The 144,179-nt window shown below is 44.2% G+C and overlaps 2 protein-coding genes across 4 annotated transcripts; one reads left to right on the forward strand and one right to left on the reverse strand.

Annotated features, from left to right (window-relative positions):
• The first annotated feature begins 9,156 nt into the window (after positions 1-9,156).
• CLGN (calmegin) lies at positions 9,157-72,750 on the forward strand. Its single transcript, XM_083173361.1, has 15 exons — positions 9,157-9,422; positions 14,160-14,330; positions 19,268-19,341; positions 33,832-33,890; positions 37,426-37,567; positions 41,081-41,162; positions 50,477-50,669; positions 51,788-51,977; positions 52,103-52,216; positions 54,322-54,478; positions 54,630-54,845; positions 60,814-60,933; positions 62,409-62,550; positions 64,991-65,091; positions 71,210-72,750. Exons 2-15 carry the CDS (start codon positions 14,169-14,171, stop codon positions 71,288-71,290), a joined length of 1,833 nt encoding a protein of 610 aa, XP_083029487.1. The 5' UTR covers positions 9,157-9,422; positions 14,160-14,168; the 3' UTR covers positions 71,291-72,750.
• Positions 72,751-77,035: 4,285 nt separating this feature from the next.
• On the reverse strand, positions 77,036-88,405 carry SCOC (short coiled-coil protein). 3 transcript variants are annotated; one of them, XM_083173374.1, is made up of 4 exons: positions 88,253-88,405; positions 84,274-84,345; positions 80,614-80,697; positions 77,036-78,986 (listed from the first exon to the last, which is right to left on the reverse strand). In XM_083173374.1, exons 2-4 carry the CDS (start codon positions 84,293-84,295, stop codon positions 78,844-78,846), a joined length of 249 nt encoding a protein of 82 aa, XP_083029500.1. In that variant the 5' UTR covers positions 84,296-84,345; positions 88,253-88,405; the 3' UTR covers positions 77,036-78,843. The 3 variants fall into 3 exon arrangements, with proteins under 3 accessions (XP_083029500.1, XP_083029509.1, XP_083029519.1); XM_083173383.1 differs by having other exon boundaries at positions 88,243-88,386; XM_083173393.1 differs by lacking the exon at positions 88,253-88,405 and adding an exon at positions 88,170-88,239.
• Positions 88,406-144,179: the final 55,774 nt, after the last annotated feature.

Genomic DNA, 144,179 nt, shown 5'->3' on the forward strand with positions numbered 1-144,179 from the left:
GAGGATCAATCACTTTGAAAACAGCAGACTGTAGAAGATACATTGCCAGGGACCTTCCACATTCCTTCAGCATGGAAAGAGTCAAATCCCAAGGGTGGGAGGGATGAGGGAGTTTGTAAGGTATAACTAAGCTACTTCTCTCTATGGTCAGTGTCACTACCTGGGGGTGTACGCGACCAGAGATTTCTTGTGGAGAACCCCCCCCACGTAAGGATTGGTACTTAAGTGTAAGATACGGTTCTGTCATTTTTCCCTTTTATTTTATTTCTGAAATTGCATTTAATCTTGTGTGTACTTTTAAAATCATTGTAATATCTTGTAAACATTTTTTAAAGCTCTGTAGTATTTCTAGGAATAAATGATACATATTCTCAGTCAGGGTTCTGTGTTCTTAAGACTCATTAGCCTCAGAAGAGAACGCTCCAGCGTGTTACCATTTGTATATTGTATTGTGCGGTCAGGTGCGAGCCAAGCCGCCCCTTGCACAGTTTCAAGCGCTAACATCAGGTTTTGGCTGGTGGCAGTGTACCTCAAGTAAAGGACCCAAGAGTCCAAAGTGAACCCCAGACACGGCCGGAGCTGCTCAGATTGACGCATTGGAGCAGGCGACCGGTGGGTCTGTGACAATAACCAAAAGGGTTATGATTTTATTATACCTGTTTATTTAAACCTTTATTTTGGATTATATATTCTTTAACATTGTTTTTATGGCATGCACATTTTTTATCTCATTCACTTCACTGAAAACCTTATTTATTGATATATACAGTCTAAAAGCACTTGAGCCATATATATTTAAATTGCATCAAGTACATCAAGCTGCTCTTAAAGTGCAAAAGATGCTCTCTTTTTATCCCATTATTGGTCTACTACCTAAAGATACCTTTATGAGCTTGAGACACCTCCTTTCCGATGTGAGTATGCAATAAAGATTTTGTAAACCCTCTACAATATATATATATTTCTTAACTATTTCATATATATATATAACTATTTCATATATATATATAAATATATATATATATATATATATATATATATATATATATACGCGACAAAATACTTGAACTATTAGAAGATCAAATATTTCATTTGGACACATAAAGGATCAGCTCCATATAGATTTTGTGGGCACTTTTTTACTCTGTAAATCCATCTGTTTTCTAGAGTGTTAGGTGACACGCATTACTCAGTGAGAATTGCAGTTCCTGTTGTATGCAGGGCATCTATCTTATTCCTTTTTTTGTTTAGAATTGATACGACCGGCATCGGCTGTATTTCGGGAAACGAGAATAGGCAAATTTACTAATCTGCCGTATTTCCTGGATTGGTATTTTCTGGTGATGTAGCAGGTCATATCCATTCATATTCGTATTTGAAAAAAAATACATGTGGGGGACCCCCCTATGGCTATAACCAGCCCCAGGCTCAATGAACCGGTCCTGGATTTAGAAATTCACGGGCCAAATCGTTGAGGTCCCCAGGATTTCTAAAACCAGCACCAGTCTTAAATGCCAGTTCTGGTTCTCAAACCCAGGGGACAAAATTTTTACAACCAGCACTGCAGTTCCCCTGGTCCAATGCATTATCCCCCTGACTTGTCAGTCAGTGTTGGGACCCTGGGGGAGTGGAGACCCCCCAGTAAAGGGGTCCCCCCCTTTAGGATACTCCCTGCCTGGGCTGAAGCCAGTGCCCAAGGGCGGTGGGCACCAGGCTGATGTTTTGTGTAAAACAGTAGATGAGAAACTATTGTGTTTTTGTGTAGTTTGTTGTGGAATTACAAGCCCCAGCAAGCCTGCCTCGCATGCATGAACTTGGAGAACCAAAAATCCCAGCATGCAAGGCATTAAGGGGCCCTCTGGTACTTGTAGTTGTAGTTCTACAGCCGTACAAATAGTGAAATAAAACACACACACACATTAGAGAAATAAAACTTAATACATACTACAATCATTCATACAATACAGTACTTACCTATGGATTCCAGCAATGGCCCGTTCTCTTCTCCAGTAGAAAGTGGGAACCTATGGAAGGAATTTATAATTAACGAGGCCTTCAAGGCAGATTGTGTCCTCTTCGATCCGTAATAGGCATCCCATGGGTTAAAAAAAGAAAGCACATATCATGGACCATCGAGAGGGAGAAGCTGTAATTGTTTGTTTACATTTGTGGCTCCTCCCCTAAACTGGGCGATTGGCCATCCCCCACCTAATTAGCAGCGTAACTCCCCCAAAGTGAACAGGTAATGAAAGCCTGAGTGTTGACAGGTACAGAAAGGGTTTCCTATGGATCTTACATGTATTACCCTGTATACAGAGGAATACTTTGCATGGATCTGGCAATAAATATTATAATCATCACTAAGACTAATACTCACGTATGACACCATTTTTTATTTATTATTTATTAACAGTTTCTTATATAGCGCATACATATTACGCAGCGCTTTACAGAGAATATTTGAACATTCACATCAGTCCCTGCCCCAGTGGAGCTTACAATCTATATTCCCTACCACATGTACATGCACACACAGACATTCTAGGGTTAATTTTGTTGGAAGCCAATTAACCTATCTGTATATTTTTGGATTGTGGGAGGAAACCGGAGTACCCGGAGTAAACCCACGCAAGCACGGGGAGAATATACAAACTCCGCACAGTTAGAGCCATGGTGGGGATCGAACCCATGACCTCAGCGCTGTGAGGCAGTAATGCTAACCATTACACCATCCGTGCTGCCCATGTGGGGACTCACTGCAACACCAAGTGTTTTACTTACTGTACATTACTACATTTGTGTATATAAACTGGACATGTTGTAGTACGTCGATATGTGCCGGCTTCCCCCCTCCGCTCATCTCTATATGCCACCCCGTGCTCTCTGGCCTTTGTTCTCTTGCTCCCAGCCTCCTTATAATTACAGGAAGAAGCATATAGGAGAGCGGCTGCACTCAGCTCCTCTGTGGCAGTGCTGCGTTTGTCATGGGCCCTTGACAGCTCATGCTACGAGCGAGTTTGTGTCCCCCCTGTCAAGGCCGCTGACAGGGGGGTGCCAGGGGTACAGCTGTCCTGGGCCCCGGCCTCTGGAGGGGTCCGGGCAGCTGCCCAAAGTGGCACGGCACCCCCCTCACACAATGCCACCTGGCACCGGCGGCAGGCATGCACAATACACAGTGCAGCCTGCAGAGTGCCAAGCCTAGGATACAGAGGGGCTTGGCAGCACTGTTCAGTGAGTGCTCCGTCCGAGACCCGACGCCTAGATGGAGAAGATGCTGCGATGCTGCGTTGCCGCCGCCACCGCAGGTAAGTAATAGTAATTGGCTGGGTGCCAGCACGCGAGGGGGGGGGGGTGTAAAATACACTGTACTGTATGATTTATGTGATGCCATCCTCAAATTTCTCAGTGTGGTTGCAGGCTACCCAGAGAACTGCCATGATGCCTATATTCTGAGTCACTCAGCCCTCTGGGACCGCTTCCAGGAGCACAACATGCCGGGGGGGTTGGCAACTTGGTAAGTACCTTTTTTGTTGTTGCCTCTATGTATAGTGTATTTATTAAATATTTACAATGGAAATAAATTGTTTAACTCCTGGGTAGTGGTGTGCAACTGTATTGAATACTGCTAGGAATCAACCTGAGGTAACTTATATTACAAATCTGATGTTACTACTGGCAACCAATGTGAATGGATGATTTAGCAACCTGTAATTTGCACCTGCTTCGGCTCGTCTATATTTCCAAATTAAAGTATTTTGCAATTAGCCAGTTACTGAGTGTTACCATTTTGTTGTTGGTGATATGTAAAATCTTAAACGTACTTTAAAACCATCAATGTTTTTTACCTTGCACATTTTTACAAATGAACACTGTGTTGTGTTGCCTGTAAGCAAATTTTATTACACATGTTACCTTACATTAAAAACTCCTTAATTTTTTTTTATTTTAAGGTGAATCTGGATATGGGTGTCTACCTTGGCTCATGAAACCTCTGCGTAACCCACAAGGCACAGCATGCACAACTATGCACACATTGCCAACCGCAATGTAGTGAAACGCACCTTTGGGGTGCTGAAAAGTCGGTTCAGGTGTTTGGACCGATCATCAGGTACACTGCTTTATCACCCAGCAAAAGTAGTGATGATCGTCCAGGCTTGCTGCATGTTACATAACATTGCCCTGGCCCAACCAAATTATATTGAGGATGGCATTGCAGCAGTCATGCAGGAAGCTGAAACTACACAACCTAGGGTAGTTAGGAGTAAGCGAAGGGGTGTGTGTTATGGCAGAATTTCTCAGGTAATTGGATGTAGTAATTGTAATAACAACAATGATATTTTTAAATGTAAGTTCACTACGTTTACACACAAATTACTTTTATTCTTTAATTTATCCAAATGTTTAGGGGAGTAATGCCCCCCCCCCCCCCAAAGAATAAAGAATTTCTGCCATAGCTGCTGTGTCTTTTTAATATTTTATTGAAGAACTGCAAAATACATACAGTGAAAGGAAAAAACTATGTGAAATGATCATCATGAATAAAGTTTCTGTAGATATAAGAACATGGAATTTTTGGTTTCTTTTAGCATTATTCAGTAATCCAATTGTTTAGAATTCATCCAATACAAATCACACAAGACATAACATTGGTTTTGTCAGAAGAAGATAAAGAACATGGGGCGACTGATCAAAAAGGGGGTACAAATTGGAGAAACATAAGATTATACCAGGATGTAAATTGAACAGCTTTTCTAAGTTGGTTTTTGGTGGGAGAGGGCAGCGACCGAACATGGGGTAACCATACTGCAAAGAATTTCTTTGCTTTTGTCTCTTTATTGAGGGACATCTCCAGCCAGTCCATTTGGAAGAGGTACGAGACTAAGAATGGTGCAATTGTCAGAGTATTCGTTGAAATCCATTGTGATAGGATAGTTTTACGGGCTGCGGACGCTAATTTAGCTAGACATATTCTCTGGCCCGCAGACTGCCTGATGGTGCTGGCAGTGGGGTATATATCCCCTGCTGTGACTTTTGATGCATACATGCTGGTAAGTAAGTTCATGTAATGGTACATCTAAAATGCAAGAATGGCTTCAGGTCCAAAAATATCCCCATAATGGCAAGTTCCATTGAAAAGCAATCCAGTTTTGGCCCAACCACCCACAATTACACAAAATTGAACTGTAAAAAAAAGACAGACACGTGTTAAGGTAAACAAACGTGGTTTGCTGTTTGAAAGTTGCAAGAAGTATGTTTGTATAGTCAAAGAATATTTCAATTTGAAATAGTACACTCAAAAAACACAAACAAAATGCACCTGCGAATGTGTTACAAAAAACATTATGGTTTCTTGCCCTGGGTCCGAGAACATCCCCCCTTTGCACAAGACCCAGGGGCTGGCTGGCTACTTTTAGTCTGGGGGGCAAACACTAGCAAGTGGCCCTGGATTTTCTTCTAGCGCACATATCCTTCTGTTCAGGGCCAGTGTTAGGGTGTTTGGTGCAACCCTGCAAACTATAAATTTGTGGCCACCCATACTTTACAAAGAGAGAGTGCTTGCCAACGTGTTCACTGAAAAAAAGGGTGTATAATGCCCGTAGTCGTAGTGCCTTTTATACACATAATGAGCCCAGTAGCAACAGTTCTATAACTAGATGCCATACACCGTAATGCCCCTAACACTATACGCCACACACTGTAATGTAATGCCCATTACGCCAAACACTGTAATGCCCATTACACTATACACCACACACCATAATATCCATTACACATTAAGCCACACATCGTACTGCACATTCCATATTATGCCACACACCATAATGCCCATTACACATAGTTATGCTGCTGACACCAACAATCTTTTTTAAGTTACAAATGATGCCCATCAGTAAGGCTAATTACTCTTTGAAAGGGGTTTCATGGCAAAAGATGACTGGTGCCACTTACACATAATGGCCCCTGTAGCACCGCTTACACACATAATGCCCTCTGAAGTGCCGCTTACACACATAATGCCCTCACTAGTGCTGCTTATATTCAAAATTCCCCTCTGAAGTGCCACTTACCAGGGGTTACAAGCTCATTGCCAGGGGTTTCTTGCTTGTTGTCAGGGGTTTCTTGCTCGTTGCTAGGGTAAATTACATGCTTACTGCCAGGGGGGATTTCATGTCTGTTGCCATGGTGGTTTATATGCTCACTTCCATGGAGGGGGTGGGGTGTTAATGCTCATTGCAATGGGGGGGGGGGGGATTACACCACTAAAGCACCTCCCTCCTTACAGAAGACCCCCCACAGCAAATGGACACAGCTTTTATATTATTGAACATGGACGTCTGCTGCCCGTAGAGAGGAGGGTGACAGGGTGGCCACTGAGGAGAGAGAGGGAGGACTAAATGAGAAGGGAGGACCGGGCTGCCAGGTCTCTCCAGTGGGGGACCAGACAGTGCACAGTGTGACCTGTGTCTGCCCTATTAAAGTACAACCCACACGCGCGTGAGAGCCAGTAGCTACCCCCTTACCTCTAAAGAACTGTGTGCAGAGCTGGGTCATGCAGCTGCCACAGGCAGGAGGGCACCACGCCGGGAAGCCGCTGAAACAAACAGCGCCGCTGGTATTTCAGATGCGCCGCTGCGCTGCCTGCTGTAAGGCAATCGGCGCATGCAGTCTGTGTCTGTGAGTCAATCAGGAGCCGCAGCTGCCTGGTTGGCTGCGGCACTGAAAATTCCAATTAGCTTGTAGTAGGCGGCACATTTGAAATAACAGCGGCACTGTTTGTAATATATCAGCAGCTTCCCAGCGTGGTGCCCTCCTCTCTGTGGCAGCATTATAGTCGGGCCGGCCCTACGCATACCGACAGCTGAAAGCCAAGGACAGATCCTTCCCGGCTGTCAGTTGATCGGTCCTTCTCGGCCACACACGGGCGGCCCTAAAGCTGCATAAATCTACTGACCTGGGGGGGCACATAGCACCCTGCCCCCCGGCCCAGCCCACCACTGACCAGACCCAAGGCCACCCCTGGTTCTCACACTCATACGTACGGGAGTAATTGTGGAGCTACTCATTGGTGTGCTTGACACACTGCTAATTGTGGAAGTTGGTGCGCCTAATAAATTGGGGTTTGGGTTGCTTATTTGGGTCTGCAGAGAGGCCAAAGCAGTAGTTTGTGCCGTTCTTGCTTGTGTCTGGGCATTAACACTTTCTGGGCATTAACACTTTCTGCCCTGGCTGATCTCCCCAAGGCGCATGTCCAGAGTGGCAGCCATTCTGATTTGTGTGCCTACACTTGCACACACACTGTTGCCCACTTTTCTAATTTGATGGGAGATATTTCTAAGGTATCCTTGCATGTTGCCCATTTGATGGCTTTGTGTCTACATAAAGTGGATTTGCTTCTGCTTGAAGCTATGTAAAGAGCTTGGGTGAGTGGGGTTTTTTGTAAACCCAGACGGCTGCCTGTGTAATTTCCTCCCCAGCTGGAAATGGATCTATTGATTCAAGAATAATCTCTGTATCTTCATCCAGCATTTGGACCGGCTCGGATGGTTGCAGCACCTGTCGCTGTGAATATTTTGCCATTGGTAAATATGGCAAAATAACTGTGGACTATGGCCCTTATTCAGATCTGATCACAGTACAAATTTGTTTGGAAAATGGGCAAAACCTTGTGCACTGCAGGTGGGGCAGATGTAACGTGCAGAGAGAGTTAGATTTGGGTGGGGTGTGTGGAAACTGAAATCTAAATTGCAGTGTAAAAATAATGCAGCTTCGGGAGACGGACCCACTTCGATCGCACGGCCCCCTTTGCACGTGTTTAGGCACAGCACTGGTGGTAGGGAGCACATCTCGGGCTCCTGAGTTTTTTAGAAAAAGGAAAAAAAAAAATAAGGGGGTTACTATTGTGTTGCATGATTTGTATAAGGAGTATATGGTGTGGTAAACTTAGGTTACCACATAAAAGGTGCTGACATATTGTCTACCAAGTTTCGGCTTTCAGTATTTTTTTATGACTGGAGTGCCGTCTCACCCCGCAAGTATCTTAGGACATCTGCGTCCTGCGGGTGCACCTTTGGAGTGCACCCGCCAATATATCTCCCTGCATTTTTCTTATGCCAGCCCCCTGCCTTTTCCAGGCATATATAATTAGTTTAAAGTATTTACACAAATAGAGACACACCCATGAGCAGATCACCCAAACAGAACACTGGTCACGCCACCCACATTATTAGGTGCTGGTCACAACCCCTATTATTGCACATAATAGGCCCTTGATCATTTTCAGCTCCAGGCCCATTTAGACCTTAATCTGGCTCTGAGCGTGGCGAGCGGACGCAGAATACCTGTAAAGTTATCCACATCCCCTCGCCACGCTTCGGGCACGGTGGCTCACTGCGCTCGCCACACTATTTAAAATCAACTCCACACGTAGTTGGATAGTGGGGGTATGAAATCACCCAAGGTTAACTATACAATTAAAAATCAGGTCTTTACAATGAAAAATCGCATTGCATTGCATTGCATGCCTTAAGTAGTGGCATGCAATGAAAAAATCGGGAGCCCAGATAATACATAAGTACCGATAATCCCCTTGGTGTTACTGACTCCATAGTTAAAATTTAAGACAAGTGATCTAGGGGGTATTTTAGTTCACTCCCCTGAAGCAATGTTTGGCGTCTGCGTATTTATGCACATGTGCAGATGCTTGGTGCGAGTGGGCACGGTGAACTGCTAGTTCGCTGTCCTGTTCGAACCTAGCATTGTGGGCAGGGGGGCATGGGCTGGTGGCAATGGGCTTTGCCCATGGGAACGCCCAGCATTCCCATGCTAATGCAACCGTGACGCAGATGCGGAGGGCAGCCAGCAGACATCAGCCTGTCTGCTTGATGTACAGGATGCAGGCAGATCTACTGTATGACACCACAGAGGTGTCATAGATCTGCGAGCGCTTGCAAAATCATTCGATGATTTTGTCCCTGCACCGAAGGCTGCAAATGGATGTTTTTGTGAAACATCCATTCGTATGCCTGCGGGTGATCGCTGCATGCTAGGGTCGGGCGGTGTTGGGTGGACTCGCAAAGCTGCGAAATATGCAGCTTTGAGAGTCAACCAGAATATGGTCCCTAGTTGAACAATGCACCTCCACTCTGCTGATCTGCATAATGCTGGACATGAAAGTCCCAGACACCCAACGCAGCCAGGGATCACTGTAACCCCCAGCAGCAGTGGTAGCAGCAGCGAGTGTGCAGCATCCCCTCCTCCTGCACATGCCCCATCCCCCGCCCTGGCACACACACTGAGGAGGAGGATTAGATGATGAGGAGATCTCCCGGCAGCACCGGATTGTTCGTCACAGGTTACAGTCCCTCATAATTATCATCATCCCAATACCTGCTACCCAGGGTCGGCACTCCATCCCCCCCGCAGTGAGTATACGCTATAGGGCAGCTCCTGGTGCTATGCCCGGTCCCCGGCAGCAGTGACCGTCTCCCCGGCAGTAGCAGCAGGACCACCCCCTCCTACTCCCTGACTGTCCTCTCTCTCTGGCCGGTGCTCCCTATTGTACTAGCCGGCACATGGTGTGGTATTGCCAGGCACTACCGAGGCCAGATGCGTTACATGCCCCCTCTGTGCTGGCCGGGCACACGGGCTACTGCCTCCCTGCTGGGCATGTTACGCCGCGGCAGCACCGTGCATCGGCCTCCTACATATTCTCCATACAGTCATTGCCAATGATTTACTAGTCTATGCATATTTTCCATTTGATAACTAGTTTGCACCGTATTATCAATTAATCTCCATAAGATGAAATATGCATACTTTTGTATCATTGTATATTGTATACATTGTGTATTGTATTAACACAATAATGTGATTTGCCTAATGTTCCTGTGCTGTTTATGGCTTCCATATATATATAATTTCTCCAGTTTCTGGCACTCAGTCTGAACTCTTGGGGGTAACCTGCTTCGGTGACCTCAAGAAGTTCAATCCTGTAGGAAAGTGGTATAGCAATACACAATATGATGAATACCATTGGCACTCGGAGTCTTGAAGAGTGGTGGAAACACTAGCTGGGGGTATTTACTAAGATGGGAATTAAGCTGTGTACACACGCACGGAGCAATATGATTACTGGTAATATATTGCTCAGCAATCATATTGCTCAGTGTTCCGTTTTCATCAGGGACAAGAGAGGGTCCCTGATGAAAATGACACACTGCCGGGAGAAGAGGCAGGGGAAGTCACTGGTTTGAGGAGCTTGTGACCAGCGACTAGCAACCATTAAGGGGCTGAAAACGGGAGCGTGCACACGGCGATTTTTCGCCGGTGCACACTCCAATCACTGCCAATATGGTCGCTCATTAATTCACCCGTGATTCTGTGTGGAGACCTGGAAAACGTGCACTGTTGGGGGTTCTAGAAGATAGTAGACAGGTTCTGATTGGTTGCCCATAGTCTAAGTCTAATTACCATCTTAGTAAATTTCCCGCCAGGTGTTTTTGAGATCTATTTCTCGGGGATAAAATCTTGACAAAGGGTGTTTTCAACACTAATGGGTTCCATTCCAACAATGGCATTTACTGTGTGGAGTTTGTACATTTTCCCCGTATTTGCATGGGTTTCCTCCGGGTACTCCGTTTTCCTCTCACAGTCCAAATAATATACTGGTAGGTTAATTGCACCCAACAAAATGAACCCTACAATGAATGTGTGTTTGTGTACATGTGGTAGGGAATTTAGATTGTAAGCTCCACTATGTTCAACTATTCTCTGTAAAGCGCTGCGGAATATGTGTGCCCTTATTTTGATTCATTCGGTTCTCTGTGCGTTCGCACGGAGGACCGATGTTTAGTGTCTGCGCAGGCGCGTTTCTGTGCATGTGCAGACACAGGGTGCGTGCACCCACAGTGAACTTTTGGTTCACCGGGTGCACGCACCCCACAGCCCGAGGGGGGGCCGCCGGGCCGCCCCATTAGCATATGGGAACACCCAGCATTCCATGGGCGTTTCCATGAGAACGCTGGGCGTTCCCAGGCTAATGAGGCGGTGACGCAGGGGGGGGGCGGACAGGGTGCACGCAGTTTAGAGTGACTATATAGGTCACTCTGAACTGCGTGCACGGGAGATATCATTTGATGGTCGTCGACCATCGAATGTGTTCTCCCTGTCTGCGAATGGATTATTATGTAAATCATCCATTCCCAGCCGTGCAGGGGGGTGGGGGTGGGGGGGGGGGGGCAGCACGGCAGCTCTGATGGATTTGCAAGGCTGCGAATTTTGCAGCCTTGCCAGTCAATCAAAAAAAAGGCCCAATGTGTGCGCTATATGAATAACTGGTAATGATAAATGTATGGTTGCTAGTTATACAGTATGTGTGATTCTTTCATGTTGCTGTTTCAACAGTACAGCTAAATCAATAGTGTTTTTTTAAAAACATATTACCATTGTACCTTTGTAAAAGTCTTGGTACTGTATTACAGGTTGCCATGGGTGTTTTCACCTCTTTTTTTTTAGCCGACATGTGTCGTTAGGCGGTATTCCATGCCCTACTATCCACTAAGGTAGGGTTCCTCAAACTATTTTGCTCTGAGACCCCATCAAACAATAAAAACAATGACAGGACCCCAGGCAAGTGACTGCAGAAGGTCATCACATCACAAGTGTAGTCAGCACATACATGGCAGCATTGTGAGGGCACACAATGATGGGAGGAGTCTAACATAACAGACAACTCAACAGATTTTTCAGTATCCTTGAATCACTGACTGAGCTTAGAAAAGACATCAGCCTGTTGGTCAGCAACATGGAGTCGCGACCCCATGCTGAGAAGGTCGGGACCCACAGCACTAGGGCATTGAGGGAGAATAAAATAGTACCAAGGCTGAAGCATGGCGAGCGCATCGGTGCACTGATACAGTGTCCATGTTGACATTTTTGGGGAAAAACCACGGAAAACCCCATGTTGACCTTTTGACTGTTGACCTTGCGCATGTCGATCTAATGCTTGTGTCGACCAAATGACCCTGTCGACCATATCCATGTCAACCTTCTGAGGTGTCGACCTTGATGCATGTCAAGGTCTGTCGACCCAATGTATGTCGAGCATCCTCTTGTTGACCGTATGACCCATACCCACAGTAGCCATAGACCTAAATCACCCAGCAGCTGCGGCTCATGTTCTAGCTTTCGCGTCTTTAATTGTAAGTTGTGGCTAATGTTGCACAAAAGAAGCTTGGTTGGGAAATACAGAATGTCCTTAACCTATAGCCTAAACCTAATCCTAATGTCATTTTGTAAAATGTCAGCATTTCCCTTTTCACACTGAGATTTCATTGACACAATGCAGGTGACAACATGTTAGCTGTAGCGCAGACAAAACAGAACACCTGAAGTTGCCTAAATATAGGGAGTTTTTTCATGTATTTTTGTGAGTGATTTAGTGGTTCTTTCTACATGGTACTACTTGTGTTTTTATGTAGTTTATGGTTCTGTGAACGATGTATGAATGTGCAAAGTGCGCACCTGTATTATCCCAACCTCTCTTGAAACCCTGCTGGTGTTCCTGATTGCACAAACCCCCTAGGTGAGTAACTGCTGCCGGGCAACGTTCAATAAATACCCAGATGGAAACTCGCCAGGTTATGCATCATTTCTGGAGTTCACATTAGCCTTCTATGATATGGAGAATGGAGTTGATTCTATTGTATTTATCTGTCCATTCATAGAAATACACAGACAGACTTATTTCTATGTGGTAAAAGTATTTGCTTCATACAATTTTCCATTTAACCATTCTTATTTTTTGTGCATGTTATAAAGCTTTATTTTTATTTTGTTGTTCTCCAGTATTTAGTAGAACACTTGCTACTGTGGATGCAGCTGATATGAGCTATGCATAGTACTATGCATAGGTACAGAATGTACAGAGAATAATATTTAGGCAGCACGGATGGTGTAATGGTTAGCATTACTGCCTCACAGCGCTGAGGTCATGGGTTCCATTCCCCCCATGGCCCTAACTGTGCATAGTTTGTATATTCTCCCCATGCTTGAGTGGGTTTCCTCTGGGTACTCTGATTTCCTCCCACAATCCAAAAATATACTGGTAGGTTGATTGCCTCCCAACAAAATTAACCCTAGAACGACTGTGTGTGTATGTGTGTGTACATGTGGGAGGGAATATAGATTGTAAACTCCACTGGGGCAGGGACTGGTGTGAATGTTCAAATATTCTCTGTAAAGTGCTGTGGAATATGTGTGCTCTGTATAAAGGGTATGGGTCATTAGGTCGACCGCTAAAGGTCGACAGGGTTAGAAGTTTGACACAAGCATTAGGTTAACTGTGAGAAGGTTGACATGAGGTTTTCACAGGTTTTAGACCTGGATGTCGACATAGTCGACATGGACAACATCAAAGTATATTGGCTCTGCAGACTGTTCTATTCTCCCTCCACGCCCTAGTGAATGGTAGGGCATGAAATACCGCCCGTCAGTTCAAGTTGGCTCAAACGTGAAAAACATGTTGACCTTGCTGTTGTCGCCCTAATATCCTCAATAGTAGCGGTGTGGAAGAGGGGTGTAATTCACTGATGTGAATGCAGGTGTGGAAAAGTCCCAAAAGATGGGCGACTGGTCCGGACCCAATAGCCGTAGAAGCGATAAGCGTGCTGAGGTGGTGCAGTATTCGGGGGCTCCCAGGACTGTTTTTACGCATTTTACTGTAACAAGGTACAGCTTTATATAGTTATGCTTTTGGCAACTTCTCCACTGGTCCAGTTCTCCGTTATTTTCACTGCTTGATACATCAACCCCTGTGTTTCTCTTCATCAAACAGAACATTCACACACCAACCATCTACTCTCAGGAGCCCTTTGCCACCTAGGGAGAAAAGTCATTTGTGTTCAACATCAATTAGCCATGTATAAACTGTGACTGCTGAAGTCGTTAATACTGTGCCACTAATTATAGCAACAATAATAAGTAGAAGTCCTGTGAGCTGTTCCTGAAATATACAATAGCAGTAACCCATTGATACTGTATACTATACTTGTTTTTGGGAATACTTTGTGTTATAAAATTTTCTGGATAACACAGTTACAGATAATATGCTGAATGTCAGAATTGCTATTTAATTTAGATTGTGTGTTTTGTGCTTGCAGTGCACCGCAATGCCGCCTCATTGGAGATGGTTCTATCTGGCTACATTGCTCTTTGCTTTGGCAGCTGCAGATGTCACTGTCAAGGTAGACAATGAAGAGGAGGATGACGATGATGATAATTTGGAAAACACAGAAGAAGCCCAAAGTGAAGACCAAAAAGATTATTTAGGGGTAAGTTTGTTTTTTATGTGTTTTTTATATATATATATAGCTGTAGTCACTACTGTCATATTTTCAAACATGCTGCATCATTTCTACTATAGATCCACAGGTTGCCTGACAAACATGAACTGTTGGTAGATCTTGAGGACAGGTTTGGCCACCGCTGCACTAATGGTAAAGGCAGTGTCACAAAATGAGTACTGTGCATTTACAAAGTCTATGGAGCAGGTTAGTGGTTGAGGTGGTGACATTCTTAGGGTTGACTGTAAAGAATGGTTAAAATGTTGACGACATAAATATCAACATGGACAGAATGTTAAGTATGAAGTATGAAATGTTGAAATTTCCAAAAGGCTTAGGGTTACTGTTAGGGTTAGCACTAGGCGTAGATTGACATTAAAATCATTGCTAATGCTGCTTTCCCACTGCAGACCCGTTTAAGTACTGGTATTTCTAAACGGTATTTAAAACGGTATTAGCATTCCCACTGCAGCAGATTACCGTTTTAAATACAGTTTAAGTGCTATTCCCATCGCAGTGAACCGTTTAAAAAAGAGTGCCTGTCTTTCATAACCCCCCCCCCCCCCCCCTGGCACCTCTACTGGACCCACCCTCCCTCCCCTGGTACTTGCCCTGCACCCCCCCTCCCTCCCCTGGTACCTGCCCTGCACCCCCCTCCCTCCCCTGGTATCTACCCTGCACCCACCCCCTCCCCTGGCACTTACCTGCGTGGGGAATCCGGGCAGCGGGGTCCGGCATCATGGCATGGGCACAGCACTTCAGGTCCCTCCCTGTGGCTGGTGATGGATGCAGGGCAGCGGGGTGGGGTCCATTTGGGATCCGGGCAGTACCTGGGGCTGATGGTAACTAGTAGTTCCCACTATGCGCATGTGTATTGAGCGGCTCATTTATATGCACGGCGCTCAATACACATGCGCATAGTGGGAACTACTAGTTACCATCAGCCCCAGGGACTGCCCGGATCCCAAATGGACCCCACCCCGCTGCCCTGCATCCATCACCAGCCACAGGGAGGGACCTGAAGTGCTGTGCCCATGCCATGATGCCGGACCCCGCTGCCCGGATTCCCCACGCAGGTAAGTGCCAGGGGAGGGGGTGGGTGCGGTGCAGGTACCCTTCCAGGAAAGGTACCAGGGGAGGGGGAATTAGTATGGGATTTTTAAATACCGTTTAAGAGGCATTCCCACTGCCTTAAAAACGGTATTTAAACTTTAAGCTTTTAAAACGGGTTGAAATACCGGTTAACTTTAACCGGTATTTTAACTCTGGTGCTTTCCCACTGCAGCCTTTAACGGTAAATTGTGGGGGGGAAAACGGCAATATACCGTTTAAGAGCTGCAGTGGGAAAGGGGCATAAATGTCAACATGGTTAATGTCAACATTATGAACCAATCACTGTTATCAAACCTAGTGATTGGATCACATCTTCTCCCCAGCTCCAGTATTTAGCCATCTGTTAACCTGTTTCTTTTCCTTACACGTAATGCCAGTATTCATAATAATGAATTGAATACAAACCTGGGGAATCGTAATGGGAACTTTTTGATATTTCCCCAAAAAGATACTTTGTGTAATATTTTTGAAAAAATTCAAAGGCCTTGATAAATGCAAAATCCTCTATTATCCTAGATATTATCATAGGTGTGCGCAGCCCATTATATTAGGTGGTGCATAATTGGAGGCACGTGTCTCTACGACCACCTACTGGGCATGTCTATAACGCCTACTGGGTGTGTCTGTTGCCGCCTTCTGGGCATCAGTGCAAACTATCCAGCAGCAGCGTGAGGAGAGCTGGGCCACCTGGCAGGGATGCGGTGGTGAGAGTAGGGGGGGGGAGCCGGGACACCCGGCACAGATCCAACAGCAATGAGAGGAGACACGTGACCAGCGGCCCCAATGAGGGGTAAGGAGGGGATCAGCAGCACACACTGTCCACAGTGCTGCCTCTTGTAAGTCCAGTAGGCTGGCCACTTTCCCCTACTTCCTACTGCACAGGGCTGCAACTGAATAGTGAAAAAGCACTCTTGGATCAATGGTGAAGAAGTGCCGTATGCCATACCACCATATACCAGCCCATTCCAACCACTGCATATATCCACAAATATATATATATATCTCTATCCCTCTGCCACCAATATAGTATAACAGAGACAGTCTGTACTTGGAGGAGCCTTGAGCTTTATGTACTTTAGAACAGTCATAAACATGTTTTGTTCATTCCTGCCCTGAGTCTACACATCCTGCAACTGATCATGCTTTAAATCCAGTATAACTGGCTGCAGAACTAATAAACGTACTCATTTTACTTGAACTTGGGGACCGCAGCCGCCCCGACATGCTGGTGGATTGTTGACCTACCATGCAAATCGATTAATGAGCCAGAGAGTCTAGGATGAGGATATTCCCAATGTATTATTGTCCTACACACATCTCCAGTCGTAGTTGCGCCCTACTTTAAGCAGGTTTGGTAGGGCTCGGGAAACATATGGGGCATACACACGTGGTGATTTCAGCCCCATTTCTAAGCCATCTGACTAGATGGCTTAGAAATGGAGCACTGATTGCTCCGTGTGTATGCCCTGCAGTTCTGGCGATCCCCAATCCTGCGCATCACTATGGCCTGCAGGGAGAAACAGTGCTGGCACTGGCTTACCTGCGAGCTCACGGGGCTTTCTACACACTGCATCGTGAGGTGCTGTGTGATGAGCAATTGTGTTTGTGAACTTGTCATGATAAAACAATGTTATATTTACTATAACTGTATTCTATAGCACCAGGAATAGATGCTACTAGTGAGGGATAACTGTTTGTTCTTGATTTTTGCATTGTGCCCCCCCCCCACCCCCCAAATCCACTACTATGTTGTCCCCCCTACATCTCTATTTTAATGCCCCCTATATCCAAATATTGTGCAGTCCTCCCTTCTTCCATTACTATGGCACCTGTGTGCATTATTATGTTGTTTCCCCTCTGTGTCCATTATTATGCCCCCATGTCTTTTATTATGTTGCACCCCGAGTCCATTATTATGTTGTCTCTAAATACGCCCCCCCCCCCCTGTTCATTATAATGTTGTCTCCCTTCTGTGTCTATTATTATTATTATTATGATGTCCCTCCTTTTTGTCTATTATTATGTTGCCCTCCTGGTTTCCAATATTATGCCCATTTGTCCCCTTTCTGTGTACATTAAAATATGTCCTTTTTTTGTGTCCATTAATATAAGTCCACCCCCACTGTATCCATTTTTACTCTTGCACATTCGTATGTCCCCACTGTATCCATTACTAAGTACCCACCCTGAAAATAACTCATCTTCTGGCTCCTCCAGGCATACACCATCCACAATAGTCAGGAATGTCAGGTGCTGCCAGCAAAAGGCAGCACTCCAGGAGAATCCGCAAAGATCTGCTGGCACCTCCCATCTTCAATCCACCCCATGCCCCTGGTTATCGGCAGCAGTCACAACTGGCACCCATGCAGAGCCCTGTGCAATAGTGCCTATGTGTTGTCACTCGTCGCAACGTCACATGGCAAAAGGGAGGCTCACTATGCAAATTGGCAGCACATGGAGGGCAGCCTTCCACTACGCTGCCCTTTTTTTACATGAAAACTGGCCACATGTGCGTAGGTTGTTTGTTGGAGGTGCGGCTGGAGGACGGCCACTGGTGGTGACAGGAAAATATTGTTTCCTGTCTCCAGTGGATTTTCCTTGGTGATGATGGGCCTATTTTCATGGGAGGGCCTGGAGCTGCAGCTCCACCCGGCCCATTGTTACTCTGGCCCTGTGTTTGTGTGAAATGGCAAACTAGGGTTAAGTATCCCAGGTCTATGACCCTGGTCAAGACCAGGGTTATTCCGAGGTCTAAGATGGACACAATACCTGTGTAAAAAGGTGCTCATTATTCATAAATGATTATGAGCTTGTAACATCCACTTCTAATGACTCGCACAGCTTTGCAGGGCAGTCACGGGTGACAACCCTGGAGTTACCCTGGTACAATTTGTGGGGTGACGGGTTGAGCAGCTGTAAAATGAGTTGAAACTGTGTTTATTAACCTAGTTGGGACTTGAGAATTAGGACTTATGCTGTGTACACACGGTCCGATTTCCTTTCCGATGTTGACGATATAGTCAACATCGGATCGGCATCGGATCAACATCGGATGCAGATCGCAAGGGTTTTAACCCTTGCGATCCCGATCCGATCCCGATGCGCGTTCACGTATCGGAAGCCAGAAAGTCTTGGCTGCCTTGTCTATATAGTGCAGATCTGCACTATATAGTCAAGATAGGATGCAAATCGGATGTGCCTTAAGATCCTATCCACGATCCTATCTGATCAGATCGTGGATAGGATCTTAAGGCACATCTAACGTGTGTACACACCATTAAAGGGGTGTAACATGTTATGTTTATAGCTGAACAACTGCAACAACTGCTACACCTAAAGTGATTTAAAAACATCCCTTCCTATAAACCTTAAATACTTTATGTGAATCAGGCTACAAAGGACTGCTGATCAATCGAAATCAAATCAAAATCGAATAGAAATTGAACAGTGTTAACTGCCTTCAATCTAGATTCGATCCGGATCCACGGCACCGGGACTGAAAGCAGAAATAGTATCGCCTGGCAAGTCTATTCTGCTTCAATCTGGAAGAGCGAAGGCAGTTACATGCTGCTCGATGCAGCATCCCCCCCTCTCGCCTGCCGCCTTCCCACCCTCCTGTTCAATTCCAGCAAGCCGCCAAGACTCAGCGGCCATCAATATCGATCCCGCTGGGATCGAACCGTGTGTACTGCCCTAAAGGGGTGTGAATAGTAAACAAGCAACATTTTCCTGACAGATAAAATATAATACTAATTGAATCTCCCTCCAAAACATTCATATGAACTTGACAAAAAATGTTTTATTCAAATTAGGTTGTATACAAGACGCCCGTCCCGAGCGGTGATGTGTTTTTTGCGGAGTCATTTGATGATGGAACATTGGATGGGTAAGTAAATTGCTATTAGTTTTTTTTTTTTCTTGTTTACTCTGGTATAAGACTAATACTTCCTAACTATGGAGATCACTTATGAATTGCAAACAATACGTACCATAAAACGCCTCATTAATACCCCTATCAGACAGAAAACAAAACCCAGTGTTAATGGCGATTAAATATGACCAGAGAGACAATAAGTGAAAAGCGCTGGTTACGTAATAAGTCCGCAACCAACATACCCTTTATACCTAACTACGTGCGAACAAAGCGTAGCGCAGCGTAGCGTACCTTTTATTGTATTATGTATACCAAGAACCAATACCTTAATCAGAGATTCCTTCGCAGTACTTTGTCTCTAATCTGCGAATATACCTTAAAGGACAGTGTCCGTAATATACCTTATCGCGATTATGCGAATAAACAGACACGACCACTGTATAGAAATAAGGAGATAAGAACTCCGTAAAAAGGTTGTATTTAAGTCCCTAATGGACAAAAGGGGGTTACAGAAATAAGAATAAACAGGTATAACAAGTGATACAATATACTAACAATGAATACTAAACAGACTCTGCTAGGGGGAAAGAAAACAGATACAAGACACAATCAGCCAATCAATACAATAAGAATAAATACCGTTAATGCAACCGTTACCGTTCTCATCAAATATGCGAAGCGCAGTCCGGTCAGAGCTCACTATCGTTCAGGGATGAACTATAGTCCGGTGGTAAGTCAGGGAAAGGTAGATGTGCCGAAGAGACTTTGGCTGCTCTGGGTCGCTTATCTTATAGGGTCAGAAAGGGGAGGTCAAAGGCCGTTCTCATTGGTCAGAGGTCGTATGTCAGGTCAGCTGTGATTGGGGGGTAAGATGATACACCTGGTTTGGCTAGGTCCAGGGGAGTGAACTTTAAGAGTCCTTTGTCTGATGGTTTCGGCGTCAGCAGTGATAAGAACCGGTTTCATCTAGATTCCTTTGTTACATACTTTCAACAGAAACTGTCCCTGGAATATGGATTATGTCCATAACTATCGAGCCGTGTATATTGCGAAATATTCGCAATGACCGGAATACTACGCATAAGAAACGGAACGGAACGGTACTAAACATGATACAGACAGATGTATGCAGGGCTAACTAAGCTATGTGTGGCGTTCTAAACCTTTAACTACATTTTACTTAGTGTCAGTATGTATTTATGAATTTATGTGTGATAGTATGGCTACTCTTCTGGTCCACTTTGTCACACATACTCGGGTATGGAAACTTTATTTGCGCAACTCTGCGAACCAAAATGGCGGCCATACTATCCTAAAATGGCGTGTGTGTAACTCGACTTCCATAGTCCACCCTTTAACAGTAAATATAAAACTGTTACAATACAAAACATTTCACACGATAATACAGAAATTCATAATCCTAACAAAGAAATTGGGATCCATGAATTAAACATATAAGGGGAGTAAACCATCTGCTCTTGGCCGATCCGGGATCACGGATAAACGATGGGCCGCATTTATCGAACAATCTACTCAGGGTCACGAAGGATAATGTACAATTTTGGGATAAAAATAAAAACAAGGGTGGTTACAACATACACACGTTCACAAATATGGTTTCTTTAAAGGGAGGTGGTTTCGATTCTAGGGTCATATACCAAACCCTGGTCTTCCTCTGTATCTCTCGTTCTTACACTCATGATTTCGGTACGTTTTGTCTTTCCCCGGGTCACCACCTTTAAACATTTGAACAATAGCACAAAGACTATGATGGCACCACCGATACAGAGAAGAAGTTTTCCTATGCTAGCTATGATCCCTTGCGCCCATTCTCCTAAACCAGAGAACCAGTGCATTGGATTCAACCAGGAGGTCCATTCACTAACTTTGTTACCTATTTCTGCCAGGCTGATATTATGTTCCCTTCTAAATTCCCATTTAAGCTGAAGAATCTCATCCATCCGATGATCGATGATTTCTTCTGGGTCTTCAGTATTGTTGGTGATATATGTACAACATTTCACCCCAAACTGTGTAGAGAGGGTGACACAATATCCTCCTGTCATAGCTGTCAGATAGTTCAGCACCATCCGATGTTGGACTAGCTCTCTTTTATATGCTTGCAACTCCTTCCCAGTGTATCTAAAGGTGTCATCATAAATCTCAGTGATGTTATCTACCAAGCTGGCTAATGCTTGTATATATTTAAAATTTATGACTCCTCTGGCGGTATGGGTGATATCTAATGCAATGAGAAGTTGGATACCGAATGACTCGTGTATCATTTCAGAAGCTAGGGGTTCTTTCCTGATTGTTAAATCCCTTTTATGGATTTGATCATAATGGGTATGAGTGTAAGGAGGAGGTATGCCTCTGTGTATGCTCACCATCTCATCATGGGTGAGGGTCATCACTTCAGGTAACACTCTACCTAGGTAACAAATTCCAACGTAGTTCATGGAGAGCCATTTGTACGCCCTTCTACCACAAATATAATAAACATCGTGAGGGAGAAAATAAGGGACAGAGTATTTCATGATCTTGTCACACATTATCCATAAGAACATTCCCGTCCCCTGCTCCCTGACTTGTTCCTCACAAGTTTCTGGCTGTAGGGTCATATTACAGTAGCCGGCTGATACTCTGCCGGCCATCATTTTACTTTTCTTCACCGTGTAGACATATTTATAGTGTCTCCCACTGGTTCGGATTTTTAACAACAATTCTTTATCAATAGGCTCTCCATCTGGACGCTGGGAGTAAGTTATTGTCTGGTTATGCCATGTCACTTCCCAAGTACCAATCGCTCTGGAACTCGAGAAGTTCATACATACCAGGGATTTATCCACTTGGTATGGGTGTAATCTAAGACTAGGGGACCTGGTATACAGGTATCTCTTATCCAATGGCCTCCCCTTATTTAATACGCTTATCTCTGAAATATTAAGCGGGTATGGGACTAGGCCTACACTACTCCTTTTATGTAACACTTGTGAACACACCCAGCATTCTGTTTGGTTTAAGACCTTACCCACTAGTGAGTGGTAATCACTCAAAGGATGTCGGCCTGTAGTTGCCTTACTTGTCGACTGACATCGCTGGATGCATTCTTCTTCCATTTTAGGTTGACAATATCTATAGACACAGTACTCACCAGACAATAACTCATCACATAGCCCTTGAACTACGTTTCCCTCATACCTTTTACCTTCTCCTGTCATGGGCAAAGTGTCAAGCTGGTTTAGGGATTCTACCTCACCCATATCTGGGTCCATTATTACACTGTCAGAACTCCGCTCCGATCGCTCTAGAATGTGGCAGCCACCGAGTATCTTTGGATGAAGAAATGAACACAGAAAGAAAACAAAGACATATATGCATAACTGTGAACCTGTTGCTTGGAGTCCTTCCATCATCTCTACCAGGGGACTTTTATTTTGCTCTGCTCTTAGACCTTTGTTCGCTCAGGTTGCTCGACCTTGGCTGCTTCTCAGTGTTCCCGAAACAATGCTTCTAGCGACGTTTCTTCTCTTTCGCTCTCTGCACACTGGGACTCTGGGTTACTGGCTTTCTTGCAGTGGGACGAATGTATCCAAGTCTCTCTCTCTGCGACTTTAATTGATGTAGTGCTGGTCAACAAAACTTGGTACGGTCCTTCCCAACGGTCTATCAAACAACCTGAGCGTAAAAAAATTCGGATCATAAAAAAGTCTCCTGGTTTAAGATTATGACAATTCTCGGTAGGCATATCAGGGTTCAGTAAATTCAGCTGCTTTTGTTGCTCCCGTAGCTGTTTGTTTAGCTTTAGGATATACTGTACAGTTAGCTCATTGTTACATTTGAGATCATCCTGTGGGTCTATCATGATGTGTGGCTGCCGACCAAACAATATCTCGAAGGGGGACAAGTTGAGCGGAGTCCTGGGAGTGGTCCTAATGCTATACAGCACAATAGGCAATGCCTCTGGCCATAACAACCCTGTTTCAGCCATAACTTTACCCAATTTGTTCTTAATAGTACCATTCATTCTCTCAACTTTGGCGCTCGCCTGGGGACGATATGGAGTATGAAGTTTACTATTAATCCCCAGGAGTTTACACATGATTTGGAAGACCTCTCCTGTGAAATGAGTGCCTCTGTCACTCTCAATGACCTTTGGGATACCATATCTACAGACAAACTCCTGACATATTTTCTTTGCTGTAAAGGTAGCAGTGTTGGATGCAGCGGGGAAAGCCTCCACCCAGCTGGAAAACATGTCAACACAAACTAACACATATTTCAAATTTCTACAGGGTGGTAACTGTATGAAGTCGATTTGTATTACCTGGAAAGGGCCTTCTGTAGGAGGGATGTGGGATGGCTCTGTTGGGATGGCTTTTCCAACGTTCTTCCTCAAACAGGTGAGGCATGACATTGCCACTCTACCTGCTTGAGAAGCGAACCCTGGTGCACACCAGTAGGCCTTTACCAGCTTGCACATACCTTCCTTCCCAAGATGTGTCAGCCCATGGGCCGCCTCGGCTAGACTAGGAAGGTATGCCCTGGGGGCCACTGGTTTCCCGTGTCCATCTCTCCAAAGTCCGGTAGACTCTTGGCCACATCCCTTCGACTTCCATACTGCTCTTTCCTGTGGGGAACACAAATTCTGCATGTCTATCAGTTTGGATGTGGATACCATGTTCAGTGTACAAAGGTTGGTAGGATGGGTGAAAATATTTACAGGGCATGCGGCCCTTTTCGCTGCCTCATCAGCGCGGCTGTTACCAAGTGACACCGGGTCCTTCTCTGATGTGTGAGCTTTGCACTTGATAACAGCCACTCTGTCTGGAAGCTGAATAGCTCCCAGAAGTCTCCTAATGTATGTCGCATGCGCCACTGGTGTGCCAGCCGCCGTCATGAAATTTCGGAGGCGCCATAGGGCTCCAAAATCATGCACTACTCCGAAAGCATATCTGGAGTCGGTATATATGTTAACTGCTTTTCCCTGGGCCAGTTCACATGCTCTGGTCAGTGCCACCAGTTCCGCTACTTGTGCTGAGTGAGGTGGTCCCAAGGGTTCAGCTTCCACAATACCTTCTCCATCTACTACCGCGTAGCCTGTGCACAGCTCTCCCGTGTCCGTCTGTCTATGACAGCTACCATCTGTGAATAAGGTTATGTCTACCTCACTTAATGGGCTGTCGCTTATGTCAGGACGTGCTGTGAAGGTCTGATTCAGATAGGTCATGCAATCATGTTTGTCCTCACTCTCACTAAACTCTGCTTTACCATATTCAGCAACATTCCCATCACCCTCCACCCTTTGTGCCTTGGAGGGCACATGAGGAAGGAATGTGGCTGGGTTTAGTGTGTTGCATCTTTTGATGGTAATATTTACTGGGGCCATCAGCGCCAGTTCCCACTTAGTGAACCGTGCTGAGGACACATGACGTGTTTGGGCAGAATTTAGGAGGGCAGAGACAGCATGGGGAGCATGAACAGTTAAATCGTGTCCCAACACTACGTCCTCACTCTTACTTACTAGTTGTGCTATTGCAGCCACACTTCGTAAGCAAGTTGGGAGTGAGCGTGCTACTGTGTCCAGCTGGCCACTGTAGTACGCTATTGGTCGGTTGGCATCACCATGTTTTTGTACAAGTACTCCTGCCCGCACACCCACCTGATTCAGTTCCGTACAGTTCAAAGGGTTTCCCATAATCTGGCATTCCCAGTGCTGGGGCCTTTGTTAGGCTCACCTTTAGTTCCTCGAAAGCCAGCTCAGATTCCTCAGTATGAGAGACCCGATCTGGCTTAGTTGAGGAAACCATCTCTTGTAGTGGTAATGCCAGAATAGAGAATCCTGGGATCCAATTGCGACAGTATCCACACATGCCTAGGAACGTACGGATCTGATGCTGGGTCTGTGGCAGTACCATGTTCTGAATCGCTTGGATTCTGTCGTCGGTGAGGTGTCTCAGCCCTTGGGTAAGGCAGTGGCCCAGATACTTAACCCTGGTCTGGCATAATTGCAGCTTATCCTTTGATACTTTATGTCCTGTCTCTGAGAGATGCATCAGCAGCTGTCTAGTGTCATCCACTGATGACTCCAGTGACTCAGAACACAGCAACAAGTCATCGACATATTGTATCAGTATCGAACCACTCATGGGTTGAAAGGATTGTAAACAATCATGCAAGGCCTGGGAGAAGATGCTGGGGCTGTCTATGAATCCTTGGGGGAGTCGAGTCCAGGTATACTGTACTCCTCTGTAAGTAAAGGCGAACAGATACTGGCTGTCAGGGTGCAAAGGGACGGAGAAGAACGCTGAACACAAATCAATGACTGTGAAATGAGTACAGTGAGGTGGGATTTGCATTAGGATGACAGCTGGGTTTGGCACTACGGGGAATTGGCTCTCAACTACTTTGTTTACCCCTCTTAAATCCTGCACTAGTCTGTAGCCCCTCCCCCCGCTCTTTTTCACAGGAAAGATGGGACTATTGGCCGTGCTGGAAGTTCTAACTAGGATTTCCTGTTGGAGCAATCGTTGGATCACTGGGAATACTCCTAGCTCAACTTCAGGTTTTAAAGGGTACTGTGGTATTTTTGGGGCTATCCTGCCTTCTTTTAAGCGGATTTCTACTGGAGCTACATTTGCCATTAGCCCAGCGTCCTGTCCATCTTTAGTCCAAAGGGAACTCGGTATTTGTGCTGTAATTTCAGCTACCATAGATGGATTTGATTCTACAACAGTGGAATACAACATTAGCCTCTGAGGACTGTCCAGCATATCTTGCACTTCTTGTGTAAGATTTCTAGGAGTGTCCAGAAATACCCCACCGGGGGTGCAATAGATGACACATCCCATTTTGCATAGTAAATCTCTACCCAGGAGGTTAGTCGGGGCCGCTGCAGCCAACAGGAAAGAATGTTTGGTATGCAAAGGCCCGATTGTAACCTCCGCTGGTTTCGTCAGTGGGTAATGTTGTATTTTTCCTGTTACCCCAATTGCTGCTACTGATTTGTCAGTGAAACCCAAGTGAAGAGGAGTGTTGAGAACAGATCTGGCCGCCCCTGTATCAACCAAAAAGGTTTGCCTTACTCCAGCTATATCAACCTTCACCTGAGGTTCCTCTCTAAGGTGTTGAGTTAATCTAACTGGCTGTAGGATACAGGTATGACCTGTTTCCTATTGTCTGACCTGGGTTGCCCTTAGCACAGTGTCAGCCATCAGATGGGGAGGAGGCATGTTGCGTGACCTGTCTGTCTCCTCCCATTGTCTAGGGGCTGGGTATCTCCGTGTCTCACCTTTGTGAGATTCCCATTCTCGCTTATGTGTCTGATAATTCCTGGGGTTTCCTAACCTACAATGAGCTGAGTAGTGACCTTCCCCATTGCAGTTGTAACAGATAATTGGTTTTCTACCTGTGTCCCTGGTGTTTCGTTGGTTTGCAGTTTTGTTTGGGGCATTAGTAAGGGCTTGGATGCTAACCATCATCAGTTTGTCCGTTTGCAGTTCCCTGTGCTTCTTAATGTTGCGGTCGTGGTCCACAGCAGATTCCCGTAGGGCATCCACTGTCATTCCACGCCAATTTGGGAAAGAAGTTTGGACTCTGGCTCTCAGGTTTTCCCTAAGCCCTTCCACCAGCACAGAGACAATCATCTCCATCAGGTGGGGATCGTCCTTAGGCTCGGAGACACCAGTGTACTTTGATACCTCCAGTAAGGCCTTTGTAAAATAATCCGCAGCAGTTTCGCCATCTTTCTGTTTGATGGTGAAAATCTTGCTATATTCCACTGCCGCAGGAAAATATACTCCCAATTGTAAGTTGATTAGGCGTATATTTTCCTGGTTGATCTCATCATTTATCTCCTTGTCCACTTTCAGTCCACTATCCTGAATGAATTTTGGGATGTCTATGTGAGTGGGGAGACAGGCCCTCAACATGATTCTCCAATCCTTGTTGGTGGGCTCATCAGAGTTTCCCAGATCCCTTACAAATTTCCGGCACAATGCTAGATCTTTCCTAGGATCAGGGAAATCTGAAATGATGGACCGCAGCTCTAACCGTGTCCATGGGTTTAGCATGGTCATCTTTCTGGTAGGTATCACACCCTCTCTGTCTGCCTTACCATAGGGAACCTCCAGTGTGCGCATAGGATATGTTTGTACCACATTCGCATTACTGGGACCTGCTTGGGAGTCGTCCGTGTCTGTGCTGTGTGGTGCATCATTACCTGAGTCCAATACTATGCTGTTGGCATCAGCCGTCTCCTCCTCCTGTGCTGGGGCCTCAACAGCGGGTTGAGCTTTTCCCTCAATCATATTAATTGCATGAGAGACGGCCAGTGCCAACAGCTGCTCGTTTTCCTCTCGGGTTTCCTTGTAAGGGGATAAGACAGGGTACAGGTTAGCAACGGATACATTATTACTTATGCCTTTCTTATGAGTCATTAACCCCTTTGGCACATATGGGGGTGGGGGAGCTGATTCTATTGTGGCAGCGGTTGCATTTATATTGTGGCTGATTGCGTCTGGTATTGCCAGACCTCTGATTCCCCATTGTTCCTGTCCTTCCTTCTGCCACAATTTAAGAATATCTATATGCTTCACTCTCTCCTTACGACTGGAGAGTAGGCATATTTCATCTTTTACTGCCGATAAGATTTCCGGATCGAAGCTACCAACACTGGGAAATTCTAACTTGCTGCCTTGTGTCATTTTTCTCCATTTATTTTGGTAAACAACTGCGCGTTCACCGTGCTTCCTGCACATAATAAAAGCAGCCGATCCTTTTGGCCGGCTTGCTTCCTCCCTAACATGCACGTTATCACAGCGTGACCCGTTATTACCCATAATTACAGGAATAAACGTTCACAGCTTAATAGATATCGGTGGGTTATTAATTGTCTGAGAGCTCCCCAAACACTCACTTCTACAGCTTCCTAGAACATCCCACAGTCAAGCAGGTGCGAAGGATACGAGGTACGATACTCAATCACCAAGTCTTTCAACTAGCAGCGAACTTCTAGCCAACTTGCTTGGTGCGGCACAATTTTTCCAGGGTATAACAAACTTGTTTTCCTATACCCCCAAAAATTGGATTTCTAAAGTAGCTAATCGGAAACAAGTGCGTTCCGATGTATCTTCTTGTACCCTCCTAGCGGAATCAATTCCACTGAAGGGGCAGTTCCTATGGGCACGTCGTCACGTACACCCTGTCCTAACTGGACTGTCCTACACTGGACTACACTGCGCTTGAGTCGTGCCGTCACACACCCGTTCGCCTCAGTTATTTTTCACACTGGGCGCTGGTTACACCTTGGTCTTATGCATATATTTGAAATATTTCTGTTCAGAAAATCTTCCCAGGCTGGTAGCTTTTCACTAGATACTTATGCAGGTATAAATCCCTTATAATACGCTATAGGAATCTATTAAAATAATGCTTGAGTTGCTTGCTTATGAGAAAATGAACAAAAGAAAAAAAAACTTATTTTCTCTTCATTAAATCACCGCCCCATCCACAGTATATTACTATACTGTTTTAAATAAGGCTAGTGGTTTAATACTGTTCACCTTTGAGTTCCTATGTGTGCTGCATGTGCAGTACCAATGAACAGCCACGTGTGTACGTGCGTTGCTCACAGGCCGCCGATGAATCGGCCACCCACGTGTTCTATAGTGTATTTGCAAGGTTGCGCTCGGGTTTCGCTATACGCAGTAATTGCGCCTAAATGTGGAATAAATCCCTTAACTCCGTCCGAAAGTTACGTATCAAGATGCGAAATAAATCCCGCACTTAATCCGTAAATCACGTACAAAGACGCGAAACTTTCCCGATATGGGCACGTGCGCGCGCACCTTGCGTAATATACAATAGACGCTTTACGTTACTGCAAAAGGCCCAGGGCTTGTCGCCACGTGGCGGAGTCTCTGGTTTTGCAGTAACTAACAATAAAAGTTATAGTTTTGCACAGAGGGGATCCTCTATGTACTATAATAAACACAGACTCCACGTGTGCGAACCTTATCGCACGTGGTACATATACTATAATGAACAAGCAACTCAAAACACTATACCCCGTTAAACTACTTGTGGCAGGCAGAAGTACAGTTTACTAAACACTTAGGTATGATATGCTTTAAAACACGTGGCTTTCACTTATTGTACTCCGGGTTCAGCGCTAGCACTTCCCGAACCCCGCACCGCCGCGGACTCGGCCTATCCAGCAATGGAAACAAATAAATACTTCCACCCTTTTGCTGGTATAGGTCGGGTCGCACGCCTGGTACTGAGTTCTGGAATGTGGAGCGGACGGACGAGCCCTCAATTGTTAATGGCGATTAAATATGACCAGAGAGACAATAAGTGAAAAGCGCTGGTTACGTAATAAGTCCGCAACCAACGTACCCTTTATACCTAACTACGTGCGAACAAAGCGTAGCGCAGCGTAGCGTACCTTTTATTGTATTATGTATACCAAGAACCAATACCTTAATCAGAGATTCCTTCGCAGTACTTTGTCTCTAATCTGCGAATATACCTTAAAGGACAGTGTCCGTAATATACCTTATCGCTATTATGCGAATAAACAGACACGACCACTGTATAGAAATAAGGAGATAAGAACTCCGTAAAAAGGTTGTATTTAAGTCCCTAATGGACAAAAGGGGGTTACAGAAATAAGAATAAACAGGTATAACAAGTGATACAATATACTAACAATGAATACTAAACAGACTCTGCTAGGGGGAAAGAAAACAGATACAAGACACAATCAGCCAATCAATACAATAAGAATAAATACCGTTAATGCAACCGTTACCGTTCTCATCAAATATGCGAAGCGCAGTCCGGTCAGAGCTCACTATCGTTCAGGGATGAACTATAGTCCGGTGGTAAGTCAGGGAAAGGTAGATGTGCCGAAGAGACTTTGGCTGCTCTGGGTCGCTTATCTTATAGGGTCAGAAAGGGGAGGTCAAAGGCCGTTCTCATTGGTCAGAGGTCGTATGTCAGGTCAGCTGTGATTGGGGGGTAAGATGATACACCTGGTTTGGCTAGGTCCAGGGGAGTGAACTTTAAGAGTCCTTTGTCTGATGGTTTCGGCGTCAGCAGTGATAAGAACCGGTTTCATCTAGATTCCTTTGTTACATACTTTCAACAGAAACTGTCCCTGGAATATGGATTATGTCCATAACTATCGAGCCGTGTATATTGCGAAATATTCGCAATGACCGGAATACTACGCATAAGAAACGGAACGGAACGGTACTAAACATGATACAGACAGATGTATGCAGGGCTAACTAAGCTATGTGTGTCTTTCTAAACCTTTAACTATATTTTATTTAGTGTCAGTATGTTATTATGAATTTATGTGTGATAGTATGGCTACTCTTCTGGTCCACTTTGTCACACATACTCGGGTATGGAAACTTTATTTGCGCAACTCTGCGAACCAAAATGGCGGCCATACTATCCTAAAATGGCGTGTGTGTAACTCGACTTCCATACCAGCAATTACCCTGTTCCAGGAGGGTAGTCTGAAAGGGTCAACCTGGGTCTAAAATGCTGGGGCTTCGACCCTGGAATTTACCAGGGTTTTCCCCGGGTCTTAATTCCAAAAACCCAGGTTGCTGGCTGACTGAAAGGGTGCGACCCGAGTTTTTGGGATTAATACACAGAAAGGCACTGTGTAGATGCGGATGAGAGCAGAAGATGGGGAGGGGAGGGGAGGGGGGGTGGCGGCGGCAGCGACCGGGAGCAGGTGATGGATAGAAAGGTAGCCTGGCACTGGTGAACAGAAGGCTGGACAAGACTAGTTAAGAATGAGACTAGCCTCCTACCTCACTTGCTCTTGCCACCCCATTCCCGACTGCCCCTGTCACCCCCTCAGCCACCATCACCTGGCTCCATCATGCTATCTTGCCCCCCATCACCTCATTCCCTCTCACGCCCCCTTTCACCTCACCAATCCATTAATCAGGTTTTTGTGTGAAAGGGGTCAGCATAAGAAATTCCTGAGTTTTTTTGTGCTGTGTGAAAGGGGGTCATAGCTTTTAGCTGAGCCTTACCTGGGGTTTTGTATCCGGGAAATACCTGTGTTTTGGGGTTTCTGTCTGAAAGGGGTACAATACTAGTGTGTGCCTACTGTCCGCTCTTGGGAGACACCTCTGCAAGCTAGAAGTGCAAGTACACTGTACAAAAGTATAAACAAAGCACACTATCCTACCACTATACTCCAGTGGCATTCAACAACACTTATTTTTATTCTAAAATATTACTTATTTATTTATTATTTGTTTATGATGCATGTTTGGCAAAATTGCTAGCTCTCGGTCCCCATACACAGTACATTAATTGTATGCAATTTGGACTAGATCGCATCACATTGCCTCCCATATGTTTTTCAATTCAATGAGATGCAATCTAGTACAAAAAGTATGTGCAGCACATACTGTTTGAGCTGTGCTATGGGATGTGTGCTGGAGCGCATCTCATCACACCTGGCAATTTCACCGTGTATGGGCACGTTAAGTTGGTGCAAATCTCAGGCCATTGTGGGTTTTAATTGGCCATTCACATTCACGCCCCAAAATCGACAATCTGCATTTTTAAAGGAATTTAACTTGCCTACTTTTCTACTTTGTTTCGACCAACCAAACGACTCAATTTTTGCTCTGCAAACCTGTGCTCTTCTGCCACAACAAATCTAGCAAATGCTTATGTGTAGGAAGCTCATGTGTAGCATGCACAAGCTCATACTGTATGTAGGAACCCCATGGCCCTTATTCATTATTGGTTGACTAGCTCGGGCGCGAATTCTCACCCTTGCGAGTCAATCCAAACCCGCCCTGCGAATGGTGGTATGCCCCCCCCCCCCTTCGCCCAGCATGCAAATGGATTTTTTACATAGATATCCATTCACACCACATTCACACGCCAGTGGGAACCTCCCCCGTCTTTCGATGGTCGCCGGCTATTGAATGATGCTGAAAGCGCACGCATATGTAAGGGTGGTCCAGACCACTCGTATATGTGCGTGTAGAATTCAAGGGAATTGGGCGGGCAGCTGACATCCGGTTATGTCAGCTGTCCACCCCCCACACGTGCGTCACGAACGCATTACCATGTGTACACCCAGCATTTTCATGGGAACGCCCATGAAATGCTGGGAATTCACATATGCTAATGGCCCTGCCCGGCATCCCACGCCCCCCTCCCAAAAGGCACCCAGCGAAGCATATTTTCGCAGAGTTCACAAGCACCAAGCGTATACACATCCGCAGAAATGCTGCTGCGCATACTCAAAACATTGGTCCCCCATGCGAATTCGTGCCTGAGCGAATCAGCCAGAATAAGGGCCTATGTGTAGAATGCTTATATGTAGCATGCACAAGCTGATAGTTGGAAAGCCTGATAACAATTTCTCTGAGATGTCAATATTGACTCGTACCACATATGACTTGGCATAATGACATACTTAGGTTGTGCGTTCCTATTGCTGATGTTTTTATATCAGGGGTCAAGGAATTTTTTTACCTTTTACCCCAAAATATATTTAGATACGCCAACGTTACCCCCATGATTTGAAAGGAAGGAAATCATATATTATTAATTATTTGAATTCAAAATATTATTGGGGAATGTGAGAACATACAAACTCCTCATTTATATATAATATTATGAATATGCAGATGCTTATATATTTTTGCTACTAGTCAGATAATTAAATATAAAAAAAACTAGCTCAGTTTATCAGTTATATAGTTATATTGCACACCTCCCTCTCCCCCCAGCATTGCACATTAATGCAGCTTGAGTGGAGAGTAATATTATATGCCAGGCTCTGCTGTTAGTACCGGACCAAGTAGAAGCCACATACCTCTTTACCTTCTCCGTAGCCATATTGTGTATTCCCAGTGTGTCTCTCCCACCTGGTCAAATGTGTCGGCCCATCACCCAGGAAGTGGCCGAGCGGCCCTGCAGCGCATACTACTCACCATGAGGCTGGTCAGGCAGTGTCCACTGTCCGCGTCCTCTGACCGCCTTTGTGTGTATCAGTCCTCCCCAGCGCCCGGAAAGACATGTGACCTGGCGCCGTTGTTCCACTCCACAGCTGCATAACTACAGAGGTGGCCTCACAGATCCTTCTGGAACATAAGTAAAGGGTGCACACGTCACTCTGGGCAGAGCATGTCCCAGGCACCCATACAATAAAAAGGAGTCCCTGGGTTTTAAAAACGGGTAAAATACTCACTATTTGAACTGATGTAGACACCCGGTGGCTCCAGGTCTGTGTGACACCCTCCTAGTTATGGCCCTGTGCATGCACGGCAGTGTCTCTGCTGCGCGACCGTCCATTACCCCCAGGAATTTAATTGTTACCCCATTTGGGGTAATTTACCCCTGTTCCCTGACCACTGTTTTATATATCACTGTTCACTGTGCAAAATATAACTAATGATCTAGTATTATGGGCTCATTTATGTCTGTTTCAATCTTTAATTTCAGTTGGGTTCTTTCCAAAACAATGAAGGAAGATACTGATGAAGACATTGCTAAATATGATGGTAAGGAATGCATGCGGTCAGGCTGCTTTTAGAAACAGTTACGCAGCCTGTGTATATGGCATCAGAATAGAAGGTGATTGGTCTCCACATATTTGCTGAAGCCTAGTTATAGTTGAACAGTACATATATTGCTTTTAACCCTGAATAACAATGTTAAAGAACATGTAAAACCCTACATCCCAGCAGGCTTATACAAAAGAGTTACCATTCTAAGAAGGAAATCATTTCCCCATCGGACATCTGATTTAAGGACACAGCCAGGCTCTTTTAGTAAACATGTCTGCAGCCGCTGGGTCGAATATGGGGTGGGCGGCTGACGGCCTGTGATACCAGCCCCCGACAGGCATCGGCCCGCCTGCGTACCCATAGGAACGCCCAGTGTTTTCATGGGGACGCCCATAAAGCACATAGCATTCCCATGGGCGACCCCAGTCCCCCGCCACCACCCCTGAGCTGCCCTGATCCTTGTGAATGACTCGACGACTATGTAAATCGCCAAAGCAAAGGGACCTGCACATGTGCATAATGTACCATGCGCATGCACAGAGACCCAAACATCAGAACGGGGCCGAATTCGGCAACATTATATTAAACCAGAATAAGGGCCTTAGTGTAGTTGTCTACTAGTAAGGGATGAGACAATCTTGCTGCTATATTTAAATTCTTATACAGTTTTCATTGCTATAACCCGATCTGGCGGCTGATGTAGCGTGCGTCAATATTGGAAGGACGGTGTGTGCGCATGGAGGGGGGGGATGCACTATGACACTGCTTTCGATTTAGCGGACTGAAGCAGAAATAGACCTGCACAGTCTATTTCTGCTTTTAATCGCGAAGCTGCAGGACCGCGCATTGGGATCGAAACTGCATCGAATGCTGCTAACACTATGCGATTCAGGGTCACTTTCGATCGCACCGTGTGTTCTGGGTATTGCATAGTGTACAATGTATACATCAAGGCTGGATAAATCCTGACGAGGTCCCACAAACTGTCATTTACACCTCCTGCATTGCTATTGTGGAAGCACACTATTATTATTATTATTATTATTAGTTTTTTTGTGTGTGTGTTTTGTCTCTTATATAACCCCCCTTCTCTCTTTAATGCATTTAAAAAAACTGATTTTCACAAAAACAAATATAAAAAACCCACAGTAAACTGAGTTCTACATATTTATTTCTATGTATTATGCACAAATCTTGTACGTGCATACAGTTCTTGGTCAGTTTGTAAACTATAACAATGTTAAAAAAAAAAAAGAAGTTAATTAGTGATTTACTGTTATTGTTCCTGAAGAAATTAAAGTTTGCAGTCTAGACAAGGGAGGCCAGAGGGGTAACTCTTTATTTTAAACATAACATACATACATAATTACACGCATGCATACATATATTTATATAAGGTGCTGTGTGTGTGTGTGGGGGGGGGGGGGGGTGCACCAATATTTATCTTGCCTCCAGGAAACTGGGGCGAACTTACGCCACTGATGGAGGCATTTATCAATCAGCTATTTTGTGACATGACAAACCGGAGAAGTTCAGGTAGTGTGAGCTGTCTTGTCTGTCATTATGGGCCTGACTGAGTTGCATGCACTACCCATGTTTGATGCAGTGGAGCGATTTCTTTTTACTGTGCATAAGTCTAAATTTCACTGTCAGTTCCACACACAGGGGTTTATTCAATTGGTATCCACATAGCCGAAAATCTGCACTTTTTTCCTGCACTTTTTTTAGGCAGAATTTTGATTCGGTCTATTCAGTTAAGTCGCGATATTTTACCTAAGCAAAATATTTGTCACAGTTGAAAAACATGGATCGGCTAATTACTAATTATCGCCCGGTTTTTGGTCATATTTCACCAATGCCTTTTATTTTCTACCCAAAAAAAAGTGAAAAGACATTGCAAAAAATGTTTAAAACATTGTGAACAATGCCCACAATTGAATAGTCACGTCTTGAATTAGTCCCGTTTTTTTTGGCTTATGGTTATGGTTATGGATCATTATTTCGACAGGCAAGAGGTCAACATAAAAATGGATGACACAGGAAGAGGTCGAGTTTTTCATATTTTTTTGGATGTCAATGTCAAAATCAGCCGACACATACACCATATAAGTATACCGCATCTGCTCGCCATGCTTCTAGCATGGTGCCTCGCTGCATTCGGGACACTATTATAATCTAAAGGTGCCCATAGACTACTGCAACGTCTCGCAGCAGTGTTCGGAGACCCGATACCCTGCAAGGGACGCATGCGATCCGTTGTGATGAATCGCATGCGTCCCTGCTTCCCGCCCGCCTCGCCGCCTGGAGGAAGGTCCCAGAATGGGTGGTTGGACGGCCAGCCGATCCGACCTCCTGGTCAGATCTTATGCGCACGGGACCGCGCATCGGACCTGACTGCATGTTAGGAAGAGGCGATTTGGTGCGATTTAATGGGCCAATTGGTTGCAAACAGCCGAAATCGGACCAAATCACCTCAGTGTAGGGGCACCTTAACTCTGTGCCCACTTGGATCATGAAGTAAAAACTTTTCTCGTGTCGACCATTGTCACGTTGACCTAAAGCCTGTCAACTGTTTTCATGTATTGACCTTTTGCCTGTCGACCAATTGACCGGATCCCACACAACAGCATATTAATCGTGCCGCAGCTATGGACAGACTGTGAGTGATTACGGGTCCTACGCATACGCAGACACCAAATCATTGGATTTGTACATAAACTATCAGGTTTGTGTATAAATGCAAATCAGGCACTTTATCCAAAATGATAGAGAGACATTGGACTGATAATGGAGGGGGGGATTGTGGTTAACAAACCGCCGGTCAGGGTGCTGGCAGTTGAAATACCATTGCTGGAATCCTGGCTCGCAGGCAGCAGACCAGCAATGAAATACTGACAAAGCTCATCTGCTCAGATACTGGAATCCCCACTACTGGCATCCCAATTGTAAGTATGCCCGGCATAGGGGGAATTAGGTTTCGGCACTATGGTGTGGGTTAGGATTAAGTTGTGGGAGGAGGGTTAGACTGTTTAAAAAATGATGAGACAGCTAAGGGCCACAAAAAAAAATTGTTATACACAAACTAAAGCCCTGTACACAGGCTTAGATTTGCTTTAGATTTGATGTTAGATTCGATTTTCTATTAGATCTGGCATTAGATCATCACATTCGATTTGGCATTAGATCTGTACTTTTGCATTCGATTCGATTTCACAATGTAGGTACAATGTACTTATTCGATTTACTGGATGGAATTCTAGATTTCCTTGGCTGCACAGTAGATTTTTCTATTCGATTTTGAGAAAACGGGAGCGCGCATCAAATCGAATGCAGATCGAAAGTGTCCTAAAAACCATTCGATGTGGATTCGATTTTGTTTCTATAAGCAAAATCGAATCGAAAACAGGGAAAAATCTAAGAGTGTGTACACAGCTAATTACATATCACATTACCTTTATTTATTAACACAGTTTCTTTTATGATTGTTATATGACTAGGAAACTCTTTATACACATTATTCTTCTTTAAGGCCAGTGGAAGTTAGAAGAACTGAAAGAAAACCAGTTATCAGGAGACTTGGGGCTTGTCCTGAAGTCCGCGGCGAGGCACCACGCCATATCAGCAAAGCTTAAGCAGCCTTTCAGCTTTGAAAATAATCCTCTAATTGTCCAGTAAGTGTTCCAGCTCTGTATTGTGAGACTTTATTAGCTGTTACCTTCTCATAGTTGTAGTAGTTTAGTATTGATAGCAGCAGCAATCCCTATCACCAATAGACTGTGCCTCAAACATCAAAGCGGCTGACAATCGCTGCCAGTAATTACAGTGGTGTAACCAATGCAGCCAGCTCATGGCAGGGTTCTATCATACTGTGTACTCCAGTCTCCCTCTCTCCTGGTGATTATACAGTATGCTTAGAACCGCTACCCTCGGCTGCACTCGCTGCGTCTTCCAGTTCACTGCTACTTACGCCTGTCATTTACAGCGATCTGGGAAACAGACAATCTGTGTTCATCGCAAATATAACAATTTCCTTACTCCAATATTAATAAGGAATAAAATGAAGGAGGCTATACTTTGCATTCTCCAAATGAATGAGTAAAGAATTACTGGGACATTGCATGAATTTTATTGACACTCACAAAATTGTGATATGTTACTGTTTTGTATAACCCTGTACACATTTAATTTTGTACTTTTTACATTTAAGCCTTTTGTGTTGTTGCTTTAATTGTTCCTCTTTGTGGTGTTACAGACAGGTTGGGTACAGAACCCAGACAGTCAGGATGTGACAAGATAAAATACCAACAGTGGCATCCCGACTGTCAGATTCCTGACACAAATACTATCATCTTTACCCACACCCTAATACTAACCCACCCACAGCAGCCTTACCTTAACCCTCTACCTCCTGTAGCTTACCCCTAAACCTCCTTCCCATAGCCAAACCCTAACACCCACTTCTGTAGCCTAAACCTCCTCTCCCACAGCCTAACCCTAACCTCCCCCTCCCACAGCCTAACCCTAACCTCTCCTCTCACAGCCTAACCTCTAATGCCCCCCATCCCTCCTGTAGCCTAACCCTAACCTTCCCCTCTAGTAACCTAACCCTAACCTCCCCCTCCTGCAGTCGAACTCTGACCTCCCCCTCCTGTAGCCTAACCCTAAACTCCCCCTCCTGTAGCCTAACCCTAAACTCCCCCTCCCGTAGCCTAACCCTAACCTCCCTGATCCCTCCTGCAGCCTAATACTAACCTCGCCCTCCTGTAGCCTATCCCTAAACTCCCCCTCCTGCAGCCTAACCCTAACCTCCCCATGATGTAGCCTAACCCTAAACTCCCCCTCCCATACCCTAACCTCCCCTCTTCCCTCCAGTAGCCTAACCTTAACCTCTACCTCCCATAGCCTAACCCTAACCTCCCCATACCTCTGGTAGCCTAACCCTAACCTTCCCCATACCTCTGGTAGCCTAACCCTAACCTTCCCCTCCCACAGCCTAACCCTAGCCTCCCCCTCCTGTAGCTTAACCCTAATCTTCCCCTCCTGTAGCCTAACCCTAACCTTCCCCTCCTGTAGCCTAACCCTAACCTCCCCCTCCTGTAGCCTAACCCTAACCTCCCCCTCCTGTAGCCTAAAGGGGCATACACACGTAGAGATCTGTTCTAAGCAATTTTGCTAAGCAATTTTGCTGGTGTCAAGATTTCCCATGGAGAGCACATACACACGCAGAGATTTGTGCTAAGCAATTTTGCTTAAGCAAAAAAAGGCCGGGTAGTTTTTCAGAATGAGAGATTGCGATCAGGATCTCTCATTCTGTACACACAGAGAGATTTGCAGTCACTTGCTAAGCAATCTGACTAGATTGTGACTGCATGCACTGATTTAGTTAGCAAGAGATATTTAATCTCTCGGAGCATACACACGGAGAGATCTGTGCTTAATTTCTTAGCAATCTAGTCAGATTGCTTAGAAAATAGCACAAATTTGCTCAGTGTGTACACCCCTTAACTCTAATGCCCCCCATCCCTCCTTTAGCCTAATCCTAACCTTCCCCTCTAGTAGCCTAACCCTAACCTCCCCCTCCTGCAGCCTAAAGGGGCATACACACGTAGAGATCTGTGCTAAGCAATTTTGCTAAGCAATTTTGCTAAGCAATTTTTCTGGTGTCAAGATCTCCCATGGAGAGCACATACACACACAGAGATTTGTGCTAAGCAATTTTGCTAAGCAATTTTTTAAAGCAATTTTGCTTAAGCAAAAAAAGGCCGGGTAGTGGTTCAGAATGAGAGATTGCGATCAGTATCTCTCATTTTGTACACACAGACAGATTTGCAGTCATTTGCTAAGCAATTTGACTAGATTGGGACTGCATGCACTGACTTAGTTAGCAAGAGATATTTAATCTCTCGGAGCATACACACAGAGAGATCTGTGCTTACTTTATAAGCAATCTAGTCAGATTGCTTAGAAAATAGCACAAATTTGCTCCGTGTGTACACCCCTTAACCCTAACCTCCCTGATCCCTCCTGCAGCCTAACCCTAACCTCCCCTTCCTGTAGCCTAACCCTAAACTCCCCCTCCTGTAGCCTAACTCTAAACCCCCTTCCCATACCCTAACCCTAACCTCCCCTCTTCCCTCCAGTAGCTTAACCCTAACCTCTACCTCCCATAGCCTAACTGTAACCTCCGCATACCTCTGGTAGCCTAACTCTAACCTCCCCCTTTTGCAGCCTAACCCTAACCCCCTCCCTCCTGTAGCCTAACCTTACTGGCAGAATTTGTCGGGATTCTGCTGCCAGTATTGTGATCATCAGTATCCTGGCTATCAGGATTCCGACTACATCCCCTGACACTAGGTTGTACCATATAAATAAAGGATAATAATAATAGTAAAATTACTATTGGCCATGAGGGACATGCTCTGTCACACATTGGCCACTTTTCCCCCTAATTAGTTGGAGTGGTGTTGTTCCCTCAAGACTCCTTTTCACTGGTATGATCAGTTATGGAGATATTAACCTATCTATTATTGGAATGGATGTCACTCATCTAGGAATTTTCTGTGATAGCTGTCCCATGCTATCATCTAGACTGGCGTTACACTATTGCAGTATGATCTGGTGTACTTTGGTTTTAATGAAATCAACTTTCTCATGAAGGATGTGACGCTTACTTCAGCTGAAAACACGAGGAAGGGTGGGTTTCCATGGCTAGACATTAATGTCACATTTTTGCATTGCCAACTGACTTTTGCCATTTGAGTGCCAAGTGAATTTGTCAAAACTGGTGTGAAAATTGCAAGCAAACATATTTGTTCATCATAATGACCTGTAATGTTACCTTATATAGGAAATATAATTTTTTTCTACACAACATTTTTTTATTTAAATTTACATAACAAACGTAAGCGACACATTTTTAGCGGATATTTTGCACATCTCTCACAGAGCCAGATGCACTATGCTTCCAGAGTGATAAACCACCAACCAATCAGCTGACATGTTTCAAACAGTCTGTGACATGGCAGGTAGGAGCTGATTGGCTGGCTGTTTATCATTCTCCATTGTATCTCTTTTTGAAGCTTAAGGCAAGAGAGGTTGGCACTCAAAAGGGTTAAGATGCATCATAAGTGCTATTTCCCTAGTTTCTCATGTGTAAGTGATTTTCTTCTTATTGTTTTATCCAGGTATGAGGTAAATTTTCAGGATGGCATTGATTGTGGTGGCGCGTATATCAAACTTCTGTCTCATTCAAGCAGTTTAAATCTGGTGTGTGAGTTTATCAGTCTTCTTAAATTATTCTTCTATCATATATTGCAAATACAGACTAATATTTTCTAGGTCTTATCAATTATTTTTGCTTAAGGGTAGGTGTATATAAGCACTCCAAAATGGCTAACTCTGCAGATGTACCCTCTGCTTATTGTGTGGGTCACGAATTTGGTTATACTGTCATTTTTACTATTGCTAATTACTATTGCTAATTACTATCCTTTTTTTTTTTTTAATTATATTTTTATTGTTACAATAAAGACATGAAGGTTCACATACGGTACAATAGTTTTGGCAGTAGAACATATAACAAAGAGAGCAGAGAGTGGAGTGTAACGATACATTGTGAAGAGGGCACATCTTGGTCACAGCTAAATAACACATCTACTGAGCATATCTTTTGGCATTAAGTATCGAACAAAAAAAAAATGAGTTGGCGCGGGCCGTTGGGCTTGTGTCATATATACATAAGGCTTGGTTGTGTAAAAGATTAGGCATGGAGTATGGCAAAGTTCGGGCGGTGAGTACATCCACCATATGCAGTAACCTAAAACACATAACCATCAAGTATAGTGGGTCGGTCACTAATCAGTATGCTAAAAGGGGGGGAATCCCCTCTCTAGAGTGGTCAGGTTGTACCAGGTGGTGAGCCGAACTGCCTGCCTAACACGATCTTTTTCGTGAATAGGAAGGGAGTGTACATATGGGAGCCAGGTACCAAAGAATTTTGATGCCCTAGATTCTGTGTCAAGTAAACATTCGGTCCAGTCCATTTGGAACAGGTGTTTTAGTCTCGAGAGCATGAGTTGCAAGGGGATGGTGTTAGGGTGGATCCATTGGGAGAGGATAGTCTTTTTGGAGGCAGCTGCAATTTTGGCTAGAAGACATTTATTGCCCCGGGTCAGGGGAGTATGTGTGTCTTGTGGGTGCATGTTCCAGAATGCCCAGGAGGGTGTCATGGTGAAGGGTAGCTTTAGAACATTATTGATGTATCCCTGAACCTCTGACCAATGGGATTGTATTATATCACATGACCATAAACAGTGGTAGAGGTCCGCCTCTGGGGATCGGCATTTAAAGCAATTGGAGTTGTCCGCTAGGCCCATCAAAAATCTATGTTTGGGCGTGTAGTAGGCCCTGTGTAAGATTTTAAAATGCATTTCAGCATAGGATGACGACACAAGCAGTTTATTTAAAGACAGTGTAGCTTTGATGATGGAGAGGATTGGAATCTCTGGGAAGACTAAATTCCAGTGTGTCAACCCTTTTTTAACTTTAGTTAGGTCTAAGGTGGTTCGTATGTGGCTGTAGAGGGTAGAAGAAGGTATCTGTTCTCCCTTACGATAAACGATCATAAGATCAAAAGCCCGGTTTGAACCTTCCTTGTACAATTTCGGGACATTCTTAGAGACATAGCTCCTGGCCTGGAAGTACGCAAATAGGGGGATCTGCAACTGAGGATAGCGGTCTTTCAGCTGGGAGAAGGTGAGGGGCGTGGTATAATCTGTATCCAGAAATTGGAATAAAGCACGTAACCCCTGGAGATGCCAAGTAAAGAAGATAGGGTCAGGATTCCCCCCTTGGAAATCACTGTTATGGATCAGTGGCGTGTGTAAAGATATATTAGTTGGTAGGTGCATTCGTCGGCGTGTAGTGCGCCAGGCCAGATAAGGAGTATAAATCAACGGATTCTCTTTAATATGGGCTGGAACCAGTAAGGGCGGGAGGTAGAGGAGTGCGTCTAATGTACAGTCTTGAAGAAAGGACTGATCTAAAGATCTGTATGTGTAATTATTTGTACCACTCACCCAGTCCAGGGCATAGCGCAGGTTAGCTGCCAGGGCATAGTCTGGGATGCAGGGCAAATTGATACCCCCATTAGATGGAGTTTGTTGGAGTTTCAATTGGGAAACGCGGGGTCGTTTACCTGCCCAAATAAATTTGGTGAGGGCTCTGTTGATGTTTGAGACATCTTGTTTCTTTAGCAGAAAGGGGAGCATCTGAATCACATACAAAAGTCTAGGAAATGAGACCATCTTAAATAGGCTGCAGCGTCCCAGATACGATAGCGGGAGATGTTTCCATCTGTGGAAGTCCTCAAATGGAGTATGTGTAGTTTAGTTTGTATGTATCTGATATGTTGTTTGAAAAACGCAGGCCAAGATAAGTTAAGTGTTCAGTGTTCCAACGAAAGGGGAAGGCATCTCCCCAACCCAGGCGGGCCTCAGGGTAAATGGCCATCGCCTCAGTCTTCTGGCAATTTACCAAAAAGCCAGAAATCTCGCGAAAGGTGTCTAGTGTTAGTTGCAGTTTAGGGAGAGCCTCCCTGGGATTGCTGATGTACAGCAGGAGATCATCAGCGAAGGCGGTTACCTTCACCTCTGACCCACCCAGATCTAAGCCACGCCAAGAGGTCTCTCTGCAAAAAGTGCGTATCAAGGGATCAAGCGCTATGTTAAATAACAGAGGAGATAATGGGCAGCCTTGACGTGTTCCCCTGGCCAACCTGAATGAGGGTGAGTTCAAGCCATTAATTGTTATACATGCTGCGGGAGAGGCGTATAGCATTTTGAAAATGTTTATAAAATTCTCCCCAAAACATTGTAGCTCAAATATTCTTAGGAGGTGACACCAGGAGACGCGATCGAACGCCTTGTCAGCATCACAGCTGACTATAATCGCCTCTTTATTTTTCAGACGTCTATATTGTATTATTGCCGCTGCCAAGGTACGAATGTTGTGCACTGAGGTGCGACCTTTCACAAAGCCATTTTGGGCCGGGTGTAGGGTCCTGTGTAAGATCGGTTGAAGCCTGCTGGCCAATAGCGCTGTAAAGATTTTTAAATCCTGGTTTAGGAGTGATATAGGGCGATATGATTGTACAAGGTTGGGGTCTTTTCCTTGTTTCGGGAACACGACTATACGCGCAGCTGTAAAGTCAGTGGGTGGTGGGCGTCCCTGCAATATAGAGTTGTACAAGAGAAGGAGGTGGGGGACAAGGCTATCTCTCATTATCTGATAGTATTCCGCGCTGAAGCCGTCGGGCCCAGGGGACTTACCTTTTTTTAGGGATTTAATGATAGCTACCAGCTCGGGTTCTGATACAGGGGCACCAAGGGATTCACTCTCTTCTGTCGTCAGAGTGGGCAATTGGGCCTGTTGCAAAAAGTTCAGGCCCTCAAAGGGTTTGTCAGTGGGGGCTTCATATAGACTTTTATAGTAATCTTGAAATGCTACCGAAATTTCCCTAGAGTCAGTGGCCAAGGAGCCACTAGGGGTGGTTATCTGAAGTATATGTAGGGGGGTGGATTGTGAGCGAACCAAATTGGCCAGCAGTCTCCCCGTCTTGTTGGAGCTGCGGAAAAGTTTGTTACGTGAAATGTCATAAGAGAATTGAGCTCTCTCCGTGCACAAGGAGTCGTACGCCCTCTTGGTTTCCATATACGCCGTTCTAGTTGCGTCTGATTTTTTGAGGAGTAAGTCATTGTAAGCTTTAGATAAGCGATTACTATGGTCAGCGATGGCAACAGTTAGTTTTTTTCGTCTCCTGGCTACATACTCCATCACCTGGCCCCTAACAACCGGCTTGGATGCCGCCCAGAAGAGGTGAATATCGTCTAAATGCTGGACATTATCTGAGGCGTAAGTGGAGAAGGCTTGCTTTAGGTGTAATTTAAAGTCAGAGGAGTTAGCCAAATAGGAGGGAAATCTCCAATTATATGAGGTGGTAAGAGGATGTTTTAGGGTTAGTGTAAACCAGATCCATGCATGATCTGACAGGTCTATCGGACCTATACCTGTCTCCAGCACACATTGGTATAGGGAGTTGGCAATCAGCCAAAAATCAATACGTGACGATGTGTCGTGGGGATGGGAATAAAAGGTATATTCTCGGGAGGTAGGGTGTTGGCATCTCCAGGGATCGCATGTGCCCAATGAGTCGAGTAGCAAGGAGAGAGGGGAGGAGGCAGCGCTCGTATTGACCCTAACTTGTCGTCCAGATCTGTCCAGCCCTTCCGATAGGACATTATTAAAATCACCACCTATTATTAATTCTCCTTCCCCCCAAGATAGTAATTTGGTGTATAAAGAGGTGAAAAAGGGGGCGTTAGGGCTTGGGGGGGCATAAATTGCCGCTAATGTATAGGGGGAGCCACATAGTTCTAACTTAATGAATAGGAAGTGACCCTCTGGATCCGACCATGTATCCCTAATAGTATAGGGTAGATGTTTTCTGAATAGGATTAAGACACCCCTGCGTTTGGCACAGAATGAAGCGGCCCGGAACTCACCAATCCAAGAGTCTCTGAGCACATTGGGGTCTTTAGCGTCCCAGTGCGTCTCTTGCAAAAAGGCCACATCTGGACGTATGCGTTTCAGATGTTTAACGACCTTACGTCTTTTAACCGGTGAGTTCAGCCCCTCCACATTCCACGATACAAACTTCAAGGTGGTCTGTGTTCTAGCTAGACAATGAGATGCAGTGTGTGCCATTAACCTATACCTGCCCTAGGCTTGCAGAATTTGATTAAAAGGACAAGATAGAGTCCCCAGCCCGTCCCAGCGAGCAGGCTATGGGGGAGTAGGGGTGACTCACTGCACCAATCCGCATCATATAGCACACAACTTGTACCGTAGAACCTAAACAATGTGATCATGAAAACTACTAACGTTTTAACTTTTTTAAAGACCCAAATGAGTAATTGTGATGAACAACACAAAATATAGTTGGCAAATGAATACCTGAGGGGGGAAAAGGGAAGTATGGCTTGTGCAACAGAGATGAGAGTGATTTGTAACGTGGAGATCCCATTCAAGTAAAATCTCCAAGCCACATCCATCGGGGTCCGAGTATGGCACATAGCCCTTCCAGTTTGATAGTTGGTGTATTGGTCTAGGACACAAACAAGTCCGGGCCAAACACCAAGATTAATAGAAACAAGCATGAAACATATCAAACAGTTATTAAAGAAATAATACCAGGAGCAAAACTTCGATCTGATAGGTGTGAACTTATCATCAGTGATCGATGAAATAGTTACCGGTGTGTATTAATTCAGTCCGCATCGTCCATATTTGAAGAAGCCTGCGAAGCCAGGGAGTCGACGAAGTTTCTTGCGGACTGTGGAGTATCTAAGAAATAAGGCTTGCCATCATGGATAACCCGGAGCCTGGCCGGATATAACAAGGCAAACCGGTAGTTCATCTCAAACAGCTGCTTACAAATTGGGGAGAATTCTCTCCGCTTCATTGCGACTAGGTAGGAGAAGTCCTGAAAAAGTAGAAGTTTAGCTCCTTCGTAGTGCAGGCTTGAGCATTTCCTATAGGCGTCCATTAGGGCAACTTTGTCTGCATAGTTCAGGATGCGAAGGATGACCGGCCTAGGCCTATCCCTGGATTGTTGTCGGTCTGGGCCAATCCGGTGTACCCTCTCCACCCTGATCTCACCAGTCGGCGGGACACAGCCCAGAGTACGTGGCAACCACTCGGAGACAAGAGGCATGAGGGCCACGTTCTTGACACTCTCTGGGATGCCTATGATCCTAATGTTATTCCTCCTGTTCCGATTTTCCAAATCTTCCAGCTTATCGTGAATGGAAGACAGTAGTTTTTCCTGCGAAGAGACAGTGGCTTTGGTGGCGGTCAGTTCGTCCTCCAAATCAGATATTCTCTGTTCTGCCTCTGTTAAACGTTGATCATGTTGTACAATTTGTGCAAGGGCGGAATCTATTGACTCTTTAAGCGGTGTCAATTTTTTGTCTAGGAGGGAGGCCAATATGGATGTGATTTCGTTGGTTGAGACCAGGTCCCTAGGGGGTGAGGGAGGAGGAGCAGAGCCATCGGCCGCTTTGGACGGTCCCTCACCAGGGGGGCTGGACCCGGGGGAGGACCCAGGAGTGGCATCCCTCCCCCGGCCCTTCCCCTGCTGCAGGTTTCTTGAGCCCCTCTGGGGTTTAGCGACGTATTTATCCATGCCGGGCATGGGTTGACCCAACGGTCTAGGAGGGCAACAGTCAAGTAGTCCAATTCACGCAGGAAGTGGGTAGGAGGGTGAATATTAATCCACAGCCCAAAGCTGGCGAGTCCGTGTCCAGCAGCGGGCCCCAGCGTCCGGGGTAGAACAGCAGAGCAGTTTCAGGTGAGCGGGACCAATGGTTGACAAAGATGTGGGAGGTAGAGGTCGAGGCGATCGTGCAGTCCCCTCCTCAGTAGTGTGGCAGATTTTTTAGGTGGTGGCGTTGCTCGCAACCCGTGTTGCGGCTCCGTCCAGCTATAGCCCGCTCTATAATCTCTCCAGCACAGTACAAGGAGCAGGGGGTGGAGGGAGTCGAGAGGCCCGCACAGGAAGAGTTGGGTTGTCAGATGCAGGGCTACTGGGGATGGTGACGATCAGCCAGGCAAGACCAGCAGCTGAAGTGCTTTTCTGAGGGCAGGGTAATCAGGTGAATGGGCAATTGCCAAAAGACAGGAGGGGGTGTCACAGGTTAAAGGGTGGTGTATAGGGATATTCTGGGGAAATCGGTGTATAAGCACAGGGGCCCCAAAGGGCGCTTACCCTCCAGGCACCAGCCCTGCACTATAGCTCCACGCTGCACACAACAGGGGGGGTCCCTGTCTTGTAGGCTCACCCCACAGTGATACAGATGATATGTTGGCGTCTGGGTGTTCAGAGGGGGTCCAATCCAGAGGGGGGGCTAGTTGGGAGGTGCCCCAATATGCCCTCAGTTCCAGGTATGAGGCAGGTGAGGTGTGGTGGAGGGATCTCCCCCAGGACCCGCCGCCCGCCCAGGCCCCCGGCTCTGTGCTGATTCGCCGGCAGGTACAGGGTGTCCGGCCGTCGGCGTGAAGAGAGGGAGCCGGGGGAGGCTGTGTGGTGGGCAGTCCGCACTCACCCCGGTCTCCGTGCTGGTGCCCGCGGCTCCCGGAGCGTCGACGCACGGCCGCGGGATCCGGAAATCCAGGCCGCGGCTTCTGCACACGGAGTAGGCCGCGGTCTGCAAACGTCCCCGTCGGCGGCTCTCCCCCTCCGCCGCCGGGAGTCCTCGGCTAGGATGTGTGTCGGGACGATTGGGGATGGCAGGGTGCTGGAACAGTCTCCCAGGTCTGGCCCAAGGATGACTTTAAGGTGCCAGGACCGGGAGCTCAGCAAAAACCGTCTTCCCTGCTCGGAGTCTAGGCCACGCCCCCCAATTACTATCCTTTTAACAAATATTCAGGCCTTCATTTTCAAAGAAGCGGATTTTTAATCCACCACTTTCCAGCAGGTTGGAGGTGAACATTAATTCGGCACTCAGTCATTGTAAGGTCCGGAATGTCTCACGCTGACTGTGAGTGCCTTTTTAACTGTTCACCTCCAACCTGCGAAGTGGAAGATTGTAAGTAAAGTCCTAAGTGAGGAAGCCCAGATTTAAGAAGAAAAACTGAGACATGGTACTGTATACATGTTACTAACAAAATATAATTTCCAGGGAGAAACACTCTCATTAGTATTATGCATAGCGTATGCATGTTACACCACTCTCTCCAATTCTTGGCATTTACCCGGTTTACTGGTTGTTGGGAAACTGCAGCTCACCCATGAATATCGTACTGTGAATTTCCCTACTCACTGATCTTGTAGACATGAGGTGTGGAACATGGGAATTCAGTCAGTTTTACAGTGGTTGTCGTCTTATTCTTGGCCACATTCCTCTTCAATGCCCTTCTGTCTCTGGCACTCAGTTTACACTTTGATCCACGCTGGTGTTTCGCTGATGATCTTTTTCGAGAAACGGCATATGATATCATTGATTTTGATAGAGTTCCTTGCCATATCCCAAACAAATTGATTACATCAGTCACATAGGTAACCAACAATTTTCCCTCTCTGAAAATATGTGAGCTCAGACATAATTCACTGATGCGTTCACAGAACAATATTGACAGAGAAACTGAGATCTCCATCTGCCTCCACAGGATTCCCCTCATCTTGGAAACGCAAACTACTGTGGCGCCACGTCTAGTTCATGCATGCCATCAGTGTGCTGTTTCCATTTTTTTTAACACCTTTAATTTAAATGCAGTTATAATGACAAAATTGATGAATTGCATAACTCTAATCTGGCTGTATTTTAATATGCTTAAAGTGTTACTAAATGTTCAAGTGAAATATAAATTCTAAGTTATGCAGCCATAACACATGTAAAGGGAAATTTACTAGATGGGAGTCCTGTTTTACATGGGATGTTGCTTTGGGCAACCAATCAAATTATATTATCTTTTAGAAGGTACTACATAAATAAGTTCATTCTGATTGGTTGCCCATAACAAAATCCCATGTGAAATAGAACTCCCATCTTAGTAAATTACCCCGTAGTGGAAACCTTTGTCTTTAATTGTGAAATTCTAAAATTCAAATATATTTCAAATATATTTGTTTGAAGTGGAAGTAGCTAAATGTAAAGGCCCGGCTTCAGAAACAGGGGGTCCCACCTGTAGTCTTCAATGGCTAATTTACAGATAAGCAAATGTTTGCTAATCAGACAAGACTTAAGGTGCAGCGGTCTATTTTGGGTTTCAGAGACATTAAACATGGGTATAAAGGATTGCAAAATCAGGAAGGTTTAACGTGCTTAATATCCCCGTTCCCAATCAAACGCGATCATCGTTTCCCGCTGATCCAGTTGGTGGATCGGCAGTGTAGTGGAATCAGGGCATAGGTTTATGGGCCCCTTAACCTTTTGCAGTCCAATTTTTTTTTTTTGCAATTCAGACAGTCTGGTTTAAATGTTTAAATTAATTGTAATTTTTTCATTTTTTTTATTCAAAAATGGTCTGCAGTGAATGTTGAATGATGCAAATGTTCTTATTTTAAAGTGGCTCGCCATTGGATCTGCTACTAGCGCTAGGACTGTTGAGCCTGACTAGACCCTGGATCTGAAAGGTTTAAGGCACATTGATTTATCTGCTGAAGGTGCCAAAAGTCCATCACTGTGGTTTTGTGTCATTTTAGGATGACCGTTTTTGGAACTAACAACTATTTTAAGGGGAAGCTTAACTATTAAGTTATCCATGAATGGGAAAGTTAAAGAGTAGGGGTATCAGCACTACCATTGGATTCCTGTTTGTGCAAGCAGTAGTAGGACAGAGGGGTACAGTGTTGGGCAGTTGATGAATTTGGGGGCTCCCACATATTTGAGATATTTTATCTAATTGTTAGAGATCCCAAACTAAATATTTAGTCTTTCTTCAATAAAACAGTTTGCATTGTTCAGAACTAATATTACAATAGCGTTTCTTTTATAGAATGAATTCTTATTTGCATTACACAGGAGGAATTCCATGACAGAACCCCATACACAATCATGTTTGGTCCTGACAAGTGTGGAGAAGATTATAAACTGCATTTCATCTTCAGGCATAAAAACCCAATAATAGGAGATTATGATGAGAAACATGCGAAACGGCCCGAAGTTGACTTGAAAAAATACTTCACTGACAAGAAGACCCATTTGTATACATTGAGTATGTCTAATGCGGAATGGTAAACCGGCATATAACATAACATAAATGAATCACAGAAGTTTACTCACCGGTACATATGTATTAGTCAGAGAAGTTTACATATTTAAAGTTAAATAGCAGAAAAGTTCTGCCTATATGATCGGACAAGAAACTGGCTGCAGTCAGTTCATGGGAGTGTGTAGGCGACCTGATTTACAGTCACATGCTTCTGTGACTGCTTTAGCTATAGTATTACCCCTTTCCCTATTATATGACCTTGCATGTGTGGGTACTGGGGTCACCCACTCAGTGTCTTTAGAAGGTGAAATCCAGTTTGGTAATTTGGTTGCACCATGTAAACTTGCACCAGCCCCCTGCTAGGTGCAGAATGTCTGTCAGATGTCAGCAATTAAGAGCTTATATTCAGCTTATAACACCCCTTTCAGCACTATGCATATCTGTGTGTCTCACTTGCTGCTGTGACTCTGGTGCTGGTTCAGAGGTAGACGCACATAGCTTGGTTCTGTGCTTTTAGTTGGAGCGGATCTGTTATGCTAATGTAGCAGAAGTTGCCTTTTGTAAAGAGACTCCCAGCACCAGCTTCTCAGATGCGCTGCTTGCTTCCAAAGATGCAGAATTGGTCAAATATCGGGAATATCGGTCACACCACTGTTTTTAATCAGAATAACCATCACAAGGGAGATGCTTGAGTCAGAAACACTGATGCCATCGCTGGCTGCGACATGCCGATCCATTTGCAAATCTTAGAACATCGAATAGTACTTTCCATCTGAGTAATCTGAGGCTTCCACTAATCTGCGACAGAGACAGGCTGGAAGTGGTTAGCACTGACATCAGGGACCCACCCTTAAATACCTGGGCACACCTGCGTTTTTTTAAACACACCGAGAAAACGCCATGTTTCCACCCAGAAATGCTGACCTGTGTTTGCTATGCGATCACATATTCCGTCACAATTTATGTTGGCGCATGCACAGTCATTTGATGTTTTTTTTATCCCAAAATTTGTATTGAATAGAAAATCATTTGATAAGAAATTGTCTTAAATGTCTATTACTAGTATGTTGGTTTAAGTAAATACCAGTATAATAGCCAATATTCCATTTTCTTATTACCAGTTCTGAAGCCAGATAACACATTTGAAGTGCTAATCGATCAAAACATTGTTAGCCAGGGAAGCCTTCTGGAAGATGTCATTCCACCGTTAAATCCACCAAAAGAAATAAATGATCCAAAAGACAAAAAACCTGTGGAATGGGATGAACGGGCCAAAATTCCTGATCCTAATGCTATCATGCCAGAAGACTGGTAAGATTGGGCACAACTTACATGAACATTTTATACCAAAATTGAGCCTCTTTTCTGAACAATTGTGAAATTTTATGTGTATGTTTTTTTGTGGTTTATTAAATATAAAAAAAATGTATCTATAGGGATGAAGGTGGACCAGTTCAAATAGAGGATCCAAATGCAATGAAACCCGAGGGTTGGCTGGATGAAGAACCACTTTTAGTACCTGATTCAGATGCACAGAAACCAAGTGACTGGTGAGAAATGAAGCAATGGTTTACATATTTGGTTGTGTTTTTCTATTGCATATCTCTGTAATATGAACAGTTTGGTCTATTGATCCACAAGGCTTTAAAAAAACATAAACCATTCTTTTGTCATCATACTGAAACATGATTTACCCTAAAGGATATTTTCACTTTATAAAAGTTTATTATATTTCCATCCTTTGTAATAATAGCACTGTCGATGGTCTCTACCCTGGGACTTACAGTACATCTTTACTATATAAAGCAGTGATGTGGAACTTACATTTATTCATTACTGTGATGATAACATCCAGTACCGACTGTCTACCTCTGCAGCAGCCAGACAGAGCAGCAGTGAATGAAGCCCTAGTGCTTATCGGAATGTTTCAGGATGAGTTGCAATTTCACAGCAAAGGGCAATGGCCTGCAATATTTTGCAGGCACATTGCTATGGTGCGAGTGCTTTGCCATACAGCCGAGTGCTTGCACATTACCGGCTCCGCCCCTGGCTGCGAATAAAGAGGCAGGCCTGCCATTTTTTTATGTCATGCCACCAATCCCCCCCCCCCCCCCCCCCCCGCCCAACAGTCCAGACACGTCTGCATTGTCCGAATCGTGCCCTGGAAACAGTCAGTTGCCAATCCTGCAACAGTCTGTCGCTGGCCCATGGCTGGCCTAGCTGATCCATAGACTACTGCCTCAATTGTTTTGCAATGTGACCGCAGTTATTGGCCTTGCACATGCCTACCTGTGGGGGAGGGGGCTCACAAAGTAATATAATATTATTGTACAACTAATTATATATGAACTGAATTGGGGATGGAAGCTACTGTTTCTTTTCTTGCGCCTGTTGGGGAAGGAGCTGGTATAATAATATGTAAATGCTAGTTTGTGCGCAGTACAAGCCATGAGACGCCCATTGTCTGCATCCCTGTACACACAAATGGATCTAGACAGGACATCATCAGCACACCATTGCCACCACCATTGGCTCTTGCACCAGCCAATGACAGCTGCAGTATCTGTCTGCACATGGCCTCTGTGCAAGTGGCTATAGGTCTGAGAATGCAGTCAGTTTGCATTGACACACCCATGACACTCCCACAAAATGCCCACATGGTGGATGTTTTTTGATTCTCTTCGCGCCACCTCCCAGTCAGCACTCAGGAATGCCCATTGGTTGACTACTCACTGCCCTCAGTTGATGTATAGAAACAGTGTGCAGTGAGGCACATGAGGTTCATTACTTTGCGCATGTCCCATACTGCGCATGTGTAGTATAGGTCCTGCATCATTGGATGCACTACGGCTCCAGGTGTCAGTAGATATACAGCTATGACAGCTGTTTCCACAACTGGAGGCGTCTTGTGTCCATTTTGGGGAGGTAACAAAGCCAGGCTCTCCATCAGAAGATGGTCATTTCCTAGACTCTTCCTTGGAAAATGGTGCACGGAATGCTTTACCTCATGAGACACATAGACAGACGATTTGTTTCTCAGGTGACCTGGTCCTGCTCTCTTCTGCTGTGTCATTAAACTTTAAAATGTAATGTGCTATGCATTCTGGGCTACTCTTCTGTATGACATTATTGTAATATATATTTTTTTGTGTTAGACTAATCTGTTTGTCATCTTGAACCTGTCTGCCTAGTTTCCTCTCTCACTAGCGTGCATTTCTGCCCATAGAACTACAGCTCCGTGGATAGTTTTTGTTTTGTGCAAAGTTCTCTGGAAACTTTAGTGTGCAGTAAAATCCCATGAGATCAGCACTTTTTGAGATACTCAAACCACAGTCTGTACAAACACTCATTCCTTGGTCAATGTTACAGACCACATTTTTTTTTATCAACTCTGTTGTTTGGTCTGAGCAACATCTGAACATCTTGGCCATATCTCCATGCTTTTATGCCTAGAGTATCTGCATGTGATTGGCTGATATTAGCAGGTGTTTTGGTGTAACTAATAAAATGGTCACTGAGCACACATATGTACAGTACAGTATACTGTATGTGCATGATCTATGCATGGTGGAACATACTCAGTATAATTACATGTGTAGCTGTGCTGGACTCAGAAGAAATATAATATATTGAGTGGAAACCTTGGTTTTGGCAGGAATGATGACATGGACGGCGATTGGGAGGCTCCTCTGGTTTCCAACCCGAAGTGTAAGACTGCTCCTGGATGTGGAGACTGGACACCGCCTCTTATTGACAATCCAAATTACAAAGGACAGTGGAAACCTCCTATGATTGAGAATCCCAGCTATCAGGTAGTGACTAACTCCATTCACCCATACAGTGTTCCTACGTGCTTCCTGTTCTCTTCTGTGTATTGTGTTTTCTTAATGTTTTTGAGTTTTGATAACATTAGTTGTATATAATTTAGAAATTGCTTTTGACTGTGATCTTGTTTTTTTGCAGGGAATTTGGAAACCACGTAAAATCCCAAATCCACATTATTTTGAGGACCTTAATCCATTCAGAATGACGCCTTTCAGTGCTATTGGCTTGGAGCTGTGGTCAATGACTTCTGATATTTATTTTGACAACTTCATTGTCTGTTCGGTGAAGGAGGTGGCTGACCGCTGGGCCTCTGACAGCTGGGGGCTGAAGAAGCTGCTAGCTAGTGCTAATGAGGTAGGTTACAGTGTAAATAAGCGTTTAACATCAGGATCAAACTTGTGTGGTGGTGACCTTATCCTCTTGCTCTCTTTGGGGGTTATTCAGGTTGATTCGCAAGGCTGCGAATTCGCAGCCTTGCGAGTCCACCAAACCCCGCCCGCTCCCCCGCCGCCCCAGCAAAGTGCGGCTTCGCCCGCACAGCAGCGAATGGATGTTTTGCATAAACATCCATTCGCTTTGCTGGGGTGTCCTCCCACATCATTCGATGGTCGGTGACCATCGAATGTTGTTTAGCGTGCACGCTTATATGAGTGACTTTTGAGTTACTTAGTTTAGCGTGCACGCTGGCGTGATATGGGCGGGCAGCTGATATCCGGTGATGTCAGCTACCCGGCTCACACACCCGCGTCACTGCCTCATTACCATGAGAACGCCCAGCGTTCTCATGGAAACGCCCATGGAATGCTGGGCGTTCCCATATGGTAATGGGGCAGCCCGGCGCTCCCCGCCCATCTCCGCCCCCCCCCCCTCGCTGCCATGAGTGGGTGCACGCACCATGCACCTGCACATGCGCAGAAACACGCCTGCGCATGCGCACAGTACCGATGAAATCTGAATAAGGCCCTTTGACTCTTGCAAAGTACACAATGGGGTAAATTTACTAAGATGGGAGATCCTAATTGTAGTAACATGAATTGGGGGGGGGGGGGGGTGGTAATCAAGACTCTGCTATGGAGCCAAAAGAGTTCTAGTTTCGCCTCTGATGGGGTAGTAGTGTCTGTACTGGGCTGCGTGTGTGTGTGTGTGTGTGTGTGTATGTATGTATGTATGTGTGTATATATATATATATATATATATATATATATATATATATATAGTTCTGTGTAGAACCGGCACTCCCAGTATACAGTTACAACTGCCCCAGGTGCCCTCGGTGGAATCAGGATAAGCTTTGGTAATAATCCGCGTCACTCAGGGGGTCTTTGATAATGAAAAGTATTTATATCAACGTCATACAATACATGTGCAAAAGGGAAGTCGACGTTTCAGTGCCCGCAAGCACTTTTATCAAGACTGCACATATTAACAATGACTCGCACGGCGGCGAGAATACTAACTCGCTCGGCGGCGAGGCAACAGGAATATATATACACGTACCTGTCCTTGATCCTTCCAGCAGCCGGGTGCGAGTCGCATCCCCTCACAGAGGAGAGGCGCAGCTCCATGACGTCAGTCCCGACTAGGTTGCTAGGCAACAGTGCAGGACGCCGTCCCCGGCCACCAGTCGGATCTGTGCGGACCAGATTACATACAGAAACACAAATTTAGCGGCATGTATATAGTGTCCAATAATGTAAAAGCTGAAAGCTTATATTAGAGAAAAGCATGCCAGCTAAAGCGTTCATTCAGACCTCCGGGTCTGATAGTTTGCAGGCGGAATATCCACTTTGATTCCAATTTGAGGAGATTACCGTCTCTGTCCCCTCCACGAATTGGAGCTGGTATGTGATCGATCAAAATGAATTTCAATTCTTCAATCGAATGGCCAGCTTCTAGCCAATGCCTAGCTACTGGTTGATCAGATTTTTTTGTCAGAATGGCCTGATTTATCGCTGATCTATGTAGGGCCATTCGTATCCTCGCTGTGCGAATGGTCTTACCTACATAATGTAGATTGCATGGGCAGTGTAATAAATATATAACATGTGTTGTTTGGCATGACAACACATGTTTAATCTTAAATATCTGGTTACCATGGGGATGTTTGAAGGTTTTGCTGACTGTCATATTTTTGCAAGTGGTGCATTTAACACATCGATAGCATCCAGGCTGCCTTGTCATAAAATTGGACATAGCTGCGGTGCTTTTAAAACCTGTGACGTCTGTATGCATAACCATGTCTTTTATATTACGTCCCCTGGTGTAGCAGGAAAGTGGTTGTAATGACTGGAGACCACCGAGAGCACCGCAGCTATGTCCAATTTTATGACAAGGCAGCCTGGATGCTATCGATGTGTTAAATGCACCACTTGCAAAAATATGACAGTCAGCAAAACCTTCAAACATCCCCATGGTAACCAGATATTTAAGATTAAACATGTGTTGTCATGTGTTGTTGGTATTCCGTGTCCCCTCGCGGGGCTCGCTACGCTCGCCATGCTTCGGGCTCGGTGGCTCGCTACGCTCGCCACAGGTTTATATCCAACTCCATGCCCACTTGGATAGTAGGGGTATGAAAAGGACCCCTTTTTCCCATTGAATTCCATGTTAAAATGGACTCAGTCCATTTTAACATTGATTCCTATGGAAAAATCGGGTCATCGCATCGCATCGCATCCGATGGTCGCATGCGATGCGATGCGATGTCCCGATCCGACCCGATTTAAAAATCGGACGCCCGGATAACTCACAAGTACCGCCAAAGCTTATATATATATATATATATATATATATATATATATATATATATATATATATATATATATATGGGGGAGTGTTGGTGGCACTCACGGGACTTAAGAATGAAGAACAACAGGACACAAAGTGTCAAGCAATGTTTCGGTCCGTTTAATCGACCTTTGTCAAGCTCGACAAAGGTCTATTAAACGGACCGAGACATTGCTTGACACTTTGGGGGAAATTTACTAAAGGAAATTTGTCAAAATTAGGTGTATTTGTATCCAGAAATACACTTATTTTTGACATTTACTATCCCGAAGATACGGCAATTCGTATCCGTATGAATGTGCTATCAATACGAATACGAATTGCTGTATTTTGGGGATAGTAAATGTCAAAAATAAGTGTATTTCTGGATACAAATACACCTAATTTTGACAAATTTCCTTTAGTAAATTTCCCCCTTTGTGTCCTGTTGTTCTTCATTCTAAAGTCCCGTGAGTGCTACCAACACTGTAGTATCTGTACTGGGCTGTGTGTTTATATATAATTAATTTTGATTTCAGATCTTTTTAGTTGCCTCTGCCATGTTTTAATACGCCCGTATGTAAAATGTCACGATCCTGGCTTATAAACTGTGGATTTGTATAGAAAGACAGACAGAAGGGACAAATCTTTGCTTTTATATAGTAGATTTATTTACCGTTTCTTATATAGCACAGCAAATTCCATTGCGCTTTATAATAGGAAACAGTGATAAAACAAGTGCGGCCATCAAAAGGGCGAGGGTCGCCGGTATATGTAACAGGCTTGCTTCCTTAGCGGTGAACCTTGTCATTCTGGGCAATCGGCGAGGATTTCCCCGGAACATAGAATAGGGTGAGCGGCCGCAGAAATCCCCTCACCAGTGGCATTGAATACCACCCTTAGTGTGCATGGAAGAGCATTCCATAAGGTGGGTGCTGCCCAAAGAAAGTCCTGCAATTGTGAATGGGATCTAGTAATGAGTGTGGATGAGAGACGCAGATCTTGTGCAGAGCGGAGAGTGATTGGGGGAGCGGTGAGCTGGTGCATAATGATATAGAGATCCTGAACCTACAGCAGCAGGGGAACTACAAGTACCAGCAGGCTGCAGCAGGGAATGAGCTGCATGCTTGGTCTTGTAGTACCCCAACAACTGTTGGATGCTAATTAATACCAGGGTGGGCTATGGAGGCACCCTGCTGCCCTTGGCATGCCTGCCAGGCATGAGCTGCCTCTTTGATATGGTAAGTGCCCCCCCTGCCCTGATCTCACCAATGCAGAACTGCCTGCTGCTGTTGCCGGGGAACCTGTCCTCCATCCTGCCTGCTCTCCAGCACCCTCACACAGCCGCCCTGAAACCAGCTTCTGTGGCCGGGCCACTGTCCTCCTACTGTCCAGGGCTGGTGTGCTGCTGCCTCCGGTCTCTTCCTGCTGACCGTGGTTACCATGACAACTGGCAGTCGGGGAGGGGGTCTCCGGTTCCTGCGCTGACACCGGCATAGAGGTGGTGGACTGCAGGCATGGAGTTGCTGGGAGAATAAGATGGCGGCGGCGTCTCCGTGATATTGTGGAGAAGGAGTTTGTACTTCCTCTGTCCACGCACCCACTTGCATGCATATAAGGCATGGGGCGTCAGATTAGTGAGTATTAACCCCTCCGGCAGCTGTGTTATGTGTCCGGGTCCCTTGGCTAAGTCCCTGCTGTGAGTAGGGGGAGATGCAGGCAGCAGGGGACTCGGGCCCTCCCCTCTCTTCTGAGTGGCAAGGCAGGGCCAAGTGTCCACATAGCAACCCTCTTATGGCGACCCTAGATAGGCTATTAGCCTGATCTGTCACTCTGTGACTCCGCCCAGCGTTATACACACACTCACAGAGTGACAGATCTGGGCTATTATATTATATGAGATGTTTATTGTCCGTAATGAAAATTCTATGGGTCGTATTCAATGCGGACGATGAAGGGGTTAAATGGCGGGGATCGCAGAAAACAAGCGATCCTCACTGTTTAACCCCTGCGCGGGCCGCTCACCATATTCACCGTTCCGGGGGAATCCTCACTATCACAAGACAGTGGGGATTCCCGCAAACAGCGAGGCTTGCAGCTAATGCAGGGGGCTCACTTATGTGTAGGTAATAATTACAAAGTTGTGTGATCCAAGAGCATGGAGATAGAGCTAAAATTGCTTTTTTTATTATTAATTTGCCAAGAAAGTAATAGCAAGAGGGGGATACTGTAGGAATGCACAACTTACATGTTCCTGGTGCCCATAAGTAATCAACAAAACGAAGAGCCTTCAGATGCTACAGGAATGACCATGGAGGTAACGTGAGGACAACAAATAAGGAAGTGGTGCTTAGATCCTAGGAGAGGAGATTAAGGCTTCAGACAACTCTGAGATAATAAATAAAATATGTTACTTTTAAGTGTGTCAGCCACATTGTGTAATATAACTTGATTTCCCAGTTGAGAAGGAGAAATTAAAGAATAACACTGGAGAAACAGAAGCAATAGGGATATGAGTAGATGGGGTATGATGGTTGGGAAGATGAAAGGAAAGAAAAAATACATTATGGGGGTGGGGGGATTCTGGTTGAACAGCAAAGCTGTGAAATTCACAGCTTTGCTGGTCATTTAAACGCCGCCTGCATGAAAGCCCACCCCCTTCAAATGTGGATTTTCCTGCACGCATGCAAATAGCATAAACATCCATTCACAGCCTTGACGACTATTGATTGATTTCTACAGTGCTCGCAGATCTAAGACTGCTGGGTGCGGCTGCTGACATTGGATGATGTCAGCTGGCCGCCCCCCCCCCCCCCACCTGCGCCATCGGGGCATTTGCATGAGAACGCCCAGTGTTCTCATGGGAACGCCCATAAAACGCTGGGCGTTTCCATATGCAAATGGCCTGGGCCACTGCCCCACGCCCATCCACCCCCCCCACCGGCACACTTGGGTGCGTGCTCCCAGTGAACACCCTGCTCCCCTTGCTGCACGCACCTAGGGTATGCACATGAGAAGAAATTACCCTGTGCATGTGCATACGCCCACCATCAGGACCCCTTGCGGACAAAGGGGTCCAAATGAACGGACCCGAATAAGGCCCTGTAAGTGTTGCAGGCTATTATTTTAGGTCAAATCACATATATCTCCTACAAAAAGATGGGTATGTCTTGGCTTCCATGATACTGGGAGCCTTCATGTCTGTTCAGCGAGGAGCTTAATATTCTAAACTGAACAATAATGAAATGCGTGTTGTAAGGTGAGATTGTTTGGCATAGATGTGACAGCAGAAATAGTATCTAGTGAGAGCAAAGCAAGACGGGGATGGCCTGATTTATTGGGTAGCTTTTTATATAATATTGGCTTCCTAAATATTAATATATGGTGACAGATCAGTGATACCAACATGAAGCAATGATATAAAGCCCTAGGATGAAACCAGCTTCATATTTTAGTCTGGTGTAATAGGGTCAAGTCAGTTCAGCTGTTTTCATCTAATGCAATTGCTTGAAGATGCTTGTGTGAGTTCTAGTTCATGGTTTCTGGTTTCTCTCAGCCAGGCATGATTAATCAACTCCTGAGTGCTGCTGACGAGAGACCGTGGCTCTGGGGCTTGTACCTGCTGACAGCAGCCCTGCCTATGGGTTTACTGGTCCTGTTCTGCTGGCCCAGAAAGGTAAGGCAAAGCCACACTCTTTTATAAAATATAGTTTATAAAATATGTTTACCGATATTAGAAGAAATATATGGCCTAATATACACTTAAAAATTGAAGTAGAAATTACAGAAAATTCCAGAGGCCCTAATTACACAACTCTATAGCCAGGTACACACTGTAGCGATGTCAGGCCGATATGCCATTTCATATCACCTACATCGCAGTGTGTATGCTCAATGTTTGCGCTCCAGCAGTTGCATTAAACATCGTAAGCTTTGATATGCTGCACATCAAACCTTACGATATTGGTAGAAACCTGTAGTATGCTAATGAAGTACAGAACATGATCGCTCCATCCTTCATTAACATTGCTCCAGTATGTATGCGCAATCCAATATAAGCGAATGCTTGTCGCTCAAGTGTGTACCCAGCTTAAGTCACCAATCACTTAGGCCCTTATTCTGGTTGGTGCGGATATTCCCGCATTCTTACGGAGCGGTCCGCACGCCACGGTGTTTTGCCGCATGCGGCCATCGTCCGTAGAAACGCCCACGGGTCCTCCGCATTCGGACGGACTCACTCTTTAAGAACAGGGCGTGTTTACGGACGACATACAAACCATGCGTGTGCGGGAGAAACACTCCGATTCTGCACGGTATTACAGAGTATTACAGAGTATGCTCGGAAATACCGCATCCGAACGGGAGCCAAGCGGTGCTACCGCCCGTAAGCGGAGTATTTACGCCAAACAACCCACTATGAAGTATCTTCTGCAATACATCACATGACCCACTTATTATACATGTCTAATACACATGTGTATTGATAGTATTAATATTCAGTCATGTCCATTGTTAGCAGTTTTTAAGTGTGGGACAAGTACAGCATATGTGGGGGATTACTAAGGTTTCCTTGAAGCAGCAATGGTTTCAATTAAAGCACTGACAAGCGGCCTATTAGTGAGTAATGAGTAAAGGAGTAGATTCTATTGGGTTCAGGTGTTAATGGTTGTAGTCATTAGGCGTACGTTCGCCTACCGCATGAACGAGTGGTGTCCGCAAAGCAATAGTACACTTGTGGACACCGCACATTTCTGCCCTTTTTGATCGCGTGCATTCGGAGTGGTTTCCGAATGTACGCCCCCCAACATAAGTGTACTCCCCCGTGTCCGCCCATGTTTCCGCCCCGTTTTGCCCACTTTGAAACTACGCCCATGTGTCATTCCGCATGACGCCCATAATACGCCCCTATTTCCCGACTGATAGCGGTGAACAGTTTTGGACGGGATTTGCCCGAACTGGTACCGAGTAAAGGCGTGGCACATGCGCGTAGCGTTCTCCACGCATGCGCAGACGCCGTAAAGACGCGATCCGTAAGTACGCGGTAAAGTCCGCGTCAATCAGAATAAGGGCCTTAATCAGGACATCGATACTAAATGTAGCAAAAGAAAAATTGTAATCATTCAAAAATTATCCATTTCCTGTTATATTTAGAAAATTGAAGAAGAAGAAGATGCAGATTTTACTATGAATGATTTTCTAGAGTCGGATGAAGCCGATTTTGAACGGAACAATTTAAAGAAGGAGAACTTGGATGGTCCTGAAGATCACCGGGGACAAGCAGTATCTGGTAAAGGTGAGCTGACGTTGGGATCACTTACTTGGAAAGAGTAAAGGCCCCCATATAGTTCGATTTGGTACAATTTTACCAAATCTTGACAGGACATCGGCCCAAATCGAATTTGTTTGACATTTGATTGGAGACCGATATCTTATGTGCCGCACATAAGATAAATCCCACACATCGTGGGAGCTTTTTAGCACCCACAATGTATCATATCCGATGCGGGTCAACTCCGAGAGCCGGGGGGTGAGCACTGCCACTATGAAGCAGTGGTGCTCTGCACAGGTGCTGTGATAGTCTTCCATATTCTAAGGCAAGTGCTCAATAATACAGTAACAAATCTTAACATCTCATTGGAATTGGTTTATTGGCGAGCAGTATTGTGTTTGTGAAATTAGTAATGCATGTCACTCTTAGGGTTGCTGCTACATTCTAGTGGAACAGGAGATGGTAGTCATTCAGAAATAGGGGATGCAAGAAAGGAGTCATTATGGAAGCAGAGAAATATCATTTGAATGTCGTCATAGTTTACACTAATTGTGATTGGAATTGAATATATTGTAATTATAAGGTTACTTAAGACTTATACACACACCCGTCAAATTTTTAAAAGACACCGCTCAGAAGGGCCCACGCATCGCTTCCGGGATACGGTCACTAGGTCGACAGAATTAGGTTGACATGAACTAAAACCCCATGATTTATTTAAATGTTTATGTATTAAGGTGAGTGAGTTTACTATGGAGAGTGCTCAGTTTTTTTTAACCCTTTGAGTGCCAACTGTTGCTGTGAGAAGTGTGCAAAATATCTGCTAAAAATAATAGCCTCGCTCACAGGGACTGTTCTTGTTTTGGGCGCAATGTTTAACAATACTTCAATTAAGCGACATCAGGTCATTTGCCGGCAATGACTAAAGTGATTCATATTCCTTGGCTTCGACCCTGGCATTTTTAATGGATATTTTGCACATCTCTCACAGCAACAATGGCACTCAAAGGCTTAATTATTTAAGCAATGTGGTTACAAGTATTGCACCCCAACCTGGGAATGGCAAGTGTATGGGTGTTTATTTATATAAACGATGTAGGACGTATTTCCTCAAGCAAGCCAGCACACTATATTTGTAAAATATTGATATAACATCACATGGTGTACCATTAGACGCAATAGCAAACAATTCTGTATACTCATCATAAGACACAGTCACATCTAGGGCCAAATGTAATAGGGTGAGAGTTTCAGAGAGTGAGAGATTTTGGGAGAGTTTTATTGTTTTTTTTAAAAAGCAACATCAATTACATGGCAAAATCAACCTGGTTTTCAGTGTAAATGATTGCCGCATTTGAAAAACAAATCTAACTCGCTCTGTACAAGTTACATTTGTGCAGCCTTGATGGCAGCCTGGTATATGATGCGCAGGTAGGTGGCCGTAGACACACAGATAGGGCCAGCACAGTTTCAAATGCAGTGCAGGCCGTTAGGTTGCGGGGCCACCAGATTTGATGCCTATCAGGGAAGCACCTGCAGCAGCGGCTCCTGATTCGGTGCTGATCTGCCAGCTCCAATATGCTGGTGGTCTGTGCTACATTTGAAATGCTGCTGGCACTGTCTGTGTCTCTATGGCTGCCCACCTAGTAAGTACACTCTCCCTACCTCCATCCTGTCTGTTTTTCCCCACACACCCACCCTCACTGCTCTCTACTTCCTTCTCTTCCTGTTTACTGCACTCTTATTCACTGCGACCTACTCCCACCCCCCTTCACTGCTCCTTACTCCCATCCTTCCTCACTGCTCTCTACACAGACCTCCCTTGGTGCTTTCTACACCATTTCTCACTGCTCTCCACGCCCACTCTCCCTGCGCCAACAATCCATACTCCAATCCCTGGAGTGGCCTTCCTATGGTGGATGCCAATATCTTTTGCCAGGGAAAGGGGATTTGGAGAGATATATCACACAGGCGCTTATGATTTAGATGCTTTGGAAAAAACAATGAACCAATCCAGTGTTTTAAATATTTCTATAACAGATTTATTATTTATTGTATTGATCACTTGTATTTTAAAAGTCTTTTAATGAAAAAAAAGGGGGGGGGGGGGATTGGTGTAAAAAATATATTAAAAAAGTTAAAGTCACTCACAAGAGGTCCGGTGTAAATTGGTTGTTAGTTCAGTTCCGTTAATTGTAATCCAGGGTGGGAAGCGTTAATCCACACTCCTTCCTCACTTTATTTTGCGGTGCGGTGAGATCTGCACTGAAGTCCCGGCCAGCTACTGCAGCCGTGGTCCCGGCTTCCAGGCTGGAGACGAGATCGTGTAGATCTCACACGGTGAGGGAAAGGCAGTCGGTCCTGCAGCTCCTTTGCGGCTTTAGTAAAATAGGTTTAAAAGGGGACCACGACCATGTCTTGTCAAATTTTCCAAAACCAGTACTCATATGTTTGTCCTTTTCAGAGAGTGGGGATGATGAAGAGGCTGAAGATGAAGTGGAAGATGAGGAATTCAGTCAAGAAGATGACGAGGCTAGTGCTATGATGCCATCTTCAGATGATGAGGTAACTGCTCATATTATTTTAATACATTATGCCTCCTTTCTAAAATAATAACATAATAATAATGCCTGTTAGAAAATAATTAAATTAGATTTACGCATAATAATATACTTACCTATTGTACTAGTACATTTATGTTGGCTTGTATAACATTAATATTACATTTGGTTGCCCCATATTTGTAAGTGATAAATATGTATGCATAATAAATATTTAGCTTTTTTTTATGTTTTGTTCTGACAAGTCAAACAGTTCAGTGTGTACTGTCTTTCCATTCAGAACTAAATAAATACTACTTTTTTGGTGGATATTTAATAGGATGAGAGATTCAGAAAGTGAGAGATTTGGTAAGAAATCTCCAGGTTTTTGAAATCGGCAATCTTTTACACTGAGAGACAGGGGTATTTTTCACGCGCCTGCTGAAAGATAGCAACCTCAGCAGTGCAATATTAGTCACTATAGCAGTCTGGCACAGACATTGTTACAATATAAGATGTCTGTCCAGGAAACATTCTAGCACTATTATTGAGACTCAATCCATACAGCCACAGTGCTGATACCATTAAAATTAAGTATACCCGCTGAGTCACAATAATTTTAGTGCTTGCTCAAGGCAGTGTTTCTAAGTGTGTACTAGAGCTCATGAAACTTTAACATACAGTCACGGTGCTGAAATTATTAGGAGAAATCTTATATTCATTCTGAGCCGTACCACGCTTCCCTGCTGAGCAACACATCCTTATAGACATATGGCCTTGACCTAAATCGCTCTCAATACCCATTATACTCCAAGTGTGGAATTTGTACCACTAAAAACACAACCACTCCGCATACATTTCCGAATACATGAAATTGGGAGTTGGTTGGTGTGTAACCGGGTCCCTGATGAGTAGGTGATTTCAGGACATTAAGTGACTATATTCCCTGCAGTCCTGAGGCTGCTATAATTGTTACTGTCTCTCAGATACTTTATTGATACAAGAATTGTAATTACCTACCAAACATTGTATCTGTTTCCACTTTTGTGGACACGAAAATGGCAGTTAAACCACTTGATAGAAATTTATGCACAGGAAAATTCCTTTCCCAGTGCCAAAAATATCAGAACCTGTGGCATTATACAATATAACACAATACTTTGAATCTGAACAATTACCAGTGCGTTGCCAAGAAGCCACCGTCTTTTTAACATACTTATTCTACCTTTTGTCCGTCACCTCCACTGTGTTATATGTGTGTTTTTATATTTCACTAGTTCCTAAATAATGAATGAAAGGTTACATTTTATTGTTTGATTTTTTTTTGATAAGGTGCACCACACCAGTGACAATTCTTTTTTCTTCATTTCTTCTTGAAATAAATTGCTCAATCCTTTACACTGCAAACCCAGTTTGATTTTGAAGTGTAAATAATTGCCGCTTTAAAAAACCTGGATATTTCTTACCAAATCTCTCACTTTCGGAATCTCATCCTATAAAATTTCACCCATTATTTAATTTACGGTAAGTTATCAGCTTTCCAAATGCATGATAATAAATCCATCAGTTTGTCTTTATAAACAGAATGTAATGTAAAACTGGTCATTTGTCATTCTTATCTAATCTGGTTCTGTAACATCAGCAAGATAAACCCTTAAGGCCCCCATACACTAGGGCGACTTGTCCTTAGGACAAGTCGCCCCTGACTTCCCCCTGAGCTTCCCCGGCTGCTCCCCGGGGGGAGCTTGATTAGATTGGCACTTGATGTGCCATTTTTTACATGTGATAAATTGTCTCGATTTATCACATGTAAAAAACCCGGGGAGCAGGGGGGGGGGGGCTACAGAGGTGGGAGCTGGTGGGAGCAGGGGATGCTGCGGGGGACACGTCTGTGTTCCCCGCTGCTGGGGACACTGCGGGGGACAGCGTCTGTGCGGCGAGGCGGTAGAGGGAGCAGGGGGGGGTGGGGACGCTGCGGGGGACACGTCTGTGCGGCGAGGCGGTAGAGGGAGCAGGGGGGGGCTGGGGACGCTGCTGGGGACAGCGTCTGTGCGGCGAGGCGGTAGAGGGAGCAGGGGGGGCTGGGGACGCTGCGGGGGACACAGGCGGCATAGAGCCGGGCAGGGGGAGCCGGCGGGAGCTGTCAGTGCTAGAAAAAAAAAGCCTATACAATGAATGGGCAGCCTGTGATTGGCTGAGCGCTCTCTCAGCCAATTGCTGACTGGCTGAGAGAGCGCTCAGCCAATCACAGGCCGCCCATGCATTGTATGGGCTTTTTTTTTTTTATTCAATACTAACAGCTCCCGCCGGCTCCCCCTGCCCGGCTCTATGCCGCCTGTGTCCCCCGCAGCGTCCCCAGCCCCCCCTGCTCCCTCTACCGCCTCGCCGCCCCACTAGGTCCCAAGTCGGGTGGTCGGACGTGCAGCAGGTCCGACCACCTGACGCAGATCCGATGCGCATGGGACCGCGCATCGGATCTGAGGGGACATCAAAACTAGCCGATTTTGGTCCGATTTCGGCCAGATCCGACTGATCTGGCTGAAATCTGACCAAAATCGGCTAGTGTATGGGGGCCTTTAAAGTGCCCACATACTAGAAAGATCTGTGCATAAATTAGCCTTCAAATCTTTTGTCTGTTCTGCATAAAAGATTTCAGGCAAGCGCACATCTTTACCAAAGGTTTTTCTTAAGATCCTATGTGCATTCCTATGAATCTTTTGTTAAATCTTCTGATCTTACATGCTGCATGAAAGATAAGAAGATTTAGCAAAAGATCCACGGGAGCGTGCATCGGACCAATATCACCCGATTTATCGAAAATCGGCAAAAAAATCCTTCTAGTGTATGGGCACCTTTTAAAGGACAATTTATTAGGTTCACTTTCTTGTTATGGTGTAGATCTAATCAGCTAATCATGTGGCAATAACTGAAATCATACAGACAGGGTTCAGTTGTTGCTCATGATAACCACTAAAATGACTAGGAAAGGATGTCCACTGGGATGTCCACTGTCCACCCTTATTTGTGTACTGTATTGTAGCAGTAGCTAGATAAGAGCTAATCCTAATATTTCTGGGCTTACTATCAGCAGTGTTGACCATAAACGGGAATTATTCGCTGATGACCTGTTCGCAATCATCTCCCAAACCAACATCATTGCCTCATTACAGACCAAAGGCATCAAGTTTCAAAATGTGATAAAATGGAGAGTGATAAACAGCCAGCCAATCAGATAACTGCCAGCGTACAGGCTGTTTGAAAAATGACAGGTAAGAGCTGATTGGCTTATTGTTGATCACTCTCCACTTTATCACTTTTGAGGCTTGACACATCTGGCCCTCAATATTAGAATTTAGAGAGAAACTATCTAAATTTTAAGAATACTTATTTTCAACATCTTTAAGTTTGGATATTTCTGCCCCTAATTTTACAATATCAGGACTTCAAATGGTTTCCCCTGGTACTCTTCCCATATTACCTATCTCGGTTAAGCTTACCGGAAATCTGTCTCATCTATTTAAACCAACTTTTGTCCCCTTCTACTATCAAATTAGACTACAACTGATGGACATTAAAGCAGCTATCCTGGCTAGGGAAAAAAAAGATAAAGATGAATACACACATATTAATATGTGAAAACTGATTTTGCACTATTACCTCTTTTGGGCGGGATAAAGACCTAGGATTAGACGTGCCTTCCTCTCAAGCCCCAAACATATGTGAGGTCTACAACTTCCTGACTTTAAAAATGATTACCATGCTATCCATTATAATTGAGTTAATGAGTGGACCAGGAATAAGGAACCTAATGGTGTTTACACATGGTGCAATATGGTAGCTGAGCGATTTTGTCTTCTTATTGCTCAGCGATATATCGCAGTGTACCATTTTTTAAAAGACTTTTCAGTTTTGACTTAAGGGCCCGGCTGTGGGAGCGCGCTCCTAGCAATTTATCGCCATGTACACAACAAAAACCGACGTGTACAGGGCTCAAACTATGGATTGTCCTTAAAGGCTGCTTTATGACCATCACATTTCCCTTCTCAGACTTTTGAAGGATTCTTCATAATAGGCAAACTGGTGTTGATCTTTGACTTAAAACTTGGTGTTGATTTTCAGAAATACACAAGAAATGGGCCGTTCCACTATACAATTTATGGAAATTTTTACAACTATGCCACTTTCTCCCTACAGACAATGGGATGGTTTCAGCCAAGAGAGACCTTACCCTAATTGAGAAACTTTGTGTCTGTCCCACCCCCTGTTCTCACCATATCTCACCTATACTATACCAACTATTATTGACTAATCTGGATTCCCCTATACCACCCTGGGCTAAAACCTGAGAAAGAGACTTGGGTATTACTCTCTCAGACTCTGATTGGCAACATAATTTTCTGAAAGCGCCCTCGAGCTCTATCTGTACTACAATAAAAGAAACACAGTATAAGATCCTGGCACTCTGGTATAGACATCCTTCTCTAGTCCACTTGATGTTCCCAACAATCTCTTATTCCTGTTGGATATGGCTATCCGCTCTAAGGACACTGAGTCCTGTTTGGTAGGATTGTCAGAATTTTGGTCTTAAATGATTGGGACATCACAACACATTCTGGGTATTCCTATAAGCATAAACTCAGTGTCCTGGCTACTCAATCATTCCCACACCCCATTATGAGAATATAAACAATCTCTACTTAGTCACCTTTGTTTTGCAGCTCACTCGGTCATCCCAGTCCATTGGAAATTCACTAATCCTCCCTTGCATAAAGGTTGGTTTACCAAGATTGAGTACTTTATGTTACACACCTCTCTAAATAGGCCTTCCAACTACTCCAATAGGTAGCTACCTTGGATAGAATACAAGTCCTCAGATGATTATAAAACCTAGATGTTTTCTTGAGTGGCCATAAGGAAAGTACTGGAGGATTCTATAAAGATGATATTTGCACTTGCTATTATATAATCCACCTTTAATAAAAAGCGTTTCCAACATTTTAGGTACATAAAAATATTAAACACATTTGTAAATAGTTGGGATAAACACTTTTTACCTCTTATTGGTAGGTTGAAAACTACCTCTCACATCAATACAACACCTCCACCAACCGGTCCCATCTCAATAATGAGCTTTTCAGAGAAATTCACCTGTAAACCGACTTTAGTGGCCAAATTAGGCTTTATAAACATGATTGTGCACAGTAGTTTTTAGGATGGGTGCACCAGATGTTCTCCACTGTGTAACAAAATTTTTACATGGTAAATACCTCTTTACCTGCTCAGAAAGAGTCACTGAGTTTGTAATAGGATTACACATGTAAATCGCAGACCCAGTTTGCTGTGAGAAAGGATTGAAGGGCCCAATTGGAAAATACATGGATACTCCATAGATTCCAGCTAGCTATCTGCTTGGGATAAATTTGCATGAACATAACCGTATATTTACAGGCTATGAACAGACAGGGATGTGATTAGCACATTAACTGCTTTTGTGCAGATAGAGTTTGGTCACAATGTGGGCAGAAATGAACGTTTGAACCAATACTGTAGAGATTTCAATACCGTATGCTCAGCAACAGTAGCATAGGCATCAGAATGTTAGCAAACAGCCAGTCGCAAGCAGTAGTGAGAGCAATGTTCACCATCAGTTATTTACACCTGCCATGACAACCAGCAAACAACATGGCATTCCCATGCTTATATGCATCTTTTCTACAGTCTGTATGGTGTGCAATTGTGCAAACAACCCCTCAGTATAGTGCAGGGCTGGGCAACACCGGCCCTCCAGATGTTGATGAACTACACATCCCAGGATGCTTTGCATTCGTTTTGCTATGTGGCCATGCTGAAACTGATGCAAGGCATGCTGGGATGTGTAGTTCATCAACATCTGGAGGGCCGGTGTTGCCCAGCCCTGGTATAGTGGGTTTACGTTAAACAGTCTCCATCTTGCAACTTCTGCACATACGGGCAGAGACAGGCAGAAGTGGCAGAATAACAGAAATATGCATGGGCGTCTTGGAAATGTATATTACTAATTCACACAAGATACAAATTATCTCGTACTATACTGTATAGGCAAATTCACGAGATACATGACTTGATACATGTATGCTATAACAGAGATTCTCTTTCTCCGACAGATGAAAGAGGCAGATGAAGGTGCAGACAATGGAAATATTCTGAAGAAATCACTCCGCAAAAGACGAGTTCGGAAAGATTAGCGCCCCCACCATGCCTAGGACTGTTACAGGAGACCACATTGCCAGCTGGCCTGCCTCAGCTTGCTGACACTTGATAAACTGACACAAAACCACTTTTTACCTCTTTGTCCAATTTTTTGTCTTGCCGGAAAAGTTTTCCTCTGTCATGATTTTTTTGTCAGTGTTTGTTCATTTAATCCAATGCCGTTCTTTTGGCAACCTTAGATCCATCCCGAAGATAAGTAAAATGTTTTGTTTGTATTGTATATTTAGCCCATATTGATGGAATTGGTTTGTAATCTTGCTATCTATAATATGCCTTAATATTTAATTCCCAGAGCAATTTTAATATACATGAGACATATGTTCGGTAGCACAGTGGTAACAGCCACTATTGGGCACAAGGACAACTTCCTGTGCCCTTACCACTCTAGTCTGTGCCACGCCTCCACTCCTTCTCAACTCTACTGTAACTTCCTTACTTACAGCCCTGACAGCTGGGCAACACTCAGCATTGGTATGAAAGTACCTTTATGCCCTACTCATTGCACTCTGAACCTTCCTTTTAAGTGTGAAATGCAGGAGCATCCTTATGGTTAATAAAATGTATTTAGTTTTTATTTATTTATTTATTAACAACTATTTATATAGTGCACATATATTCCAAAGGGTTTAATAGAGATTATTAGGTTATTTATATCAGTCCTTGCCCCACGGGAGCTTACAGTCTGTATTCTTCCATAACACTATGGTCAACATGTGGCAGAATGTTGATGGTGGAACTGGAGTAAACCCATGCATGCACGGGAAGAACTCCACGCCATTAAGGATTCAAAACCAAGACCTCAGTGCTGTGAGGCAGTAATGTTACCATTCCAACAAACCTATATGTACCAATGAAACAGCGCATTGGAGAAGGTAATTAAAACGCAGCTTGTTTACCAACTTTTAACGCTCAAACGAGGGGGGTTATAAAGCACAGTGGTTTCTTATATTAACTGAATGCACATATATGGAGTTTTTTTTTTTTTTAATCAACAGGTATTTTTGGGACAGACGTTCAAATTGTTTTTATATTTTCATAGGAATATATGTGGAAATTCAAATGATCATACCTGCCAGAAACCTGACCTGCTATAGTTGTATTTGTGATTTGAGCGGTGTCATTTGACAAAGTAGTTTTATTTGTGTACGCTAAGATACATTACTGTTTGTGAGATGTATCAAGCCTTGGAGAGAGTGAAAACAAAGCAATCAATTAGTTTCTGTCATATAAAAGACTGTGCTAGATCTATGACAGTTGCTGTGGGCAACCCCTCCACTTTATATCTTTCCAGGAATTGATACAACTCCCCCTGTATAGCAAAATGTAATATTTTTTTCCCAAATTACTTTTATAGTTTGTTGAATAAAACGTCATCAATGATTAATATTATAAGGAGAAAATGTACATTGATATTTAAAATAAATATTTAATACAATCATTTGTATTCAATGTTTGAAGAGTGAGGTAATTATTCAACTGGTTAACTTATTTAATAACTTCTCTCTAAGTACAATTCATGAACCTTTTCTTTTTCATAAATCTGTATTCTATTTATCCAGAAGAAGACCAAACAAAGGTAATAGGGCTAGATTTTCTAAGCAGCCATTTTGACCCTGAAAACGGCAATAATATTAGATGAAAAACCAGAAGTGTTTTCCAAATAATGAATATTACCAATTTGGTTATAAAACAAAACATTTTCCTACTAAAGCAATCACTACTTGAACAGGTTTCCTCCTAACTTCAAAATGTCAATTTGATAAAAATCCTGTACTAATCGCCACCATAATATCCTCTACTAGATCTATCTGCAGATTTATTGGTATATTAATAGATCTGTATAGAGCACACACATATTACATACCGTAGTACATTACACAGAATAGTAGTCATTCACATCTGTTTCTAAAGCTTACCAAGTTATATCCCACATTTACACAACAGAATAATGTTTTCTGTGACACGTCAATAAAACTATTAGGGTTACATTTTCTAAGCGCCGTGTTTGGTCGATAGTGAATTCTCGGGTGTTTTGACCAGATTTTACCAGCATGGAGAATAACTAATGGCAAACCTGAGTGTAAAATCATGATTACTAATGAAAGTCACAGTGAGAATTCACTGTTGACCAACTGTACCAGAGGTTCCCAAACGTTTTTTTTTTTTTAAATTGCGGTACCCTATAGTTGCAGAGTTTTCTTCATGGCACCCCTAGGTCAAAAAATTCTTATTCAGTAATTTAGAAAAAATATATTAAATAAAGTAAAGTAAATTGTGTTTATATGCCATCCTTTGCGGTTGGGGACAAGAATAGCTTAATTTTATCCAAATGTGTCATGATTGGCGGCCATTAGTGCTGTTTTTTGCCTATTTAAATTTAGCATATATTTAAATTACTCATGGACCACCAATTCAGGGCACCCGGGGTGCCACGGCACACAGTTTGGGAACCACTGAACTATACCATCAACCAAACTGGCAAGCACAGTACTTCTCATTAAAAACATACAACACATTTAACAAGAATCGTTATTTTAATTGTGAGTGTAAAATACCTTCCACCAGAGAAAGTCTGTGCAACTATGTAGCGTGATGTGGTCAGAGGTCAAACTGTGCCGCTTGGCTCTCGGCTGTTTGACCTTGTGTGTAGGGCAGTCGGTTTGGAGGGGTGGGAGAGTTTTGTTTTTTTAATTAGGGAAGCAATTCCCAGGATCAAGCATGGTTCAATCCCGATTCCCAGGATTGATATAATGCCCCAGGATTGGTATCCCTACTGTGGAGAGTGGATGTTTCCTCTCTCCCACTGCACAGCTCTCTGCAAGAGGTGAGGTGGTGGCAGGCCCGGGTAAAAAGTACATGCTCCCTCCTCAGATCAACGTAACTGGGCATAGAACCGGGATTCAGTCCTGACAATTGGATGATCTAGAGGGGGACCCCTTTATTGCAGGATCCCCACTTCCCCAGGGAATCCCTACCAGCGCTGACTAGTTGGGGAGGGGGTAATGCTACAGCCGCAGAGACCTGTATAAGTGTCCCCAATCTGTTTGTTTTTATTTAACATTTCCTATACCTTTACACACAGAATCTCACTAATCTATTTCGTGCTTTATGTAGGAGATATTTTTCGCATAGGCAAACAGAGAACACAGATGAAAAATCTTGATTTTTTTCACCATTGAAAAGCACAATTTTAGAAATCTCAATTCTTAGTAAATTTGTAAGATTTGTTCAACAAATCTCTGACAAGCTCCTGCGTTATCCATCACAATTCTTTTAAATTGCGGGGGCATTTTTTAATGGTTTTGGCTCCATTTTCGCCCAGGCCAATTCACCACAAAAAAAATAAAATAAGAAAAACACACACAAAATGTAATACTAAGTGGCTGAATTTGTAGCATTTTTTTAGCTAACTAAAATAACACATGAATATCCCTCCCCTGCTCCCATAGTATGGTTTTTGGAGTGTACATGCAAACACATTGGGAGAACATACAAATACGATTAATAGCAAAAAAAGCATTCAATTGATATTTCAATTGTGTTGTAGAAATTGCCATGAGTACTACATATGGAGATCATGATTACATATGCTAAAGGTGAAGCTCGTTCCTCCACTTATACCCTTTTTACACCAGCCTAAATGCATATAAGGTGCAAACACTCTGGTTTGCAGGAGGTGTAAACGGACCCATTTTAAGTGTCCCGGGTTATGAGACCCAGCATTTCTACCTGGGTAGCGAGCCGGGTCGAACATGACCAATCTGGCTCACTGTGCAGTGCAAACGGTAACCTGGGTCAATGTGCCCCTGTCCCGTTCACTGCAATGGAAAATACCTGATAACTCTGTATATGCAGTGCTTCCCTGACAGACGCTAGATGGGGACCTCTAGCATCTGTCTCCTAAGCGGTACCCATTTTCAGAGGAACATTTCCATACGGACAGCCAGATCATCAATTGGTCTGTGGGGAGTATTTCTAGGGCGCTGACTAAATATATACTGCATTGATAAACATAAGTGTGCAAAAGATTCAAAATGTGGTATTTAACTACTTACCTGGCATTTTCCCTATGGATGTGACTGTAGCAAGGTGGCACACTTCCTCTTTCTGCACTAAGGGATGGGAGGTACAATTGCAATTGCTGTCTATGATGATATGGGGTGTGATACACAAATCGCAAATACAATCGTTAAAAACACATTCTAAATAAAAAAAAACCTGGATTTCCGGACTGCTTTTGGGATGAAAATGAGCCAGAAAAGTGGCTAATAATGTTTCTGTGATATAGCTGGAACTTGTTGAACTCAAGTACATTGCTATTGCATATGAAAGCAATGGTTATCTGGATCTCAATCAGCTTACAATGCATTATAAATTTGTGTTTTCAACTGCAATGATGCACTGAAATGGAACAATAACATGCCCTGTTGGAGGCTTTGAGGAAATCTGGTAGATACAAATGACTGTTTATAAAGTATTTTAATCACACTAATCTAATCCAGTGATGCCAGGTGGTGAAATTAATAACATCCAACTCATTCACCTCACAGTGTACTCTGCTCCCAGAACATTGCAAGTTTAAGGGCAAAGGAAATCACACTACAACACAAACAAGAAAAACCTCGAACAGCTGTTTAATAAGTAGCATTTTCTGTGGCAAACACGTTTCAAGGACAAATGTTTTTATAATTCTGTATATTTTTAGACCACAGTGTCACAACCCTAGACAGCAATTGTAGTCATATACAGTGGAAGATGCTTAATGAGTTTAGTTCAGTTTTTAAAGTGCCTGGTCATTTTGCCGGGTGAAGCCTGACTCCAATTCACACCAGAAGCAAATTCCCAGGTTAAAGATTTTAAACCTGGGAATTTGCTTAAATACCCATGTTTTTCTGTGGTGTGAAAGGGTCTTAAATCCCGGCACTCCGACCCTGTTCAAGAGCAGGGTCGGAGTGCTGTGTTTTAAGACCAATGTTGACCCTTTCACACCACAGAAAAACACAGGTTATAAGCAAATTCCTGGGTTGGAAATCTTTAACCGGGAATTTGCTTCTGGTGTGAAAGAGGTATAAGAGAAAAATACATTGTTTCCCAAAGCACATTGAAGGACATCAGTAACCATATTTAAATACTACATGATCATAGAATTTAGAGTTCTTGGTTTCATAACCAGTTAACTTCAACCCTCCAGTGCGTAAATGGTTGATGTTTTTTTTTTGTATGCTTAAATCAGATCTATGCTGAAAGAGTTCATGCAGCAGCTTCCAGCATCATATTCATCTAGGATGTACAGATGGAGCGCCTCTGAGCCAGTGCTGGCAGGAACGCCCCTACTGGTGAGCCGGCGCTCCATCTGACTGGGACGTGCGGCAGTAGGGGACACGAACCTTGCTCGTCTCCGCTTCAGGGAGACGGGCAGGGTTAGGGTGGGGAGCGGGGAGGTGGGTGACGGTGTTGGGAACCAGTGTGAGCACCGGTTGAAGGGGATGTGCGTGTGTCTCGTGTGAGCGCATCCCCTTCCAGTGGCTGACGAATCTCCCGCCAGCCCCTGCAAGAATGACAGGCGCTACAACTGTATAACAAATAAAATGTAAAAATAAAATACTTTATTATTTTTTATTTTGTTTTTATTGGTCAAACTACGAGAGATTTTTTAAATGCAGTAAGATATTTGGTCATACACTCAAAGAAATAAATACAAAATCTTACTGAGACGAGGAACAACTTAACAAATAAACCTTTATTTCAGAAACAGACTTTTCTGCTAAAATAAATTAGAATAACTAAAGTGTAAACTTGTCACTGTATACCTAATCATTACTGTGTCAGATCTCACGGAAAAACACTTTATACTTCAGTACACAGGTCACGGTAAGGCGTATAGACCCGATGACTTAGGTTTAGTCATGATTGGCACCACAGAGACCCTGGCTCCAGTTTAGAAAGTAGACATTCAATTATGTTGGCAATTTCCTGTCAGATATAAAAATGTAACATGCTGGGGATCACCTCCAAGAGATGCAAGGAAATGAGAAGGATAAACAGCCATGGACAGCACTGCCAGTCCCCAGGTTCTGGCATTTCATATAATGAAGTGACACTTCCAAGGATGGATATGGCGAACAGACAATTACCTGCTCACTTCCTGGCACGCACGGTTTTGCTATGCACATGACTCGAACACCATCTTTGTTGCTTAGTAAACACTCAGGCCAACACATTTTTTGACACAAAAACAAAACCTATTTTGTAAAATAAATAAGTAGGTGCATAAATCTTAGGGTGAATACTGTTCAGAAGGCTTCAGAAGTCACAATAATAAAAAAATGTTGTATAGCCAAACACTATGCCGACATGGTCTGATATGAATAAAGGAAAAGGGTTCCTTCAACACCATGGAAAGACATACGAGACACAACACCTACACCCTGCAGATAACACAACGAGGACACTACAGCAGAAGTCAAGACAAATCTTTTGAGTGGTACATACAATAAAAGCCTGTATTATTAATAAATTACTGCTTTTCCATTTGTATGTTACGTATCTGTTGTGGTCAATTAGGGCAGGCACACGTTCCAAACCAAGCCCAGGTCTACACCACACAGTAAACACTCAGTGAGTAACATCTATGAGTAGTATAGTGTCACACTCCACGTACCACGCAGACAAATTCTCCAATCCCTACCACATAATTACCAATGGGCCCAGAGGAGAAAGCAGCTAGTTAAGAGCGTGAAACACATAAAGCAAGCACTGTAATAAGTCTGATTTTTAGTTCTAACAACTGTGCGGGCAACATTATGTAAATAGGCATTTAATCACTAAAATAATTACCGGGGATTATCTGTGAGCGACTAAGAATCCAATTAGCATTGTTTCCATAACTTGCGACATGTTCATGTTTAGCAACATTTCATGAAAGACCAATTAATGATGAGGATAATTAACAGAAATGACCTGTCAGAGTAAGTATTCATTAGGTACATGTATATTGTTCTTAGATTTTACAACAATTTAATTAGAAGATCTGATAAATGTGTGTTGCCTTTCCCATTACATTTTTAATACAGAGCTTCCACAGCAATCACCCTGGGGAATGTAGTTCTGCCCTACTCCACTGTAGGCAATGCTCCTCACTGGCACTACATTAAGCATGCAAGCTGGACAGGAACACAAAGCTCAGATTCAATCACCTAATCATACACCGTTTATATAGTTGTATTGGTGAGACCTTGGACACTGCTTATTTATATATATGCAAGTTAGTGTAATCAATGACACTGGTTCTGTAATGGAAATACAATTAGCTCTCCTGACTTGTCATCCTGTGTTTACATTTAGTTCTCTGATGCAATCAGTTAGATTCATGGCACTGATCTATTCTGAACCTCTGGTGCCACTTTAATAAAGTAGTGTAGTACGCGCAGTCACTATATGTACAAGTTTACTACTAGCAACACAGTCTATGCTAACTGGACGTAGACATAAAATCAGCGGAAACAAGAAAAATACAGAGACGGATCCGCTACTTCCGCTTGCTCTTAGTGTCCGTCGTCTGGAAAACACTGGAAGCTGACATGAGATTCTCAATGTACTGTCCAAGAACTTGATTTTCCGACTTGAGCTTCAGATTTTCCTCTTTAACAGCGTCAACTCGAGCAGAGAGATCTGAACGGGGGGGAATGACATTATCAAATATAAATTTCCTGATTCCACATCATACACAAGCTCTTAGCCACCGACATATAGAGGTGGCTACATCAAAAGGTTTCCAGTCACACTGTAGTTCTGTAAGAGCCATGAATGCACACTGGTTTTCAGCTATCAATTAGATTCAACGACTCAGCATAAATCAAACAGAACAAAAACACATAGGACGAGAAACTTTAATAAGTGTAAAATATGCACAGGCTGCCAGCATCATCAGCCCCTATAACTGGGCATACGGATTAGTGCAATTGTCTCTGGCATCTGCCTCATTTTTGCACACCATGTGCAGTAATACCATACCAACTGCCTGGTGTTGCACCAGTCTCAGAGAGTATTGAAATTCTTATGTGAACAATGATTAGCATTACAATGATGCTGCCAATATTGTAAAGTGGAGAGATGTGGTCCCTGTATCCACCAAAAGAGACAACACTACTGTAGCTGACCAACAGTCTTACTGATCGATTGTTATAAACAGACTGCAAATGAATGCCCTAACTGATGCATTGCTAACCGTGACCAATAACCTCCGACACACCACTCTAAAGGGGCATACACATGTAAGAGATGTGTGCTAAGCCATTTAGGGTAGGCAATTTCCCTGTGTCCAGATCACCCATGGAGAGCACATACATATGCAGTGATGTATGCTAAGCAACTTTGCTTAAGCAAAAGAAAAGGCCGGGTAGTGGATCAGCATGAGAGATTGCCATCAGTATATCTCATTCTGTACACACAGATTTGCAGTCACTTGCTACGCAATTTGACTAGGTTTTGACTTCATGCACTGACTTCGTTAGCAGGCGATAGCGATGTGCGGGACTGCGCATCAGAATCGCTCAGGGTATACACACGGAGAGATCTGTGCTTAATTTCTAAGCAATCTAGTCAGATTGCTTAGATTAGAGCACAAAATCGCTCCATGTGTATACCCCTTAAGATTATTGGGCAGAGGGCACATGCTGATCCTGGTCATCAATTTATCACTGTACAAACAACCTGTAACTACTGTAACAGCCAATCATGTGGCCAGAACACAGTCTACAACTACGTAATATGGTCTATGGACAGATCCCTAGAAGGGGACTGTGTAATTAGTGTGTGCTAAGAAATACTACATTACCAGTAAGTATCTGACAGGCTTTTACCGCACTTTGTTGTACTGTATGTAGTGGGAACCTGATCGGGCACACTTGAATTGTTAACTACAAAAAAATATTAGGTCATGTATTGATTATGGAAACCTAAGAATATTTGTGTGAACAGTCATAGGGCAGCCTGCATCCTTAGTATATAACTAAGGATGCAGGCTGCCCTATGACTGTTCACACAAATATTCTTAGGTTTCCATAATCAATACATGACCTAATATTTTTTTGTAGTTAACAATTCAAGTGTGCCCGATCAGGTTCCCACTACATACAGTACAACAAAGTGCGGTGAAAGCCTGTCAGATACTTACTACAGAGGCAACAGACATGCAGGAGCTTTGATCAGCACAGTAGGGATGAACACACACAAGCAGACCACATGCAAAAGTAAGCAGAGCTTGAATAAGGGACGGAAGAAAGACACAATTTTATACCTTCTAATGTATGTTGAAGTTCCAAAACCTGGTTAATGAGTCGCGTCTTTTCCTCTAGTTCTACTTGATTTTCTAATTCAAGTGCTAAGAAGAGAATCACTTGTTACTATTACACCAGACAGAATTTCAGCAAACATTATAATAGTCACACAGTGTACACTGCATTTATAAAACCTAGCCAAAAAAAGAGCGGCAAACATGTAATAGACTAAAAACGTATAAATACTGGATCTAGATTGCAATTCAACTGGCACTCACCATTTTGTGAGAGTTGAGCCCGAATTTCTGCAGGGAGAGGAAATTTACTGCACTCTGCGTTTCACGAATGTGAAGCTACGTATTGTGCATGCATAATATATATATATATATATATATATTACAGGACAATTCTTCCATATCTGCTTAAATCACCAACTAAAACTGGTTGTAATTGTGTAGGAATATAGATTAGAAAGTCTAATGTCAACTTTTAAATTAAAAACACTGAACATGTGTTACATGCACTTTTGGTATACTGCACCTAAATAATATACCTTTACAGGAGTTGCCTAATCAAGGTGTGGTGCCCATGTGTTGGCAACATTCAACATAATATCAAGTGCTGTAAAACAGGGCCCCAGAAATCAGAGTGTATGTGAAATGCATTTATCAGGTAGTAGTACAACTTTTAGACTTACTTCCCGCACTAAATAAGACCACAACTGTCCAAGGGGTTCTGCAGCTAGTCCGGACAATCTAATCTCACAATAAAGACTTTCGTTACCTCAGGAAAATGTGCACATAAAACCACTGAACATCCTCCAAAATAGCAATGCAAGTTTGGAATTGGATAGCAAATGCAATTTCTGTGGTTATTTTACAATGGAAACTTACAACTAATAGGAATGACCCCTAAGAATGGACCGATATTTGTAATGACTAATTTTGTGCTTAATTTTTATTTTTTTCAAATGTGAGGGAGTGTATTGTAAAAATATATTGTATTGGACAAAAAATGGTTAGGCAACCCCATTCAGGTAACTAGACAACTTAGCACATCCAATCAGGCATCAGCTAGTACCTTTTAAAACTGGCTGATGGCAAAATATTTTCCAACAAGAGGACCTTTTTGTTTACTAATAAAAAATAGATGTAGTTATTACCCAATGTGATCATTCCCCTCAGCTGCTTAGATGCACTCTGAAAATGTATTTAAGTATACCAGCACAAATATCGGGGTTTTTTGTATTATTTTTTTTTAAACCAGGTATTTTTCTTTATCGCTTTTCAAAATACAAAGACTACAATACAAAAAAAAACAGTAAATGCATTTCCCAAGGCAGACCGACAGAAAACGTATTGGCTTCAGTTATACATAAGCTAATACAAATAATATATGTGAAATAAAATACAGATCTGTTTGCATGGATTATGTTCATATGAAGGATGCAATAAAAGAGTTCTTAATTGGGAAAACTTTATTTTATTAAATAAAATCCTCTCGTGTTGGTTTTCCTCTTTTGTCCTAAGACAACATGGGTGTCAGAACTACAAACTCAATTCTTTTATTTTATTCATATACTAAAAAAAGGGTTATGAGTCCGTCTTTTGCCCCTTCCCAAGCTCTGTCCAGCCCCACCCCCCTATGCACTGCTCTGTCCTTTGCTCAGTAAAGCCCCACCTTCTGCTGTCCAACTCCATCCCAGCCCCTATCAATCAGCTGCTTTGTCCCACCCTGCCCCAACCCTCGCAATGCTGCACACGTTCTCGGTAGGTCCTCCTCCTCTCTGGCTAGGTTCTGTCCTATCGCTCACTGTAGTGGGAGCTAGAGGAGGGATGGCATGTGCCCAGACTCCCACTGTGCATGTATGGAGACAGGACAGACTCTAGGAGAATATTAAAGTTTCCTTTTCTGCGCATGAGTGCACCCTGCTGATTACATGTATTTATATGTGATCAGCAGGGTGCTCTCATGTGCAAAAAAGCAAAACTTTAATTGTAGAAATTGATGTAAATTGATACCCCTTTTCACACTAGCAAGCGCTTGCAAGTCGGGTACAAAATCCCGGGTGCGGCCTGGCTTGCAAGCACTTTTACACTTGCCGCCCGACCTGGCATAAAGCCTGGCGGGTGACTTAATTGGGAGGCGGGGCCTGGGTGGTGCTGGGAGATGTCAGCATCTCCCAGCAGTGCCTTACAGTGCAGAGAACAGGACCCGGGTCGCGTTGACCCGGGCTACCTGTTCACACTGCCACTGGACCCATGACTGTCCTGGATCCAACCCTGTTGAAGACAGGGGTTGAAATCCTGGAACTTTGGACCCGGGCCGATCTTTCAGGAACCTTTCACACAATTTCCAGGGTTGTGGGTTCATGTGCAATAACCTGGGAAATATCTGTCAGTGTAAAAGTGGTATTAGTTACCTTCTCCTACAGCGAGTGATATCACCAGTCCACTAGCATGGCCAATAACTAAATAAATCATACTGAACATTCTCATTTAGATCCTTCTTTGAGAGAATAGGCTTTTGGCATCTGTTTCTATATAAAGGAGTTCTGCTCTGTGACAGCTGCAGTATCAGTTTGCCTTTATTATTATTCCAAAGCAGAAGGCTGATTTACCCACATGAATATGTGTTACATGAGGAATTACCTGTGATAAGCCTGTGCTAAGTAAAACCATGACTAAGTACATTAGAATACATTTTCTTTAAATAGTACATTTTATTCTTAGCCCTTTGAGTGCCAAGAGAATATAAACATTTTTATTCATCATAATGACCTGTAATGCTTACCATTTTCTATTTGAATTTATATAACAAATGTGAGCGACGCTGGCATTTTTAGCAGATATTTTGAACCTCTCTCTCAGAGATGTTGGCACTCAAAGGGTTAAGCATCTGCCATAACACTTATTGGCATAAATAATTAATGATGTGCAGGATTTCTTTTTCTCTCTACAAGGACAAGGCATAATTTAAATGTAGAAAAATCCAGAAGTGCTAGAGCTAACAGAGTGACCACTTAATGGATGAAACAAGCTGCAATGCAGCAATACACTGAGCTGACATGCAGGGTGCCGGACGGCTCCCTGACAGTCGGGATTCCGACAGTCATTCCTCCGACGTCGGAATCCCGACTGCTCCCTCGTGGGGGTCCACGACCCCCATAGAGGGAGAATAAAATAGGTGGCGAGCGCAGCTTGCCACCGTGCTTGCAGCATGGCGAGCCCGCAAGGGGCTTCGCTGTGCAGTCGGGATTCCGACGTCTGACTAATGACTGTCGGAATCCCGACTGTCGGCCTAATATACCACACCCGACATGTATACCTGTAATGCTGGAGACACAGGATGTATATGAGCACAGTGCAGGGCACATTAACATTGCTGGTTTCCCAGTCTGAAGAGCCTAGGCAGCAACTAAACCAGGGGACACCACACCTGCACCCTAAGAAGGTCATTGTACCGGGTTCCCAGTCTGAAGAGCCTAGGCAGCAACTAAACCAGGGGACACCACACCTGCACCCTAAGAAGGTCATTGTACCCAATATACCCAGAGTCCTATGTATAACTTACAAAACAGATCTTTGCGCATTATTACATATTACATTGCGGGAAGAGAGCAACACTAAAGATGCTACAAATTTTACACAATATAAATAAAAATATACAGCAATGCCTACCGTCCATGTCAGAATTCATCATTGTAGAGGGCGCTTCTTGCGTAGTGAAACACAACTGTAGTGCACTAAAATCTGTGGAACAATTTAAAGAAAAGAAGTCAATGTACAAAATAATACAATGTTCACACTTGCTAGTATCATACTGCCAATGCAGCAAATCTACAGTACATCAATATCAGGAAAGCAGACATATACAAGGCCCTTTAGTGCCGATGAGGCCTACACAAATGTCTACAGGTTAGTCCTCTGTTATCGCTACCTTATATTAATGGAGAGTAAAGAGTAAAGCTTGGCTGAAGAGTCATCATCTAATCAACACAAAAGCCTCACAAAACGCATAAATGCAATTCATTTCCAACTGGTATAATCAGCAGGAACATAGGCGAAGCCTACGGTTACATAAAAAAGGGGAAATGGGCACAGATGGCTAGTCAATTTAATGCCACTCTGATTGCCCACAAATTCAAGACCATTTTTCCATCTATACCATGTATACCATGTATCCCCGTGACTGTCCTCATTTATAGACCAATTTATCATTGCTTCAAGAAAGATCTTTCTGCTCAGACTAAGTAGTGTAATCATTGCTTTTAGAAAGCAAGTCTTCCAGGAAACTATTCAGCAGCTCTTCCAGCAGATACATTAACCATTACAGAAAGGCACTAATGTACATGCATCTAACAATGCACAGCACAGTAGTATTGACTTTGTAATATCGCTTGTGCAACAAAGTTGGATGAGGACTGTAATTTAATGCTCGTTCTACAGAATACTGATAGGACTGAAACATGGAATCTTACTGATCATGAGGCATTGCTGTGAGATTTACATATGAATTACATGTGGTCTGCTGACTCTTAAATAGACTGAAGCTGTAGGTGTGAGCAGATCTGTGATGTAAACAGTATATTATATTATCTCATGGACAGTTTTACTCATCTCTGCCATAGAGCTTTCAAAGCTTCTGAAGGGGCATACATATGGTAGTGTTCATTCTAGCACCCGCCATATTTGAAAACCCATGCAGTTCCTCTTCCCTGCCTGGGGTGTCACTGTCTGCTGTAATGCTTCCAGCAGAGTGTGGTCTGTATATCAGCACTGATATGCAAACCAGACATGTGCTAGAAACACCACAGCAGACAGCGACACCCCAGGCAGGGAAGAGGAACTGCATGGGTTTTCAAAGATAGCGGGTGCTAGAATGAACACTACATATGGGGTGATTTTAAACCCATTTGTAAGCGATCGGACTAGATCGCTTAGAAATAAAGCACGGATCACTCCGTGTGTATGGCCCCAGTGGACAGCAATGCGCTGTCCTGCGAGCCACTATTGCCTGCAAGATCATGGGATTTGCCTATAAACAATAGGAAAAATCCCGCCCCGCACAGATTGCATGTGCATTGCTATGTGTGCTGAGCAATCTGTGCTCGCTCAGCACAGCTCCCTGTCTCCCCGTATACCAGGGCATTAGCATCCTCTATTTACACTGGATGGTATGTGCTGTGTCATATTATAGGATAGGAGTTTCTTTATCATGGGCCTGACAATGCATTGGAGAATATCACTGCTCTAGAAAACCAGGACTTTAAATAAAAGAAAATTTAAAAAATTCTGATGCGTTTTGTGTTTTTTTGTCTGTTATTTGAGCTAAAAGTCTCCCAAAGGCAAGTTATTTTTTGCCTTTATTAACAATAAATAATATGCCCCTAAGAATAAAAGATTGTAAAACCGTCAGCGGAGGACTCATAAAATGATCCCAAAACGTAAGCTCTGTACACACACTGAGCAACCACCATATCGCCCGTGTTTTTTGTGTGTTGTGGGCAATAAATCGTAAAAATTGCTGGTGCAAAATGCACTGTGCACCAGCGAATTCTAAAATAGAATAGAGGTTAAAAAAAAAAAAAAAAACACTTTAAAGACAGAATTGCTGGTAATTTTCTGTCAAAATCACTGGGTTGCTGATTAAAACGGTACACTGAGCAATATGGTCGCTGAGCAATATATTGCTGAGAGATGTAAAGCCAAAATTGCTGAGCAACCAACTTGCACCATGTGTACACACCTTTAGGAATTGAAAAATTCTGCCTGTGATACAATTCTGTGCGTTTACCAGTTCAGATGTTAAGCTGGGTACACACTAATACAGGTCGGGCAGCGTGTTCTGCACCAGTCGATCCGTTAGGACTGACATCACAAATGGGCGGGCACATTTGCATGCACCCACCCATTGAGCTGTCAATCACCGGTAGTCGGTGGATCACCCATACACACAGCACGATGTCCTGATATATCTTTAGCTATATTGGTCATCGGTTAGTTGCACAGAAATATTGATGGTACACACTGGCAGATGGTACATCAATATATCAGTCAGTGTGTACATAACTTTACACATAGATGAACTCTACCATAAAGTAACAACAACAGATGAACTACTGAGGCATTTCTTTACTTATGCCTGTAATATGCAAGTCTATCCTTCTACAGTATGTTCAAAACTAGACTACAACACAATGCCAGAACTGTGGAACATGCTATAAGTATGCCTCAGTGGAGGGAGTAGTGCTTTCTTTTCCATAGTATGTGCTTGCAATTCAAACAGTCTGGTTTAAAATTAATTGTGTTTTTATAAAAAAATGGTCTACATTGAATGTTGAACGATGTTAATGTTCTTACTTTAAACAGCCCCAGTGTTGCTAGCACTAGGGCTATTGAGCCTGACTAGACACTGGACCGAAAAGGGCCAAAAATCTGTTTTGGATCTCCTAAATTTATTAAAAATGCTATGTAAAGGAGCACTTGATTTGAGATCTGTGAATTTTAGTTCAATTACAACTTGGTGGCAGTTTGTCTACGTCCAAGATTTTACCACATAAATATGCTAAAAGATAAGCTGGGCTGGTCATTTTCAGGGGGCAGACACGGCAGGGATCGCCCATGGGGACGCATATCATTTTATGTGCATCCCCATGAAAATGCTGGACATTCCCATTGGTAGATGGGCGGGATGATGTCTGCCTGGGGGCAGACAGCTGGTGTCACAGCTTCATCTCGGCGCTCACAAATAAAAGTCAGGTCCCCCTGACTTATCGGCAACCTTCAAATGATTTCTCCTGCAACGGAGGCATGTAAGGGCAGGTCTTCCTTACACATTCCCTCGCATGAGGGAACTTGGCCGCAGTTGTTGGGACGGCGTCTCAGTAAGCCAACCTGAATCAGCCCTTTAGTCCGAAATTCAATTACCAGTGAGAAATCATTGAGGCTATTTTCCTGATGTTTTGACTTTTTTGTGCATCAAATTTGGATCGCCAGAAAAAAGAAATGTCTTTAATCGAAACACACAGTTTCACTTGAAAAAGCCCTGAAAAAGCAGCTGAAACAAAATGCCTGATTAGCTGGAATAGCCCTGTGGCATAGCACTTACTCATGACCCCAGATTTCAGGAAAGTACATACTCGAGATCTTATGGAACCCCCTGCCACTTACACATGGATCTTTAAAAAAAACACACCACACACAGTTGCAATACAAAGGCGCTGGCTTACTTTATAAGCATGTTTTCTTAGACTTATTTATATACTGTATATATATATATACACACACACACACACACACACACACAATACAATGCCACATACCGATATTTTGGCGATTGTCTGTCACCTAGCAAGTCGGTGGCTCATTGTGTATGGTTAGACATGTCACATAGCTATAACTTAATAAATTAAATACTGTTGTATTACTACGACTTGGAGCATGAATAAAAGGTAACAATACACACCTGCCATCACAACAGTGATCACTGCAATCGAGAAATGTCTTGATTACAGGGCAGGCAGTGTGTATGATCAGGCTGTATGCTATTAATGACACTAGTAGCATGCATTTACCTGTCCGGACCCTTATGCTGTCAGCAGCTCATATAATATATACACTATATATACACTATATATACACACATACACAGCGCTACCTGCTCCCCGCTGGACCCTCCTCTGCGACACCACCACCGGGCTGGTCTACCAGAGCGTGCCTCCCAACGCAAGCACGTAGCCACACGTCAGAACCGAGCGTAAAAAAGTAACAGCTGGAGAATGAAAAATGTGTCTCCGGTACAGGAGACATTTTTCAAGAGCTATCTCTGCCAGCGCGACAGCAGCAGTGACTTTGCAAAAATGGCCGTTACCTTAGCGCTGAGCACACTGAGCGGAAGACAACATTATAGGGCACTGGCAAAGACTCTGTACTGAGTTGTGCAACAATGACAAGCAAGATTGTGATTGGTTATCCTGACCTGAGCCAATCACACAGAACTGTTGTGGTTGGGAGCAGTTCATTCATTGGCTGTGAGTGCAGCTGCTCAATGGGCTTGTTGCTGTATTATCACAACGTGTGACGGCAAATCATAGATTGTGGCAGATGTATTAAGCTTTAACAAGAGATAAAGGTACTTATGTATTATCTGGGCTTCCATGTTAAATGCTCCCCATTTTTTCATACCCCTACTATCCAACTACGCATGGAGTTGATTTTATATAGTGTGGCGAGCGCAGCGAGCCACCGTGCCCGAAGCGTGGCGAGCGCAGCGAGCCCCGCAAGGGGACGCGGTCTCATAAGGAAAACGGAAGCCCAGATATTACATAAGTACCGAGATAAATGCAAGGGAGGTAAAGAGAGATAAACGTCCAGCCAATCAGCTCCTTACTGACTTTTTTCAAACACAGCCTGTAACATGGAAGTTATGATGTGATTGGCTGGACGTTTATCTCTCTTTACCACCCTTGCCTTTTTCTCTTGTTAAGGCTTAATACATCTGCCCCATTTTCCCCAGGGACAGGTTGCCTTAAGCCCCGTACACACAGGGGAGATATATTGCTCAGCCATATATTGCTAGCAATATATGGCTGAGCAATAAATTGCTCAGTTTCTCCTTTTCACCAGCGACCAGAGATGGTCGCTGATGAAAGGGAACCTCTGCCGGCGGTGCCGCAGAGGTAATCAGCTGGTCGCAGGAGCAAGCTCCTGCGACCAGCGATTAGAATGGGGCTGAAAACGGGAGCGCGCACCACTCCCATCACTGGCAATATGGTCGCCTGTGACCATATTTCCAGCGATTTCAGCCCCTATCGCCCCCGTTTGTACACAGCTTAACTGTCCCTCTCCTTCAGGGAGAAAATACTCTGTTCCTGGACTTCCCTGGTAATGTATGATTTAGATCACCTGTGGTGAAACAATTTTCTCATCAATTAACTCAATTAATATATTTCAAAATATATATAGATGATGTGTTTATGGTGTGGTGGGGGTGGATCTTTTCAAAAGATGGTGGAATCATTAAACCGTTTACAGTCTCCAGTGTGGATTACATCGGCTGCTAATCAGCATACAATGAATTTTTTGGACATTACTGTCATTAAAAAAAGGTTTCTTTTTACAATATACCTTTTTTAAAAAGGAAACAGACAGAAACATTTTGTTATGGCCGTCCAACCATCACCCTGACACATTAAAGTCCAACTTACCTATATTCATACTTAAGACAAAAATTGTAAACGGCGCTTAGAGACTATAACACAAGTATTCACTTAAAAAAATTAAACAAATGTATTGACACAATAATGCATTCACAATACCACCGGCTGGTAGGACAATTATGTGCACATTTAAAAACTATTAAGCATAAAAAAAACAAAAAAAGTATGCCTATATTCCAATTTACCAGAGTCCTGTGAAACAATTCTGAGATGGAGACAGCAGAAATACAGCTCCAAGAATGCGCAGAGAGATTTTAAGAAAGAGAATATCGGAATAAAGACATTAGGAGATGCCTCAATGGGCTAAAACAAAATTTCAGCAAAATACAAACCATGAAAAAAGCTATTTGTGGAAGTTCAGCATCAAGAATGTCACTGACTCTAAATTGAAAATTACGCAAAAACAAATCAGAAAACACTGGCCATTAATCCAAACAGATACTGCTTTTAAAAAACTTGGTCCTGGACCCCCGATGTTAAGTGTGTCCAGAGGGCACAATCTGAAGGACTATTTGCTACATGCGAACATGAGTCCAGCCAGTGACAATTCCAAAATGTGGCTAACACAGAAGATAGGGTGCTTCCAGTGCCTGGGATGTACCATGTGCAGATCCCTAATCACTGGGACATTTTTTGTCACCCACACAGTGGTTGAAAGATTTCATTAAGGCACTGGCTATACTGCCATCTTGATTACATCATTTATTATCTGTTGTGTCCCTGCAGACTAATGTACATAGGGAAGACCATAAGAACGCATATGCCAACATAGGTCTTCAATCAGGCTTGCGTATTCCACAGGGAGCACGGATAGACAAGTAGCAGGCCATTTTGTTTAAACTAAGCATCAAATGCAAACACTGGGATATATGGCGATTGATTGGATTCCACCTATGCCGAGGGGTGGTGATTGCGGTTTGGCATTACTGAAAAAAGAAGTGTACTGCATATACCAGCTGGATTCAGTTGCCCCAAGGGGGCTTAATGAAAAATATAGTTTGAGTATTTTTTTGTAATCCACCTGACTGAATCAATCCCCTAAAGTTTGCTTATAGTGTGTGCATCCCGTCACAATAAAGTGAAACGCACACTATCAGTGAGGCCTGGAACGCGAAAGCTGCATGCGTGCTTCGATCCATGTGCCTAACTAAAGTGTGATTTAAGAGCAGACTGAATTTTATTTATTTATTAACAGTTTCTTATATAGCGCCAACATATTACGCAGCGTTTTCCAGAGTACAGTTGAACATTCACATCAGTCCCTGCCCCAGTGGAGCTTACAATCTATATTCCCTTCCACATGTACATGCGCACATACATTCTAGGGTTAATTTCTGTTACATAGGGAACACTGATAATGGTAATCAAACAGCACTTCCGATTTTGGTAACGAGGGAAGTGTCAGCACCTGGTACCTGGGCATTGGTATTTAAGGACGCGTAGACACAAGAGAGTAGATCTACTGCTCTCGCAGTCACTTTGTGTATGTCTTGACAAGGGCACAGTGATGCCGGAAACATTGACTTGTTACTTTTAATCGATGTTGGATTAAGAGTGTTTTCTCTAATGCTGGGTACACACCAGGACGACAAGGGTCCGATCCCATCAATCTAGATCCTATTCCGACTGATTTAATGTAGATTGTGTGGTGATTGGGCCCTTTTCTGTCCTGGTGTGGACCGATACCGATCTGGTGCGCAGTCCCGTGGGTTGGTCAGTCATTCTTCAGATCCTACCTGCTGCAGGTAGGATCTGAAGAACGACCATACTCCCAGGTGCGGGTCACCATCGGATCAGACCCACTCACGGTGCACATCGTGAGTGGGTCGTGCCCCCCGGCGTCATCGTGAGCGGTGCAGAAGAAACACTCCGGGTCAGGAACCTGTGGAAACCACATCCACGCCAATCGGATCGGCTTACACACAACGGGCAGTCGGGTGAACGCTACTCACCACTGCCTGAGGAGAGAGACCAGGACACCCAGCATCAAAACCGCTACACTAACTCTGCAAAAAGATCTCTGGGAGCGGGACGCCGCCACCCAGCAACTACTGCAGTATTGACTTTTCCCTGCAGCACTGAGTGCACCTGGACTTTATCCCCGCAATCACCCACCCGCCCACGGGGCGCACGCACGCCCCTTCCCCACTCACACAGCGGCCTCCTTAAGACATAAGCCCAAGGGCTTATGGTAAAAAGGGTTCTGTTGACCCCTGATACCCGCAAGGGCTCATCGCAGGCCGCTGCTGCATCACCCAACACTGAATGAGACATAATCCTTGCAGGCTTATGGTAAAGGGGGCTGCTGGCACCCCCATCTCCCCCACGGGACTCATCTCAGACATCCCCATTACCTGCACACGTGCACTATTATTGCCCCCCTTCTTTCATGTACATTGCATGTATTGAACATTATTGTTGACAAATAAACCTTATTCAAAACATTAGCATCTCGTCAGTTAATTCGCACCAACATAGAACCAAGGGTGAGCGCTTAACAACTATCATTTATTTATATATATATATATATATATATATATATATATATATATATACATACATACTGTATATATTCCCACTTTAATCCTCACATATTTGATAATAGATACAGGCTTGGTCGATGTTTCGACAATTAACTTCCAAACTCCACCCTCCATTACTCACATACCAATATAAGACATATCCTAGCGGGTTCATTATTGTGCCAACAACACCTGACCTAGACCCTTAAATTGTCAACATTAATTTTTCATTAAAGGCTTTGGGTTCCACTCACTAAACAATAATACACTTACAGCAAGATATACCTCCCAACTAACAAGAAAGGTGAAACACCTTTCTTGTTAGTTGGGAGGTATATCTGGCTGTAAGTGTATTATCATACAAGTCGAGAAGCAGAGCATTGTATCTCTCCTGAAGGGTCATGTTGGAAGATATCACCAGAGCTACTAAGACATCTGGTGGACCCCATTGCCAGAGTTGGTACAGTCTAGAATGAGTGTGAAGTGTGAATATAGTCTTGTGGCAGCCCCCCTCCCCCCAAGTCCAGACAAGTCTGGTTCACCAGTACCTGCCCCATCCCTATTAGTTAACCTGAATAGGTACATTAGTAACATTTGCCTGTACTCATCTACATTAATAAATACTTATTGTAAACACAATACTGATGATTCTATATGCCTGCCCACAAATACTCCTTATTTAATATTTCTTCTCTACTATGAACAAAGTATGACCTAATCCTAGCATACTAACTTCCTACCTAACAGATGACTTTTGATCGTTATTAAGAGACATTGGTAGCACTGAGGCCTAGTTTGGGGCATTTTCAATTCAACTTTCTTTCTACCAGTCCAAAAAATCAATTAAAATGTAACCTCTAAATTCAACAACTTCAGGTACAGTAGGACAAATGAGGAGAAGCTAATATCACTCCTTCCATGTTAATTGAATGAAGGCCGTCAAGTCAAAAAGTAACAATGCTGAAGAGACAAGGAAAGCTTTAAGTTGGACTAATTGTAAATGCAAATATTTCCTAAAAAGTCTGACAAACTTCTTGTCCGTCAGCTAAGCGACAGTGCATTTTTTCTGTCAATACTTAAATATAAATGCCCGTGACAGTACAGTGACCTTCAACTGGGGAACCAATAATTAAGGCTTTCCAAATCTCATCACTGCTTTTCCTTTGCCCCAATGCCGCACTGCAGTCTTTTCTAAATAATTCCTGTATATTACATTTTTCAGCAGATATCTATTACCTTGGAATATAAATCAACACAGTAGAACCATTTTGTTTTATATACAGCAGAGGGTATCCAAACTTAAGGTCAACATTTATTAGATCGACAGTCAATAGGTCAACCACTATTTGTCGACATGTAATAGATCGCCATGTACAACTGATTGACATGAAAATGGTCGACACATGGAAAAGTCAACTTTTTCACACTTTACCAGTGTCATCTTCAGAGCTAGGGCTGCAGAACAGTTCCAAATTCAAATAGGGGAGAAACACCAACTGCCAATGAGTCAGTTTGGAATGGCAGTGGAGTTTGAATTTTCAACTGTGCTGCAGCCCCACCTCTGGAGCCGCCGCTGCATGAATAGGAAAATTAAAGTGTGTTGAGTGCAGTGAGGCACTTTGCTGAAGCATGGTGAGCAGATGTGGTACACTAATTGGGGGTCCATGTGCTATAATATAAAAACGGACACCCCCAAAATCTGAAGAACTCATGTAGACCATTTCATGGGTCAACCAGTGTCATGTAGATCTTTTTTCTTATGCTGGCCTTTTTTTTCATGCTGACCTTGTGCGTGACAACCTTTTGGGGTCAACCTAGATACAGTAAACATTAAATTCGCTCCAGCAGAGCAGATGCTAGCCCACAATTTGCCTGGGGGTAGTCAGCGAAGGTATACTACTATCACAAAGCAAAGAAGCAACATAAATATTGATATAAGTTTATCTCTCTAATGCGAGTGTGGTTTATACAGCTAATGAAATCGGTTAAATATTGTTATGTCATTTTAGACAGCTAGCATCAAATACAGCACCTGCCCATACCATCTGTCACTAGGATACTAAAGGGAAAATTTACTAAGATCGGAGTTCTTTTGAAGATGGGATGTTTCCCATAGCAACCAATCAGAACCTACTTCTATTTATTTGACACACTCTAGAAGATAATAGAATCTGATTGGTTGCCCATAGCAACATGCCAATAGAACTTTCATCTTAGTTTAGGGCACAGGTTCTCAAAGTCTGTCCTCAGGACCCCACACAGTGCATGTTTTGCAGGTCTCCTCACAGAATCAAGTGAAGCAATTAGCTCCACCTGTTGATCTTTTAAAATGTGTCAGTCAGTAATGAGTGCACCTGTGCTCCTGCCAGGTGACCTGGAAAATGTGACCTGTGTGGGGTCCTGAGGACCGAGTTTGAGAACCACTGGTTTAGGGTTACCACCCGTCCGGGATTACTCCGGACAGTCCGGTAATTGAGACCGGCATCCGTAGTCCGGACAAGTGGCTGCCCCGCACTATACAATGTCCGGGAATTGCTTCCCCGCCCGGCGCCGCCTATTACTATGACGCCACATACCCCATGTGACCGTCTAACATAAGGATGATCCATCTCTTCGCTGTGACACTCGGCAGCGGCGCGCTGGGAGGAGGTGGGAGGGATTGTATATCACTCATGTTCATCACTCATCGTGTGCCCTCCGGCTGCTGCGCTGCGTGATGATGGCCGTGGGCGCGCTGCGGCTTGAGCGTGAGTCAGTGATCGAAATTGTGGTACAGTAATAGAGCCGGCCCTAGGCATAGGCAAACAAGGTGCAATGCCTAAGGGCAGCTCTACTTTATAGTGTTGAGATGGTTGTGGGGCACCCAGTCGGCGGCTCCGCTTTTGCTCTGCTGAGTTAAAATCCAGCAGCAGCCGACAGCTCACAGCTGAACTGATCCTGCAGGGTGAGGGAAGCGCTGGCTGGCTGCCAATTACATAATGCGCTATTTGGGGACCTGCATTAGGACAGCACACAAAGTTGACCTTAGTGGCCTGCATGAGGGAGCTTTTAGTGGGTGCAGAGTCGCAGCTCCCAGATTGCAGGGTGAAAGAGAGAAGGTGCTGCTGGCTTCTGTGCTTTTTTTTGGAAGAGGGCTGCTGGGTCAGAGGCTAAACTAGCGGCGGTGCTAGGGGCACCAGCCAAAATCTTGCTTAGGGCGTGAAATTGGTTAGGGCTGGCTGTGTTCAGTAAGTTATCTTTCCAGGCCACAGGGCAGCCAGCAGTACTTTACACTGTCAGTCCACCCGCAGTCTGTCTGCAGTCGGAGTCCCACACCCCTCCTGCGGTCAGTGACAGTCCCCTCCTGCGCCACAGACCGCAGTCAGAAGATTTTTCTTGCAAGTAAATAAATCTCAGCTTTATTAATGGCTGGCCTTACAGCTCCCCCTGCCTGGCCTTACAGCTCCCCCTGCCTGGCCTTACAGCTCCCCCTGCCTTGCCTTACAGCTCACCCTGCCTGGCCTTACAGCTCCCCCTGCATGGCCTTACAGCTCACCCTGCCTGGCCTTACAGCTCCCCCTGCATGGCCTTACAGCTCCCCCTGCATGGCCTTACAGCTCCCCCTGCCTGGCCTTACAGCTCCCCCTGCATGGCCTTACAGCTCACCCTGCATGGCCTTACCGCTCCCCCTGCCTGGCCTTACAGCTCACCCTGCCAGTGCCTGACCTCTCCCCCCCCCCCCTTGACAAACGAGCATGTAACCCCTGGCAAAGCATAAAACCTCTGGCATTGTGTATGTACCCCCTGGCATAGAGCATGCAATCCCTGACATCAAGCATGAAATATGAAACTCTTGGCATCAGGAATGAAACCCGTAGCAACGAGCATGTAGGTAAGCAGCACTTAGATGTAATAGGCTTTACGGTGTGGGGTATTTTATATAATGGGCATTGCAGTGTGTAACATAATGTGTAATGGGCATTATGGTGTTTGCTATAACTTGTAATGGGCAGTACGGTGTTTGGTATACTGTGTAATGGGCATTATGGTGTTTGGTATAACATGTAATGGGCATTACGGTGTGTGGCATAGCATGTAATGGGCAATATTACATGTGGTATACTATGTAATGGGTGACATTTAATCAGCATTTCGGTGAATTTTTTTACAGCGCACCTTCGGCGCGCACTGTTCATGTTATCCCTACTTTAGATAAAATGTCAGTCCTGGCATAATGAGTAATGGGCATAATGTGTAATGGGCATCACAGTGTATGGCATAACCTGTAATGGGCATTATGGCATGTGGTATACTATGTAATTGGTGTGTGGCATGTAATCGGCATTAAAGTAAAAAATTTTGCAGTGCACCTTCAACGCGCACTGTCAAAGTTATCCCTACTTTAGAAAAAATGGCAGTCCTGGCATAACAAGTAATGGGCATAATGTGTAATGGGCATCACAGTGTATGGCATAACATGTAATGGGCATTATGGCATGTGGTATACTATGTAATGGGTGTGTGACATTAAAACGGCATTGCAGTGAATTTTTTTGGCGCACGCCTTCGGCGCGCTCTGTCCATGTTGTCCCTCCTTTACAAAAAATTTGTAGAGTCCTCGCATAACGTGTAATGGGCATTGCGGTGTATGGCGTAACATGTAATGGGCATTACGGTGTGCAAAATCAAGAATGAAATTGAAGCAAAGCTTAAAAAAACAATATAAGGCAGGTCAAAGGGTGGGGCTGGGGGCGGGTCAGTGGGTGGGCTGTAGGTGTGTCAAGGGGGTGGGCCACTGTCCGGGAATCTCTCAACACAAAGGTGGTAACCTATCTTAGTTAATAAATGCCTGACTGTCTGTAAAAAAAAAATACAACATTATAGCTACAATAACTACATTACATTAATATTCATAATGACATTACATTAATATTTGTATTAATATTTGCACATACCAGTTTCAATATCTCATTTAACAGCCAAGTCCAAAACAAACATTAAAATAAATATGGTTAATATTCGTGTAAACCTAATATAGTCATTTTTTATATATATATGAATACTGCCTTTATCTGTCTGTATGTGTTGTTAAATTCTTTATATCATTGTCAACTATTAATAATAAAATATAATCATGAAAAAAGAGGCATAGACCAGGCTTATTATGAAAGCCCCTTGGATATGCAGAAACGCAGTTATATTAAAACGAATGCAAAAAAAAAGTAATGAAATCAATACCTTTCATTAAAACAATACAACATTCAAAAATGAATAATACATGAGTCTGGGGATACATTAGCATAAGGTGAATAAATGGCATAATTAAGATCCCTGGGCCTTGCATTGTCAAGAAGGGAATGGATGCAACCTTAATTAGGATATTTTACAGTAAACCTAGGAGTACACTTTGAAAAAAGAATTACATTTTGGACTTGGGTGAACACATCTGTAATCCAGTGGTGGTGTAGAAGAACACACAAGGACCTGGTACCTTTACTTCTAATGAGGACAACAGTAACCACGCATGGGTGCTTCACACTGAATTTACAAGGATAAGATCACAAGGGCAGTTAAAAAAATACATTTTGCTCTCTTTTTTTACATACTTATGAACGTTAATTATGAATGTAAAAATGTGTCCCCCTGACATTGGAGTTTTGTGTCCTCTTAGAAAGTATCAAAACCCCCATTATTTAATCTTGTATTTCAGACATGTAGTCAAATGGGACATTGTGCTGCTGTCAGAGCTGTAACAGAGTCTATGCCCGGTACTGGTTCTGCCTCTTTGTGTATGACATCACAATGTTGTGCATAGCGGGCGGGATCACCAGCACCTGGACATTGGGTAACCTGCTTTGTAAAATACGGTACTTGTTTCCTAGCACAGTGCCCAGTCAAAATATTGAAAGAAATATCATGTAGACATGGACATAATGGAGACAATTAACAGATACTCAGGTCGAAATTTCAACAGGTTGAAAATGTTGAAGGTCAAAATGAAGACATCTAAAATATAGACAAATCATAAGCTCTACAACCAAAACGTAGACACATTTAAAACATCGCCAATCATAATAAAATGAAGCAGATGTATAAAATAGCTCGTGGTGCTTACACTGCTAAAACGTGGGGTCTAAGAATACTGTTTTTACTATAGCTAATAGAGCTTGGCTGTTCCAATAATGGCATGGAGGGTTTCTGGTGTGCTATGGCTGGGAAGTTGTTGCCATTTGTTACTTCCAGTAACTCCATAGTCTGGAATGCAAAGCTTTCTGGTTTGTTACAATGTCAAGTAAAAATTTATGGCAATCAAGCGCCTTGCTGCTGTGCTGGATTAAGGGTAATGCAGTGTACACACGGTTTGATTTGACATTAGGGGGGAAATTTACTAAAGGAAATTTGTAAAAAAATAGGTGTATTTGTATCCAGAAATACACTTATTTTTGACATTTACTATCCCGAAAATACGGCAATTCGTAGTCGTATTGATGTGCTATCAATACGAATACGAATAGCCGTATTTTCGGGATAGTAAATGTCAAAAATAAGTATATTTCTAGATACAAATACACCTATTTTTTACAAATTTCCTTTAGTAAATTTCCCCCTAGATTTTGACTATATAGTCAAAATCGCATTCAGATTGTATGCTGATCGTATGCAGATCTCACAGTTTTTTTACCTTGCGATCCCGATGCGCGCTCCCGTGACAGCACAAATCGAAACCCAGATAGACAGGGCAGCAATGACTATATAGTGCAAATCGAATGTAGATTGCATGAATTGTATGTAAATAGTACAGAGATAGCAAAGATTGTATAGCAGTCGAATCTTAAGTCGAATATCAAGGGAATCTCACCGTGTGTACACACCATAATTTAGCCTCTACATATCAATTGTTTTTGGGATACCAAATAATGTTACACTGTTTGACTGTTCTGGTGTGTACACACGGTGAGATTCCCTTGCTATTTGACTTAAGATTTGAGTGCTATGGACTCTTAGTGGTCTAAATACCTTGAAAAGTCACATCCGTTTGGCAAACAGCCTAAAAGTCGCACACCATTACTTTGGCCCAGTTCTTGAATAAGTCAGACATTCGAGCATCGGTCTTTGAGCGACTAATGCTGCTTTCAGACCGCATAACTGGTTTTGACCCTGTATTTTACCCTGTCTGCCAGGTAAAACCCCTTTCACACCGCATCTCTTAAACGGTATATTACCATTTAAGTGCCGTTTTTTTGACACTGGCAGACCCGTTTTTGGAAACTTTCCAAATACAGGGTCAAAGCCAGTGTGGTTTTCAGCGCGCCTCCCCCCCTCCCCCCCATCCTCATCCCCCAAGAGCCCGGCCACCCCCGGGCCCGGCTCCCGCAGCCTGGATCAGAAGCTGCTGCTGAAGTACAAGCAGTGGACGCAGCTGCAGGAGCGGGAGTGGGTGCGCGGGGAGCTGTGTGCATATATACCAGAGACACGCATCCCCCGGGCTCCGGCCACTGCTCTGCACATCAGACACCACAGCCAGCGAGGTCACTGCCCGCCTGCTCAGGCCGGGGGGATGCTCATCCGGAGCGCTGAAGGTGAAAGGCCAGGCCTTCGATGCTGCTGCCGCCGCCGCCTCCTCCTCCAGCGGGGACAGAACAGAGAGCAAGGGGGGAGCCTGGGTGGGCAGCACGCCGGAGCTCGGATTCCCGGGGAGGGAGTGTTGGGAGGAGGGCAGTGGCGTGGCTCTACCCCAGGACTCTGACAGCTGAGCGGCTGAGCCCTGCTGTGTGCCAGGGGCTGGAACTCTTCCACTGCGGGCAGCTTCTCTTCTCTTTCACACACGCAGCCCTGTCTGGCGGTTACCGTCCCGGCGGTGAGTAGCAGGAGGCTGGGGGGAGTCGGGGGATGTTAACCTGCTGAATTTAGGACCCAGCTCATTGGCTGGGTCCTAAATACGTTTCAGATCCTATTTTGATGCCAAAATACCGGGTCCGAAACGGGTAGGACCCTCCATTTTATCCGTTTTACAAAAACGGCTTTTGTAAAACGGTAAAGTGGTCCTGCACCTTTCAGACCGCACAGATTACCGTTTTAAAACGGTTAAAAATCGGCAAAATACCGTTTTTTAAGTGCGGTCTGAAAGGGGCATTACTTAAAACTGTCTCTTATTATATCTCGGCCTACGTCTCTTTTCCACTATATTTGTTTCAACTAGCACTTGCTGAAAGAGCCCAAGGCTGGTTATGTTTAGGAGTAGGGATACCACACTTTTTGTTTTTTATCTTAACTATTTATTTCACAATGTATACACAGAAGTATGGCACGGATCTGGCTGATCTGTGCGTGCTTCAAGTTTGGCAGTGTTTGGCTGCCAGCGAGCTCAGCAGCCAAACATGAATCATTTCACCATCAGAAAAAAAAGAACCCGGAGAACCTGTTTAGGATTCGCTGCACATTCGCCACTGCTCGCTGCGTTCCAGAGCCTCGCCGGCTCCGGTATTCAACGAGTCAGGGGCTCGCTGACCCTGACTGGCGAATTTGAGCTCCTGCGGCGGACGCCGCAGGGAGATTGAGGACGGTGGCAGGCAGGGAGATGGAAGTCTCCCTGCCTGCCCCAGAACGTTTATGGGGGGGGGAGGTGGGCTCCCCGGTTGCCAGGCAGCACAGGCTGCCCCCCGGGGGTGCCAGCAGGGGACCGGGTATATTCACTACACCCGATCATGCATATGTAATGATCGGGTGAAGTGAATATATGAATATCTAATGAGCGGCTCGGCTCCGGCCGGCCTCAGAATAAAATTCCAGATTTTTTGACACCAATTGTAAAAAAACAAAACACTTTATTTTAAAAGTTCACCTTCCACTTCACCGTAAAAAGATAGTGATTGCTACTCGGTGAATCATGGCGAAAAAAACCTTGAAATGTATTCGCCATCTGGTCATTGAATAGGGTGATTCACCGTTTTAGTCAGAAATTCGCCTTACAGCACAAAATCGCCATAAAAACCTGGCGAATCAGCCTCATTGAATACCGCCCAATCAGAGCCAGATTAAGGTCTAAATGGGCCTGGAGCTGAAAATTATCAAGGGCCTATTATGCGCAATAATAGGGGTTGTGGCCAGCACCTAATAATGTGGGGGGCGTGGCCAGTGTTCTGGTTGGGTGGTCTGCTCATGGGTGTGTCTCTGTTTGTGTAACTACTTTCAACTAATTACATATGCCTGGAAAAGGCAGGGGGCTGGCATAGGAAAAATGCAGGGAGATATATTGGTGGGTGCCTGTTATGTCTGTTTCTCTTTCCATGTATATCACCACTAGGGGCATCAGGCACCTGTGGACTTATCTCTCTGGCTCCAGACTCTGAGGTATCAGGTGCCTGATGATTGGAGGCAATCTGCTCAATTGGACACCTGTGAGCGGTCTATTTAGTCCTCCCCAGACCAGCACTCAGGGCTGGTCATTGTTCTATGTTCCTGTTGTGGAAAGGAGTGTTTCCCTATCTGCCTTGTATCCTGTGCCTCGTGTATTGTGCCTCAGCCTCAGCCTTTTACAGCCATTACCTTGTGTCCTGTGCCTCGTATCCTGTGCCTCGTGTATTGTGCCTCAGCCTTCTACAGCCGTTGCCTCGTGTCCCGTGCCTCGTGTCTTGTGCCTCAGCCTTCTACAGCCGTTGCCTCGTGTCCCGTGCCTCGTGTCTTGTGCCTCAGCCTCCTACAGCCGCTGCCTTGTGTCCTGTGCCTCGTGTATTGTGCCTCAGCTTCCTACAGCCTGTGCCTCGTGTCCTGTGTCTCATGTCTTGTGCCTCGTGCCTCAGCCAACTACTGGACCGCCTGCATCTGTACCCGGTACCTCTGTATTTATTCTGCTATCCAGCCACTTCGTATTTTGTTTCATAAAGTTTGTTCCTGTTTTCTGCATCAGTTCCTGTGTTCTTCGGTTTTTCAATAAATCACCCCGCATTCCCCTGCATCAGTTTGTTCGTTGGTTTTGTTTTCCTGGAGCACCAAGGGTTAACCTAACATAATGACCAGCCAAAACAGACAAGAGAATACTAAGGATCATGTCAGTCTGGATTCTCTAATTAAAACCTTGTGTGCAGAGCTCCCAGGTGTTTGCAGGGTTGCTGATGACTTCTGTGAAAAAACTGCAATTAACCCTTTGCATGCAGACATCATTTTATTACGTATTCAATTGGCTCAAGTCTGTGTCTTTTTTCCTGACTTTCTGAAGAAAATGTCTGCATTGCTACAAGTTTATTCTGCTTCTGGTATTCCTGGACATGTGACAGCAAAACAATCCTCCATACCGCAAGAGGGACCTACCATTTATTCCTGTCCTCAAGATACTCTTTTACCATCTGTCGATGTGGCTACTAATATAGTCCATACACTAACTGGTGGTCCTCGTGCTCCACTATCGGTTACAGAACGTGCCTTTCGCAGGAATAACTTTTTGTGTTTATATTGTGCCAGCCCCGAACACTTCTTGAACTCCTGTCCCAATCGCAGGCCTAAAATTGGGGAACTTCGGGCCAAGTCCCAGCCAGAGTCTCTACCCAGAGCTGCCCAGCCGGAGTCTCTACCCAGAGCTGCCCAGCCGGAGTCTCTACCCAGAGCTGCCCAGCCGGAGTCTCTACCCAGAGCTGCCCAGCCGGAGTCTCTACCCAGAGCTGCCCAGCCGGAGTCTCTACCCAGAGCTGCCCAGCCGGAGTCTCTACCCAGAGCTGCCCAGCCGGAGTCTCTACCCAGAGCTGCCCAGCCGGAGTCTCTACCCAGAGCTGCCCAGCCGGAGTCTCTACCCAGAGCTGCCCAGCCGGAGTCTCTACCCAGAGCTGCCCAGCCGGAGTCTCTACCCAGAGCTGCCCAGCCAGAGTCTCTACCCAGAGCTGCCCAGCCAGAGTCTCTACCCAGAGCTGCCCAGCCAGAGTCTCTACCCAGAGCTGCCCAGCCAGAGTCTCTACCCAGAGCTGCCCAGCCAGAGTCTCTACCCAGAGCTGCCCAGCCAGAGTCTCTACCCAGAGCTGCCCAGCCAGAGTCTCTACCCAGAGCTGCCCAGCCAGAGTCTCTACCCAGAGCTGCCCAGCCAGAGTCTCTACCCAGAGCTGCCCAGCCAGAGTCTTTACAGTCTGAGGAATTTCTTGGGGGGAGGCCAAAGTCCGATGTCCCGGTCTCCGCCAGAGGGTCCGATGTCCCGGTCTCCGCCAGAGGGTCCGATGTCCCGGTCTCCGCCAGAGGGTCCGATGTCCCGGTCTCCGCCAGAGGGTCCGATGTCCCGGTCTCCGCCAGAGGGTCCGATGTCCCGGTCTCCGCCAGAGGGTCCGATGTCCCGGTCTCCGCCAGAGGGTCCGATGTCCCGGTCTCCGCCAGAGGGTCCGATGTCCCGGTCTCCGCCAGAGGGTCCGATGTCCCGGTCTCCGCCAGAGGGTCCGATGTCCCGGTCTCCGCCAGAGGGTCCGATGTCCCGGTCTCCGCCAGAGGGTCCGATGTCCCGGTCTCCGCCAGAGGGTCCGATGATCCGGTCCCCGCCAAGGAGCCCGATGATCCGGTCCCCGCCAAGGAGCCCGATGATCCGGTCCCCGCCAAGGAGCCCGTCTGTCTAGCCCCAGGAGGGGGTTCCGTCTGTCTAGCCCCAGGAGGGGGTTCCGTCTGTCTAGCCCCAGGAGGGGGTTCCGTCTGTCTAGCCCCAGGAGGGGGTTCCGTCTGTCTAGCCCCAGGAGGGGGTTCCGTCTGTCTAGCCCCAGGAGGGGGTTCCGTCTGTCTAGCCCCAGGAGGGGGTTCCGTCTGTCTAGTCCCAGGAGGGGGTCCTATCCAGCCCCAGGAGGGGGACGCTATTGCCCTGGCCTCCGGGTCAGAGGACGCTATTGCCCTGGCCTCCGGGTCAGAGGACGCTATTGCCCTGGCCTCCGGGTCAGAGGACGCTATTGCCCTGGCCTCCGGGTCAGAGGACGCTATTGCCCTGGCCTCCGGGTCAGAGGACGCTACTGCCCTGGCCTCCGGGCCTGAGGACGCTACTGCCCTGGCCTCCGGGCCTGAGGACGCTACTGCCCTGGCCTCCGGGCCTGAGGACGCTACTGCCCTGGCCTCCGGGCCTGAGGACGCTACTGCCCTGGCCTCCGGGCCTGAGGACGCTACTGCCCTGGCCTCCGGGCCTGAGGACGCTACTGCCCTGGCCTCCGGGCCTGAGGACGCTACTGCCCTGGCCTCCGGGCCTGAGGACGCTACTGCCCTGGCCTCCGGGCCTGAGGACGCTACTGCCCTGGCCTCCGGGCCTGAGGACGCTGTGACTCCTGCGCCCCCCGGTCTTGAGTCCGCTCCTGCTGATTCCGTTGGGCATAAATTGAGGGCCGCCGTGTCGGCCGTCAGTTGCAATGTTTTTTCTTTTAGAGCATTTCCACCCGATGTGCCAGATGTCCGTGAGGGTCCACCTGATGTGCCAGATGTCCGTGAGGGTCCACCCGATGTGCCAGATGTCCGTGAGGGTCCACCCGATGTGCCAGATGTCCGTGAGGGTCCGCCTGACGTGCCAGAGGTCCGAGAGGGTCCGCCTGACGTGCCAGAGGTCCGAGAGGGTCCGCCTGACGTGCCAGAGGTCCGAGAGGTTCTGCCTGACGTGCCAGAGGTCCGAGAGGTTCCGCCTGACGTGCCAGAGGTCCGAGAGGTTCCGCCTGACGTGCCAGAGATCCGAGGGGTTCCGCCTGACGTGCCAGAGATCCGAGGGGTTCCGCCTGATGTGCCAGGGGTTCGAGAAGGGGACACCAGTACCACAACCCCAGGCATAGTCTTCGATGACACGGGGTATATTCCCGGAACTATCTTTTTTGATGGGAATATTTCAACGCTTAGTGCCTTTTTCTGCCAGCCTTGGGAAGGTACACATATGGAGGAATTGATTGGCCATATGCTGATGAGGTTTAGAGGGGAGGCACTGGCATGGGCAAATTTTTTGGTGGAGTCTAAAGATCCAGCATTGCACGATTTGACTGCCTTCACTGAAGCAATTACCAAAAGGTTCGGTCCACCGGAGGTTTGGGACATTCTAAAAGACTCCCTCCAGGCCGCTGGGCTCTGTAAGGCTGCCCCGTCGGGTACTAAGAGAAACAAGAAGAACAGGAGGAAAAGATGACTCTTAAGGCGTCTGGAATCCGCCTTCTTCTGGGGGGCATTATGTTATGTCTGTTTCTCTTTCCATGTATATCACCACTAGAGGCATCAGGCACCTGTGGACTTATCTCTCTGTCTCCAGACTCTGAGGTATCAGGTGCCTGATGATTGGAGGCAATCTGCTCAATTGGACACCTGTGAGCGGTCTATTTAGTCCTCCCCAGACCAGCACTCAGGGCTGGTCATTGTTCTATGTTCCTGTTGTGGAAAGGAGTGTTTCCCTATCTGCCTTGTATCCTGTGCCTCGTGTCTTGTGCCTCAGCCTTCTACAGCCGTTGCCTCGTGTCCCGTGCCTCGTGTCTTGTGCCTCAGCCTCCTACAGCCGCTGCCTTGTGTCCTGTGCCTCGTGTATTGTGCCTCAGCTTCCTACAGCCTGTGCCTCGTGTCCTGTGTCTCATGTCTTGTGCCTCGTGCCTCAGCCAACTACTGGACCGCCTGCATCTGTACCCGGTACCTCTGTATTTATTCTGCTATCCAGCCACTTCGTATTTTGTTTCATAAAGTTTGTTCCTGTTTTCTGCATCAGTTCCTGTGTTCTTCGGTTTTTCAATAAATCACCCCGCATTCCCCTGCATCAGTTTGTTTGTTGGTTTTGTTTTCCTGGAGCACCAAGGGTTAACCTAACAGTGCCCTCCAAAGGTGCACCCGCAGGATGCTGATGTCCTAAGATCCTAAGATACTTGCGGGGTGAGTCGGCACTCCAGTCATAAAAAAAATACTGAAAGCCAAAACTTGGTAGACAACATTTCAGCACCTTTTATGTGGTCACCCAAGTTTACCACACCATATAATATGTCGGCGGTCGGAATCCCGACGGTCGAAATACTGATGCAGGAATCCCGCCCGCCGCAATGCCGGCACTTTGTCCCTCTTTGGGTGTCCACGACACCCATAGAGGGAGAATAAAATAGTGTGCCGAGCACAGCGAGACACCGGGCTTGCTGCATGGCCAGCATAGTGTGCCTGCAAGGGGGAGCAATCCACAGCCCCCCCTTGTCGGCATTGCGGCTGCCGGGATTCCAGCGTCGATATTTCGACCGCAAAGATTCCAACCACCGGCATATCATACCGGACCTCATATACTCCTTATACAAATCATGCAACAAATTAGTAACCCCTTTATACTGTACTTGCCTCTTACACATTATGCCACATGGAATGAGCAAAAATTCACACAGACTGAGCCGAAATTCACACTATGGCACACGGATTGAGTCAAAATTCACGTTATGCCACACAGATTAAGGCGAAATTCCCATTTTGCCACATGGATTGAGCCAAAATACACACTATACCAAACAGATTGAGCAATAATGCACAATATGCTTTATAAACAGGGGCATTGCGCGCCAAAGGTGCACGTTCAAAATTTACACCATAATGCCCATTGCATGTTAAAACTACCCCCCCCCCCCCAGCCCCTTTAAACAATTAGGTGTATCTTCGGAACCAACTGACCCATTTACATGTGGGCTTCAAATGATTTTCAAATTATTTTGGTCCTGTGAAACTGGGCCATTTGGTTCCAGAGAAATCTGTCCTCAAACAACACGAACAGCCATGAAATTACATTTCAGAAACGAAAAAATCGTTTTACCCGCAATATCTCTGGAACCAATGAACCCATATGGACCAACCTGGTATCAGATTGAAGGTCCAGCAATTTGGGTTAGACAGAGATCAAGCTCGAGCTTCTGTGATGCCGTTGGAACCAGATGGGGGTCGGAATTAGCAGGTCTCGTGTTATCCTATGGGGAAAATGTTCCAGATTTGCCTGGCCGTATCTCCAGTTCCCGGGGGGCTAGCAACACGTGGCTGGGCTTGTTGGAAAGCCCTGACCCTCAGCTACAAAATGGGCCTATTTGGAAAGTGGGCCTGGAGCTGTAGCTCCATCAGGCCCATTGTTAATCCGGCCCTGCGCCCAATGAGTGGGGAGTGAAGAGACTGCTGCGGAGGCAGCAGGGTAATGAGGTGGCTGGAGAGACACACAGAGACAGGAAGTTACATGGGGCATAGGGCTGGGTGGAGACACAGAACACAAGGGGAGAGAAGGCTAGAGGGAACATAGGGGCATCCTTCTGGGACCATGGGATTCCTAGTGAATACCAATGGAAGACACTGACCAGTTCGATTAGATGTTCCCCGTTGCAGAGAAGCCTACATGTAGATAAGGTGTATACAATATATATATTTTTAAAGGGGATGGCAACGGGATTTTTTGTCCTGGGCTTTGGTCTAGAATTGTCTCTGCCTGCAATTCTGGATGAACGTACTGATAGCAGTACTGCTGGGAGCCATGCACATTCACATCCTCAACCGAATATAATAGATAACACGGAAACAAATAAAAGCTATTTTCGACTACAAAGGAGTCTTGTCTCCTTATTGATCAGGCAATACTTCCACTCTCTAGGCCTCCTGCATCAAATTAATATAATGGTAGAGATTTAACTATATAATGTATCTATGGTGGGAGGAAGACTGCAATTCCTTACTTGCAGAACGGTAAACAGCTCTGTCATATCAGTTTATTTATATACTTTACAGTTGCATAAAATACAGTATGTCACTAGATGGCAGTATACCACAATTATCTGATGCCAAATGCCGAACTGCAATATAGGGACAGCATATGATACCATTCATTTTGGTGAGGCTTGTTATTTATTTTTTACCCCCGTGAGGTTTATTTGTTATGCTATGACAGTTTAGGGATGTGTGCCTCTGAAACCATCATTGATTTCCACATATGATCAACCTGGAGTTTATTAAATAAAGTGTGTTCCTATTTCTGAAGGATGTTTGTCCTAAGGCAGTCTGACCATCAATAAAGCTTTCAGAGCTTGATAGAAGTGTTAATACTATTTGAACTGATTTAATATAGAAATTTGTGGCTATAATATTTAGTTTGAATGAGCAGTATAAAGTGTAGATTACAGATTCATTAAACGCAGATTTAATAAAAAAAAAAAAGCTCTGTAGAAATTATTATTATTATTACTATTATTTTACAAACATTATTTTACAATTATTTATATCATACCTATATACATACTTGCCTAGCAAAAATCAAGAGCACCTCCCGACCCCCTGGAAAGGTGGTCCCCCGCATCCTTCCTGATTCCATGTCCCCACCCGCATGCCTGCAAGTCTCCCGCATCTCCCAAGAACACAAGTGGGCAGATCGAGGGGGACCCAATGACACGATTGGTGCTGGATAGTGTCATTGCAGCACCATCCCCCACTATACAGCACCTGTTAGTACAGCTCCGTGTGGTGGGTGCGGAGTCACAATGATGAGATCATGTGACCACGTACGATCTGCCCATCTATCCACCAGTCACATCCTGATCATCCCATATGCCCCACTACACCAGCTGGGCTGGGATAGTCACAAAAAACATGACTGCCCTGCGAAAATCTTGTTAGGAGGAATGGCTAACAACCAATTGATAACTTATAAACTGTAGACCTTGGTGCCCCATGAATAATGATTGCAATTCCGCAATGTGGCATTCCTTCAATCCTGCCTTGTGGGATTCTGTGAGATTGGCAAAACTGAGTATCTGCGGCTAATATAGATGTGGACGCTAATGCACAACCACAGGCTTTGGCAGGTCTAAAAAATAGGGCCTACACACTCCCGTTTCTGGAACTCTCCCCATTGCTGCCCCAACCACCAGAAGATAGTCAATCATTTGGCTTTTAAGGGATTGCGGCTGACATTGCAGGACCTGATCTGCACATGTGCAGTGCCACTCCTACGTACAATCAGTCCCCGGCCTGCATGAAAGCCACTGGATTAAATAATCTGCTGAATTGAAAACCCTATGTCATATATGTAATAACATCCTGAAAATGTATTAAAAAAACCTCCAAAAAACAATATAAAACAAAACCATGGATATGAACAGGATTTTTTTTTAGTATATTGAACTCTCTCTGTAAAAAAATAAAAAATAAATTAAACGCAGAGAAACATTTTCTTTCCTTCCTTCTTAAGGCTTTGAGCACCCTGGTCTTCTTGATTCAGGTTTATTATTATTTATTATTTATTAACAGTTTCTTATATAGCGCAGCATATTCCGTTGCGCTTTACAAAGGGGACAGTGATACAACAAAACAGGGTATTTACAGACAGTCAAAATGTAAGAGGGCCCTGCTCGCAAGCTTACAATCTATAGGGAAATAGGCATTGATACATAAGGATAGATTGGTCGCTATACCGGAAAAGTTGCAAGAAGCGTAAGGTGAGTGACAGTCTGCAACCATCAGGAAAGAGGCAACAAAGGTCTTGTGGAAGTGCAGAAGCCAGGGTCTCCGTCTTCCTATGGAGGATTGTTGGACTCAATAAGGGAGCTGCGGCAGCCAGTCGGCATAACCCCAGGGATTTAGCTGGCTGATGGTGTCGCAGAGATTTGATGTTATGTCCATGGACGTAGAACTGGATCACACATGCAAAAATACCAGACTCCTCCTGCTACATTACCATATACATTACCATATTTAAGCACTGCTGCTGCTTTCACGGAAGGAGCAGCTTTTCTTACTACAATACAACAACTGCACGTAAATCCGTCCCCCTTTGCCCGACTTTTGCATGCTCTGTGCTGGTCACATTTCAACATCAATATCAGTTTGTATTATATATTAACTGCAAGCATTATACCTTGTGTGTTGTTTTCAAAACGCAGTATTCTATATGTACTGTAGGTTTTAATCATTTGAATACAATACAGTACAATTTAGTTTTACAAGGTTATGTTACCCTAAACACAAATAATGTGTAGGGATCATCTGGTACACTACAGGGCTTATAATTTTAAGGGGCCTATTCATTATTACTAATGGGCGGAAACACAGAGGGAGAAGATCACATGATGCTGGAGGAAGATCAGAAGACTATGGAATCTGGTATGGATCATAGGGTCAACAAGAGGAAGGTCGACATGCATCAGGTTGACCACTGAAGGTTGACATGCATCGAGGTCGACATGTCTGAAGGTCAACATGAGGTTAGGTCGACAGTGTCGACCTAACCCCATGTTGACCTTTTGACTGTCGACCCCATATCGACCTTTTCACTGTCGATCTTCCCCATGTCGACCTAATGCATGTGTCGACCTAACCCCATGTCGACCTTCATGCATGTCGACCTTCAGAGGTCGACCCAATTTATGTCCATCTTCCTCTTGTCTTCGACTTAGTGACCGTATACCATGGTACCCTGTGACAGCAGAAAAGGCCTATTATAGTGTACTGCTACCCAAGTGAAGACTAAGACAGAAACAAAACTGTTTGACAGTGAGACAAGACAAGTGATGTCCAGAATTAAGGACATAACTGGTGAGCGTAGCGAGCCACCGAGCCTGTAGGGTGGGCGAGCGCAGCGAGCCCCGCAAGGGAACTCAGACGTGCGGCCATGCTGCTGCAGTGAAACTAAACAAGTACCCCTGCTTGGCACGAAGGAGACTGCAAATGTTTTTCAATATATCTGCCTACAGATATCCGCATCCACCGGATCCTGCTGTGCTGCACTGTGTTCTACATGAAATCCGGTTGTGGTACTTCCTGGATCATATTCTGCTGCATCCTGTTCTATGGCATAAGTGTGAACGCAAAAGCAACTGCCAAGTGATCCTAGCCTAAGGCCTCCAGGCAGAGCCGGATTAAGCCTTTGGGGGGCCCGGGGCACTTTAGAAAGGGGGGCCCCCTCATACTTGTCATTACTGGCCGCAAACTGCACGGGAGAATATTGCACTGTCAAAACACAGGGTACTTGTGTATTATCTGGGCGCCCGATTTTTTTAGCGGGTCGGAAAAATCGGGTCGATCGCATCGCATGCGACCAAATCGCATGTGACGCGATCGACGCAATTTTTACATAGGATCCAATGTTAAATGGTCCCTGAGACCCGATTTTACATTGGGTCCAATGTAAAATGCCCCCCAGACCCCATTTTTTTTATATACCCACCCTGTTCATACCCCCACTATCCAAGTGGGCATGGAGTTGATTTTTGTGTGGCGAGAGCAGCAAGCCAATGAGCCCGAAGCGTGGCGAGTAATCCACGTGCGCTCGCCACGCTTCGGGCTCGGTGGCTCGCTGCGCTCGCCACACTATAAAAAATCAACTCCATGCCCACTTGAATAGTAGGGGTATGAACAGGGTGGGTATACAATAAAAAATGGGGTCTGGGGGGCATTTTACATTGGACCCAATGTAAAATCGGGTCTCAGGGACCATTTAACATTGGATCCTATGTAAAAATCGCGCCGATCGCACCAAAACGCATGCGATGTGATCGACCCGATTTTTCCGAAAAAATCTGATCCATCGCATCTGATTGTATGCCTTAAGTTAAGGCATACAATCAAAAAATCGGGCACCCAGATATTACACAAGTACCAAACAAACTTGGTCATTGGGTAACTGCGGAGGGGGGGGGGGGATTAATATAAACATATAGATATACACCGCATGAAAAGCCTTTGTTTGTCCCTCTGTACCTTACTCTGTAGGAGCCGTGACAGTCCCAGTGCTGCCTCTGATTAAGAACCCTCCCATGACAAGGCAGCTGCTGCTATCCTTTATGGGCCTGAGAAGCAGAGCTCAAAACAAGCCTCTCAGCCTCTGACCTCTTGTGCAAAGTCTTATGGGACTTAGTCAACTCCCAGTAATGCATTGCACACTTGTGCAGTCAGTGTACCTTGACTCCTGATGCTCAGCACCATTAATCATTGTCACATTGGAAGATAGGTGAAGCTGCAGCACTACCCCTCTCCCATGCACAAAACCTTTAGCTAAAAATATATATATATATTTTGTGAAAAATGCGTGCCAACCACAGGGGGCACCTAGATAGAGGGGGGCCCAGGGGTACTGACCCCTGTGCCCCCATTATAATCTGGCCCTGCCTCAAGTGGAATAACTATTAATTAAGCTTTTGGCAGCGCTCCCCCTTTACACCTCTGCATAATGCCGCCGCCGCTGTGCCGCATCAGTTTGCGGTCCCGGATCTCCCTGCTCTCCCGGCTCCTGCTAATGAAAACTGACACTTAGAAAATTGCTGCCCCCATACAGCAGACCTGTGCCTCCTCTAGCATCCTCAAAAGCAGTCTGCAGTAAGGGGGCAGCCATTTTCTAAGTGTCAGTTTTCATTAGCAGAAGCAGGGAGACCCGGGACCGCAGACTGATGCGGCACAGGTACGGGCGGCGGCTATTAGTGGGGGCAGCGGGTAACAATAGCCCCGCGGCCCCCCCCCCTGGCGCCCTCACTTACTAAGTGCCTCCCCGCCACCTCGGGGGCTGGGGGGCTATAGGTACGCCACTGGGTGTATGCTAGAGTCACATTACTCACTGTTCTCACTGCCACCATTGTATAAAGTGCATACCCCCCAACCGTCTCTTTTTCCGTGGGACAGTCACAATATTTTGTAACTGTCCCCCTTCCCACCTGGTGCCGCCATTGTCCTATGGTAGGAGGGGGCATTTGGGAGTTCCCTTATCACAGAGATCACAGGTGTATAGACGCCATCTATTCACAAAAGTTCAAGGGACAGGGGACATTGACAGGAGCTGTTGAAGACACAGAGCCATAGAAGATAGACCTGTATCTATGCTCATATTAATAAGTACTAGTCCCTCCTGATTTATTAGACTTACTCAAAGCTTTAGCCCTTCTCTATATACTTGCAGAAATGGCTACGAGTGGCCTTGAATCATGCCCGGCAGACAACCAGTATTCCTCTTCTCCATCATCTGAGTGTTGTAAATATTAGGGGGGGGGAATGTAATTAGGAGATTCAGAAAATGGTAATTCAGTGAGATCCCTTCTTTTTTTAAACTGAAATCATTTACACGGCAAAATCAGCCTGGTTTGCAGTGTAAATGCTTCTTAGAAAAAACTGAGGACTCACAAAATCTTTCACTTTCTGATTCTCACCCTATTACATTCCCCCCTTAGGTTTTTTGCACTAAAAAGGCATTTAGGGGGTATTTCTGATCCGTTCGGTCCCTGGTGTATTCGCAACGGGGACCGATGTTTTTGCTTTGCGCATATTCGCATATGTGCATGTGCAGGGCTGCTCTGCAGATGCCTTTGGCGACTTGCATAGTCATTGAGGCATTCACACGGGGGGGGGGTGGATTTAGGCGGCAGGGGGCGTTTGCATGGGGACGCCAAACGTCCGCATGCAAAAACGCTAGGTGAACCCAGGAAAATGCTGGGTCTTCCCATGGGGATGCAGGTGGGCAGCTGCCTTTCGAGGGCAGGCGGCTGATGTCATAGGACGTCAGCCGCCCGTCCCGCTCTCGGAGCGGATGGTGCAAAGACTGATTTATATTTGCGAACAGGAGGAAAAAATCATTCGATGGTCAGCGACCACCGCATGATTTGCCCCCATACGCACCCTTGCGTATAGAAGTTTATGCAAAACATCCGTTCACAGTGTGCCAGGAATGTATGTGCGGTTGCATAGGGCGGGCGATGTTAGCTGTCTCGCTAAGCAGCAAATTTACGCTGCTTAGCGAGTCAACCAGAATTAGGCCCTTAGGCCTAGATCCTGGCCACAGTAACCATTTTCCATCCAAATTCACAGGGATGTGTGTGTGTTTGTGTGTGTGTTTGTGTGTGGTGACAGATTTACAGTATGGTGTCAAATTATTAAAATTCATTATTTGAACACTTAGCACTGATAAAGTTAAATAATGAATGTTTAGACTAATATTAATATTGGACATGCAAACAACCAGAGTAGTCTTAAGGTCCATACACACTGGGCGACTATGCCCAGCATGTATGGACAGCGATGATAGTGTTCATCGCTGCGGGGAAAGCCGCTCAGTGCATACACACTGAGCGGCTTTCCCCCTGCCCAGTGCTGACGGAGGGGGGAGATGGCGTTGCATAGCGGAGCGCTATGCAAAGCTGTCCTGAAAGCCGCTCATCTGCTGGTATTACCAGCAGATGAGCGGCTTTCCCAGCGATGTTGCGGGAGTGCGCAGCAGAGCTCACCGCTCATCGCCAGGGCATACACACTGGGCGGCTTTGAGCTGAAAGCCGCTGAAACCTGCTGTTTTGAGGGACTTTCAGCTCAAAGTCGCCCAGTGTGTATGGGCCTTAAGATGGTTATTTATTACACATCACTGACATCAACAGAAGTTCATGAAACGTAACCCATGATTTATAGTATCACAGTGAACATATCCACATACATAACATGGCACCAAACAGGTCTGTGACGTGCCATCAGCTGTACAGTTTGCAAGAGAAACATGGAACTGAGTCATGGTGTAATTAGGGTGAGAAAGGAGGGAGCAGTTTCCTTGCAGTACAACAACACATTTTATAGGTATTATTCTACCCACCTGTAATTACAGCATATGGAATTACAGTTTGAGGTCACCACTTCTCACTGTTAACTAAAATCAGCCTTTACATTGCTACTTTGCTATGTGGGAACAACCAAACAGGTTAATGTAGCAAAATGTGCTGACATTGTGTGCGTTATTGTGTGTAAGGAATATTGAATAACCTACTTATTGAAATGTTTGGGGGAGGTTTGTGCCAGTGGTGCTCTGTACACAGACATAGGGAGATGTTCCAGGCTGGTGCACATGTCAAGAGAGGCAGGGAAGGAAGAGCAGAGATGAGCTTATGACAACTCTCTCTGTAGAATATTCTGTGATATTTTCCACACCTTGTAGATATGCTTTGTCTGCTGATGCTATGTCTCCGGAGGAAAAGGAAATGTAATATTGGGAAGAGACCTTTTTCAAACCACACGGGCGGTGTATATTATATTCGGACATAGCTTAGCTACTGTTAATGGTTATTCAGGGGCAGACTGGCCACCGGGGCACAAAGGAAATCCCCAGAGGGACCCACTGCCTGGGGCACCTCCTCTGGAGGTCAGGTTGCAGACTGTGCATTGCATTACTGTGGAATCCAGGTTTTTGTTTACTGATAACCCAATTTTCAGGGCATAATTATAATTATTCAATTGTCTATTTGATAGATAAATCATTGTTTGTAGCAGGTACTGCCTGATAATTGCCTTGCTTCTCCCATATACATCTCCTGAGGGTTTAATAATTCCATTTCCTGCTCAAAGTTCTTCAAGAGCTATTTTCTCAGCTTGAGCAAGAGTACCCCCAACATATATTCTACTGGATATCACTTAAAAAGCAGATGATTTTCTTGACGTATTCAGTGGTGTTCGGAACCCTATTCCTGGTAGGAGTCTTTTTGTTTTCAGCCTTTGTTTGGTATTTTACTCTCTGGTGGCCTCCGGTGGTGGGTCTGTGCCTTTGCAGCTTAATCCTCTGTGAATTTAATTATTTACAAGCCTTAGAGGTAATGACCTCATTATCCCTGCTGGGAGTTGGGCTGGATTGTGCACAGGTGTCTGGATCACCTGAGTCCTTTATAAGGCATTCTGGCCAGCACTACCCTGACAGTTATAGTTCTGTTTAAGACTAGTCAGAGTTCTGTCCTAGCTGCCTGTTAGCTTGCAGAGAGTTCCTAGTTCTCAGTGCAGTTTGGTTTGTCTAGGTTCCTGCTCCAGAGTGTTCCCAGTCCCAGTCCTTGTATCCAGTGTTCCATGCCCAGCTCTGCTTGTGCCACAGTGTCCATGTTCCTGGTCCCAGTCAGCAGTCCTATCTGCCTCTGCTGCAACTTCCTGAGATCTGTCTGCTGTAATACGATCATTCCAGATAAGTCACGGGCTTCTCCCTGCAGCTGCTTCTTTTATTATTATTTGTACGGTACCATCTCTGCATTGTTGCAGAAGCTCGCACCGAGGGTCTGATGGCCTCTAGGGGCCATTCCTTCTTTGTGCAGTAGTCTGGGCTTGTATTTGTTATTTATCATACATGCATATATTTATATAAGGTGCTTTGTGTGTGGGTGTGGGGGGCACCAATATTTATCTTGCCTCCGGGCAACTGGGACAAACTTACATCACTGGTATCAGGAATAAAGATTGGGAAATGTGTCAGGGATTGAAAGTAGTCGACCGAATGTATGTCAACTGTCAGTTGGTCGACCCATTGACTCATACCCCTATGAGGGTCAATAGTAATTCAGATTTGCATGTAAACCCAAAAGTGGAAGACATTTTCTCTGCATGTTCAGAATGGGTCTTGCAATATCACACACAGTCCCTGTCAGTCACAGCATCACTGATATACTTTGGAGGTGGATCAGGCATGGCACCTGGCACTGTATTTGAAAATGGGAGCAGATTGCAACCATTTGTAGGAGTGACAGGCCCTGGGTCTGTGTCGTCTGTTATTGGATCCAGATGTACAGATTTGACAGTCATTCTGAGTAAGCTTCAGGTTGACCAGAGTGATAAGTCTTTAGACGCAGCACTTGGATCTCGCAAATGCATGCTGGAGACATCTATCTCCTACGTTCACCTGCTGCTGCATTTGAATTTTAATTACACGGCTGTGCAATTCCTCATAAACATGAATAAGGCCCTGAGAAACAGATACTTGGCTCAATGCTGTACTTCTATCTTTCAGAGACAGTATTGGCATGTTTTAGTCATGTTTTAGTAAAAAATGTATCTATTTTCGACTATTTAGCCGTTTAGGGGCAGTACAGATGGTGTACCATTACTGCCTCACAGCGATTCCCACCATGGCCCTAACTGTGCGGAGTTTTTATAGTCTCCCCGTACTTGCGTGGGTTTCCTCTGGGTACTCCGGTTTCCTCCCACAATCCAGAAATATACTGGTAGGTTATTTCAAGGAAAAAATGGTAGAAAATGGCCACATTGAATAGGTATGTCCGGATTTTTTGTAATAGCATATAAAAAGCACAATAGGGCAACAATGACAATATCATTTTCTTTGAAACACATTTGCACGGATAATTAATTGATATTCTATAAATAATAAATAAAGTAAAAGCACAGCTCCTACCAAAAAGGAATTAATCCTAGTATTACTTTCCCTATAATAATAATAATAATAAAAAATAATAATAATAATAATAATAATAATAATAATAATAATAATAATAATAAGTAGCAGTAGGTAAAATGGGGGCAGATTTAAAATATCTTTGCAGTACCCAGTGGGCCGCACATTTTTCATACCTTAAAATTCACCAGGCAAACTCTGGTGGTCACATTAGCGGCCATAGGAAAAATTCACTGTATAGACTTTGATAAATAGCCCTGCCAGTGTTCTAAGTACTTTTGGTATCTCATGTGTATTACAGATTTGAAAGAATTTCTAATTATTCCTCAAAGTGACCAATTCCACCCATGCATAACATGGGCCCTTTGCTCAGTGAAACAATCATTATATTATATAAGATCATTTATTTATGCTAAATGGATTTTCTCCAGAGCTTTTCACAGAAAAAGAAGCTTATAATTTTGGTCAGGCTATTACTGACCCTGCAGTCATTTCTAACGATGAACCAATGTTAATTTATTTCTTTCTTGTTACATTTTTTATACATATCCTCAAAGGTCTTTGTCAGATCAGAGTAGGTGGCTGTGACAGTGCATTTTATATTATCTCCCACTTACAAAATCAGCAAGTTTCACCATGGAGAAGTAATTATGCAACCTCAGATTTATCCATTTCCAATTAGGCATGTCCAACGCTGGCAGAGAGTACTGAAAATAATGTCCATTTATTTTATTTGAATAGTTCTTATATACATAAAAAGAAAATGAGAAATTAATCAGAATTGGTTATTGGCAAGATAACTACTACTTTACCTTTATATACTTCAAGGTGTTGTTTGCATAATAAACTATTTTGGTTTTGGGAAAATTTATGTAAAAAATACTCTATAAAAATAAAACAATGTTGCATGCCCGAAAATGTGTTGCAATGGAATAATTAGGTGTTACTGTATTTCAAAGAAAAATACTGTAGTCTCTTAAGGTGCCCATATACGGTGTATGTTTTAAACTAGGGGGTGATTCAGGTTGAGTTGCAAAAGCAAACGCCTTCTTAAAATGGACAAAACCATGTACACTACAGGTGGGGCAACATGTGCAGAGAGAATTAGATTTGGGGAGTTATTCTGTGGTCGAAGTGGGCCGGTATGCAACGGTATATACTTTTCATCCACTGATCCGGATGTTTTTATTTTTTTTTGCTGTTCAGCCTTCAGAGGCAGCCCTATGCAGCAGTATCCAGAGAAGTGGTCACCCTGCTGCACTAGTGTTGTCCCCACTGATTGCCCCGGCTCCCATACCTTAGCCGCCTCTCCACGCTGGGTGGCCCTGCCCTGGTGGCATGGCTCTCCAAATGGCTGGTTCTTCAGTCTCCTTCAGCTGCCTGCTGGGTCCCCTGTCAGATGGCTCTGTCCTTTTTAACAGGCAGCTCATCCATGGGGTGTTCTGGCTATCTGCCCTCATGCCCGCCGCTGGATCCCTGCCTGGAGTCTTGCCATGATAAACTCTGCAAAGTCTGCATACAAGTAAGTGACAGTGCCTAAATGTCATATGTGACTGTCACTGACTCTGTAGCCAATTCTAGCAGGCTGTGTTTAATACTGGTTTGACTTTTAAGGGTGAGAATGGGTATAAGGGGGTTAATATTTTGTAGCCAAACCCTTTTTTGTAGCCACACCCCTTTTCTCAGCACAGGATCCCTTTATATCTTCCATACCCCCACTTCGAGTAAATACTGGCTGCTTTATTGATTTCAGTTTGAACACATCACACCCAAATCTATCACTGCACCAGTTACATCTGCCCCAACTGCAGTGCACATGGTTTTGTCCATTAAAGAAGGAGTTTGCTTTTGCAAACCAACTTAAATCAGGCCCCTAGTTCAAAATGCATGCATTTTGAACTAGAAGTGATGGAATCTAGTTAAAAAAGTACGGGCAGCACATCATTTATGTGCTGTGCGGTGGGATGTGTGCGGGAGCATGCATTTTATCGCACCCGTACATCGGACTATGTATGGAGGGCAGAATTGGTGTTTGCTTCCTATTTTCAGATGAAGGAGACCCTGTATTTTTATTACCTCCATGGACATTTCTAAAATATCTTTATCATATCATAGATATATGTTGGCCATAGGTAGGATAGCAAAACATATTCTTAAAAGCATTAACAGTTGCACAGGTGCTGCGGATTACAGTAAATTTACAGAGATTAGCAGATAATATACTCCCCAATTCTTTCTGATTCTTACCTGGGGGTGGGGGTAGAGGTATATCAGCTCAGTCTATGAGAGTGCACCAAGACCCCCCCCCCCCCCCCCCATTTTTTTTAAACTGTATACTATCCAGATGCATCCATTGTGCACTGATAGAATACGACCTATTATGTCAGGGGATCCACAAGAATTGGACAGTAAAAGATTGGAAATAGGTCACATGGTCTAATAAATCACATTTTCAATTACACTATTCATATGGTAGGGTTATACTATGGAGACAGCAGGAGGAAAGTATGGCTCCTCTTTACATAGTCAGGACTCTTCAGTCTGGCGGAGGCAATGTTATGCAAAATGCAGTTTGGATTAATATTCTTATTCAAGCCGTATTAAGAGCAAAAAGTGCCCCAACAAAGTAGTAAGTTAGTAGTCATAGCATGCAAGCACCATGAGCAGTGCACAATGAAAGAGACATACAGGGGGAAATTTACTTAGATGGGAGCCAGTGGCATAGCTATTGTGCGGCAGCCCATGTGGCGGATTGGGAGAGCTCCGGCTGGACGTACTGAAATTACATAACACGAGCAGCCATTCTTCCCCTGCCCCCGCCTCCCCATACCTCCTCTCCCCCTCTGCTGTCAGAGCCTCTGCTCTCCTCCCCTCTCACTGACACTGCCATCATGTTGGCCACCCCCGATGTGAATAATTGAAGTCTGTGTCTGCCATGGCTGGCTCTGTGCAGGAGACCCAATGCTGACAGCACTGATGAGACCGCGACCCGGACCGATGAGGGGTCTGATGCTGATGTGGTGAGCCGGTGCTACTGAGGGGACCAACGAGCTGGCCCCGCTAAGGAGACCCAGCACTGATGTGGAAACGGCAGGAGGTAGTAAGTACACACACATCTCCCCTCTCTCTCCTTTTTTGTTCTCTGAATAATATATATAATATATATATATATATATATATATATATATATATATATATATATAGTATATTATTGGATTCCCATACCAACATTACATCTGAAATAGAAGGTCCATCTTCATAAATTTTCCCCCACAGTATACATTCTGCTCCCCAGAAGCCTTTAATTTGGTTGAATTGCAGGTTGTATCCCAACTGAATACATCAGAATAAAGCCCCATACACACCATAAATTCCCACCGACACTGATACTGACGGTGGCGAGGGCTCTTCTGAGAGATATATCTCTCCTAGTGTAGGGCTTAAGGATAAGGCCTCATAGTTACAAGCTTTCATTTAACAGTAACAAAGATAATGTAACATGATAAATTTAAATTACATAAAATTATTAGCATTTTTATCTGTGCTGGAGAGGTCATTGGATGTTGCCTAGGCCTGCCAAGAATGACTAAAAACCACAACTAACACACACTAACATGCCACAGTGTTTCAATGCCAACCATGGCACCCCATCTCGCACATTTCAACTGCCACACTGAATGCCAAATTCACACAAAAGAGCTTGCTACCCTAAGAGTCAATGAACAAGATCAGATTGGCGTCAATTGAATTTCCTTAACTTCAGTGTGCATGATCTTTACAGAAAATAGGCCTCAGAGCAGGGAATACATAGCTTTACCCCAACAAAGGGTAAAGGTCCATACACACTGGGCGACTATGCCCAGTGTGTATGGACAATGATGATCGCTGTCATCGCTGAGGGGAAAGCCGCTCAGTGCATACACACTGAGCGGCATTCCCCCTGCCCAGTGCATCAGTGGTAATACCAGCAGATGAACGGCTTTCCCGGCGATGATGCAGGAGCACGCAGCATCGCTCACCGCTCATCCCTGGGGCATACACCAAACCTGAGCGGCTTTCAGCTCAAAGTTGCCCAGTGTGTATGGGCCTTAAGACTCAATTTAGTTCAAAGTTTGCAAGCTTATAGAGTTATTATACATACACTTAAAGATGTATTGTTCAATCTGGCTGGTCGGAACAAAAAACTGGTAACTTATGAGAACAAATGACAGTTGACCATTTGCATCGAAATGCTGGAAAACAGACAAAAGCTGTCATTCAGATATTACCAAATTTGTGTTCCAACAAGCAAGATTGGACAATAAATCTTTAGGTGAATGGCCATCTTCAGTTAACAAATCCCTGGCCTTGTATTTTCTCTCTCATTGCCGCTTTAACCTGACCAGCGGTAGCTCTTTAGCTGTCTGTTCGATATTTTTTGAGCTTCCTTGACCATGGCCAAACTGGCTTTATGCTGCAAAGTTAAAATCAAGACTGGGGTCTCTCAGACACCTATGCTGAATACGACTATTCAGTATCCTTAGATTCAATACTCCTCTGTGATGTGCACCTACTTATTGTAGTGTAACTGAAACATAGGGCACACATGGAAGACAGCATACAGAAAAATAGATGAGAGAGTACACCCTCTGGCGCAGCAGCCAAAAATAATCTCAACGCCTGAGAGAGACACCACTCCCCCAAAACAATACACGAAATACACAAATCAGACGAAGACAATACTGGCGCTAATATTACTTCCCTTCAAGGTATAGTTTTTCCACACTTGTCCTCAATTGAAATCAAGTAGATCCTCATGAATTAGATTTTTCACGGTGGTAAAACATGTAAAAGAGATATATGAACAACAATGGTGAAGTATGTCCAAATAGTTCCTTATTTTCTTTTATCTTTCTTTAACCGAAACAATTCTTCACCCGTGTGTCTGGGTCTAAGAAGTTTGTGCCGGTTAACCCTTTGCCAAGATAGAAGGTTGGCGTACCAAACTCACATGAACGTGGGTATAGAAAAGCCTATCAAGGTATCTTTTAAAGGACCCATATACACTTCTCCCTGTGTGAAGTCTGTGCTCCCAAGCCAAGCAGGAAATGGGGTGCGTACCCAAACTCACTCATAAACGAGGATGTATATTCCTATCAAGGTATCTTTTTTTGTGGAGGCCAGACGATGGATATTTTTTCACACAAGAATTTCTTTAATATAAACTCCTCCAAAACAGGATACAAACAAACAATGAAAAGGTAATGAGGATGTATACAATGGATTCCAGACTTTCAGATGGGCAGTTGTTATACAGCAAAGAAAATTTACAACCTGGAATAAGGTCCGGACTTGTGTTCCAGGTGTATCTTGCTTCAAGCCACGAGCTGTTGGTCTGGATCCAGGGTTATCCTCCTTCTCTGCTCTCCTACGCGTTTCGACCCCTCCTGGGTCTTTTTCAAGGTGTGCAGAGTGTTGTATGGCATGGGTTTATATACCATGTGGACAGGAAGTTACTTTACTTCCTGTTTCCTGTTATGTCAATATTAACCTTTCCCTAATATATTCATTGCATGTATTTGTAAAACATATTAGATATATATAATAGCGCTGTGAGGAGCCAACTAATCCCATATACGGGGATTGCACATAGAAAGTTAAACCGATGCCCAGGTTCCGTTTTGATGGAGCGCAGACTCCATATTGCGGAGTGCGTTCCATCTGAACGCTTCCGCGTTCCATCTATGCTTCTGAGACTGGATTTCCGGCGGATGTAGGATATGGACCGCAAACCCGGAAGTCCTTGCGTGTCACACATAGAAGCGGGCGTCGCGCTCGTTTCCATGTGAATGTGGAGCGCATATTTTGCGTTCCACCGGTTTAAATGGAAAGACGGACATTTAGAAGTGCAAAAGGGCAATATAAAGTGCAAAATAAGCAATATAAAGTGCAAAAGTATGAAAAAAATTATCGCTCCTGACAGCGGTATTTATATATTTACAATGCATAACGACCTATTGGCATATTCATTGATAACAGGCAGTTCATTGATAAAATTGATAACAAACAGTTCATTGATAAAAATTAATCAATACAATATCAGATAAAAACACTTCGATTAAAAATGCTGAATATATAAGAAAGATTATAAAAATACAAAAGTATATCAAATATCCTAAAAAATACACTATTAAAATGCATGGATGAATTAGAACGTCCACAGGTACTGGAAAAGAAGAAAAAAGACGGGTTGACTTAATGACATAGATAATATCAGTTTTACAAGAACCACTTTAATTCAAAATCACTGTTGTGTCCACTTGGTGACAGTGTTTTGAAATCAAAGATATATTGCATTTCACATTTGGCCAAACTACTCGCAATATCTTTATCTCTAAGATCTGCAGACACCATTTTTAGCCCAAAAAAACCTCTCAGGTATGACGGTGAACAATTATGTTTTTCTTTGAAGTGGGCTGACAGGGCATGAGACTCTACCCCTTTTTTTATATTTCGAATGTGTTCTGCTATGCGAATTTTTAATGGCCGTGAAGTGCGTCCTATGTAAAACTTTTCACAGGCACATTTGATGGCATATACCACGTTTTGGCTATTACATGTTATAAAGTTATTAATTTTTGCTGTTTTGCCATTGATAACAACTTCAGTGATCTTACTTTTCTCACTTTGGATATGTTTACAAGGGAGGCATAACCCGCACCTGTAAAAACCAATCGATCTAATGCTGCCCGGACGTCCTTCTGGTTTCAGTCTACTGGCAGTGAGTTTAGATTTTAGGTTCGGTGCCTTCTTGTAAATACACACTGGTTTATTTGGTATTATATCCTTAAGGATTGGATCCTTTTTTAAGATTGGCCAGTGTTTATTGATGGATTTTTCTATCTCTCTGTATTTACAGTTATATCCTGTAACAAAGGCAAATTCAAAATTCTTGCCATCCTTATTTTTGGTTTTGGTGCTTGGTTGGAAAAGGGCCTTGCGATCCATATCCTCTATTATTTGTCTAGTTGTATCTAATTGCTCCTTTTCATACCCGCAAGCTTGAAATTTCTCCTGCATTTCATTTGCCTGTGTGGTGAATACATTGGGTTCTGTACAGTTTCTTTTTAGTCTCTTCATCTGTCCACTAGGTATTGATTTTAGCCAGTTTTTATGATGGCAGCTATTGGCTTGTATATAAGAGCCAGAGTCTGTGGGCTTAGTGAAATTTTTTGTATGTATCTCATTTTGTTTGATATATACAGTAATATCTAAAAAGTTGATAGTGACCCTACTCTTTTCATAACACAATTTGATATTCATGTCATTCACATTTAGGGATGCACAAAAATCTTCAAGTTTGTGTTCCTCTCCCCGCCAGACAAAAAAAATGTCATCAATATATCTGACGTAGGACACAAGGTTCGCCCCGTACTCCGCGTTAGTCCAGATGTTATTGGATTCCCACTCTCCCATAAAGAGGTTTGCGTAGCTCGGGGCGAACCTTGTGCCCATAGCCGTCCCTGTGTTTTGTATATAAAATTCATCCTTAAACAGAAAAAAATTGTTCTTCAAAATAAACATAATTCCTTCTAAAATAAATTCCTGTAGATTGACATCAATTTCGGAGTTTTGTAGGGCCTTTTTGACCGCCACAAGACCCTGACCATGGTCAATAATTGTATATAAAGAAGACACATCGGCGGTCACCAAAATGTCTCCTTCTTGCCATGCGACTTTTTCTAGGCTTTTTAAGAATTCACTTGTGTCCTTCAAATGTGATCTATTACGAGTGACCAAAGGCTGGAGGTGATAATCTATAAATTGGGATAAATTCGCCGTCAGGGAGCCCACCCCCGATATGATGGGCCTCCCTGGCGGGTTCTCCAAGTCTTTGTGTACCTTAGGTAACACATATATAACCGGGGTAATGGGGTTAACCGGAATTAAAAACTTAGATTCGGTTTCAGTGATTACCTGATTTTGACAAAAATTCTGTATTAATGTTTTCAGTTTCTCTACCGTAGATTCTGTTGGATCTTTTTTCAGTTTACTGTAGACTGTAGCATCTTTAAGTTGTCTGTATACTTCTTTTTCGTAGAAGTCCAGATCCATCACTACAACACCCCCCCCCCCCCTTTATCCGCAGGCTTAATTATTAAACTTTTATCAGCTTTTAACTCCTTTAACGCCTTCCTTTCTTTAAAAGACAGATTATCTTTCTTTTTAATTTTAGGGTTTCGTGAGAGATTGTTAATGTCATCTTGTAATAAGGTACTAAAGGTATCAATAAAGGGTCCTTTTAGATATTTGGGGAAGAAAACTGATTTTGGTCTGAACCCAGTATTATCAGTTACTTCATTGCTATCCATCTCGTCATTATTAGCAAAAAAATTTTTTAGTGTTAATTTTCTCACAAATCGTTGTATATCCAGAAAGGTTTCAAAAGGGGATATATCGTGGGTAGGGGCAAATTTAAGACCTTTACCTAATAGCGAGGTTTCCTCACTTGTGAGAATATGTTTGCTCAAATTAAAGATTTTTGTTGTACTTAAAATCTGAGCCTCAGAACTCGCTATATTCTTATTTTGTTTTTTAGTTCTTACTCTTCTCTTTTTACGTTTGGTAATTGGGTTCTTTTGATTTTTGTTTTTACCTGCCCTTTTTCCCCTTTTGATAACTTTCACTTGTACTGGTTCCTCCAACGGCCTTTGTCTAAAAAAGAGGAGGATTGTGTAGCAGAGGTACTGGGCTCGTTCTCTAGAGCTGCGTACCGGTTCCGCCACTGAGGATTCTCATGGTTTCTCCTAGGGTTTTCATTCCCCCTTCTAAGATTTTCTCTGGGGGGGTCATTCCCATCTTTGGAGGAGTATCTCCATGAATTTTGTTTTTGAACATATGGTGGTCTCTGGATATATACAGACTTCTGTTGATTTTTTGGAGTAAATGGAACTCTGTTATATCTATGGGGGTCATTTCTTTCCTCACGTAAAGACTCTAAACGATTTCTACCGGTTCTATGTTTACCATTGATTTCTCTATTTCTTTTTCCTCCATCATTCCATCTATAGTTGGTTCTATCATGGTTTTCATTCCTATTTAACCTTTGATTCTCTTTAATATTATTGTTACGGGAAAAACGGGTATATGAAGGATTGGCTATAATATTCACCGTCTCAGGTTGCTCTAAAGTTACATTACTATCTCTTTGGAATTTTTTAAGTTTTTTTGTGGCCAACATTTTCTCCATCTTGTTGGTACTTGTAATAATCCTATTTTCTAGCTCCCTATAATCTACTGAATTACTGAAAGGAGTTACCAACTCTTTATATTTGAGTATATCCTTTTCAATACTTTTCAATTCCTGTTGCCTTTCAATGATAATCAGGCGCATAAGAGATAAAGAACATTCCCGAGTTATACCCTCCCACTTCTCTTTAAACTCTTTGTTTGAAGTGGAGAAGGAAGCCTGCTTGTCTATTTTTAGGCCTTTTGGAACAAGCTTTTGATCAAGGTATTTTTCCAATAATATTAAAGAGAATCAAAGGTTAAATAGGAATGAAAACCATGATAGAACCAACTATAGATGGAATGATGGAGGAAAAAGAAATAGAGAAATCAATGGTAAACATAGAACCGGTAGAAATCGTTTAGAGTCTTTACGTGAGGAAAGAAATGACCCCCATAGATATAACAGAGTTCCATTTACTCCAAAAAATCAACAGAAGTCTGTATATATCCAGAGACCACCATATGTTCAAAAACAAAATTCATGGAGATACTCCTCCAAAGATGGGAATGACCCCCCCAGAGAAAATCTTAGAAGGGGGAATGAAAACCCTAGGAGAAACCATGAGAATCCTCAGTGGCGGAACCGGTACGCAGCTCTAGAGAACGAGCCCAGTACCTCTGCTACACAATCCTCCTCTTTTTTAGACAAAGGCCGTTGGAGGAACCAGTACAAGTGAAAGTTATCAAAAGGGGAAAAAGGGCAGGTAAAAACAAAAATCAAAAGAACCCAATTACCAAACGTAAAAAGAGAAGAGTAAGAACTAAAAAACAAAATAAGAATATAGCGAGTTCTGAGGCTCAGATTTTAAGTATAACAAAAATCTTTAATTTGAGCAAACATATTCTCACAAGTGAGGAAACCTCGCTATTAGGTAAAGGTCTTAAATTTGCCCCTACCCACGATATATCCCCTTTTGAAACCTTTCTGGATATACAACGATTTGTGAGAAAATTAACACTAAAAAAATTTTTTGCTAATAAAGACGAGATGGATAGCAATGAAGTAACTGATAATACTGGGTTCAGACCAAAATCAGTTTTCTTCCCCAAATATCTAAAAGGACCCTTTATTGATACCTTTAGTACCTTATTACAAGATGACATTAACAATCTCTCACGAAACCCTAAAATTAAAAAGAAAGATAATCTGTCTTTTAAAGAAAGGAAGGTGTTAAAGGAGTTAAAAGCTGATAAAAGTTTAATAATTAAGCCTGCGGATAAAGGGGGGGGGGGTGTTGTAGTGATGGATCTGGACTTCTACGAAAAAGAAGTATACAGACAACTTAAAGATGCTACAGTCTACAGTAAACTGAAAAAAGATCCACAAAGACTTGGAGAACCCGCCAGGGAGGCCCATCATATCGGGGGTGGGCTCCCTGACGGCGAATTTATCCCAATTTATAGATTATCCCCTCCAGCCTTTGGTCACTCGTAATAGATCACATTTGAAGGACACAAGTGAATTCTTAAAAAGCCTAGAAAAAGTCGCATGGCAAGAAGGAGACATTTTGGTGACCGCCGATGTGTCTTCTTTATATACAATTATTGACCATGGTCAGGGTCTTGTGGCGGTCAAAAAGGCCCTACAAAACTCCGAAATTGATGTCAATCTACAGGAATTTATTTTAGAAGGAATTATGTTTATTTTGAAGAACAATTTTTTTCTGTTTAAGGATGAATTTTATATACAAAACACAGGGACGGCTATGGGCACAAGGTTCGCCCCAAGCTACGCAAACCTCTTTATGGGAGAGTGGGAATCCAATAACATCTGGACTAACGCGGAGTACGGGGCGAACCTTGTGTCCTACGTCAGATATATTGATGACATTTTTTTTGTCTGGCGGGGAGAGGAACACAAACTTGAAGATTTTTGTGCATCCATAAATGTGAATGACATGAATATCAAATTGTGTTATGAAAAGAGTAGGGTCACTATCAACTTTTTAGATATTACTGTATATATCAAACAAAATGAGATACATACAAAAAATTTCACTAAGCCCACAGACTCTGGCTCTTATATACAAGCCAATAGCTGCCATCATAAAAACTGGCTAAAATCAATACCTAGTGGACAGATGAAGAGACTAAAAAGAAACTGTACAGAACCCAATGTATTCACCACACAGGCAAATGAAATGCAGGAGAAATTTCAAGCTTGCGGGTATGAAAAGGAGCAATTAGATACAACTAGACAAATAATAGAGGATATGGATCGCAAGGCCCTTTTCCAACCAAGCACCAAAACCAAAAATAAGGATGGCAAGAATTTAGAATTTGCCTTTGTTACAGGATATAACTGTAAATACAGAGAGATAGAAAAATCCATCAATAAACACTGGCCAATCTTAAAAAAGGATCCAATCCTTAAGGATATAATACCAAATAAACCAGTGTGTATTTACAAGAAGGCACCGAACCTAAAATCTAAACTCACTGCCAGTAGACTGAAACCAGAAGGACGTCCGGGCAGCATTAGATCGATTGGTTTTTACAGGTGCGGGTTATGCCTCCCTTGTAAACATATCCAAAGTGAGAAAAGTAAGATCACTGAAGTTGTTATCAATGGCAAAACAGCAAAAATTAATAACTTTATAACATGTAATAGCCAAAACGTGGTATATGCCATCAAATGTGCCTGTGAAAAGTTTTACATAGGACGCACTTCACGGCCATTAAAAATTCGCATAGCAGAACACATTCGAAATATAAAAAAAGGGGTAGAGTCTCATGCCCTGTCAGCCCACTTCAAAGAAAAACATAATTGTTCACCGTCATACCTGAGAGGTTTTTTTGGGCTAAAAATGGTGTCTGCAGATCTTAGAGATAAAGATATTGCGAGTAGTTTGGCCAAATGTGAAATGCAATATATCTTTGATTTCAAAACACTGTCACCAAGTGGACACAACAGTGATTTTGAATTAAAGTGGTTCTTGTAAAACTGATATTATCTATGTCATTAAGTCAACCCGTCTTTTTTCTTCTTTTCCAGTACCTGTGGACGTTCTAATTCATCCATGCATTTTAATAGTGTATTTTTTAGGATATTTGATATACTTTTGTATTTTTATAATCTTTCTTATATATTCAGCATTTTTAATCGAAGTGTTTTTATCTGATATTGTATTGATTAATTTTTATCAATGAACTGTTTGTTATCAATTTTATCAATGAACTGCCTGTTATCAATGAATATGCCAATAGGTCGTTATGCATTGTAAATATATAAATACCGCTGTCAGGAGCGATAATTTTTTTCATACTTTTGCACTTTATATTGCTTATTTTGCACTTTATATTGCCCTTTTGCACTTCTAAATGTCCGTCTTTCCATTTAAACCGGTGGAACGCAAAATATGCGCTCCACATTCACATGGAAACGAGCGCGACGCCCGCTTCTATGTGTGACACGCAAGGACTTCCGGGTTTGCGGTCCATATCCTACATCCGCCGGAAATCCAGTCTCAGAAGCATAGATGGAACGCGGAAGCGTTCAGATGGAACGCACTCCGCAATATGGAGTCTGCGCTCCATCAAAACGGAACCTGGGCATCGGTTTAACTTTCTATGTGCAATCCCCGTATATGGGATTAGTTGGCTCCTCACAGCGCTATTATATATATCTAATATGTTTTACAAATACATGTAATGAATATATTAGGGAAAGGTTAATATTGACATAACAGGAAACAGGAAGTAAAGTAACTTCCTGTCCACATGGTATATAAACCCATGCCATACAACACTCTGCACACCTTGAAAAAGACCCAGGAGGGGTCGAAACGCGTAGGAGAGCAGAGAAGGAGGATAACCCTGGATCCAGACCAACAGCTCGTGGCTTGAAGCAAGATACACCTGGAACACAAGTCCGGACCTTATTCCAGGTTGTAAATTTTCTTTGCTGTATAACAACTGCCCATCTGAAAGTCTGGAATCCATTGTATACATCCTCATTACCTTTTCATTGTTTGTTTGTATCCTGTTTTGGAGGAGTTTATATTAAAGAAATTCTTGTGTGAAAAAATATCCATCGTCTGGCCTCCACAAAAAAAGATACCTTGATAGGAATATACATCCTCGTTTATGAGTGAGTTTGGGTACGCACCCCATTTCCTGCTTGGCTTGGGAGCACAGACTTCACACAGGGAGAAGTGTATATGGGTCCTTTAAAAGATACCTTGATAGGCTTTTCTATACCCACGTTCATGTGAGTTTGGTACGCCAACCTTCTATCTTGGCAAAGGGTTAACCGGCACAAACTTCTTAGACCCAGACACACGGGTGAAGAATTGTTTCGGTTAAAGAAAGATAAAAGAAAATAAGGAACTATTTGGACATACTTCACCATTGTTGTTCATATATCTCTTTTACATGTTTTACCACCGTGAAAAATCTAATTCATGAGGATCTACTTGATTTCAATTGAGGACAAGTGTGGAAAAACTATACCTTGAAGGGAAGTAATATTAGCGCCAGTATTGTCTCCGTCTGATTTGTGTATTTCATGGAAGACAGCATGTCCTGTTAGCTAGATGTGTATGTTGTGCAATGGATGTATCTAAAGGCTACATTTCGGTTTGCTCTCCCAAGCTACAGTACTAGTAGCTTCCTGACTAACCAAACGCTGCTTGAATTAGTGACGTTTGTGTGACTTCTTTAGTGCAGCAATCTTAGGGCTAATAAATGCAAATACTGTATATAAGTAAACAATATATTCTTTGCACAATGAACAAGGTTTTCCTGGGAAACCTTAAATTAATGAAATAATGTAAAAGGGGAAATATAAAATGATGATGTAAATTCAGAAGACAAAGTCCTCCTTCCTCACACACCTACTGTACATTATGGCCTTATTCAGATCTGATCGCAGTACAAATGTGTTTGGAAAATGGGCACAACCATGTGCACTGGAGGTGGGGCAGATGTACTGTAACATGTGCAGAGAGAGTTAGATTTGTGTGAGTTATTTTGTTTCCGTGTAGGGTAAATACTGGCTGCATTATTTTTACACTGCAATTTAGATTTCAGTTTCAACACACACCACCCAAATCTAACTCTCTCTGCACATGTTACATCTGCCCCACCTGCAGTGCACATGGTTTTGCCTATTTTCCAAACAAATTTGTACTGAGCTCAGATCTGAATAAGGCCCTATGTCCAGAATTTCCTTGAATGACATTACCAGAAATAAAACACTTGTTACCTGTGCTGTCATCGCCCAGAGAAACATTGCTGAACATCTCATCCTCCACCTCTGGATCCATTTGTGCCAAACCTACTCTGCTTCTGCTAATTACACAAAACCCAGCACCTCTCGTTTTACAGCTTGCATGTGACACTTTAAGTTAAATCATTAATAACTTTCTAGCAAACAAAAGCTTCCTGCTTCTTCCCATAGGACTAGCACCTATTACTTAGCAATATGATCCCTCTGAGTGCTCCACAAGGTACAAAGTTTAAGGCGAATGATTTTGTTTGAGCTGCAATGTTTGTCATTTACAGAAGCGTACTGTGTGTTTATTAAAGTGTTATTATACATTTCTGTACTGTTTCCCCTACACTACATATTAAGATATACTGTACTAGTGATGGGCAAAGTGACTCACTAAAGAGAGCAGTGTTCATTTGACTGCACAGTGGAAAGAACCAATTCTTTTGGATGACTCACAGGCTCACTTTGAAAAAAAAAAAAAAACATCTCAATTGAAATACAGCTTTCATCTTAGTAAATTTCCCTCAATATGTTAATTTGGTAAGCCAAATATTTCAATTCAGCTAGTAATCAGCAGTCAGATGAACACCAATAAGATCTGCTAAAATGATTATCTCCACCGCGTCAAACCTCAATGTGTTCAACACCACACACACAAATGTGTAAATTAAGCCAGACAGGGGGGACCATTTGATACCAGACAAAGATGTAGCACAGGGCTGTTAGTGGTCCACTGCTGTAATAGAGGTGTAATACACCAGGAAGTAAACATACCTCCCAACTTCTTGTGAGCCGGAGGAGGGACAGGGGACTGCGTGCCGGGGGGCGTGGCCTATACTCGCGGCTCACCCGCGAGGCCACGCCCCATATTGACGCTATGGGCGCATGACCTAGAGACTCTGTGAGCCTCTAGCCATGCCCCCAGCCCCCTGGCTACGGGAATAGACGGGAATGCTCACCAGCCGACAGGGCTATGGTGGGAATCGAACCCATGACCTCAGTGCTGTGAGGCAGTAATGCTAACCATTACACCATCCGTACTGCCCCAAGTTAGTACTGCCACAGTGCTGAGCTCAGACATGGTGTGGATTGGACTCTGCGGAGCTGGATGAACTACAGCCCTGAGTCAGTCAGTACAGTTCCTCTAAGCTACCATGTGTGTCACTGCTGTGCTCATTGAAATGAAAACGAAACTGAACTGAAGAATGACCATTCACCTTTTAGTGACTCTTTTAAAGGAACCATTCAAAATATCTGTTTCACCCACAACCGACCCATCTCTATACTGTACAGGAATATATTCAGATATACTGTACAGGTAGAAAAGGTCACATCCTATTACTCCTCTGCCAGAGTGCTAACCAAGGCAGAAGTCATCTCTTTGGCGGGACAATATAATGGAACTAGTCTTAAAGCCCGTCGACAGATGGGTGAAAGTTTATGCTCATGCAATTCTCAAAAGTTTTGTAAAGTGAAAATGTTTTTCATTTAATGGACCCTTATAGGCTTTTGACCCCTTTTGTGGTATGGGCTGAGCTGCAGGAGTGGGCTCTCCTGAGAAATTTCCATGCATGCTACTGCATGCCACCTCCGACCCCTCCTCCGTCACTGATCCTCTCCATCGCCGTTCCGGATCGGGGCTCCTTAGGGAATTCCCGAACAGACGAACGGCTGAGTGCCCGGACACTGAGCACTCCCAAGCCCCCCAAGTGGCCCTGCACTTTTCCAAGTGGCCGCAAACAGCCAAAGCTGGCAGCAGCAGCCCGAGTGGAGCAGGGGCTGCTGCAGAAAGCAGTGGCAGCTCCTTCTGTGGTGAGTATTTTTGGGAAAGGACAAACCTGCCCTGGTAGGTTTTTTTCCTGCCCCAGGAAAATCAACCACTTAAGGGTCCACTTAAGGGAGTCTGTTTATTGTGTTGTATTCAGTGACATAAGGTCTTATTCTAGTTCACTCTTTCTGACAAAATCCTTCTTAGATGGACAAAACCATGTGCACTGCAGGGGGCAGATGTAAAATGTGCAGAGAGAATTAGATTTGGGTGAGTTATTTTGTTTCTGTGCAGGGTAAATACTGGCTGCTTTATATTTACACTGTAATATAGATCTCATTTTGAAGTAAACCCCCACCCAAATCTAATTCTAACATCTAACATCTGCCCCACCTGCAGTGCACATGGTTTTGTCCATCTAAGAAGGATTTTTGTCAGAAAGAGTGAACTAGAATAAGGCCCATAGAGAGGGAGGGTGAGCGGGTACCTTTTACCCGGGCTTGGGTCTGTTGCACACACAGACACACAGACACACACAAACAACCTTCAGTTATACTTACAGTATGTAGGAAAGTGATGCTGATTATTATATGAGAAGTGTCTTGGAGCAGGCTGGACTCACTTTTTATCACTATTAGTAATGTAAGGGTTGGCATGTGCAATACGCTGATGAACTTACAATGCTTTATAAATGAAAAAAAAAGATGCATTCCTGTTTACATAGCATAAGCTCTGCAAATCTGCACTGTTCCTGTCAGTAAACCTGTCAATTGTGATTCCCTGATGGCTGTTGGGAGCTCACAATATTGATGATGATTGTGCAACCATGATTGGATGATTACAGATTCACCACTGGAGTCTTATGGGCGTATTATAAAAATGATCAGTTTTCAGGCTCAAGCTTCCCCGACAACCACAAAGCTATCAGCCCCATCCGCGGCGGCAAACCAAAAACAACTCTCAGCTCTCTCAACCCCGTTTGACCCCAAACAACACTTACAAACAGACGACTCGGATATGGGAGACGATGCCCCTCTGACGGTGGGCCTAATGAAGCAACTCCTTGCCTCCTTTAAGACAGACATTTCGGCAGAATTTAAAACAGCTCTGCAGACATGCCAGCAGTCCATTGATGATATCGGGCAAAGAACGGATCATCTGGAGACCAAATGTGAAGAAATAGTCTGCTCCCACAATGACCTCCTCACCTCACACAACGAACTACAAGCTGAAGTGACATCTTTACGGAATAAAGTGGGGGAGCTTGAGGACCGATCTAGACGGAATAACGTCAAAGTAAGAGGGATTCCGGAATCGGTGTCCAATTTAGAACTAGAAGATTATGTAACGAAAATATTCAAACAGCTACTACCAGAAGCAAGCAGCCAAGATCTGCTATTGGACCGTGTGCATAGACTCCCTAAACCCAGATCAGCCCCACAAGATGCAACAAGAGATACTATAATGCGCTTCCACTTTTACCATATCAAAGAAAAAATACTGCGGGCAACGAGATCCAGAGACCTGGCAGCACCGATACTGGGTCCCCTTCAAATATTCGGCGATCTCTCAGCTACTACCATAGCCCATCGACGTACCTTCCTGCCAGTGACCAAAGCACTACAAAAAGCCGAGATTCAATACAGATGGGGGTTCCCCACCAAACTGATCATACGGCGCAATGGCTCTACAGACGTAGTGACGACACCAGAAGATGGCATAAAGCTCCTCGTCAAATGGAACTTAGATGGCATCGCAGCAGCGACCTCAAAACCCCCCAGACTGAACAATGACTGGCTCACGTCGAAATAAGCTGGGAACACCCTTGGACTCAACATATCCTTTGAATTTAGCCATAATTGAACGCTGAAAGTTTGGCAGTTTACGTCTAAGAGATATATGAGGTGTCTGCGCAGTTAGCCCACACCTGATGAAAACGCGGGGATTTCCCCTGACTGCCCCATCCTACAATGGGCTAGCAATAAAAAGGGGCGGGCTGGCGGTTCAGATATCTCTCCCTCTTATGTTTCCCTGTTGCTATGCTCATCGCTCATGGCGATGCCTGGAAAGTTACCCAGGAGTATTATTGTTATAAAAATTGTTACACTACTGTTATATAGATAGTATGTTATACTGCATTTGTTTAGATATTTGCTAAAACTAATTTGCACTAATCTTATCCAACACAATCTCATTAACCAGAGAATGACAGAGGCGCATAATCTCTCCGCGCCCCCTAAAAGTGCCACCGCCTAAGGTGGCCTTGTCTAGTAGTACCTAATTGGTACTCTCAAACCCCCCCGTATTACCCCTGTTTTTTCCCCCCACCTAACCAAAAGGTACGGTCCATAATATACCTCACTAATCGAACCACTCCTTTGATTCTGCAAAGTAATGTTCTTACACCGAACTCCAGACTAGCACGCCAAATTCAGCTAAAAAATGGTTAACGTTTTGTCTTTAAATGTTAAGGGTCTTAACTCACCGAACAAAAGGAAACTAGCACTACATCACTTTACTAAAGTGAAAGCACATGTGGTGGCGGTCCAGGAAACTCACTTTATGGCCTCTTCTGCACCTAAATTCACTAACTTTAAATTCCCTACTACCTACACCTCCAATGGCCCCCCAAAAAAAGCAGGAGTAGCGATCTTAATATCCTCAGCATGCAAATTCATATTAGAAAAACAAACGACAGATTCAGAGGGTCGTTACCTAATTCTAAACGGTCAGTTGGAAAATAAACAAGTCACGATAGCGAATGTATATGTACCTAACTCCAAACAGATTCCCTTTATACGAAAATTTTGCACAGTACTGCAGGCTAACTGCTCGGGAAGCCTACTACTCCTAGGCGACTTCAACCAGGTATTAGACGCCCATATGGATAAGTCAACCCCACTCCGAACTCTAACCAAACCCACCCTTAAAGATCAATCCAATCAATTTAGGAAGATACTAAACGAATATGCCCTATATGATATCTGGAGGGCAAAAAATCCCTCATGTAGAGACTATACCTTCTACTCCCCAGTACATAATTCTTACTCTAGAATTGATTTAGCCCTCTCGGACAAATGGACACTCCAGCAGATCAAAAAAGCTAGTATAATCCCCATACCCTGGTCCGACCACTCGGCCTTATCACTTAGGTGGGACTTAAACCATTACCACCCTGGCTCGAGACAGTGGCGCCTTGGCAACTACCTCCTAGACATCCCAAGCGTTAAGGAGGCTATACAAAAAAATCTACAAATGTTTCTGGATACAAATGATCCAGCTGACACAAACACTTTTAACCACTGGTGCACTTTGAAAGCAGTGGTCAGAGGGTCAATTATACAAGCAGCAGCCAGGCACCGTAACAATCAAAATAAATTAATGAAAGATATAGAAACCCGCCTAGCTGAACTAGAATCAAAACTTAAACTCTCCCCCACTGACAAATCAATATACAAAAATCTACTTAAAACTAGGGAAGAATGGAACGTGCTCTCCCTCCAGGAGGTGCACAGAAACCTCTTTAAACTGAAACAAAAATTTTATGTCCATGGCGATAAAGCCGGTAAGCTATTAGCACGGAAACTTAGGGGCAAGGTGGCACAGGAGAGAGTAAATGGTGGTGGTAAATCTGAAAGGCATGAAAGTTACGGATCCGTCCGAGATTGCGAATGCCTTCGCCGAATACTATTCCTCACTGTATAATTTAAAAGACGACCCTGAGACCCCCCAACCCACTACGGAAGGCATAGCCTCCTTTTTAGAAAATATCTCTCTCCCCTCCCTGGACCCGATCGCTCTTGCTACTCTGGAGAGCCCTTGGTCAATTGATGAGATTGAAAAAGCCATATCTGACCTGCCACTTGAAAAAGCACCAGGCCCCGACGGCTACACTAATAAATTTTACAAAACCTTTAAAAACTCACTTTCCCGCCCAATGCAACAAGTATATGAAGAGGCTTCCGCAAAAGGGACCTTCCCAACAGAAATGTTAGAAGCAAGAATAGTCGCATTCCCCAAACCGGGGAAGAATCCTTCTAGTCTTGCCAATTTTCGTCCCATTGCACTTCTAAACACCGATGTGAAAATATACGCAAAGCTCATTGCCAATAGACTTGCGCCGCTGCTCCCATCCCTCATCTGTCACGACCAGGTGGGGTTTGTGAGCGGCCGCCAAGCATCGGATAACACTAGGAGACTGGTTGATGTCTTGGATGCCTTCTCCGTGTCCCCTGAGCCGCTGCTTCTGCTCTCGTTGGATGCGGAGAAGGCGTTTGATCGCCTGCACTGGGGGTATTTGCGGGAAGTGCTGACTAAATTTGGTATTAAAGATAGCTATCATCAATATTAGCCCTATACTCGAACCCATCGGCAAAAGTCTTCATAAATGGAATGCTATCAGGTGCCTTTACTATATCCAATGGCACGCGCCAGGGCTGCCCCCTATCCCCCCTAATGTTCGCCCTGGCAATTGAGCCGCTGGCCGAAACTATCAGGACTACAACTACAATAACAGGCCCCTCATTGTTTGATCACTCGCAGAAAATATGCTTGTTTGCGGATGATGTAATGTTGACTATTACAAACCCCAGCACCTCCTTGCGGAGCCTACACAAAGTACTACAGGTATATTCATCAGTATCCTTTTATAAATTAAATTGCTCCAAAACGGAAGCCCTCCCGATTCACTTCACCCCCACATTGCTAGATCAACTTAAATCTAAATACTCATATGCATGGCAGGATAATAGCATCAAATACCTGGGCATACAGGTCCCGGCAAAGACCCAAAACATTCTTACATATAACTACCTCCCACTATTAGCTAATCTTAAAAAATTAACACAGGAATGGATGATGCAACACGTGTCATGGATGGGTCGAATAGCGGCTCTAAAAATGGTGCTGCTTCCAAAATTGTTGTATTTATTTAGAACAATACCCATATTGCTACCAGACTCCCTACTCGCAAAATTCGATAAATTATTTATAGCATACGTTTGGAAAGGCAAAAAGCCAAGGCTGGCAAAAAAGATTATGGCTCAACCCAAAGCCTATGGAGGCCTGGCGTATCCAGACCTCCAAGCGTACCAAAGGGCCTCGTTGCTAGCCTCTATAGGGGCATGGATGACAACTGATGAACCCAAACCCTGAGTCATAGTGGAAAGAGGTCTGGTATCTCAATTTCCCCTCGTGGATCTACTATGGCTACCTCCACCGGAGGTAAAACAAATTGTCCGTCCCTCTATAGTGGTTCAGGCGGTATGTAAAACATGGAACACACTGAGGACCCGTATGCTGGGAGGGCCACAACCCACACTAGAATTATCATTGAGGGGACTAGCACGCCTGATCCCAGACCTGTCCCTAGACCTATGGATAGCTAACAACATTATCACATTGAAAGATTTGACAGAATCAGGAACAATACTTTCCTTCACCCAAATTCAAGAAAAGTACTCCATACCCTGGAAAGAGTTCTATAAATATTTACAGGTGCGACACTGGCTACAAACTGTCTCCCCACCCCCCCGGGCCCTGAAGCCAATACCCAATACATTAATGGCATTACTCCAAAAGACAAACAATAAAGGAGCAATATCTAGGTGGTACAATTCTCTAATCACACCTCAACAATACTCAAAATTTCCCTCTCAAGTCAAATGGGAAACAGATATGGGCCTGCCTATATCAGAAGAGGAATGGCAATCCGTGTTTCAGATGTGCTTTAAAATGTCTAAGTGTATATCCCATATAGAACAATTTTTTAAACTATTACATAGGTTGTATATGACCCCCGCCCTCCTCCACAAAATAAGCGCTACGAACCCAAGATCCCGCTGGCGCAATTGTGGCGGGGTGGGATCAATATACCACATATTTTGGACTTGTCCTCTAGTGGCTGACCTCTGGAGGAAAATATTCCAATTGACCTCTAATATACTACACCATACTATTGACCCACAGCCGAAAGTTGCACTGTTTCATATCCTCCCAGACATAGCCTCATACTCTGATAAATATGTTGTCGGCCACATATTGGCCTCAACCAAACGTCTCCTAGCCCGCAACTGGAGGACAACTAACATACCTAGCATTAAAGAGATAGAAGAGGCAGTACAATCACACTTTGAATTTGAAACAGCTGGCACATCCTATAACTCAACGCCATCAACTTCCGCAACTAGGCTATGGCAGACTTGGGTGGAATACAAATCAGAACTAGCAATGAAAGATTGAACAATGTATGTACCTATTAACTTCGACCATTCTAATATGTTGTATCACTGTACTTTTGCACTATATTATTACACTATGGAAATGTAACCGTACCCCCCCCCCCTCCTCCCCCTCCCCCCCCCACCCCTATATTTGTTCTGTACCACATCCCCAAAAAATGGAAAAATCAAAGTCATGAGACACGCTTGAAATGTTTTTTATTGTATATTTGAATTTGTGACATTCAATAAAAATTTAAATTTGAAAAAAAAAAATGATCAGTTTTCTACTTATTGAATGCAAGAAGGAACATAGGAGGTTATTCTGATCGTAGCGGCCAAACGTGCGTACGTTCCCAATTAACGTACGCTCTCCGTACGCGGCCGTTGGGGTTAAGTCCACCCACAAGTCAGCCGCATACGTACGGCCAGAAACAACGTCAAAGGGGAGTGGCGTACAATTGAGCGTACGCCAACGTACACGGACGGACCAGCCCTTACACTCCGACAACTGGCGTACAACAGAGCGTACGCCACCGTTTACGGACGTCTCTCGTCCGTCTTCCCACCGACTTCTTGCGGCTATCTGAGCGTACGCCAGCTTGCACGGACGGGTCCCTATTGTTTTCAATAGAAAACTCAGCTTATGTCACCGCTCGTGAGAGTGAGCGTACGTCCGTGCACGCTGGCATACCCTTCACATATATGGACCTGCAAATCTTGCCTTTCAACTACAAATCAGACAATTAATTAATTATTCTAATTGTTATTCAATTATTGTTTTCTATTAACTCAATTGTCTACCTTAATAAAGACCCTAATAAAACAACATTTAACCCTCATTACATGTATATTTGTTATGTTCTAATGTGGCATTTTAATCACTATCTATGTGTCCCCATATTGCTGTTACTTTTAAATCAAGTTATGTTGGTGTTTCTGTATATGTACTAAATTATGTCCATAATTAGTTTGTCCAAAATGTGTAACATGTATACCTACCCTGATGTTATGTGTGATGTTTTAATCTAACAACATTAAACATTCATGCATTTTCACTATGTGTTATTTTACTCAAAAACACACACATTCACACATCAATCATTACCCCTCACCTCAAATTACAAATATAACTTACATTACACATCTGTATGTACCTACCCTTACAAGCCCTCTAACATATTTATTATTAAAAACACAGGCAATTTCTAACAGAATATAAACTTTTATTTTGAACAAACATAATAAGGGGGGGGGGGATAAAAATAAATTAAATGAGGGCCTCTAGTTGGCCAAAAAGAATATATAAATATAGGAGGGTCAGGAATATTTCCCTCATGATCCGTGCCACCTCCTCCTGGTGCTGTTCAGTGTCTGTAGTGAAGGGATAAAAAAAAATAATTAATATATAACATACACAAATGTTTGTTGTATTTGTACATAATAAAAAGTTGTGAGTTATGTGTGAAGGCCACATACATTTTTAAACTACATTGAAGATGGGTCTGCTGTAAACACAGTACTAAAAAATAATATGTTAACACACACATACTGTACATAGTAAATAACATTAATTAAATTACTCCTTCTTGGATGAATGTATGCTGTATCCCAATTGGTAGTTTGGTTTTGGGGGACTCTCCTCTAACCTCACAATTAGGCTGTGCTATTTAAGGGTTATGACATTGTTGCGGCTTAAGCACTCCTTACTATTTTAAATTTAGGACATTGCTGTACAAATTATAGGCCTAAAGCTATGTTTGTAAAGCATGCATCCGCATGGCCTCACACACTATTAACAAAACAATCTATAAATTTATGTTGCACATCATGCTGGGAAGTGGAGTTACCCAACACCTGGAGCCACATAACTACAACACCACTAATGTCGGATATCTCATTGGATGTACTGTTATGTCAATTATTCAAGGGGTGAGGCATGGCCACACTCCAAAAAACCACCAAGGGGACCCTTGTTCCTGGAGAAGGACAGGCCACACCTCATGGTCGCCCTGCAGTGATATGTTGCAACTAATGTTGATGTTGGATACACATATGTGGTTGTTGTGATTGTTTATGTGTAGAAATGTGTAGGTAAACATTAGACACATTATTTACTTACGGCTAGTTGAGCCATCCTGCTCGCCGCTGGTTGGGTGTGCGGTGGTTGGGGGGGTCAGGAGCAAGGGGGATGGGATAGGACTTTGGATACTGGTAGTGGGTTGGAGTGGGGATTGGAGAGGTTTGGGGGTGGGTGGTGGAGAGGTGTAGGGGGGTTGGAAATGGGGTGGGGAGGGGGTGGGGGTAGGGGTGTGGGTGGGAGTTGGGGAGGGGGTGGGGGTTGGGGAGGGGGTTGGGGTGGGGGTTGGGGAGGGGGTGGGGGTTGGGGAGGGGGTGGGGGTGTGGGTGGGGGTAGGGGTGTGGGTGGGGGTTGGGGAGGGGGTGGGGGTGGCGGAGGGGCTTGGGGTGGGGGTTGGGGAGGGGGTGGGGGTTGGTGTGTGGGTGGGGGTAGGGGTGTGGGTGGGGGTAGGGGTGTGGGTGGGGGTTGGGGAGGGGGTGGGGGAAGGGGATGGGGAAATTTGGTGGGCCCCAGCTTGACCCATTGTCTCCTCCTCTTCCTCCTCCTCTTCCTCCTCCTCTTCCTCCTCCTCGTCTGGCTGCTCCTGGGCTGCCTGCTCCTGGGCTGCCTGGTCCCGGGCTGCCTGCTCCCGGGCTTCTATGCGGGCTCTTGCCCGTGCTGAAATGTTCATGTTGATGGCATAGAAATCGAAGATTGGGTTTCATAAAAAAGGGGGAAAGAAAAATTCACATTAGTCATGCTCATAACCTTCCAAATTATCATTGCTGTTATATTTCAGACATTTATCATGCAAACTAATTGATATGCTACACCCAAAAACTGAGCAACTACTTAACCCCCCCCTATACACCCCCTATACACCCCCTATACACCCCTATACACCCCCTATACACCCCTATACACCCCCTATACACCCCCTATACACCCCCTATACACCCCCTATACACCCCCTATACACCCCCTATACACCCACATACTCAGGAACATATTTATAAAAAGTACAGAAAACATTGCAAAAAAACGCAGACATACTAGTAAATAAAAACTTACATCGGGAAATATGGCGGCGAAGTGAAGAAAGCAACACTGGCTGCCGCCGGCGCAGGTCAGACCAGCGCCGCTCAACTTGGCCCAGGCTCCTGTGGACGCCGGTCCGGGCGAAGATTAGCCAGCGGGCAGCATTATATGCCCGCCACTTGTCCATGTTGGACACATATGGGCCCCTGGGCCCCAGGCGCCGGTCCATGACCTCAACCAAGGCCAACAGCTCCTGGGTAGAAAACGCCCTAGCCCTGGTTTAAGTGATAGTGGCAATGGCGCAGTTATTAATTGCAGGTACATATATCACTTTTGGTGCTTGCTGATTGGTGTAAAAAATTGTTTGTTTAGTATTAACTTTATTAATCCTTCTTACATTAACAAACTGGATGCGAATAGAAACTTACGCGGACCGTTCCGATATACACACACCATAACCAACAGCATGCATTCAATGTATAGAGAGGAACTGTATATACAGTGTGCGTAAAAGAATACACGCAACCGTCTACTAATAAATACGCTGCTAAAAGGGTCACAATGCAACATGTTGGTGTATGACAATTTCAGACTCATGACATATGTAAGGAAAGCATTATAACGTGATGTTTTGAAATGTGACTCACAAAGCATACACGAACTCCAACAGATACCAGCTGACAACACTCATCATTGGAATGACAGGTGCTCACATTTCACGATGTAGCACACAATGCTCCACAACCTGTGTATGTGCATATACAGGTGATTGATCAGGTGCGTTGAGACCTGCGTAATTTAAGCGGCAATTATCGGCGGGAAATATCGGCGTAAATTAGCTACTACATTGCGGGGAAAAATATACGCCCCCTTGTTCATGGCGGGAGATTAACATATAAATATTCAGTCAGATGCAGGCCAGAATTGCTGCAAACATGTCTAACTCAGACGATTCCGCAGCTGAGGACGCTCTACAGAGAGCTACAGCAGAATCCCTGCTTGAAGCTTTGCAGAAGAGGGAACAGGAGCGGAGAAGGAGGGCTCAAGAGAGAAGTAGCCTGCAAGACCAAGCGGGCCCCTCACTAACAGGCCCTGTTCAACCTCCACCAGCTCCACAAGGGCCAAGCAACCAGCCAGAACAAGAGGTTGCATCTCTCCAAACAGGTGTGACCCAGCAGGTGCATGGTGAGAGAACTGGGGCCACCAGAAAACGAGC

The sequence above is a fragment of the Crinia signifera genome, chromosome 1, assembly GCF_055691185.1.
Source record: "Crinia signifera chromosome 1, ASM5569118v1, whole genome shotgun sequence".
Lineage (NCBI taxonomy): Eukaryota > Metazoa > Chordata > Amphibia > Anura > Myobatrachidae > Crinia > Crinia signifera.

Bases quoted from the DNA above. Each gene is read 5' to 3' on its own strand.
- CLGN (XM_083173361.1), top strand. From the start codon at position 14,169: ATGCCGCCTCATTGGAGATGGTTCTATCTGGCTACATTGCTCTTTGCT. The intron at 19,342-33,831 runs GTAAGTAAATTG...CTTTAATTTCAG, and splicing joins GATGATGGAACATTGGATGG to TTGGGTTCTTTCCAAAACAA. The intron at 33,891-37,425 runs GTAAGGAATGCA...TTCTTCTTTAAG, and splicing joins AGACATTGCTAAATATGATG to GCCAGTGGAAGTTAGAAGAA.
- SCOC (XM_083173374.1), bottom strand. From the start codon at position 84,295: ATGATGAATTCTGACATGGACG. The intron at 80,698-84,273 runs GTAGGCATTGCT...TTCTCTTCTTAG, and splicing joins GATGAATTCTGACATGGACG to CACTTGAATTAGAAAATCAA. The intron at 78,987-80,613 runs GTATAAAATTGT...CCCCCCGTTCAG, and splicing joins ACTTCAACATACATTAGAAG to ATCTCTCTGCTCGAGTTGAC.